General features: G+C 47.4%; 24 protein-coding genes and 3 long non-coding RNA genes across 28 annotated transcripts in view; 15 read left to right on the top strand and 12 right to left on the bottom strand.

Annotated features, from left to right (window-relative positions):
• The first annotated feature begins 338 nt into the window (after positions 1 to 338).
• On the top strand, positions 339 to 1,790 carry LOC115947509 (uncharacterized). The gene is made up of 2 exons (XR_004081428.1): positions 339 to 434; positions 1,751 to 1,790. It is a non-coding gene; the product is annotated as an uncharacterized lncRNA (long non-coding RNA).
• Positions 1,791 to 4,269: 2,479 nt separating this feature from the next.
• LOC101872433 (claw keratin-like) lies at positions 4,270 to 5,462 on the bottom strand. The gene is made up of 2 exons (XM_034073451.1): positions 5,441 to 5,462; positions 4,270 to 5,004 (listed from the first exon to the last, which is right to left on the bottom strand). The coding sequence occupies exon 2, from the start codon at positions 4,981 to 4,983 to the stop codon at positions 4,630 to 4,632; it is 354 nt and encodes a 117-aa protein (XP_033929342.1). The 5' UTR covers positions 4,984 to 5,004; positions 5,441 to 5,462; the 3' UTR covers positions 4,270 to 4,629.
• A 1,999-nt stretch (positions 5,463 to 7,461) lies between these two features.
• LOC117438068 (claw keratin-like) lies at positions 7,462 to 8,204 on the top strand. The gene has a single exon (XM_034073470.1). It carries the CDS (start codon positions 7,478 to 7,480, stop codon positions 7,853 to 7,855), a length of 378 nt encoding a protein of 125 aa, XP_033929361.1. The 5' UTR covers positions 7,462 to 7,477; the 3' UTR covers positions 7,856 to 8,204.
• A 1,617-nt stretch (positions 8,205 to 9,821) lies between these two features.
• Positions 9,822 to 11,014, bottom strand: LOC117438069 (claw keratin-like). The gene is made up of 2 exons (XM_034073471.1): positions 10,993 to 11,014; positions 9,822 to 10,556 (listed from the first exon to the last, which is right to left on the bottom strand). Exon 2 carries the CDS (start codon positions 10,533 to 10,535, stop codon positions 10,182 to 10,184), a length of 354 nt encoding a protein of 117 aa, XP_033929362.1. The 5' UTR covers positions 10,536 to 10,556; positions 10,993 to 11,014; the 3' UTR covers positions 9,822 to 10,181.
• Positions 11,015 to 12,552: 1,538 nt separating this feature from the next.
• On the top strand, positions 12,553 to 13,755 carry LOC101872597 (claw keratin-like). The gene is made up of 2 exons (XM_005140894.3): positions 12,553 to 12,573; positions 13,008 to 13,755. Exon 2 carries the CDS (start codon positions 13,029 to 13,031, stop codon positions 13,404 to 13,406), a length of 378 nt encoding a protein of 125 aa, XP_005140951.1. The 5' UTR covers positions 12,553 to 12,573; positions 13,008 to 13,028; the 3' UTR covers positions 13,407 to 13,755.
• Positions 13,756 to 15,355: 1,600 nt separating this feature from the next.
• Positions 15,356 to 16,109, bottom strand: LOC117438066 (claw keratin-like). The gene has a single exon (XM_034073465.1). It carries the CDS (start codon positions 16,067 to 16,069, stop codon positions 15,716 to 15,718), a length of 354 nt encoding a protein of 117 aa, XP_033929356.1. The 5' UTR covers positions 16,070 to 16,109; the 3' UTR covers positions 15,356 to 15,715.
• A 1,972-nt stretch (positions 16,110 to 18,081) lies between these two features.
• LOC117438065 (claw keratin-like) lies at positions 18,082 to 19,274 on the top strand. Its single transcript, XM_034073464.1, has 2 exons — positions 18,082 to 18,092; positions 18,527 to 19,274. Exon 2 carries the CDS (start codon positions 18,548 to 18,550, stop codon positions 18,923 to 18,925), a length of 378 nt encoding a protein of 125 aa, XP_033929355.1. The 5' UTR covers positions 18,082 to 18,092; positions 18,527 to 18,547; the 3' UTR covers positions 18,926 to 19,274.
• Positions 19,275 to 20,980: 1,706 nt separating this feature from the next.
• LOC101879390 (claw keratin-like) lies at positions 20,981 to 25,449 on the bottom strand. Its single transcript, XM_005141017.2, has 2 exons — positions 25,435 to 25,449; positions 20,981 to 21,367 (listed from the first exon to the last, which is right to left on the bottom strand). The coding sequence occupies exon 2, from the start codon at positions 21,344 to 21,346 to the stop codon at positions 20,981 to 20,983; it is 366 nt and encodes a 121-aa protein (XP_005141074.1). The 5' UTR covers positions 21,347 to 21,367; positions 25,435 to 25,449.
• LOC101879217 (claw keratin-like) lies at positions 24,467 to 25,484 on the bottom strand. Its single transcript, XM_005141016.2, has 2 exons — positions 25,435 to 25,484; positions 24,467 to 25,335 (listed from the first exon to the last, which is right to left on the bottom strand). Exon 2 carries the CDS (start codon positions 25,312 to 25,314, stop codon positions 24,883 to 24,885), a length of 432 nt encoding a protein of 143 aa, XP_005141073.1. The 5' UTR covers positions 25,315 to 25,335; positions 25,435 to 25,484; the 3' UTR covers positions 24,467 to 24,882.
• Positions 25,485 to 26,913: 1,429 nt separating this feature from the next.
• Positions 26,914 to 27,979, top strand: LOC101879046 (claw keratin-like). Its single transcript, XM_005141015.3, has 2 exons — positions 26,914 to 27,051; positions 27,151 to 27,979. The coding sequence occupies exon 2, from the start codon at positions 27,172 to 27,174 to the stop codon at positions 27,613 to 27,615; it is 444 nt and encodes a 147-aa protein (XP_005141072.2). The 5' UTR covers positions 26,914 to 27,051; positions 27,151 to 27,171; the 3' UTR covers positions 27,616 to 27,979.
• Positions 26,968 to 37,571, top strand: LOC117438058 (claw keratin-like). Its single transcript, XM_034073445.1, has 2 exons — positions 26,968 to 27,051; positions 36,761 to 37,571. The coding sequence occupies exon 2, from the start codon at positions 36,782 to 36,784 to the stop codon at positions 37,205 to 37,207; it is 426 nt and encodes a 141-aa protein (XP_033929336.1). The 5' UTR covers positions 26,968 to 27,051; positions 36,761 to 36,781; the 3' UTR covers positions 37,208 to 37,571.
• LOC101877701 (claw keratin-like) lies at positions 27,025 to 32,537 on the top strand. The gene is made up of 2 exons (XM_034073444.1): positions 27,025 to 27,051; positions 31,727 to 32,537. Exon 2 carries the CDS (start codon positions 31,748 to 31,750, stop codon positions 32,171 to 32,173), a length of 426 nt encoding a protein of 141 aa, XP_033929335.1. The 5' UTR covers positions 27,025 to 27,051; positions 31,727 to 31,747; the 3' UTR covers positions 32,174 to 32,537.
• Positions 27,028 to 42,195, top strand: LOC101872934 (claw keratin-like). Its single transcript, XM_034073446.1, has 2 exons — positions 27,028 to 27,051; positions 41,794 to 42,195. Exon 2 carries the CDS (start codon positions 41,815 to 41,817, stop codon positions 42,193 to 42,195), a length of 381 nt encoding a protein of 126 aa, XP_033929337.1. The 5' UTR covers positions 27,028 to 27,051; positions 41,794 to 41,814.
• Positions 29,099 to 30,420, bottom strand: LOC101872271 (claw keratin-like). Its single transcript, XM_034073442.1, has 2 exons — positions 30,349 to 30,420; positions 29,099 to 29,911 (listed from the first exon to the last, which is right to left on the bottom strand). The coding sequence occupies exon 2, from the start codon at positions 29,888 to 29,890 to the stop codon at positions 29,456 to 29,458; it is 435 nt and encodes a 144-aa protein (XP_033929333.1). The 5' UTR covers positions 29,891 to 29,911; positions 30,349 to 30,420; the 3' UTR covers positions 29,099 to 29,455.
• LOC101877533 (claw keratin-like) lies at positions 34,222 to 35,523 on the bottom strand. The gene is made up of 2 exons (XM_034073443.1): positions 35,383 to 35,523; positions 34,222 to 34,945 (listed from the first exon to the last, which is right to left on the bottom strand). The coding sequence occupies exon 2, from the start codon at positions 34,922 to 34,924 to the stop codon at positions 34,490 to 34,492; it is 435 nt and encodes a 144-aa protein (XP_033929334.1). The 5' UTR covers positions 34,925 to 34,945; positions 35,383 to 35,523; the 3' UTR covers positions 34,222 to 34,489.
• On the bottom strand, positions 39,537 to 39,908 carry LOC101872762 (claw keratin-like). The gene has a single exon (XM_005140895.2). It carries the CDS (start codon positions 39,906 to 39,908, stop codon positions 39,537 to 39,539), a length of 372 nt encoding a protein of 123 aa, XP_005140952.2.
• Positions 42,196 to 44,971: 2,776 nt separating the features above from the next.
• LOC106023598 (keratin-associated protein 6-3-like) lies at positions 44,972 to 46,552 on the bottom strand. Its single transcript, XM_031054700.2, has 2 exons — positions 46,450 to 46,552; positions 44,972 to 45,891 (listed from the first exon to the last, which is right to left on the bottom strand). The coding sequence occupies exon 2, from the start codon at positions 45,864 to 45,866 to the stop codon at positions 45,570 to 45,572; it is 297 nt and encodes a 98-aa protein (XP_030910560.1). The 5' UTR covers positions 45,867 to 45,891; positions 46,450 to 46,552; the 3' UTR covers positions 44,972 to 45,569.
• A 1,942-nt stretch (positions 46,553 to 48,494) lies between these two features.
• On the top strand, positions 48,495 to 49,771 carry LOC106023599 (scale keratin-like). Its single transcript, XM_031054703.2, has 2 exons — positions 48,495 to 48,614; positions 49,053 to 49,771. The coding sequence occupies exon 2, from the start codon at positions 49,080 to 49,082 to the stop codon at positions 49,341 to 49,343; it is 264 nt and encodes an 87-aa protein (XP_030910563.1). The 5' UTR covers positions 48,495 to 48,614; positions 49,053 to 49,079; the 3' UTR covers positions 49,344 to 49,771.
• Positions 49,772 to 54,497: 4,726 nt separating this feature from the next.
• LOC115947524 (uncharacterized) lies at positions 54,498 to 56,339 on the top strand. The gene is made up of 2 exons (XR_004081442.2): positions 54,498 to 54,629; positions 55,449 to 56,339. It is a non-coding gene; the product is annotated as an uncharacterized lncRNA (long non-coding RNA).
• A 1,885-nt stretch (positions 56,340 to 58,224) lies between these two features.
• LOC106023605 (keratin-associated protein 21-1-like) lies at positions 58,225 to 60,007 on the bottom strand. Its single transcript, XM_013130583.3, has 2 exons — positions 59,921 to 60,007; positions 58,225 to 59,024 (listed from the first exon to the last, which is right to left on the bottom strand). The coding sequence occupies exon 2, from the start codon at positions 59,001 to 59,003 to the stop codon at positions 58,644 to 58,646; it is 360 nt and encodes a 119-aa protein (XP_012986037.1). The 5' UTR covers positions 59,004 to 59,024; positions 59,921 to 60,007; the 3' UTR covers positions 58,225 to 58,643.
• A 1,654-nt stretch (positions 60,008 to 61,661) lies between these two features.
• Positions 61,662 to 63,455, top strand: LOC106023600 (keratin-associated protein 19-2-like). The gene is made up of 2 exons (XM_031054693.2): positions 61,662 to 61,683; positions 62,521 to 63,455. Exon 2 carries the CDS (start codon positions 62,542 to 62,544, stop codon positions 62,815 to 62,817), a length of 276 nt encoding a protein of 91 aa, XP_030910553.1. The 5' UTR covers positions 61,662 to 61,683; positions 62,521 to 62,541; the 3' UTR covers positions 62,818 to 63,455.
• Positions 63,456 to 67,239: 3,784 nt separating this feature from the next.
• Positions 67,240 to 68,661, bottom strand: LOC115947519 (feather beta keratin-like). Its single transcript, XM_031054692.2, has 2 exons — positions 68,520 to 68,661; positions 67,240 to 68,152 (listed from the first exon to the last, which is right to left on the bottom strand). Exon 2 carries the CDS (start codon positions 68,132 to 68,134, stop codon positions 67,811 to 67,813), a length of 324 nt encoding a protein of 107 aa, XP_030910552.1. The 5' UTR covers positions 68,135 to 68,152; positions 68,520 to 68,661; the 3' UTR covers positions 67,240 to 67,810.
• A 16,833-nt stretch (positions 68,662 to 85,494) lies between these two features.
• Positions 85,495 to 88,624, top strand: LOC115947521 (neurofilament medium polypeptide-like). The gene is made up of 4 exons (XM_034073415.1): positions 85,495 to 85,593; positions 86,758 to 87,241; positions 87,293 to 88,138; positions 88,208 to 88,624. Exons 2-3 carry the CDS (start codon positions 86,804 to 86,806, stop codon positions 88,061 to 88,063), a joined length of 1,209 nt encoding a protein of 402 aa, XP_033929306.1. The 5' UTR covers positions 85,495 to 85,593; positions 86,758 to 86,803; the 3' UTR covers positions 88,064 to 88,138; positions 88,208 to 88,624.
• Positions 88,625 to 90,850: 2,226 nt separating this feature from the next.
• LOC106023601 (loricrin-like) lies at positions 90,851 to 93,107 on the top strand. 2 transcript variants are annotated; one of them, XM_034073467.1, is made up of 3 exons: positions 90,851 to 90,896; positions 91,289 to 91,973; positions 92,361 to 93,107. In XM_034073467.1, exons 2-3 carry the CDS (start codon positions 91,304 to 91,306, stop codon positions 92,918 to 92,920), a joined length of 1,230 nt encoding a protein of 409 aa, XP_033929358.1. In that variant the 5' UTR covers positions 90,851 to 90,896; positions 91,289 to 91,303; the 3' UTR covers positions 92,921 to 93,107. The 2 variants fall into 2 exon arrangements, with proteins under 2 accessions (XP_033929358.1, XP_033929357.1); XM_034073466.1 differs by having other exon boundaries at positions 91,289 to 93,107.
• A 2,495-nt stretch (positions 93,108 to 95,602) lies between these two features.
• Positions 95,603 to 97,807, top strand: LOC106023602 (loricrin-like). Its single transcript, XM_034073469.1, has 3 exons — positions 95,603 to 95,635; positions 96,199 to 96,493; positions 96,575 to 97,807. The coding sequence occupies exons 2-3, from the start codon at positions 96,214 to 96,216 to the stop codon at positions 97,573 to 97,575; spliced, it is 1,281 nt and encodes a 426-aa protein (XP_033929360.1). The 5' UTR covers positions 95,603 to 95,635; positions 96,199 to 96,213; the 3' UTR covers positions 97,576 to 97,807.
• Positions 97,808 to 99,376: 1,569 nt separating this feature from the next.
• LOC115947525 (loricrin-like) lies at positions 99,377 to 101,151 on the top strand. Its single transcript, XM_031054706.2, has 2 exons — positions 99,377 to 99,483; positions 100,270 to 101,151. The coding sequence occupies exons 1-2, from the start codon at positions 99,460 to 99,462 to the stop codon at positions 100,912 to 100,914; spliced, it is 669 nt and encodes a 222-aa protein (XP_030910566.1). The 5' UTR covers positions 99,377 to 99,459; the 3' UTR covers positions 100,915 to 101,151.
• A 6,152-nt stretch (positions 101,152 to 107,303) lies between these two features.
• Positions 107,304 to 108,228, bottom strand: part of LOC117438064 (uncharacterized) — a 2,045-nt gene continuing 1,120 nt past the window's right edge. The window contains exon 2 of the long non-coding RNA XR_004550632.1: positions 107,304 to 108,228. This exon is cut by the window's right edge and continues 204 nt beyond it. This is a non-coding gene — a long non-coding RNA (uncharacterized lncRNA).

The following is a 108,228-nucleotide window of genomic DNA, read 5'->3' on the forward strand; positions in this document are numbered from 1 at the left end:
TAGCTTATATTTCCAATAAGGAAATCTTGTGTGTGTTGCCACACTGTGCGTTGCCATCTCCAAGGCTCCCCGTGCAGTTGCATTTTTAGGAACGATAAGTCACCAGAAGCCTATTAATCCTTACTGCATTTTTAATTCTTAATGAAATCAGCAGAGTAAAACCAGGAAATTTCAAGATTAAAAGAACTTGCAAGTTGCCATCTGCATTTTGTGTTATTACCCAACTCAGCTTCAGATAATCATAAACAGTGAACAAAACAATTACTGCAACTACAGCAGTAATACATGCAACAGGGTTTGGTTCATAAGCAATTAAGGTCTTTATACAAAGGGTGTCTCAGCTCCTCCAGGCAATCTAAGAAAGGGTATAAATACTCTCTCCATACAAGTTTTTTCTAGCTACTTCTCTTGGCTTGTTCACTCCGGTGCACTGAGTAAGTCTGATTTGACAACTATAAAAACCTTGAGTTTCATTTTGCTTTATCATGAATTTTTTGTTAAAACTGGGAGTAAATCCTGCATAAATATTCTGGCTCTCAGGGACATTAGTGAGCATCTTTCAGCAGAGGCTTTCTGTACTAGAGGAAGGATGCAAAAATAAAAGTAAGGGCTTCTCAAGACTGCTTTCGGCTGTTAATTTCATGGGGGAATTAGGAATTTCAGTCTTAGTTCTGAGCTCTGAGAACAAGTTTTGCCTTTGTTTTGGTTTATCTGGTTTACAAGGAGGGTTGAGCAGCTGTTAGGTGGGTGATTTCAGATAACTATTGAAGTAAAAATCCTGGTTCAAAGTTAGCTCTGTGTAGTTCTAGACATGCAGCATTGCTGCTGTTCATAACTTAGCCATCCTTAGCTAAATGGAGTCACAACAAGCTACACCAAGTGATGATTAGATACTATCATTTAATGTAGCAGTGGGAATAAGCTTTCATTTCTATTAAAACTCCACTACTATTTCAATGGGTTTTAACCGAGATTAAATTAAGCATTTTTGAAGTTAAGTTTGTGTTCTAACCTAGAAGTATTTGGGGTAAAATGCTATGCATGTTTTCTGCCTTCTATTTTGTTTTTTCTCTCCCCAGAATGATACATTTCAGGATAGATTGGCTTTGCTCTGAGCTGAGACAAGTAAACAGATCAAGGAGCTCAGTGGCAATTCCCCTGTGCCAGCATTTTGCTAGAACCTGGTGCAAAATAGCACTGAGCTTCTGAAGTAAAGTTGTTTTCAGGATATTTTTACTTTATGTTTGGCAATAAAATAGCTTATTTATCAGAAAGTATTGCTGGCTACGTATGTTAGATCCTGCATTTTACCTCTCCGTAGATAACACTGGCTGATTTCAGAGATAAGCTCCAAATTGCTCACCATCAGCTTTAGAAACTTCCTGCATTTTCTGTTAACTATTTGTAAGGAGTGCTGCAAAGCTGCCTGAAGCTTTTGTCTTCCAAATGCTCTCAAAGACAGCAGCACAAAGGACTTAACTGGGAGTAAAATAATCCTTTTTCCTTATTCATCATAATAAGCATCTTTGATTTACAAGCTTAAAACACAATGCAATACTATCAAATGGACAACTAGTTTCTATGTGAAGAGTTAACCTGGAAAAATAAATAAACAGTATGAAATGTGTTTAACCTTAACTGAAGCTGAAGTTTTCTTATTTGGGCTGACAATATTTTAAGTTATGTGGCTAACTAAACCAGTATTTTTAACCCCCCATTTACTCTTACCTTACATTTTTCTGTGTTTTAGGGGAGCACTTTAGCACCTGAAAAGAACAGGAATCTGCAAGGAAAAATAGGTAGGAAATTAAACAGGCTGCTAAAGAGATGATTCAACACTCAAAGCTGTTAGGAAAAAACAACAAAAAACCAATAGATCTTTTTCCCTTTGTTCCCTTATGCTCCATCTACAAAACACAGCCCGAGAAGCTGTGTGGAAGAAAAGAAACGCTGTGGGAACAAGCTCAAACTTGTCTCCGGGAAACATTACAAAGGGCTGGGAGGTTTTAAAGCAGCCGTCAGTTTTGAAGACGGCACACAAAGAAAGGGGAGGGGTTTTGCTTTCCTAGAGCAAAAGGAAGAGGGAAGCTTAAAGTAGCAAATTAAAAAGGCCAAACAGATGCAAGCTAAATGAAAGGTGGTAGATAGCATGAAAGGAGTTTAACTACTGTCTTTATCCAGATTATCTCTGTCTAAAGATCTCTCAGAACTACACTTTGAAGTGTCAATAACCAAATGCAGAGATTTTTTAATTGTTTTTACTAACTGTGCAAATAAATTGCAGGCATTCCCTTACCACGGCCAGGCAATGGCTTCTGAGCAGCTGGCATGCACCAACCCCTGCGATGCTAAGTGTCCTCAGCCCCTGGCCACCAGCAGCAACGAGCCCTGCGTCGTGGCCTGCGGTGACTCCCGGGTGATCATATACCCACCCCCCGTCGTTGTCACCTTCCCAGGGCCCATCCTCACCACTTACCCGCAGCAAACCGTTGTGGGAGCCTCAGAGCCTTCAGAGGTGGCCCTAGCAGAAGCTCCCACCGCAGCACCTCTGCCAGCGGAGACGGTGGGGAGGCTGGAAGCAGCAACTGAGAAAGTTGCACCCCAGGTCATCGCCCGACCTGAGCCACGGTGCGCCCCAAAATACTCCTACACCTATTCTTCCCAATGGACACATCCATGCAATTCATACCGCTCTGGGAAGCGGTGGACATACTGAACTGTGGTTTAAAAGAAGCAGCAAAGGAAACTCAAGATGCAAATTGGGGGTGGAGCTGATGGGTATCAGCCCGTGTTGAGTGGTGTCTGGCTGCAAATGAGAGCCGCGAATGCTCAGCACCTGTGAAAGGCAGATTCCTGTGTGCATTTTCTCATTTTGCCTTTAGTTTAGATCTGATATTCTCTGGCTTTCCACTTTAGTCAACTGCTTACATTGTGCTTTGACTTATTTCAGTTATATTATTGACACTGAACTTAGAGTGGTGACTTAGGATGCTAGAAATTGCACACAGCAACTGTGCCAAGGAAGAAAACCCGTTTTTTACAGACTGCATCCCTTTAACCCTGGTGATTAGCCAGAACCTCACTGATCCCCTGGAAAGATGGTGTTTCTTTTCTGTACAATTTTGTTCCAGAATTGTAGAAAAGCTGTCTCTTTCCAAATAAATTTTCTGTACCAAAGTCTGCCTCCTGGTTTTCATTATCACATAATTATTTCCTTCTTTTATTTATTGATTGAATATATAGTAAATTTATCCTTGATCATAGGTTTTCCATGTTTCTTCTTCAAGTGCAAAGGTCACAAAATCCCAGGAATACTTTTCTACACAATGTCATTAAATATGTGCTGACCATTTGACACTTCCATCTCAGGACAGAGCAACTTTTCCAGCCTAGAGCAAGATGTGGATACTGCAGTGCAACCAGAAGGGTGAAGAAATGCAGAGCCCACACATGGCCTCATGACAGAGCTTCTGCAGAGCTTCCCTGAGGTTACAGGGGGAAGGATGCCCCCAAGCTGCCCATAGATGCCAGCACTCGCGAATGCACTAGCCCCATTGCATGGCGAATGCTCAATGCATCACCCAAAGCATCACGACTGCGTGGGAACAGGGTGTAGAGTAGGAATAGGAAAGAAATATTCCACTATTTAACTTTCATTCCTCTATAGACCAAAAAAAACGCAGAAAGTGGTATTTCACTTTCAAAAACTGTCTTTTGTAATGAATCTCATGATTTGCTAGAACAGCTTTATGTTTCATACAACTTGGACACCCGGGGACAAACCATGGCTTGGAGGGACACCTGGGAAATTTTGCCTCTGTCTATGGCATCCCTTCCTACTGGTCCCAGTCACTATACGGGCAAGGGGATATGTCAAACATGGGCCAGGAGCACTGCACATTCAGAGATTTTCTCTTCATTTCCATGGACAGCCCAGTATGACCAATAACAAGGCAACAAAAGGAGGCAATGGAAGCATGCCAGTTTTGCAGAGGATTTGAAAGATCTTCCTCCATAAGCCTGTGGCTCCTCTCTATCTTCCAAAAGGGCACAGGCAATTTATTGTGCTCATTGCTGTTGGGAGACCAGAGAGAGCACACTGTGTAGTGCTCGAGAAGACCCATTTGTGACGGTCATCATCAGTCAGAACAAACTGAGCAAAGGGACCAAATGGCACAACCTGAGAAATTCAAACCGTGCAGGTCAAGATGCACAGAGGCTTAGGGCACGTGGAAAGAAGCAGGGATCAGGAAAACACAGGGGTCGACATTGCAGTGCAGCACAGAATTTATTGCAGTTTCAGAGGGGTAAAGAGTTGGGCAAGAGCAGGGCCAAACCAAGGTCAGCCCACATCTCCAGGTAGTGACAGAGACAAAAGGAGCATAAACCGTGCTGTAGGAGCAGGTGCTCAGCGCAGGTCTCTGTCGTCAGGGGGTAACCAGTCTCCCGACAGGATGCTCAAACAGAGCAGGAAGAAGGCAAATTTGGACAACAAGCAGGCACGAGGCATCCAAGCTCTGGATTCCAGCAGTGCTGAAGGCATGTTCTTCCAATGGGCAACATCATGTTGGGATATGCCCAGTTCTTTCCTGGAGCTCTGTGTCGACTGTGGCTGGCATCAGGTGAGGCTTAGCAGCTCCCACAGCCTCGGCTCCAGCCGCCATAACCTCCGCAGCCACCGAAGCCACCATAGCCACCAAGGCCTCCGAAGCCGCCAAAGCCACCATAACCTCCGGAACCACCACGGCCTCCGTAGCTGCCACCGGAGCCCCCGGCAATGGCAGGGACTCCAGCTGAGCCCACAAAGCTGTGCTGAGGGAAGGAGCTGAGGATGGGTCCGGGGAAGGTGACCACCGTGGCTGGGGGCTGGATCACCGCCGTGGAGCTCTGGCACTGACGCACACAGGGCTCGTTGGTGGTGTCAGCCAGAGGGGACGGGGCGGACACCCCACAGGAAGGGGCACACAGGCTGGAGCAGGACATTCTTCTCTTCGAGTGGTCAATCTTCAAGACAAGACAAAGTTATGGTGCACTACACAGCATATACCCAAATCCCTCCTGTGTTTCCTGCACTTGCAACCTCCGCTAAAAGACATTCCCTGGACTATCTCAGGCAGTCAGAAGTAAGTCCCATTTCACAGTGGACCTGCTACTGTGAACCCCTTGATCTCACACACACCCCATGAATCTGACTTCCCCGTAGGAAAGAAGAAAAATCCCCTCATCGTAAGAAGATTGGAAATCAAGGAGATCAGAAGTTGCATTATTATTCCCTGTGGATCTCAGATGAAACTTTAAATTCACAGCCTTTCTCTGGTTATGAGAGAGCAGTGTCGCATGCTAACTCTTCATGATGAAACGGGGGTAGAATAGACAGCAAATGAGACACTGAGAAAGACAGAGCTGAGGAAGGAAAGAGGGACATAAGTCTTGGACTTACCACAGTGATCAGGAGAGTCGAATGGAAGAAGCTGGATAGGGCACTGTGAAGCCCTCGGCTCTTTTATACACGGCCTACACTGCCTGGGGCAGTGGCCAGCATCAGACACAGATGTCTCAGCTGATGATGAAATCAGGCGGTGAAGCCTCATGAAACAAAGCAAATCCATCCTCACCGGAGACAGTAGCGAGCAAACGTGCCCTGGGGAGCAGAGAGGGAATGGGAGGACAGCTCATGACATGCCATGACACGAATGACAAGGCAATGCTTTAGGTGACCTCATGGCACCAATAAACCCCGATCGATCCCTGATCCTCCCACTCCTGTGGTGGAGTCTTGGGCACCTTTCCGTCCTGGGCACAGCCATCACACCTGCATTACCTCTCTTTTACAAGGAGGTAAACAGAGGCATGAGGAGTTTGGCCAAATAGAGAAGCCATTCTACGTGCTTGCAATGGCTCCCAAAGGGCCACCATCTTCCAGTGCACCTTTGGGAAAACAGGTCAGGAGCATCCCTAAGCCATCTCCATGACCTTGCTTGTCAGGCTGTGATTGAGGATCCTGATTGACAGCAACAGAAAGAGTACTAGCTGTACTTACTGTGTGGGACAAGAACCACAGGCAGGGAGATCAGCACTGGTGTGTCACGGGAGCAGTGAGATCTGGCAGCAGGATCATGTGTTAGAGGGTGATGTGCACAGAGTGGTGGGAGGGCAGGAAGAGTACTAGGATTGCCTCAACTTCCTTGGCCACGGGGCTGTGCGTGTGGTTGTCCTTGATCTCTTTGGGGGGGGGCTCAATCTCTCAGCTGGACATTGAGGGCTGCACAACGAGAGGCTGGTGAGCACCCACACAGAACCTGAGTGCACGTGGCCATGAAGGCACAGGCATGCTGGGCACTGCTGGCTCACTCAGCAGTGGGGCTGCTGCTGAGGGCAGCATGGCTGCTCACAGCAATCCTCTGAAAGGTGCCTGTGACACTTCTGTGTAGGCAAAATGGGGGATTAATGACAGATCCCTGTTTATTGAAGCTGCAGTGTCAGCTAATTCACAAAGTTGTATATCACGGAATGTGCAGTGCATATGCCATCACCCATAGGTAGCCCAGGGCACCTTCGTGTGTGGAATGGCTTCTCCCTTCACCCAGCTTCCCAATACCTCTATTGATCACCTTGTAAAAGAGAGGTAATGACAGGGGTGATGGCTGTGCCCAGGATTGCAAAGAACTTCTGCAAGGTGCTCAAGACTCCAACACATGAGCAAAATGGAAGGATTAGGGATCGATCGAGGTTTATTGGTGCCATGAGGTCAGCTGCAGCATCACATCTCCTTTCATGTCATGGTGTGTCATTGTCCCTCCCATTTTATGTTTGCTCTCCAGGGCACGTTTGCTTGCTACTCTAACCAATGAGGATGGATTCCCTTTGTTTCATGAGGCATCACTGCTTGATTTCATCATTAGCTGGGGCTTCTCTTGCTGACCATTGCCAACACCCCAGGCAGTCTAGGACATGTATAAAAGAGCTGAGGGCTTCACAGCTCTCTATCCTGCTTCATTCGTTTGACTCTCCTGATCACTGTGGTAAGTCCAAGACTTACGTCCCTCTTTCCTTCTTCAGCTCTGTCTTCCTCAACTGCTCTTCCTCTGTCTCCTGTACCTCCGTTTCATCACGAATAGTTAAGATTCGATAGCGCTCTCTCACAGCCAGGGAAAAGCTGAGGACTTAAACTTCCACCAAAGATCCATAAGGAATAATAATGCACCTTTGGATCTCATCGATTGCCAATCTTCATTTGTTGAGGGGGCTTTTCTTCTCTCCTATGCATGAGACAGGCTGAAGAAATATGTGGGAGTGCAAGGGCTTTCCAGCATCAAATCCACTGTGGAATGGGACTTAGCTTAGACTGCCTGAAACGATCCAGGCAATGTCCTGGAGCAGGGGTCACAACTGCAGGAATGAGGAGGGATTTGGGGTTCTGCCTTGTACTGCACAGTAACTCTCCCATCTCTTACAGCTTGACCTCCCAAAGACAAGAATGTCCTGCTCCAGTCTGTGTGCCCCTTCCTGTGGGGTGTCCGCCCCATGCCCGCTGGCTGACACCACCAACGAGCCCTGTGTGCGTCAGTGCCAGAGCTCCACAGTGGTGATCCAGCCCCCAGCCACGGTGGTCACCTTCCCCGGACCCATCCTCAGCTCCTTCCCACAGCACAGCGTTGTGGGCTCAGCTGGAGTCCCTGCCATTGCCGGGGGCTCCGGCGGCAGTTATGGAGGCCATGGTGGTTCTGGTGGCTACGGAGGACGCCTTGGAGGCTATGGAGGCTTTGGCGGCTACGGAGGCTTCGGTGGCTGCGGAGGTTATGGTGGCTTGGGCCGAGGCCTCCTTTCCTTCGGTGCCAGCTGTGGGAGCTGCTAAGCCGCACCTGCGTCCTGCCCCAGACGACAGAGTTCTCCAAGAGAGCCACTTGCACCTCCCAGCTGATGATGCCCAAAGAGAAGCATCCCTTCAGCACTGCTGGGATTCAGAGCTTGGACCCCTGGTACCTCTTGATGGCCAACTCTTTTAGGCCCCAGTTCAGTATCGCTTGAGGGCATGCTTCATATGACAATGCAGCCTCATGATGGGTGCCTGCTCCTGCAGCATGCTTAAAGATCTATGCGGCTCTGCCCACTGCCTGCAGACTCAGGCTTCTCTTGGTCAGGGCTCTGCACTTCTCCCAGCTCCTTCCCTCCTCCAGTTCCAATAAAAGCTGTGTTGCATTGCATTCTTGTCCCTTGATTTTATATTATTTCCTCCACATGCAATACCCCAGAAGTCAGCGTGGGTTCTCTCAGGTGTGTTCTAGAGAGCTCCCAGACACTGCCTTCTCAGAGGGACCTTTGGAAGTTGCCTGGCTTCCTCCTGCCTTCCCTCAGTTACCAATGCATTGCTACGAGACCATAATGGAGAGCAGGGACCACGTTCATCTCCATTGACAACAGTTCCTCCCTCTGCCATCAGTCTCATCTCAGCATTTGGCTCTTGCTCTCAGCAGCTCAAAAAGGCATCAGGGGCTCCACACACACACATTTTCTTGCCCACTCTGTTCATTTCTCATTGGCTTCCTGCAGCCCCAGGACCCGTGGATTGGCATGGCAGGAGCCACTGCCCAAGGGCAAAGACCCATTTCAAGGCCTATTGTAAGGCCACTGCTCAAAGGGGGAAAGAGGAAACAGTTCCCAACACCTCCCCAAATGCCTTGCCAAGACATTCCTACATCCCTGCACCATTTCCACCTCCAGTTTTCCCTCTGTCTCCCAGTGCTCCTTGGAGAACATTTGCCTTGTCTGCCACAACTGCTGTAGGTGAAGAGCTTGCCAGCCAGTTCTTTGTTACCCACCTTCATCTTGCAGACATGCCTGTGACAAGGAATGACAGGAGACTTTTTTAAAGCCTCATGCCCTTCAACTGCCTTTGAGGACCATTTCTGCCCTTCCTCACGTAGAAGACCATCAAGTAGACCATGCTGGCACACACCTCCCAAAGCATCCAGCCACAGCAGTTGTGATGGGCTCGAGAACATCCCCCAGTACACTGTCCTCGAGAAGGACACACATGCCTCCATGTGAGTCAGCACATAGCACATGCCTGAGAAACAGTTCATAGCAAACTGAAGAGACATGGGGATGGATGATGCCTCTTTTGCTGAGGTCCCCAGAAGTGACCAACCTGCTGCTACATTGCCCCATCAGGAGATGGCTTTGGCAGGAACAGTCTTTGTGCAAGACCTACGTGCAGTGCTGGGATCAGACAATGAGAAGTTACGTGGGGAAAGGAGAAATCTCAGGAGGGTTGGCATTGCACCTTCCCTCCCAAACAGCTTTATGTTTCATGCAACTTGGACACCCGGGGACAAACCATGGCTTGGAGGGACGCCTGGGAAATTTTGCCTCTGTCTATGGCATCCCTTCCTACTGGTCCCAATCACAATATGGGCAAGGGGATATGTCAAATATGTGCCAGGAGCACTGCACATTCAGAGATTTTCTCTTCATTTCCATGGACAGCCCAGTATGACCAATAACAAGGCAACAAAAGGAGGCAATGGAAGCATGCCAGTTTTGCAGAGGATTTGAAAGATCTTCCTGAATAAGCCTGTGGCTCCTCTCTATCTTCCAAAAGGGCACAGGCAATTTATTGTGCTCATTGCTGTTGGGAGACCAGAGAGAGCACTGTGTAGTGCTCAAGAAGACCCATTTGTGACGGTCATCGTCAGTCAGAACAAACTGAGCAAAGGGACCAAATGGCACAACCTGAGAAATTCAAACCGTGCAGGTCAAGATGCACAGAGGCTTAGGGCACGTGGAAAGAAGCAGGGATCAGGAAAACACAGGGGTCGACATTGCAGTGCAGCACAGAATTTATTGCAGTTTCAGAGGGGTAAAGAGTTGGGCAAGAGCAGGGCCAAACCAAGGTCAGCCCACATCTCCAGGTAGTGACAGAGACAAAAGGAGCGTAAACCGTGCTGTAGGAGCAGGTGCTCAGCACAGGTCTCTGTCGTCAGGGGGTAACCAGTCTCTCGACAGGATGCTCAAACAGAGCAGGGAGAAGGCAAATTTGGACAACAAGCAGGCACGAGGCATCCAAGCTCTGGATTCCAGCAGTGCTGAAGGCATGTTCTTCCAATGGGCAACATCATATTGGGACATACCCAGTTCTTTCCTGGAGCTCTGTGTCGACTGTGGCTGGCATCAGGTGAGGCTTAGCAGCTCCCACAGCCTCGGCCCCAGCCGCCATAACCTCCGCAGCCACCGAAGCCACCATAGCCACCAATGCCTCCGAAACCGCCAAAGCCTCCATAGCCTCCAGAACCACCACGGCCTCCGTAGCTGCCACCAGAGCCCCCAGCAATGGCAGGGACTCCAGCTGAGCCCACAAAGCTGTGCTGAGGGAAGGAGCTGAGGATGGGTCCGGGGAAGGTGACCACCGTGGCTGGGGGCTGGATCACCGCCGTGGAGCTCTGGCACTGACGCACGCAGGGCTCGTTGGTGGTGTCAGCCAGAGGGGACGGGGCGGACACCCCACAGGAAGGGGCACACAGGCTGGAGCAGGACATTCTTCTCTTCGAGTGGTCAATCTTCAAGACAAGACAAAGTTATGGTGCACTACACAGCATATACCCAAATCCCTCCTGTGTTTCCTGCACTTGCAACCTCCGCTGAAAGACATTCCCTGGACTATCTCAGGCAGTCAGAAGTAAGTCCCATTTCACAGTGGACCTGCTACTGTGAACCCCTTGATCTCACACACACCCCATGAACCTGACTTCCCCGTAGGAAAGAAGACAAATCCCCTCATCGTAAGAAGATTGGAAATCAAGGAGATCAGAAGTTGCATTATTATTCCCTGTGGATCTCAGATGAAACTTTAAATTCACAGCCTTTCTCTGGTTATGAGAGAGCAGTGTCGCATGCTAACTCTTCATGATGAAACGGGGGTAGAATAGACAGCAAATGAGACACTGAGAAAGACAGAGCTGAGGAAGGAAAGAGGGACATAAGTCTTGGACTTACCACAGTGATCAGGAGAGTCGAATGGAAGAAGCTGGATAGGGCACTGTGAAGCCCTCGGCTCTTTTATACACGGCCTACACTGCCTGGGGCAGTGGCCAGCATCAGACACAGATGTCTCAGTTGATGATGAAATCAGGCGGTGAAGCCTCATGAAGCAAAGCAAATCCATCCTCACCGGGGACAGTAGCGAGCAAACGTGCCCTGGGGAGCAGAGAGGGAATGGGAGGACAGCTCATGACACGCCATGACACGAGTGACAAGGCAATGCTTTAGGTGACCTCATGGCACCAATAAACCCCGATCGATCCCTGATCCTCCCACTCCTGTGGTGGAGTCTTGGGCACCTTTCCGTCCTGGGCACAGCCATCACACCTGCATTACCTCTCTTTTACAAGGAGGTAAACAGAGGCATGAGAAGTTTGGCCAAATAGAGAAGCCATTCTACGTGCTTGCAATGTCTCCCAAAGGGCCAGCACCTTCCAGTGCACCTTTGGGAAAACAGGTCAGGAGCATCCCTAAGCCATCTCCATGACCTTGCTTGTCAGGGTGTGATTGAGGATCCTGATTGACAGCAACAGAAAGAGTACTAGCTGTACTTACTGTGTGGGACAAGAACCACAGGCAGGGAGATCAGCACTGGTGTGTCACGGGAGCAGTGAGATCTGGCAGCAGGATCATGTGTTAGAGGGTGATGTGCACAGAGTGGTGGGAGGGCAGGAAGAGTACTAGGATTGCCTCAACTTCCTTGGCCACGGGGCTGTGCGTGTGGTTGTCCTTGATCCCTTTTTGGAGGGGCTCAATCTCTCAGCTGGACATTGAGGGCTGCACAACGAGAGGCTGGTGAGCACCCACACAGAACCAGGGTGCACGTGGCCATGAAGGCACAGGCATGCTGGGCACTGCTGGCTCACTCAGCAGTGGAGCTGCTGCTGAGGGCAGCATGGCTGCTCACAGCAATCCTCTGAAAGGTGCCTGTGACACTTCTGTGTAGGCAAAATGGGGGATTAATGACAGATCCCTGTTTATTGAAGCTGCAGTGTCAGCTAATTCACAAAGTTGTATATCACGGAATGTGCAGTGCATATGCCATCACCCATAGGTAGCCCAGGGCACCTTTGTGTGTGGAATGGCTTCTCCCTTCACCCAGCTTCCCAATACCTCTATTGATCACCTTGTAAAAGAGAGGTAATGACGGGGTGATGGCTGTGCCCAGGATTGCAAAGAACTTCTGCAAGGTGCTCAAGACTCCAACACATGAGCAAAATGGAAGGATTAGGGATCGATCGAGGTTTATTGGTGCCATGAGGTCAGCTGCAGCATCACATCTCCTTTCATGTCATGGTGTGTCATTGTCCCTCCCATTTTATGTTTGCTCTCCAGGGCACGTTTGCTTGCTACTCTAACCAATGAGGATGGATTCCCTTTGTTTCATGAGGCATCACTGCTTGATTTCATCATTAGCTGGGGCTTCTCTTGCTGACCATTGCCAACACCCCAGGCAGTCTAGGACATGTATAAAAGAGCTGAGGGCTTCACAGCTCTCTATCCTGCTTCATTCGTTCGACTCTCCTGATCGCTGTGGTAAGTCCAAGACTTACGTCCCTCTTTCCTTCTTCAGCTCTGTCTTCCTCAACTGCTCTTCCTCTGTCTCCTGTACCTCCGTTTCATCACGAATAGTTAAGATTCGATAGCGCTCTCTCACAGCCAGGGAAAAGCTGAGGACTTAAACTTCCACCAAAGATCCATAAGGAATAATAATGCACCTTTGGATCTCATCGATTGCCAATCTTCATTTGTTGAGGGGGCTTTTCTTCTCTCCTATGCATGAGACAGGCTGAAGAAATATGTGGGAGTGCAAGGGCTTTCCAGCATCAAATCCACTGTGGAATGGGACTTAGCTTAGACTGCCTGAAACGATCCAGGCAATGTCCTGGAGCAGGGGTCACAACTGCAGGAATGAGGAGGGATTTGGGGTTCTGCCTTGTACTGCACAGTAACTCTCCCATCTCTTACAGCTTGACCTCCCAAAGACAAGAATGTCCTGCTCCAGCCTGTGTGCCCCTTCCTGTGGGGTGTCCGCCCCATGCCCGCTGGCTGACACCACCAACGAGCCCTGTGTGCGTCAGTGCCAGAGCTCCACGGTGGTGATCCAGCCCCCAGCCACGGTGGTCACCTTCCCCGGACCCATCCTCAGCTCCTTCCCACAGCACAGCGTTGTGGGCTCAGCTGGAATCCCTGCCATTCCCGGGGGCTCCGGCGGCAGTTATGGAGGCCATGGTGGTTCTGGTGGCTACGGAGGACGCCTTGGAGGCTATGGAGGCTTTGGCGGCTACGGAGGCTTCGGTGGCTGCGGAGGTTATGGTGGCTTGGGCCGAGGCCTCCTTTCCTTCGGTGCCAGCTGTGGGAGCTGCTAAGCCGCACCTGCGTCCTGCCCCAGACGACAGAGTTCTCCAAGAGAGCCACTTGCACCTCCCAGCTGATGATGCCCAAAGAGAAGCATCCCTTCAGCACTGCTGGGATTCAGAGCTTGGACCCCTGGTACCTCTTGATGGCCAACTCTTTTAGGCCCCAGTTCAGTATCGCTTGAGGGCATGCTTCATATGACAATGCAGCCTCATGATGGGTGCCTGCTCCTGCAGCATGCTTAAACATCTATGCGACTCTGCCCACTGCCTGCAGACTCAGGCTTCTCTTGGTCAGGGCTCTGCACTTCTCCCAGCTCCTTCCCTCCTCCAGTTCCAATAAAAGCTGTGTTGCATTGCATTCTTGTCCCTTGATTTTATATTATTTCCTCCACATGCAATAGCCCGGGTGTCAGCGTGGCTTCTCTCAGGTGTGTTCTAGAGAGCTCCCAGACACTGCCTTCTCAGAGGGACCTTTGCAAGTTGCCTGGCTTCCTCCTGCCTTCCCTCAGTTACCAATGCATTGCTACGAGACCATAATGGAGAGCAGGGACCACGTTCATCTCCATTGACAACAGTTCCTCCCTCTGCCATCAGTCTCATCTCAGCATTTGGCTCTTGCTCTCAGCAGCTCAAAAAGGCATCAGGGGCTCCACACACACACATTTTCTTGCCCACTCTGTTCATTTCTCATTGGCTTCCTGCAGCCCCAGGACCCGTGGATTGGCATGGCAGGAGCCACTGCCCAAGGGCAAAGACTCATTTCAAGGCCTATTGTAAGGCCACTGCTCAAAGGGGGAAAGAGGAAACAGTTCCCAGCACCTGCCCAAATGCCTTGCCAAGACATTCCTACATCCCTGCACCATTTCCACCTCCAGTTTTCCCTCTGTCTCCCAGTGCTCCTTGGAGAACATTTGCCTTGTCTGCCATAACTGCTGTAGGTGAAGAACTCGCCAGCCAGTTCTGTGTTACCCACCTTCATCTTGCAGACATGCCTATGACAAGGAATGACAGGAGACTTTTTTAAAGCCTCATGCCCTTCAACTGCCTTTGAGGACCATTTCTGCCCTTCCTCACGTAGAAGACCATCAAGTAGACCATGCTGGCACACACCTCCCAAAGCATCCAGCCACAGCAGTTGTGTCGGGCTCGAGAACATCCCCCAGTACACTGTCCTCAAGAAGGACACACATGCCTCCATGTGAGTCAGCACATAGCACATGCCTGAGAAACAGTTCATAGCAAACTAAAGAGACATGGGGATGGATGCTGCTTCTTTTGCTGAGGTCCCCAGAAGTGACCAACCTGCTGCTACATTGCCCCATCAGGAGATGGCTTTGTCAGGAACAGTCTTTGTGCAAGACCTACGTGCAGTGCTGGGATCAGACAATGAGAAGTTACAAGCAGTGTTGGCATTGCACCTTCCCTCTCAAACAGCTTTATGTTTCATGCAACTTGGACACCCGGGGACAAACCATGGCTTGGAGTGACGCCTGGGAAGTTTTGCCTCTGTCTATGGCATCCCTTCCTACTGGTCCCAATCACTATACGGGCAAGGGGATATGTCAAACATGGGCCAGGAGCACTGCACATTCAGAGATTTTCTCTTCATTTCCATGGACAGCCCAGTATGACCAATAACAAGGCAACAAAAGGAGGCAATGGAAGCATGCCAGTTTTGCAGAGGATTTGAAAGATCTTCCTCCATAAGCCTGTGGCTCCTCTCTATCTTCCAAAAGGGCACAGGCAATTTATTGTGCTCATTGCTGTTGGGAGACCAGAGAGAGCACACTGTGTAGTGCTCGAGAAGACCCATTTGTGACGGTCATCATCAGTCAGAACAAACTGAGCAAAGGGACCAAATGGCACAACCTGAGAAATTCAAACCGTGCAGGTCAAGATGCACAGAGGCTTAGGGCACGTGGAAAGAAGCAGGGATCAGGAAAACACAGGGGTCGACATTGCAGTGCAGCACAGAATTTATTGCAGTTTCAGAGGGGTAAAGAGTTGGGCAAGAGCAGGGCCAAACCAAGGTCAGCCCACATCTCCAGGTAGTGACAGAGACAAAAGGAGCATAAACCGTGCTGTAGGAGCAGGTGCTCAGCGCAGGTCTCTGTCGTCAGGGGGTAACCAGTCTCTCGACAGGATGCTCAAACAGAGCAGGGAGAAGGCAAATTTGGACAACAAGCAGGCACGAGGCATCCAAGCTCTGGATTCCAGCAGTGCTGAAGGCATGTTCTTCCCATGGGCAGCATCATGTTGGGACATACCCAGTTCTTTCCTGGAGCTCTGTGTCGACTGTGGCTGGCATCAGGTGAGGCTTAGCAGCTCCCACAGCCTCGGCCCCAGCCGCCATAACCTCCGCAGCCACCGAAGCCACCATAGCCACCAAGGCCTCCGAAGCCGCCAAAGCCACCATAACCTCCGGAACCACCACGGCCTCCGTAGCTGCCACCAGAGCCCCCAGCAACGGCAGGGACTCCAGCTGAGCCCACAAAGCTGTGCTGAGGGAAGGAGCTGAGGATGGGTCCGGGGAAGGTGACCACCGTGGCTGGGGGCTGGATCACCGCCGTGGAGCTCTGGCACTGACGCACGCAGGGCTCGTTGGTGGTGTCAGCCAGAGGGGACGGGGCGGACACCCCACAGGAAGGGGCACACAGGCTGGAGCAGGACATTCTTCTCTTCGAGTGGTCAATCTTCAAGACAAGACAAAGTTATGGTGCACTACACAGCATATACCCAAATCCCTCCTGTGTTTCCTGCACTTGCAACCTCCCTGGACTATCTCAGGCAGTCAGAAGTAAGTCCCATTTCACAGTGGACCTGCTACTGTGAACCCCTTGATCTTACACACACCCCATGAATCTGACTTCCCCGTAGGAAAGAAGAAAAATCCCCTCATCATCAGAAGATTGGAAATGAAGGAGATCAGAAGTTGCATTATTATTCCCTATGGATCTCAGATGAAACTTTAAATTCACAGCCTTTCTCTGGTTATGAGAGAGCAGTGTCGCATGCTAACTCTTCATGATGAAACGGGGGTAGAATAGACAGCAAATGAGACACTGAGAAAGACAGATGTGAGGAAGGAAAGAGGGACATAAGTCTTGGACTTACCGCAGTGATCAGGAGAGTCGAATGGAAGAAGCTGGATAGGGCACTGTGAAGCCCTCGGCTCTTTTATACACAGCCTACACTGCCTGGGGCAGTGGCCAGCATCAGACACAGATGTCTCAGCTGATGATGAACTCAGGCGGTGAAGCCTCATGAAACAAAGCAAATCCATCCTCACCGGGGACAGTAGAGAGCAAACGTGCCCTGGGGAGCAGAGAGGGAATGGGAGGACAGCTCATGACACGCCATGACACGAATTGCAAGGCAATGCTTTAGCTGACCTCATGGCACCAATAAACCCCGATCGATCCCTGATCCTGCCACTCCTGTGGTGGAGTCCTGGGCACCTTTCCGTCCTGGGCACAGCCATCACACCTGCATTACCTCTCTTTTACAAGGAGGTAAACAGAGGCATGAGGAGTTTGGCCAAATATAGAAGCCATTCTACGTGCTTACAATGCCTTCCAAAGGGCCACCATCTTCCAGTGCACCTTTGGGAAAACAGGTCAGGAGCATCCCTTAGCCATCTCCATGACCTTGCTTGTCAGGGTGTGATTGAGGATCCTGATTGACAGCAACAGAAAGAGTACTAGCTGTACTTACTGTGTGGGACAAGAACCACAGGCAGGGAGATCAGCACTGGTGTGTCACGGGAGCAGTGAGATCTGGCAGCAGGATCATGTGTTAGAGGGTGATGTGCACAGAGTGGTGGGAGGGCAGGAAGAGTACTAGGATTGCCTCAACTTCCTTGGCCACGGGTCTGTGAGTGTGGTTGTCCTTGATCCCTTTTTGGAGGGGCTCAATCTCTCAGCTGGACATTGAGGGCTGCACAACGAGAGGCTGGTGAGCACCCACACAGAACCAGGGTGCACGTGGCCATGAAGGCACAGGCATGCTGGGCACTGCTGGCTCACTCAGCAGTGGAGCTGCTGCTGAGGGCAGCATGGCTGCTCACAGCAATCCTCTGAAAGGTGCCTGTGACACTTCTGTGTAGGCAAAATGGGGGATTAATGACAGATCCCTGTTTATTGAAGCTGCAGTGTCAGCTAATTCACAAAGTTGTATATCACGGAATGTGCAGTGCATATGCCATCACCCATAGGTAGCCCAGGGCACCTTTGTGTGTGGAATGGCTTCTCCCTTCACCCAGCTTCCCAATACCTCTATTGATCACCTTGTAAAAGAGAGGTAATGACGGGGTGATGGCTGTGCCCAGGATTGCAAAGAACTTCTGCAAGGTGCTCAAGACTCCAACACATGAGCAAAATGGAAGGATTAGGGATCGATCGAGGTTTATTGGTGCCATGAGGTCAGCTGCAGCATCACATCTCCTTTCATGTCATGGTGTGTCATTGTCCCTCCCACTTTATGTTTGCTCTCCAGGGCACGTTTGCTTGCTACTCTAACCAATGAGGATGGATTCCCTTTGTTTCATGAGGCATCACTGCTTGATTTCATCATTAGCTGGGGCTTCTGTCGCTGACCATTGCCAACACCCCAGGCAGTCTAGGACATGTATAAAAGAGCTGAGGGCTTCACAGCTCTCTATCCTGCTTCATTCATTCGACTCTCCTGATCGCTGTGGTAAGTCCAAGACTTATGTCCCTCTTTCCTTCTTCAGCTCTGTCTTCTTCAACAGCTCTTCCTCTGTCTCCTCTACCTCCGTTTCATCACGAATAGTTAAGATTCGATAGCGCTCTCTCACAGCCAGGGAAAAGCTGAGGACTTAAACTTCCACCAAAGATCCATAAGGAATATTAATGCACCTTTGGATCTCATCGATTGCCAATCTTCATTTGTTGAGGGGGCTTTTCTTCTCTCCTATGGATGAGACAGGCTGAAGAAATGTGTGGGAGTGCAAGGGCTTTCCAGCATCAAATCCACTGTGGAATGGGACTTAGCTTAGACTGCATGAAACGATCCAGGCAATGTCCTGGAGCAGGGGTCACAACTGCAGGAATGAGGAGGGATTTGGGGTTCTGCCTTGTACTGCACAGTAACTCTCCCATCTCTTACAGCTTGACTTCCCAAAGAGAAGAATGTCCTGCTCCAGCCTGTGTGCCCCTTCCTGTGGGGTGTCCGCCCCATGCCCGCTGGCTGACACCACCAACGAGCCCTGTGTGCGTCAGTGCCAGAGCTCCACAGTGGTGATCCAGCCCCCAGCCACGGTGGTCACCTTCCCCGGACCCATCCTCAGCTCCTTCCCACAGCACAGCGTTGTGGGCTCAGCTGGAGTCCCTGCCATTGCCGGGGGCTCCGGCGGCAGTTATGGAGGCCATGGTGGTTCTGGTGGCTATGGAGGACGCCTTGGAGGCTATGGAGGCTTTGGCGGCTACGGAGGCTTCGGTGGCTGCGGAGGTTATGGTGGCTTGGGCCGAGGCCTCCTTTCCTTCGGTGCCAGCTGTGGGAGCTGCTAAGCCGCACCTGCGTCCTGCCCCAGACGACAGAGTTCTCCAAGAGAGCCACTTGCACCTCCCAGCTGATGATGCCCAAAGAGAAGCATCCCTTCAGCACTGCTGGGATTCAGAGCTTGGACCCCTGGTACCTCTTGATGGCCAACTCTTGTAGGCCCCAGTTCAGTATCGCTTGAGGGCATGCTTCATATGACAATGCAGCCTCATGATGGGTGCCTGCTCCTGCAGCATGCTTAAAGATCTATGCGGCTCTGCCCACTGCCTGCAGACTCAGGCTTCTCTCGGTCAGGGCTCTGCACTTCTCTCAGCTCCTTCCCTCCTCCACTTCCAATAAAAGCTGTGTTGCATTGCATTCTTGTCCCTTGATTTTATATTATTTCCTCCACATGCAATACCCCAGGAGTCAGCGTGGGTTCTCTCAGGTGTGTTCTAGAGAGCTCCCAGACACTGCCTTCTCAGAGGGACCTTTGGAAGTTGCCTGGCTTCCTCCTGCCTTCCCTCAGTTAACAATGCATTGCTACAAGACCATAATGGAGAGCAGGGACCACGTTCATCTCCATTGACAACAGTTCCTCCCTCTGCCATCAGTCTCATCTCAGCATCCAGCCACAGCAGTTGTGTCGGGCTCGAGAACATCCCCCAGTACACTGTCCTCAAGAAGGACACACATGCCTCCATGTGAGTCAGCACATAGCACGTGCCTGAGAAACAGTTCATAGCAAACTAAAGAGACATGGGGATGGATGCTGCTTCTTTTGCTGAGGTCCCCAGAAGTGACCAACCTGCTGCTACATTGCCCCATCAGGAGATGTCTTTGGCAGGAACTGTCTGTGTGCAAGACCAATGTGCAGTGCTGGGATCAGACAATGAGAAGTTACGTGGGGAAGGGGGGAACTCGTGAGCATCGTCAGTTTAACCACGTGCTCGAAGAGCTCTGTATTTAGTATCATAGATTTATAGAATAGTTACAGTTTAAAAGGACCTTAAGATTAAATAGTTCCAATCCCCCTGTCATGGGCATTGATGCCTCACGCTACACCAGAACTGCACACAATACTCCAAGTGAGGTCTCACGAGAGCAGAGTAGAGGGGCAGGATCAATTCCTTCAACCTGCTGGTCATGCTCCTTTTGATGCAGGTCAGGATACGGTTGGCTTTCTGGGCTATGATTTCCTATGACTTGGCAAAGCAGGAACAAATCATGGCTTGGAGAAACACTTGGGAGGAATTGGCTGTGTCTATCACTTCCCTTCCTTCTTGTCCCCACCTCTATCTGCCCATGAGGACATGCCCAGCATGTGGCAAGAGAACTGTACATGCACAGATTTTCTCTCCATTTCCTTGCACCTCTAGATCTGACCAACACCAAGCCAACAAAAGGAGGCAATGGCAGTATGCAGGTTTTACAGAGGATTAGGAATAACTGCCACCAGATCCATGATGTTCCCTTATTCCAACAAGGGCATTGAGATTGTTGTGTTTATTGCTGGAGAGACATGGGAGAGAGCACACTGGGGAATGCTCTACAAGACCCATCTTGTCATGGTCATCATCAGTCAGAACACACTGAGCAAACTCAGCCTGATTTTCTCCAAAGGCACAACATGGGAGATTCAAACCGAGCAGGACAACATGTCTAGAGGTTTAGGACATGTAGAAAGAAGGAGAAAGGATCAGGAAAAAACACAGGTCAACATTGCGATACAGCACAGCTTTTATTGCAGTTTAAGGGGAATAAGGAGTTGGGACAAGAGCAGGGCCCCAACCAATGGCAGCCCATGGCTCCAGGCAGTGGATAGACCAACACTGAGCACTAACCATGCTGCAGGGGCAGGCACCAAGTGCAGGTTTCTGTCATCAGGGGGCAATTTGTCTTGAAGGGATACTCAAGGAGGGCAGGAGGAAGAAAGAGCTGGGAAAAAAAACAGGCATGAGGCATCCAAGCTATGGATTCCTGTATTACTGAAGGGATGTTCTTCCAGTGGGCATCATCATGCTGGGTTGTGGCAGTGGCTTTCCTGGAGCTCTCTGTCATGTGCTGCTGTCACCAGGTGGGTCTTAGCAGCTCCCACAGCTGGCACCAAAGGACACGAGGCCTTGGCCCCAGCCGCCATAACCTCCACATCCACCGAAGCCACCATAGCCACCAAGGCCTCCGTAGCCACCAAGGCCTCCGTAGCCACCATGGCCTCCATAACTGCCGCCGGATCCCCCAGGAATGGCAGGGACTCCCGCTGAGCCCACAGCACTGTGCTGAGGGAAGGAGCTGAGGATGGGTCCAGGGAAGGTGACCACCGTGGCTGGGGGCTGGATCACCACCGAGGAGCTCTGGCACTGACGCACACAGGGCTCGTTGGTGGTGTCAGCCAGCGGGCATGGGGCGGCCACCCCACAGGAAGGGGCACACAGGCTGGAGCAGGACATCTTTCAGGCAGGCACAGAGTCCTGGAAAATGGACCAGGAATTAAGCAAGGGTGAGAGCAAGAAACTCTATCAAGGGAGGCAGGGAGAGATCTGCAAGAGGCTTCTAAGAGCTGCACTTACGCGTTTGATCAGGAGAGTCAGGAGCAGGAATCTGAATAGAGGCTATGAGGCTTTCAGCTCTTTTATACATTTCCCAGTCCGCCTAGGGCATTGGGCATGGGGTGCGGGCAGAATCCGCAAATACTCATGGAAGCCAGTGAATAAACTTCATGACACACAGAATTAGACATGTAACTCTTGGCCCTCTTTGTTGCGGTCAGTGGTATGCTAAGGTGCCCTGGAGTGCATATGGGTGATGGGATATAGCATGTCACAGCTCATGATAGACAAGGTGCTGCTGAAGCTGAATTTGCAGCTCCAATAAACACACATCTGTCATTAACATCCCCCCAGTTTTGCCTGCATAGAAGAGTCACAGGTATTTCTCAGAAGATTGCTGTGCCCAGCCATGCCACCCACAGCAGAAGCCCTACTGCTGAGTGAGCTAGCAGTGCCCTACTTGTCTTTGCTGTGGGAGAGTGGCTACGTGCACCCTGGCTCTCTGTGGTTTCTCACCAGCCTCTCCTGTAGCAGCCCTCAATGTCGAGGTGAGGAATTGAGTCCCTGCAGGGAGGGCTCGAGGAGGACCATGCTCACAGACACGTGACCAAGGAAGACGGGGTGTTCTGCTTCCCTTCCTGCCTTCATGGTCATCCGTGCACATCTCCCTCTCACACATGACTCTGCCTCCGTACCTCACTGCTCCCCAAACACGTCAGTGTTGAGCTCCCAGCATGTGGGTCTTGCCCCAGAGAGCAAATGCAGCTCTTACTCTTTGTATGTCTGTCAGTCGGTGAGCTTCAATCACTCCCTGATAAGCAAGGTCATAGAGATGTCTAAGATATATTCCTGATCTGCTTTCCCAAAAGAGCATTGAGAGATAGTGGTCCTTTGGGACTCATTCCAAACGTAAGGAATGCATTCTCTGTTTGCCTAACCTTCCAATGCCTCTATTGATCACCTTGTAAAAGAGAGGTAATGCAGGCGTCATGGCTGTGCCCAGGATGGCAAAGCACTCCTGCAAGGTGCCCAAGGCTCCAGCACATGAGCAAAGTGGGAGGATTAGGGATCGATCAGGGTTTATTGGTTTTGTGAGGTCAGCTACAACATTGCCTTTCATGTCATGGCGACCCATGATCTGCCCCTCCCATTCCCTGTTTTCTCTCCAGGGCATGTTTGTTTGCTGCTCTCCCTAATGACTATGGATTCCCTTTGTTTCATGGGGCTTCACTGCTTGATTTCATCATTAGCTAGGGCTTCTGTCCCTGACCATTGCCACTGCCCCAGGCAGTATAGGACAAGTATAAAAGAGCTGAGGGCTTCACAGTGCCCTCTCCAGCTTCTTCCACTCAACTGTCCTGATCACTGTGGTAAGTCCAAGACTTATGTTCCTTTTTCTTTTCTCAGCTCTGTCTTCTTCAATGTCTCTTTTGCTGTCTTTTTCACTCCCCTTATATATGAATATTTAGGATGTAATGGTGCTCTTTCTTAACCAGGAAATACTGGGAACTTAAATTTGCATGAAGATCTTGTTTTAAGATTAGTGAACACCGATGCACTCTGGTTCCTTTGGATCTCATCGACGTCCCATCATCTCCTTTTGTTCTCATCTCTTTCCCATATTCATTTGATGAGGGGGAATTTCTTCTTTCCTATGGGACCGTCAGGCTCAGGGAGCATGTGAGAGAGCAAAAGGTTTACAGCAGTAGGTCCACTATGGAATGGGACTTAGCTCTGACTGCCTGTGATAATCCAGGCAATGTTCTGGAGAAGAGGTTCATAGTGCATGAGAGTCATAAGGGATTTGGAGTAACACCTTTTACTGTACTGTAACTCTGCCTGTCCTCCAGCTTGACCTCCTGAAGAGAAGAATGTTCTTCTAAGGCCTGTGTACTTCTTCCTGTGGGGTGGTCGCCCCATGCCCTCTGGCTGACACCACCAATGAGCCCTGTGTGCGTCAGTGCCAGAGCTCCTCAGTGGTAATCCAGCCTCCAGCCACAGTGGTCACCTTCCCTGGACCCATCCTCAGCTCCTTCCCTCAGCACAGTGCTGTGGGCTCAGCAGGAGTCCCTGCCATTGCCTACCCTCACTGGGGAAGCATAAGCTTTTCTCGTCCATTCCCAGTGTCACCCACCTTCAGCCTGCAAACAGGGCTCTGCCCTGGAATGACAGCAGAACTTCCCACAGCCCCATGCCCTGGAACAGACTTTGCTGGACCTTTTCTTGCCCTTTCTCATATGCAAGCCCACAGTGTATCCCACACTGCCACACAACTCCCAAAACATCCAACCACTACAGGATTACCGAAGCCCTCTTCTACCATAGTACACTCAGTAGGTACACATGGGATACCATGTGAGCCAGCACAGAGCTGATGACTGAGAGAAAGTTCAGGGAACTTGGTTAGATAAGAGGATGGATGACCCCTCTTTTCCTGTATACCCAGCAGTGACAAACATGCTGCCACATTCCCCTTCCTGATGGCTTTATCTGGAACAGTGCAATACCACTGTGCAGTGCCTAGATACAACAATAAGAAGACACTTGGAGAAGGAAGGGACCTTCAGAGGATCAGCAGTGCAATATCTTGCTAAAAGAGCTTTGTGCTTCATGTGAGTTGGTTACCTGGGGACAAATCATGGCTCTGAGAGGTAACCTGGGAGCATTTGGCAGTGTCTATCACACACGTTCTCTCTGGGTATAGGGACATGGATGATACATGCACTCATTGTCTCTGCCCTTCCGTGGACCTCCCAGTGTTACCAATACCAAGCCAACAAAAAGAGGTAAAGGCAACATGCTGGTTTGCTGAAGATTTGGAAAAATTTCCGAAGGACCCATAAAGCATTTTCACATCTTCCAAGTGGCCTTTGAGAATACATTGTGTTTATTGCTGTAAGGACATCTAAGGAAGCTCAGCACGTTGTGAACTCACTGAACAACATAGTGGAACTCACTGAACAACAGTCCTAAAAGTAGTGCTACCAGGGGACTACTGTGGGAGCTTTGAGCAGTGGGGACTAATGACTGGAGATTAAGGGCAAGTAGGAAAGAAAAAAGGATCAGGAAAAAACAAGGGTCACATTGCAGTGCAACACAGCTTTATTGCAGTTTGAGGTGGGGAAGAAGTTTGGACAAGAGCAGAGCCCAGACCAAGGCCAGCCAAAATCTCATGGCTGTGGGCAGAGCTACAAAGAACATCAGCCCTATCACAGGAGAAGGCACCAAGACTGGGTCTCTGTTATCAGCAAATATGGAAGGGATGCTCAAGCAGGGCAGAAGAAATGAAGTGTTGGTCCAGAAGCAGGAATGAGGTGTCCAAGCTCTGGATCGCAGAAGTGCAGAAGAGATGTTCTTCCTTCTGGAATCACCATGTTTGGATGTGCCAGGGGCTTTCCTAGAGCTTTCTGTTGTCTAAGGCTGGCCCTGGGTAGGGCTTAGCAGATCCCACAGCTGGCACCGAAGGAAAGGAGGCCTCTGCCCCAGCCTCCATAACCACAGCCCCCAAAGCCTCCATAGCTGCCAAAGCCTCCATAGCCTCCAAGGTGTCCATAGCCACAGCCGCCATAGCCTCCATAGCCCCAATAGCCACCATGACCTCCGTAGCCACCATAGCCTCCAAATCCACCATAGCCTCCATAACTGCCGCCGTAGCCCCCAGCAACAGCAGGGACTCCAGCTGAGCCCACAGCACTGTGCTGTGGGAAGGAGCTGAGGATGGGTCCAGGGAAGGTGACCACTGAGGCTGGGGGCTGGATCACCACCGTGGAGTCCTGGCACTGACGCACACAGGGCTCGTTGACGGTGTCAGCCACTGGGCATGGGGTGGCCACCCCACAAGAAGGGACACACAGGCTGGAGCAGGACATCTTTCAGGCAGGCACAGAGTCCTGGAAAATGCACCAGGCATTAGGCAAAGGTGAGGGCAAGAATCTCTATCAAGGGAGGCAGAGAGACATCTGCAAGAGGCTCCCAAGAGTTGCACTTACCTGTTTGATGAGGAGATTCGAGAACAGGAATCTGAATAAAGGTTGCGAAGCCTTCACCTCTTTTATACATGTACCAGACATCCCAGGGCATCAGCCAGGGGGTGGGGGCAGAATCCACAAAGACTCATGGAAGCCAGTGGATAAACTTCATGACACATAGATAAGTAACTCTAGTCCCTCTTTATTGGGATCAGTGGTATCCTTGGAGTGCATATAGGTGATGGGATATGACACGGCATAGCTCACGATATACAAGGTGCTGCTGTAGCTGACATAGCAGCATCAGTAAACACAGGTCTGTCATTATTCCACCACTTTGCCTACATGGAAGAGTCACAGGCATCTCTCAGAAGATTGCTGTGCCCAACCACGCTGCCCTCAGCTGCATCTCTGCTACTGAGTGAGCCAGCACTGCCCAGCGTGCCCGTGCTTGCAGGGAGCATGATCACATGCACCCTGGCTCTCTGTGGGTGCTCATCAGCCTCTGTCACAGCCCTCAATGTCCAGCTGAGGAATCAAGCCCCTCCAGAGAGGCGTGGAGAAGGACAACCCTCACAGACATATGGCCAAGGAAGCTGGGGTAGTCCTTTTTCACATCCTGCTCTTCTGCCATTCATGCACTTCTCCCTTTCACACACCACCGTGCTGCTGGATCTCCCTACTCCCCAAGCATGTCAGTGCTGAGCTCAAAGCATGTTGGTCTTGACCCAGACAGCAAATGCAGCTCCTACTCTTTGCATTTCTGTCCATTTCTGTCACTATCTTCAACCATACCCTGACTATCAAGGACATGGAGATGGCCAAGGCTTAAGCATGCTCCTGACCTGTTTCCCTAGAAGTGCATTGGAAAATGGTGGTCCTTTGGGACCCATTCAAAGCATATGGAATGGCTTCTCTGTTTGCCCAACCACCCACTGCCTCTGTTTACCACCTTGTAAAAGAGAGGTAATGACAGACATGATGTCTGTGCCCAGGATTGCAGAGCACTTTTGCAAGTTGCCCAAGAATCCAGCACATGAGCAAAGTGGGAGGATTAGGGAGAGATGCGGATTTACAGCTGCCATTCCACGACTAATAATAGAGCCATAGTCCATGGCATGATGTGTCACAGTTTATGCTTCCTATCAGCTCTTTAACACAAATTTTTCCATAATTAAACAGCATATAATTGTTTCACATTAATACTTGTGTCATGAAGTTTGCGTGATTCTCTTCTTGATTACCTGTGGACAAGATACATGACAGTAATCTTCTAGGAGATGCCTCGGTCTCTTTCATGTAGGCAGACTTGGGGATTAATGAAACATCTGTGTTTATTGATGCTGCAGCGTCAGCTACAACAGCATCTTGTCTATCACAGAATGTGTTGTGCCAAATTCCTTCACCCATATGCACTCCAGAGCATCTTCGTGTACCACAGAACCCTATAAAGAGGGACTAGAGTTACTTGTCTAATTATACATGTCATGAGGATTGTCCTTTGGCTTCCATGAGTCCTTGCTGATTCTGCTCACACCCCATGGCTGATGCCCCAGGCAGTCTGGGACATATATAAAAGTGCAGAAGACTTCACAGCCTCTATCCAGATTCCTGCTCTTGATTCCTCTGTTCAAGTCGGTAAGTGCAGCTCTTAGAAGCCTCTTGCAGGTATCTCCCTACCTCCCTTGATAGAGGTTCTTGCCCTCACCCTTGCCTAATTCCTGGTGCATTTTCCAGGACTCTGTGCCTGCCTGAAAGATGTCCTGCTCCAGCCTGTGCGTCCCTTCTTGTGGGGTGGCCGCCCCATGCCCACTGGCTGACACCACCAACGAGCCCTGTGTGCGTCAGTGCCAGGACTCCACGGTGGTGATCCAGCCCCCGGCCTCAGTGGTCACCTTCCCTGGACCCATCCTCAGCTCCTTCCCACAGCACAGTGCTGTGGGCTCAGCTGGAGTCCCTGCTGTTGCTGGGGGCTACGGCGGCAGTTATGGAGGCTATGGTGGGTTTGGAGGCTACGGTGGCTACGGTGGCTACAGAGGCCTTGGTGGCTACAGAGGCCTTGGTGGCTACTGGGGCTACGGAGGCTATGGTAGCTGTGGAGGCTACGGAGGCTTTGGTGGCTATGGAGGCTTTGGGGGCTGTGGATATGGAGGCTGGGGCCGAGGTCTCAGGTCCTTCGGTGGTTGGTGTGGCGGCTGGTAAGCCCCACCTGTAAACCACCTCAGATGACAGAGAGCTCCAGGAAAACCCCTGGCACATCCCAACATGATGATGCCTAAAAGAAGAACAACTCTTCTGCACTTCTGGCATTCAGAGCTTTGACACCTCTTGCCTGTTGGAGCCCAACTCTGCCTTCCTCCTCCTCTGCTTGAGCATCATTTCCAGAGGCATTGACCTCTCAGATCAGAAAGCCCCACCAGGTGCCTGCTCCAGTGGCAGGGCTGATGCTCTTTGTAGTTCCGGCCACTGCCTGGAGTGGTGTGATTGCCTTGGCTGGGGGACTACACTTCTCCCAGTTTTTTCCCTGCTTCAGACTTCAATAAAAACTGTGTTGTATTGCAATGTCGACCATTTGGTTTTCCTGATCCGTACTTCTTCTTTCTCTCTTGCCCTTAACCTCTGGGCTTCTTAAATAATCCACAGTAATGGTTTTGGAGCATTTGAGTGACTTGCTCAGGGTGATGAGAATGATGAGGACTGTCCCTTCTGGGTTCTGTGGAAGATGGTACAACGAGCTTCCTCTTGTCTTCCTTCAGCAATAAACACGATACATTCCCAGAGCTCTCTTGGAAGATGTGAAAGCACCTTAGGTGCCTGGCATAAAGCTTTTCCAAAGGCTCTGCAAAATGAGTATTGTGCAATTGCCTCCCATTGTTGGCTTTGTCTAGGTCACACTGGAAAGTCCAGAGAAATGGAGAGGAAAAAAAACCCACGGCAGTAAAGCGCTGCTGCCACATTCTGGCCATGCCCCCATGCCTAGTCAGGTATGGGTACTACTCAGGAAGGCACACTCAAGTTTACTCAAGTGTCCTCTCTGAGGCAGGTTGTCTCCCAGTATCCACGTTGCATGAAGCATAAAGCTTTATGAGAAGGAAGTTGCAATGCCAACACTGCCGAGATCCCTCCCTTCCCCAGGTAACTTCCTATCGTGTGATCCAGCTCCGAGGAGCATTAGATGATAAAGAAACATGTAGGTGAACATGGTGCAGGTTGCAGGAATGTGGAGCCAACGGAGGAAAGGCATCAATTGTTGACACTCTTCTTCTGACCTGCATTCTCACAAGTCACTCTGAGCTGGACCTTTACCTTTGAGATGGCTTCACTGTCATGCCAGTCCCATGAGAGCTGGAGCTGCAGGCAGCCCATGGGAATGGGCAGAGTGGGCAGAAAATTCACTGCTGGTGCCAACAGCTCTTTTGGAGCTGCGCAGTGCAGGAGCTTAAGGAGGGGAGAAGACAGGAAGGGAAAAAAAGGGTAAATGAACATGGCCATGGTCCCTGCTCTGGGCAACCCTCCCACAGCAACATGGGATTTCTCAGGGAAAGCAGGAGGAAGCCAGACACCACTCAAAGAAACGCGTGAGAAACCCACGTGTGGGAACTGTGTAGGACCCTCATGGGAAATCGCAATGCCACATGGCATATTGTGTGTGGAGGAAGAATCAAAGGAAACCAAAGGTCAACACTGTGATGCAACACAACTTTTATTGCAGTTTAAGGGGAAAGGAGGTGGGACGAGAGCAGAGCCCTGCGCATGGTCAGCCCACCAGTGCTGGCAGTGGGCAGAGCCAAAAAGGGCATCAACCATGGTGCAGGAGCAGGAACCTAGTGCGGGTCTCTGTCATCAGGCGGCAACGAGTCTTGAAGGAATGTTCAAGCAGAGCAGGAGGAAGGCAGAGCTGGGCTCCAAGAAGCAAGAGGTGTCCAAGCTCTGGGTTCCAGCATTGCTGAAAGGAGGTTCTTCTATAGGGTATCGTCAAGTTGGAATGTGCCATGGGCTTTCCTGGAGCTCTTTGTTGTCTGAGGCTGGTGCCAGGTGGGGCTTACCAGCCGCCACACCAACCACCGAAGGACCTGAGACCTCGGCCCCAGCCTCCATATCCACAGCCCCCAAAGCTTCCGTAGCCACCAAAGCCTCCGTAGCCTCCACAGCTACCATAGCCTCCATAGCCCCAATAGCCACCCAGGCCTCCATAGCCACCAAGGCCTCTGTAGCCACCGTAGCCTCCAAACCCACCATAGCCTCCATAACTGCCGCCATAGCCCCCAGCAACAGCAGGGACTCCAGCTGAGCCCACAACGCTGTGCTGTGGGAAGGAGCTGAGGATGGGTCCGGGGAAGGTGACCACAGAAGCCGGGGGCTGGATCACCACCGTGGAGTCCTGGCACTGACGCACACAGGGCTCGTTGGTGGTGTCAGCCACTGGGCATGGGGCGGCCACCCCACAGGAAGGGACGCACAGGCTGGAGCAGGACATTCTTCTCTTTGGAAGGTCAAGCTGCAGGAGAAGACAGAGTTACCGTGCAGTATGTGGCCTAATGCCGAATGCCTCCTCACTCTCTTGCACTTTCAGTCCCTGCTCTGGGACATTCCCGGTATCATGTCAGGCAGTCAGAGACAGAGCAGAAACCTGAGCTACAGCTGACATGCTGCTGTAAACCGCTTGCACTCCTCCATGCTCTATGAGCCTGAATGCCCCTGACTAACATCGGAAAAAGAGAGCTGACATCAAACCCAGATAAGAAACCAATGACCTCACAAAGGACTTGAGTGCTTTGATAGACTTATAGATCTGACCTAAATACTAAAGTTCAAACCTTTCCTGTCTCTGAAAGAGCACCAACCCTTCCTATGTATTCTTATGAAAGGTGATGGAGAAAACAGCAAAGAAATGTTGACAAAGATACACAGCTGAAGAAGCAAAGAAGGACTTACCTGAATGATCAGGAGAGTCGAGAGGAAGAAGTTGGATAGGGAGCTGTGAAGCCCTCGGCTCTTTTATACATGTCCCACACTGGCTGGGGCAGTGGCCAGCGTCAGCGACAGAAGCCCAAGCTAAAGAGGAAATCAAGCAGTGAAGCCTCATGAAACAAAGTACGCATCCTCTTTGGGGAGAGTAGCAACCAAACGTGCCCTGGAGAGCAATCAGGGAATGGGAGGGGCAGATCACGACACGCCATGACATGAAAGACAAGGTGACCTCATGGCACCAATAAACCCAGATCGGTCCCTAACCCTCCCACTTTGCTCATGTGCTGGAGTCTTGGGTATCTTGCAGAAGTGCTTTGCAATCCTGGGCACAGCCATCACACCTGTCATTACCTCTCTTTTACAAGGTGGTAAACGGAGACACGAGGAGCTTGGGCAAAGAGAGAAGCCATTCCACATGCTTGGAATGACTTCTGAAGGGCCAAGACATTCCACTACCCTTCTGGGGCAACAGTTCAGAACATTTCTAACCCTCGGCCGTCTCTATGACCTTGCTTTTCAAGGTGTTACTGTGCCTTACAGACCAAGAGACATGTCATGAGTAGGAGCTGCATTTGATTTGTGGGGGGAGACTCATATGCTGGGAGCTCAACAGTTATGTGCTAGTTGAGCAATGAGATCCAGCAGCAGGGTCATGGGTGGGAAGGGTACATGCACAGAGGCACAGGAGGGCAAGAAGGGAACCGTGACTCCCCCAGCTTCCTTGGCCACGCGTCTGTGAGTGCGGACCTCCTCGAGCCCTGTCTTCAAGGACTCAATCCCCGCAACTGAACAGTAAGTGCTAATGAGGAGAGTCTTGAGAGCAGCCAGAGGGAGCCAGGGTGCACGTGGCCACGCTCCCCAAGGTCACAGGCATGCTGGATACTACAGGCTCCATCAGAAGTGGGCAAGCAAAGTGGGGGCCTAATGACAGACTTGTGTTTATTGGTGCTGCAACGTCAGCTACAACAGCATCTTGTCTATCATGGAATGTGTCACGCCATATTCCTTCACCCATATGCACCCCAGGGCACCATCACGTACCACTGACCCCTGTGACGAGGGACTAGAGTTACTTGCCTAATTATGTGTATCATGAAGTTTACCTACTGGCTTCTATGAGTGTTTGCAGATTGTGCCCACACCCCGTGTCTGATGCCCCAGGCAGTCTGGGACATATATAAAAGTGCAGAAGACTTCACAGCCTCTATCCAGATTCCTGCTCTTGACTCTTCTGTTCAAGACGGTAAGTGCAGCTCTTGAAAGCCTCTTGCAGGTCTCTCCCTGCCTCCCTTGATAGAGGTTCTTGCCCTCACCCTTGCCTAATGCCTGGTGCATTTTCCAGGACTCTGCGCCTGCCTGAAAGATGTCCTGCTCCAGCCTGTGCATCCCTTCTTGTGGGGTGGCTGCCCCATGCCCACTGGCTGACACCACCAACGAGCCCTGTGTGCGTCAGTGCCAGGACTCCACGGTGGTGATCCAGCCCCCGGCCTCAGTGGTCACCTTCCCCGGACCCATCCTCAGCTCCTTCCCACAGCACAGTGCTGTGGGCTCAGCTGGAGTCCCTGCTGTTGCTGGGGGATACGGCGGCAGTTATGGAGGCTATGGTGGGTTTGGAGGCTATGGTGGCTACGGTGGCTACAGAGGACTTGGTGGCTACTGGGGCTATGGAGGCTATGGTAGCTGTGGAGGCTATGGAGGCTTTGGAGGCTACGGAAGCTTTGGGGGCTGTGGATATGGAGGCTGGGGCCGAGGTCTCAGGTCCTTTGGTGGTTGGTGTGGCGGCTGGTAAGCCCCACCTGGCACCAGCCTCAGACAACAAAGAGCTCCAGGAAAACCCCTGGCACATCCCAACATGATGATGCCTAAAAGAAGAACAACTCTTCTGCACTTCTGGCATTCAGAGCTTTGACACCTCTTGCCTGTTGGAGCCCAACTCTGCCTTCCTCCTCCTCTGCTTGAGCATCATTTCCAGAGGCATTGGCCTCTCAGATCAGAAACCCCCACCAGGTGCCTGCTCCAGTGGCAGGGCTGATGCTCTTTGTAGTTCCGGCCACAGCCTGGAGTGGTGTGATTGCCTTGGCTGGGGGACTACACTTCTCCCAGTTTTTTCCCTGCTTCAGACTTCAATAAAAACTGTGTTGTATTGCAATGTCGACCATTTGGTTTTCCTGATCCGTACTTCTTCTTTCTTTCTTGCCCTTAACCTCTGGGCTTCTTAAATAATCCACAGTAATGGTTTTGGAGCATTTGAGTGACTGGCTCAGGGTGATGCGAATGATGAGGACTGTCCCTTCTGTGTTCTGTGGAAGACGGTACAACAAGTTTCCTCTTGTCTTCCTTCAGCAATAAATACGATACATTCCCAGAGCTCTCTTGGAAGATATGAAAGCACCTTAGGTGCCTGGCATAAAGCTTTTCCAAAGGCTCTGCAAAATGAGTATTGTGCAATTGCCTCCCATTGTTGGCTTTGTCTAGGTCACACTGGAAAGTCCAGAGAAATGGAGAGGAAAAAAAACCCACAGCAGTAAAGTGCTGCTGCCACATTCTGGCCATGCCCCCATGCCTAGTCAGGTATGGGTACTACTCAGGAAGGCACACTCAAGTTTACTCAAGTGTCATCTCTGAGGCAGGTTGTCTCCCAGTATCCCCGTTGCATGAAGCATAAAGCTTTATGAGAAGGAAGTTGCAATGCCAACACTGCCGAGATCCCTCCCTTCCCCAGGTAACTTCCTATCGTGTGATCCAGCCCTGCACTTTGGTCCTGTACACAGGCAGCTCTAGACAAAGCCATCAGCAAGGCCAAACTGGCAGCACATTGGTCATTGCTGGGGAGCCCAGGTAAAGACATGTCCTCTGTCCCATATCTGCCTTGGTTTACCTGCCCTTTGTCTCAGACACCTTCTGTGTGGTGGCTCACGTGGTGTCCGCTGTGTGTGTGCTGAGGGCACCGAGGTGGAAGGGGGTTTCGGTGATCCCATCTCTGCTGCCATACCTGAGTGCTTCTACAGCCATTTGGCAGCTCGGACTATGCTGTGAGCTGGTGTATGAGGAACGGCAGGAAAAAGCCAGCAAATCTGTTTCATAGTACTGGGTGTAGGAAGAAGTCCTGTTGTTCTTGGTTAGAGCTGGGACTGCAGACTGACTGGTTGACACAGGAAATGGACAGGAAGAGAATCTGGAGCAGTGGTGAGGGGCAGATGTGGCCTAAGATGCTCCGAGGAGCATTAGATGATAAAGAAACATGTAGGTGAACATGGTGCAGGTTGCAGGAATGTGGAGGCAATGGAGGAAAGGCATCAATTGTTGACACTCTTCTTCTGACCTGCATTCTCACAAGTCACTCTGAGCTGGACCTTTACCTTTGAGATGGCTTCACTGTCATGCCAGTCCCATGAGAGCTGGAGCTGCAGGCAGCCCATGGGAATGGGCAGAGTGGGCAGAAAATTCACTGCTGGTGCCAACAGCTCTTTTGGAGCTGCACAGTGCAGGAGCTTAAGGAGGGGAGAAGACAGGAAGGGAAAAAAAGGATAAGCTGGGGTAAATGAACATGGCCATGGTCCCTGCTCTGGGCAACCCTCCCACAGCAACATGGGATTTCTCAGGGAAAGCAGGAGGAAGCCAGACACCACTCAAAGAAACGCGTGAGAAACCCACGTGTGGGAACTGTGTAGGACCCTCATGGGAAATCGCAATGCCACATGGCATATTGTGTGTGGAGGAAGAATCAAAGGAAACCAAAGGTCAACACTGTGATGCAACACAACTTTTATTGCAGTTTAAGGGGAAAGGAGGTGGGACGAGAGCAGAGCCCTGTGCATGGTCAGCCCACCAGTGCTGGCAGTGGGCAGAGCCAAAAAGGGCATCAACCATGGTGCAGGAGCAGGAACCTAGTGCGGGTCTCTGTCATCAGGCGGCAACGAGTCTTGAAGGAATGTTCAAGCAGAGCAGGAGGAAGGCAGAGCTGGGCTCCAAGAAGGAAGAGGTGTCCAAGCTCTGGGTCCCAGCATTGCTGAAAGGAGGTTCTTCTATAGGGTATCGTCAAGTTGGAACATGCCATGGGCTTTCCTGGAGCTCTTTGTTGTCTGAGGCTGGTGCCAGGTGGGGCTTACCAGCCGCCACACCAACCACCGAAGGACCTGAGACCTCGGCCCCAGCCTCCATATCCACAGCCCCCAAAGCTTCCGTAGCCACCAAAGCCTCCGTAGCCTCCACAGCTACCATAGCCTCCATAGCCCCAATAGCCACCCAGGCCTCCATAGCCACCAAGGCCTCTGTAGCCACCATAGCCTCCAAATCCACCATAGCCTCCATAACTGCCGCCATAGCCCCCAGCAACAGCAGGGACTCCAGCTGAGCCCACAACGCTGTGCTGTGGGAAGGAGCTGAGGATGGGTCCGGGGAAGGTGACCACAGAGGCCGGGGGCTGGATCACCACCGTGGAGTCCTGGCACTGACGCACACAGGGCTCGTTGGTGGTGTCAGCCACTGGGCATGGGGCGGCCACCCCACAGGAAGGGGCACACAGGCTGGAGCAGGACATTCTTCTCTTTGGAAGGTCAAGCTGCTGGAGAAGACAGAGTTACTGTGCAGTATGTGGCCTAATGCCGAATGCCTCCTCACTCTCTTGCACTTTCAGTCCCTGCTCCGGGACATTCCCTGTATCATGTCAGGCAGTCAGAGACAGAGCAGAAACCTGAGCTACAGTTGACATGCTGCTGCAAACCGCTTGCACTCCTCCATGCTCTATGAGCCTGAATGCCCCTGACTAACATCGGAAAAAGAGAGCTGACATCAAACCCAGATAAGAAACCAATGACCTCACAAAGGACTTGAGTGCTTTGATAGACTTATAGATCTGACCTAAATACTAAAGTTCAAACCTTTCCTGTCTCTGAAAGAGCACCAACCCTTCCTATGTATTCTTATGAAAGGTGATGGAGAAAACAGCAAAGAAATGTTGACAAAGATACACAGCTGAAGAAGCAAAGAAGGACTTACCTGAATGATCAGGAGAGTCGAGAGGAAGAAGCTGGATAGGGAGCTGTGAAGCCCTCAGCTCTTTTATACATGTCCCACACTGGCTGGGACAGTGGCCAGCGTCAGCGACAGAAGCCCAAGCTAAAGAGGAAATCAAGCAGTGAAGCCTCATGAAACAAAGTACGCATCCTCTTTGGGGAGAGTAGCAACCAAACGTGCCCTGGAGAGCAATCAGGGAATGGGAGGGGCAGATCACGACACGCCATGACATGAAAGACAAGGTGACCTCATGGCACCAATAAACCCAGATCGGTCCCTAATCCTCCCACTTTGCTCATGTGCTGGAGTCTTGGGTATCTTGCAGAAGTGCTTTGCAATCCTGGGCACAGCCATCACACCTGTCATTACCTCTCTTTTACAAGGTGGTAAACGGAGGCACGGGGAGCTTGGGCAAAGAGAGAAGCCATTCCACATGCTTGGAATGACTTCTGAAGGGCCAAGACATTCCACTACCCTTCTGGGGCAACAGTTCAGAACATTTCTAGCCCTCAGCTGTCCCTATGACCTTGCTTTACAAGGTGTTACTGTGCCTTACAGACCAAGAGACATGTCATGAGTAGGAGCTGCATTTGATTTGTGGGGGAAGACTCATATGCTGGGAGCTCAACAGTTATGTGCTAGTTGAGCAATGAGATCCAGCAGCAGGGTCATGGGTGGGAAGGGTACATGCACAGAGGCACAGGAGGGCAAGAAGGGAACCGTGACTCCCCCAGCTTCCTTGGCCACGCGTCTGTGAGTGCGGACCTCCTCGAGCCCTGTCTTCAAGGACTCAATCCCCGCAACTGAACAGTAAGTGCTAATGAGGAGAGTCTTGAGAGCAGCCAGAGGGAGCCAGGGTGCACGTGGCCACGCTCCCCACAGGCACAGGCATGCTGGATACTACAGGCTCCATCAGAAGTGGGCAAGCAAAGTGGGGGCCTAATGACAGACTTGTGTTTATTGGTGCTGCAACGTCAGCTACAACAGCATCTTGTCTATCATGGAATGTGTCACGCCATATTCCTTCACCCATATGCACGCCAGGACACCATCACGTACCACTGACCCCTGTAACAAGGGACTAGAGTTACTTGCCTAATTATGTGTATCATGAAGTTTACCTACTGGCTTCCATGCGTGTGTGCAGATTGTGCCCACACCCCATGGCTGATGCCCCAGGCAGTCTGGGACATATATAAAAGTGCAGAAGACTTCACAGCCTCTATCCAGATTCCTGCTCTTGACTCTTCTGTTCAGATCGGTAAGTGCAGCTCTTAGAAGCCTCTTGCAGGTCTCTCCCTGCCTCCCTTGATAGAGATTCTTGCCCTCACCCTTGCCTAATGCGTGGTGCATTTTCCAGGACTCTGTGCCTGCCTGAAAGATGTCCTGCTCCAGCCTGTGCGTCCCTTCCTGTGGGGTGGCCGCCCCATGCCCACTGGCTGACACCGTCAACGAGCCCTGTGTGCGTCAGTGCCAGAGCTCCACGGTGGTGATCCAGCCCCCGGCCTCTGTGGTCACCTTCCCCGGACCCATCCTCAGCTCCTTCCCACAGCACAGTGCTGTGGGCTCAGCGGGAGTCCCTGCTGTTGCTGGGGGATACGGCGGCAGTTATGGAGGCTATGGTGGGTTTGGAGGCTATGGTGGCTACGGTGGCTACAGAGGCCTTGGTGGCTACTGGGGCTATGGAGGCTATGGTAGCTGTGGAGGCTATGGAGGCTTTGGTGGCTACGGAGGCTTTGGGGGCTGTGGATATGGAGGCTGGGGCCGAGGTCTCAGGTCCTTCGGTGGTTGGTGTGGCGGCTGGTAAGCCCCACCTGGGAATCACCTCAGATGACAGAGAGCTCCAGGAAAACCCCTGGCACATCCCAACATGATGATGCCTAAAAGAAGAACAACTCTTCTGCACTTCTGGCATTCAGAGCTTTGACACCTCTTGCCTGTTGGAGCCCAACTCTGCCTTCCTCCTCCTCTGCTTGAGCATCATTTCCAGAGGCATTGAACTCTCAGATCAGAAAGCCCCACCAGGTGCCTGCTCCAGTGGCAGGGCTGATGCTACTTGTAGTTCCAGCCACAGCCTGGAGTGGTGTGATTGCCTTGGCTGGGGGACTACACTTCTCCCAGTTTTTTCCCTGCTTCAGACTTCAATAAAAACTGTGTTGTATTGCAATGTCGACCATTTGGTTTTCCTGATCCGTACTTCTTCTTTCTCTCTTGCCCTTAACCTCTGGGCTTCTTAAATAATCCACAGTAATGGTTTTGGAGCATTTGAGTGACTTGCTCAGGGTGATGAGAATGATGAGGACTGTCCCTTCTGGGTTCTGTGGAAGATGGTACAACGAGCTTCCTCTTGTCTTCCTTCAGCAATAAACACGACACATTCCCAGAGCTCTCTTGGAAGATATGAAAGCACCTTAGGTGCCTGGCATAAAGCTTTTCCAAAGGCTCTGCAAAATGAGTATTGTGCAATTGCCTCCCATTGTTGGCTTTGTCTAGGTCACACTGGAAAGTCCAGAGAAATGGAGAGGAAAAAAAACCCACAGCAGTAAAGTGCTGCTGCCACATTCTGGCCATGCCCCCATGCCTAGTCAGGTATGGGTACTACTCAGGAAGGCACACTCAAGTTTACTCAAGTGTCATCTCTGAGGCAGGTTGTCTCCCAGTATCCACGTTGCATGAAGCATAAAGCTTTATGAGAAGGAAGTTGCAATGCCAACACTGCCGAGATCCCTCCCTGCCCCAGGTAACTTCCTATCGTGTGATCCAGCCCTGCACTTTGGTCTTGTACACAGGCAGCTCTAGACAAAGCCATCAGGAAGGCCAAACTGGCAGCACGTTGGTCATTGCTGGGGAGCCCAGGTAAAGACATGTCCTCTGTCCCATATCTGCCTTGGTTTACCTGCGCTTTGTCTCAGACACCTTCTGTGCGGTGGCTCACGTGGTGTCCGCTGTGTGTGTGCTGAGGGCACCGAGGTGGAAGGGGGTTTCGGTGATCCCATCTCTGCTGCCATACCTGAGTACTTTTGGAGCCATTTGGCAGCAGCGTCTACAGTCTAACGTGTTGTGTGAGGAAGGGCAGGAAAAGGCCAGCAAGGTCCTTTTTGGAGTTCTGGCTTTAGGAAACCACCCTGTTGTTCCTGGGAACCTCTGGGTCTTCAATATGAGGTGGGTGATATGGCTGGGAAAAGTGTCTGCAGCAGCAGTAATGGGCAGATGGGGCCAAAATTGCTCCGAGGAGCATAAGAAGATGATGAAACGCTGAAGGTGAACATGGTGCCAGGTTGCAGGAATGTGGGTGCAATGGAGACAAGGCATTTGAGAGGATCTGGCAATTGACTACACTCTTCTTCTGACCTGCATTCTCACAAGTCACTCTGAGCTCGACCTTTACCTTTGAGATGGCTCCGTTGGTATACCAATCCTATGAGAGGCTGATGTGCAGGCAGCCCATGGGAATGGGCAGAGTGGGCAGAAAATTCACTGCTGGTGCCAACAGCTCTTTTGGAGCTGCACAGTGCAGGAGCTTAAGGAGGGGAGAAGACAGGAAGGGAAAAAAAGGATAAGCTGGGGTAAATGAACATGGCCATGGTCCCTGCTCTGGGCAACCCTCCCACAGCAACATGGGATTTCTCAGGGAAAGCAGGAGGAAGCCAGACACTCCTCAAAGGTCTCCATGTGAAGGAAGTGGAGGGGAGCTGTCTAGGACACTCACAGAAACCCATATTGCCACTTAGGATTTTGTGTATGGAGGAAGGATCAGATAAAACCAAAGGTCAGCACTGCAATGCAACACATCTTTTATTATGGTTTCAGGGATTAAGAAGTAGGGACAAGAGCAGAGACCGAAGAAAGGTCAGTCCACCACTGCTGTCAGCTGGCAGAGCTCCAAAGGGCATCAACCATGATGCAGGAGCACACACCTAGTGTGGGTCTCTGTCATCAGAGGGTAGCAAGTCTTGCAGAGGTGCTCAAGCAGAGCCGGAGGAAAGCAGAGCTTGGCTCCAAGAAGCAAGAGGCATCCAACCTCTAGATCCCAGCAGTGACAAAAGGAATGTTTTTCCTTTGAGCGTCACCATGTTGGGATGTGACAGAGGCTTTTCCAGATCTCTCTATTTTCTGAGGTCGGACCCAGGTGGGGTTTAGCAGCTCCCACAGCCGGAACCAAAGGACAGGAGGCCTCGGCCCCAGCCTCCATATCCACAGCCTCCAAAGCCTCCGTAGCCACCATAGCCACCAAGGCCTCCATAGCCACCATAGCCTCCGAACCCACCATAGCCACCATAACTGCCACCGTAGCCCCCAGCAACAGCAGGGACTCCAGCTGAGCCCACAGCACTGTGCTGTGGGAAGGAGCTGAGGATGGGTCCAGGGAAGGTGACCACCGTGGCTGGGGGCTGGATCACCACTGTGGAACTCTGGCACTGGCGCACGCAGGGCTCGTTGGTGGTGTCAGCCACTGGGCATGGGGCGGCCACCCCACAGGAAGGGGCACACAGGCTGGAGCAGGACATTCTTCTCTTTGGAAGGTGAAGCTGCAGGAGAAGACAGAGTTACTGTGCAGTACAAGGCCTGACACCAAATCACCCCTCACTCTCTTCTGCTTGGAACCTCTGCTCCAGGACATTCCCTGGATCATCCCATGCAGTCAGAGCAGAAACCTGAGCCACAGCTGACATGCTGCTGTAAAACCCTTTCTTTCTTCCATGCTCCCAGGGCCTGACTTGCCCATAGGAGAGAAGAAAACATCCCATGGCCAAAGCATAGAGAAAATTGCCAAGCTTGCAAGACACTAGATTGCATTGGTATACACAGAGTATCATACCTACAAGTTCAAATATTCATCCTTTCCCTGTCTCTAAAAAGCACCATCACATCCTAACTTTTCACTATGAAAGTGTGGTGGAAAAGACATCAAAAGAGACATTGGGAAAGAGAGCTGAGGAAGGAAAGAATGGTATAGGATTTTAACTTACCTTTTTGATGAGGAAAGTCAAGCGGAGGAATCTGGATAGAGAGCTCTGAAGCCCTCAGCTCTTTTATACATGTCGCACACTGCCTGGGGCATCAGCCAAAGTGTGGTGACAGAAATCCCAGATGACCATGTAGTACAGTGGACAAGCTTCATGACACAGATAGTGATGTGATACAATTGTATGCCCCCCAACTGTGGAAACAGGCATGTAAATTTGCTCAGGAGAAGAAAGAGATGATGGCAGGGTTGAATATGACACATCGCAACATCAAAGACACGGCGCTTCTGTAATTTAACTCCCTGTTCCAATAAACTCTCATCTGTCCTTAATCCCCCACTTCACATGCCAGGAACTATCTTTGGCAGCTTGCAGAACATTCCTGTGCCCAGCAACGCCAAGCTCAGCAGCCATCCAGCCACACTCCCAGAACCAGCAGTGACCAGCATGCCTGTGACTCCAGGCAATGTGGCCATATCAAACCTTGGAAAAGACCATGCTCACAGACATGAGGCTGAACCAAAAGACAGTGACCTGGCTCCAGTGCTGCACTTCTGCTCCTCCATATATGTGTGTGTGCTTCCCCATCAGACGTCTCCCATGTGCTATCCCACTGCCTGCCCACCACATGTCTTCCAACCCCCTTTGTGTTTCCAGTTCTGCCATGCAAGGACACATTTCCTCCACTCTTTGCATGGCCACCAAGTGAAATCATGACCTAAATATCCCAGTGTCCTACAGACTCTTAAGAGCTGGGCAATTCATAGATGTGTCTATGGACCCACAGACCGCGACATGCAAACGTCTTCATGATTTGGGAGATGTGAATGGATGCCAAAGTCACCTCAAATGTGTTGAAAAGCTTCTCCATTTACCCAAGCTCCTGATGCCTCTGTTTACCAGCCTGTAAAAGAGAGGTAATGAGAGGCGTCATGGCTGTGCCCAGCATTGCAAAGCACTTCTGCAAGATGCTCAGGACTCTCCTACAGAGGCAAAGGGAGGGATTAAGGACAGAGCAAGGTTTATTGGGGCTTCTAATTCAGCTACAGCAGCACCTTGTGTTTCATGTCAAGGTGTGTCAAGGTCTCTCCCTCCCATCAGCCTTGTACACTCAGGGGACTTTTGCACACCAATGTCCCCAATGAAGAGGGATATAATTGTCATCATTTTCTGTGTCATGAAGCATTTCCACTGAGTTTTATGAGACTGAGGGGTTCCTGCCCCCACGCCTGACCGATGCCCCAGGCAGTCTGGTACATGTATAAAAGAGGTGAAGGCTTCACAGCCTCTATCCAGATTCCTGCTCTTGACTCTTCTGTTCAAATCGGTAAGTGCAGCTCTTAGAAGCCTCTTGCAGGTCTCTCCCTGCCTCCCTTGATAGAGGTTCTTGCCCTCACCCTTGCCTAACCCCTGGTGCATTTTCCAGGACTCTGCGCCTGCCTGAAAGATGTCCTGCTCCAGCCTGTGCGTCCCTTCCTGTGGGGTGGCCGCCCCATGCCCAGTGGCTGACACCACCAACGAGCCCTGTGTGCGTCAGTGCCAGAGCTCCTCGGTGGTGATCCAGCCCCCAGCCACGGTGGTCACCTTCCCTGGACCCATCCTCAGCTCCTTCCCACAGCACAGTGCTGTGGGCTCAGCTGGAGTCCCTGCCATTGCTGGGGGCTACGGAGGCAGTTATGGAGGCCATGGTGGTTATGGAGGCCTTGGTGGCTATGGAGGCCTTGGTGGCTATGGAGGCTTTGGCGGCTATGGAGGCTTTGGAGGCTGCGGATATGGAGGCTGGCGCCGAGGCCGCTCGTACCTCAGTGGCAGCTGTGGGACCTGCTAACCACACACTAGGTACAGCCACAGACATGGGAGAGCTCCAGAAGATACCCTGGCACATCCCCATATGATGCCCTGTGGAGGAGCTTTCCTTTGGCACTGCTGGGATCCAAAGCATGGAGGTCTCTGGCCTGCTTGAAGCCCAGCTCTGCCTTCCTCCTGCCCTGCTTGAGCTTCATTTCAGGACTTGCTGTCCCCTGACAACGCAGCCCCATGCTGCACGCCTGCTCCTGACGTACAGCTGATGTTCATTCTCGATGTGCCCACAGCCTGGAGACAGAGGAAGCCCTTTGCCAGGGCCCTGCTCTGCTCCCCACTCCTTCCCCCTTTCAACTGCAATAAAAGCTGTGTTGCATCACAGTGTCTGCCCTTGGTTTCATTTCTTCTTTTCCCCACAGACATTACCCTAAGTAGTTTCCTTTTCTCTTTGGGCCACCTTGCAAAGTCCCACCTGGGGCCTTGTCAGGGTCATCTGCAGCACCTGTCTTACCAATCCCAATCACCTCCTCATATGCCTTCCCTCCATTGCCTCCACGTTCCTGCATCCCTGCATCACGTTCACCCCCAGTTTTTCCTCTATCTCTTAATGCTCCTTGGAGCACTTCCCGTCCCATCTTCCCCCTCTGCTGCAGCAGGAGCTCTTCCTTGTAATTCACTATGTCACCCCCCTTCAGTCTGCAGACAGGTCTCTGCCCAGTAATGACAGTGGAGCTTCCCACAGCCCCCTGATCTGGAACAGTCATTGCTGGCCTTTTCCTGCCCTTCCCCATGTACCATCTCACCATGTACCCCATGCTGCCACATGCCTCCCAGAACACCAAGATATGGCAGCAGAGATGGGGTCACCCAAACGATCTTCCACCACAGTGCCCCCAGCAGACACAAAGGGAACACCACATAAGCCACCACATAGAAGGTGGCTGAGAGAAAAAGTGCAGGGAAACCTGGGTACATATGGGACAGATGACCCCTTTTATCCTGATCTCTCCAGCAATGACCAGCGTGCTCCCACATCACCCTTACTGATGGTTTGACTGGAGCTGTGTGCCAGACCAATGTGCAGTGCTGGGATCACACGATGAGAAGTTACTTGGGGAAGGGAGGGACCTCTGTTAGACTCCCTTGTTGTAGCACACAACAAACAGGACCATTGTAAAGGGTAGCTTTTGAAGGAAAAAATATATGAGTGAATTTATTTATTGCTTTGTGGTTCTTCTTTCAAAGAGAAACATGAAATGTCAGCACTTTTTACCACGTTAGATAGTCTGGGATTTTCAAAGAACTCAGACGTTCATAGCTACATTTATAGTTTGTTACTAATCTATTTAAACTTTTGTCAGGCGTTTCTTTATGGAATAATAATCACTCCAAACGTACAAGTTGAGACATTTCAATATATGTCTTAGTCAGAGATTTTATAGCCTTCAGATGTTTCATTCAAATGTAGCCCTGTACAAACAACTCTAGTAGATCCTTCAATTAGTCACTTTGCCTTCTAATCCCAGAAATTTGGATTTCTTTCTGGTCTTATCTGAAGATTATATCCTCGAATGAAAGAACTTGTATCTGTGAGGCATTCCATGGATTTCTAACTCTTTCTTTTAACTAGGCCCCGTGTTAAAGCAGCCAAGTCCATAAGCAGTCTGTAGGACTACTGAGATATTAGGAATTATTTTAAGCTGATATTGTCTCTTACTTGTGCATTCTGAGCGATTTAATGTTTTCCAATTTTTACTTAGTAACTTATTTATAGCTTTCCATAGTTCTTATTTTAGACTTCGCTCATAAAAAATTAAAATTATGACCACTTCCAGCTTAATTCCACCTTAATGCCAAGATACAGGCTGACCAGCAACTTGCACTGTGCTTCTGCAGGGAAGGTGGCAGGCAGCAAAGTGGGTGAGCACTTCCCTATGAACACAGCTACTCAGAAGGAATGAGAAAGCACCATCCCAAAAAGTGCTGGTGGTTTAATTTGCAAAGGTTTTCAATGAATTTTATAGCACAATTGAGCTCTGCTCCCCATGTGAGACTGACCTCAAAGGGCAGCTGTGTGTTCAAAGGACCGTAATTACATTCACAATAAGGGTTCTAGGGTTTAATAGAGATTCCAAAGCACTTCACCGGCTGTTTCATGCCTAGACTGCATTACAGCATCGTACTAATAACAGGTTACTCCTACTGCCAGTTAGGTCCTTCAGTCACGAATAATAGAGTCACTGCAGACTTGGGCAATGGATCTCACCCTAATAACAACTGTGTGATTGTGCAGCCTGGGAACTTCATGCCATTTCATTGTCATTCAAATGGAGCCTTGCAGTAACACTTACAAACAATCAGGTGAATAGAAAGAGTGCAGTTTTCTGCTCCATAACAGAACCAGGTCTCTAAACCCTGAAGCCATCCCAAACACTGCCAGCAAAAAAGCCCTTGAGAAATAGTGATTCTCTCCCAACTTCTTGGCTTATTCCTCAGTTAAATTGGGTTTTCCTGCAGCCATTCAAAAGCACATTTGCAAATCACTAAGATGTGGTCCTGTTATGTCCAATGTATGTACACATACTGTGATGCTGAAGTTAATATTTCCAAATCCTTCCTAGGAATTCCCAGAATGGGTGGCTTCATTTTCTGAGATTTTACTGAGTTTTTAGTTTGCAAAATGTGTGCTCAGCTGACATCCATAAGAGCTACAGTGTGCAGTATGTCATCGTAAAATATTTCAAGCAGGGGACAAAAACCTGTGTACATCCAAATGAGAATAACAAAAACAGGGACATGTAATGATGCTATAATATTTTTAATGAGAATAAAGCTAACAGTCACAATCTAAAATAGTGCAAGGAGCAGAAGCAGAAAGAATGAATACAGAGATTTTATCTACAGAAAAACTGGTTTCATCGGTACTATTTTTGCTGCTACAGCTGTAGCACTGGACTATCAGTTTCCATTTTCAACCTTTTGACTTGCTTTCAGTCCAGTGAAACAAATCAAATCAGATGATTTACTATTTTTTCATACAGCTTCAAAAACAGTTAAATCAAAAACATATCTATAGGAAGGCTAGTGCAGGTACATTCTAGATTTCATTAATGTTAGCTGGGAAAGAGATAGAAGTCAGTTAAGAAGTTGTTCATCCATGTTAAGACTGGCTTCCTTTACACCACTGAACTCATGGAAGGTTAAGAAGTCTGTAGGAAAGAAGGAAGACATTTTAGAAGCACACTGCAGAAGTTTTACAGCAACACTGATCACTCCAAAATACTACAGCTTTCAGCTATAGTCCTGTACTCAGAGCTTCTGTAAACCTTCCGCTTTAAGAGCAGCTATGAATTCAGTGTTTAATTCTCACTCCTCATTTTCCATTATATCCATCTTGATTTAGCAGGGGTAGCAGCTCCCATAGTTGTATCTACGGATGTAGCGAGAAGAGTAGGGGTAGCAGTAGCGGGAGCTATAGGAAGGGTAGCAGTCACGGTAACCGCACAGACTCCCATAGCTCCGGTAGCCACAGGGACTCCCACAGTCGTAGGTCCGGTAGCTGCAGGGGCTTCCACAGTCATAGGTCCGGTAGCTGCAGGGGCTTCCGCAGTCATAGCTCCTGTAAGTGTACACGGTCCCGTAGTTGCAGGGTGAGTAACAGGAATCCTCACACTGGGTCTGGTAGCAGAAAGTCATCTTGATGTGATGGAGGGAGGCAAGCCTAAAACACCACAGGGAAGGAAAAGCCTGTAAGACAGCGCTCCCAACAGCAAGTAATACACAACAAACGTCGCAAGCACGCAGGGAAGAAAGGGCCAGGAAACCCAGGCATATTGCCTGACACTATTGTTCTATCCTCATTTTTAGTGCTGGGTCTTCCCCTTAATCCTCTGTCCTGACCAGCCTTTCTGAGCTTTGCTGCACATCCCCACTGGCTGCACCCTTGGATCATGATGAGAGATGTGATTGTGAACCACAATGCCTGGGTCAAAAGGAAGCTGTCAGGAAACAAGCTGGAAAATTCTTCATAGCTGTAGTGAGATGAAGACTTAAAGGGAAAAGAGGAATATGTGCAGAATTGTCACAGTTTCAAACTCTGAAATACCAAAGAAAATCCAGGCAGGAAAGAATATCTTAAATATAAATAATTCTCATCAAATCACAACCCTGATTCCCAGTGAATTAATCTACAATACTCATAGATTAGTAACTGGAAGGGGGGAACAGAGGGAAAATTGTATCATTATTCACTAGGTTCCCTAAATCTGCTCCAACTTACCCACTCTGCAATGAGAATAAGGCAGGAGAAGCGAATGTATTATCCTTGGTGGTTTGGGGTTTTTATAGAGCTCCTAGTCCCGCCCCATGCATGAAAGGGTCCAATTACCAAACACATTTTGCTTCCCTCATGACTCCTTCTCATTGATATACCGGTTCTGCCCAGGGTTTCTGATTATTGGTCCAGCACCGTGACATACAGGTTACACCCTCCAGGTTTCTTTCATCTCAAAACTACCAGGCCAATTAAGCCTTGGTATCATCATGCTGAATTCACTTCTTCAGTCCAGCAACATATGCAAAGATGTATAAATTGCCAAACATCATTTTTGGAGGACTGGCCTCACTGTGCATGTTGGTCCATGTGCTTTTTGGTATAGTTTTATTTCCTGAAATGCTTGTGGAAGGGGAAGCCTCTCATTTTCATGTATTTCATAACTTTAATGATGCGTGAAACAACACATTCCTACCAATCCCTTCCAACATTTCCTGTGACTAGCAAAGCGGGTAAGACCTTTGCACTGATGCTGTCATGGAATATGATATTGCTGTGCTTATTGATTCAGCTAGAAAATTGGTGTAGAAGCATTAAAAAGGCATGTATATGACGTATTTTCTGAGAAAACACCTTTCCAAGACTCAGTTCTCCAGCTATAAATTACATCCTTAATACAGCCTAGAAACAGAATAACGTGATACACGTTTTTAGGAACTGTGTTACATAATGCTGGGGCGTTTTCCACTAACGTAGTATTAATATTTAAATAATAAATCTCTTTGTACATGTGAATCTTTAATAAGTATTAATGAAGGCTTTGATATTCAACATTTTGAGAAAGGCCCTGAATGTCTGACATGTCTGTTATTATCCTTCCCTTAGATGCAAGTAAACAGCAGTGTTTTGAGGTGAAGGTCACCAGGGAAGACCGGGATGTTGCTGCTTTACCAGGTCACATCCACAGGGTTCAGCATTATTCACCATCATTAACAGCATTATGTTAAACACCTCAACAACATTAAGAAAATGTCATGTTAAACTATATTTAGCAGTTGGGGGACTCCTTAGGAAAACTTCAGTTATTACACATATATGTTCCTGTTTGGCTTATCTTGCTCTTTTGTAATAAACCCCTGAGTGAATAATTTCTGATCTAAGCATAAACGATCTCTAAGGAGATATTTTTGGATCCATAAAATTTGCCTAGGTTACATTGACTATCCGGGAGCCTGAATTTGTCAGTTTATTTAATAAATTATGCAACTTAATATTTCAAATATCCTTTAGATTGATTATTTATTGTTACCTGCTTCAGGGTTCTCATAAAGTCTTGTCAGTGACTCTAATTTATCCAGATCTATTTCCACTGTTCTTACACAGAAAAGGACCCTGGTTTCCTTCTACGCAGACGAAGGAGTTGGCTGTTGAAGTTTGGTAATAGTAACTGATAGAACATTTCTAGCAGGCAAATCTACATGACTTTCCTGTGAAGGTCACAATAAACAGTTAACATATCCATGCATATTTGATTGCAGCAAGGTACAGTCCTCTAATCCAACCACCTTTCCTGTACTTCTGTCATTGAGTTGGATATAACACAAATGATATTATAAATATGAATACTGCTAATATTCTGACCTAAAAATGCAATTTTGAAATAAAAAAAGAACAAAAACCAAAAGAACAACCAAACAAGAAATGCTTTCTAGGGATTATTATTTCTGGGAAAAAAAAAAACCAACTCTGAAATTCCTCCTTCCTCAAACCAATCCAGAGTTATTGCAGGTTTCATACACTGAAATTCATCCATTCCTCTAAAATTGGGACTGTGAACATCAATCAGTTCTGCTCTCAATATCCTTCCTTACCTTTCCTGTTATAATTCAGATTTCACCACACTAATTCTACAAATATAATTCACCCAGGAAGTCTGAACATGAAAGAAAACTGTAATGCAATGTCATACTTTTGGAAGCCAAGAACTGACTAATGATCACAAACCAAGGAAAACAATTACATCAACTGAATGAATGACGTGCATAAGTAAATTTGTTTTGTGATGAATAGGAGTTTAAAGCACAGAAGGCTTGGTCAGATAAATATATAAAAGGGAGAGAAATTCAACGCTCTCTACTCGCATCTCTGGACTTACGTTCTCACAGAACTTGGTAAGTCAGGCTTACTACAATGTTTTTATTTCTGTGTAGATGCTGTGTTTTTACTATATTGCTATACAGACAGCAGTTATACTTTAAAAGCAAAGGCTTTTTCCAGAAAAGGCTGTGATTTCATAGCAAGCACAATCTATTTTGTTTAAAATGGGATATATGCCTACATAAGCTTAGAAGATTGTGTCATCTAGCGATGCACTGTGAGAAATTGTCTTTATTTATGATATATTGAAGCCTTTGAGGCTTTATTATGAAATCAGAAAGGAGTGAGCTGGGCAAGGAGGCAGGGTATAGCTTTGAATGCAGGTGCTGGACTGGTTCCCATGTTTGCACTTCTCCCTCTTTCTTATACTTACGTAGGTTTTCCTAGAAGCAGCAAGCATCCACTTGATCTCTGGGTCAGACCTTATCTTCTTCTCTTCTGTTGTGTTTCAGACTTGCCTCCCCATCCATCACACCAAGATGACTTTCTGCTACCAGACCCAGTGTGAGGACTCCTGCTACTCACCCTGCAACTATGGGAATGTGTACACCTACAGGACCTACGGCTGTGGAAGCCCCTGCAGCTACCGGACCTACGACTGTGGGAGCCCCTGTGGCTACCAGAGCTATGGGAGTCTGTGCGGTTACCGTGACTGCTACCCCTCCTACAGCTCTCGCTACTGCTACCCCTACTCTTCTCGCTACATCCGTAGATACAACTATGGGAGCTGCTACCCATGCTAAACCCAGCCATAGAACAACCAGATAGGAAATGAAAGGCAAAATAGTAACATTTGAATTTTACCTTTTCTAAGCTTCTGTGATAGCGACTGCAGTCAGGAATGGTCCTGAGTGCTTAGCACCTCTCTTCAATGTCTGCAGCTACTTTGAGTAACTTGCTATTAAGGTGAACTCTTCCTTCATAAGCTTTGGATGTACTGTATAGTTTGAGGTGTAGCTTTACAACAGAAGATGCAGAGAGGAGAAGACACCTCATCTTGCTACATAATGTGCTGACAGCTCTGCTCCTCACCAAACACCACCATAGTTCCAAAAGCATCTACTGTGCAATCTTGTGACTCTTTAAAGGATGTGTGAATCCCTGAATGTTTCTCTACTACTACAAGCTGTAACTGCTTCTTACTCTCATTAAAAGATCTTGCATCACAATACTGCTGTTTGTTATATATTTTTCTTTTGTACTTGACTTTACTAATTATTTACCTGAAACATGGCAAAAAATGAGGCACAAGCTTCTCACATCTGCAGTTTTAAGCATCCTGTAGAATCTGAGGTGACAAAGGATGTACTGAGCTCTTTAATTTCTGTCTCCTCCAGGGCAGTCCTAAAATCTCACATCTGCCATGTCCTAATTCTGCCTCTCTTCCACCAAACACACCAAAACACTGTTCATTTCCAATATACTAGCTTAGAAATAAAAAGATTTAAGAAAACTACATCAGTACTTATCAACTACATTCCAGCCCAAGTTATGTTACTTTTGAGGATCCAAAATGCACTGAGACCCCAAATGCTGGACTCCCTCAGCTTTCTGCAGCTCTAAGTAGGTGTCTAATATGAGAACACTCAGGAGCTCACATTCATCTCTTCCCAACATGTTTGAAGGTTTCAATATTGCTATTTCTCCATCAGAGATTACTTTGCACAGATGGGCTACATCCCCAGCAGCATGAGCAGCAGGTTGAGGAAGTGGATTCCCCTCCTCTACTCCACTCTGGTGAGACACACACACACACACACCTGCAGTTCTACGTCAGGTTCTGAGGCATCAGCATAAGAAGGACATGGAGTTTTAAGTTCACCTCTAATGCAAACCATTCTAGGATTATATGACTGTATGATGTCCTGTGAATAGGCTGTGAGCTTAGTCCTTCCTATCACTGCCCTGGCTGGGCTGGCTTTCTGGCATACATCCTGTAATCATCTGCCAGCCTTCACCATCAGCAAAAACTGTTCTACAAAGGCAGAGCAGAAGCATGCAGATTCCAGATAAGGAGAAGCTTGGGAAGGAAGCCTCTTCTTTCCCTTAATTACCAAGAGGACATGTGATAGGGAGGAGGAAGAGTTGCTTAAAGCAAAAGTGGCTACCAGCCTGATGACAAAGGGGTGAACCTACCAGGACTGTTCCCAGGCAGGAGCCATCTGGAGCCACAAGAATACTGAGTTTTGCAAGTGATTTCCAACAGGAAATGCTCCTTCTGGTCTGAAGGAGCTTCAGTTCTCCAGCTAACACTGATCTGTATGTAGGAGTCACAATTATGGACTATGATGCTGACTTTCTCTAGTGGGTAGACTGCAAGGAAAGGGATTGCTGTAGGCTTTGCTTCCTCATCCCATAAGTGCTGGTTGCCACCAATTTCCAGCAGAAGTGAGGTTCACGTGAATTTGCATCCATGTAAAAGCAGAAATGAAGCAGAACCTAAACACTTATTCAACAGGTTATTCAAAAGGTTGCTGTGTAAGAGAAACCTGAAGGAAACAAACCCACAAGTCCTGGGTGAGCTGCCAGAAACATGCATCAAACCATGCTTTGAAAATTCACCATTCTATTAGTAACTGTAACAGTAACAGTACTGGTACCAGTAACTGGTACTTCTGGAAACTTATTTTGGACAAATTACCTACTAAAACAAAGGAATTTTATATTCACTGTGCTCAATGGTTACACTAATTTCCTTTTACTGAAAATATTTTCATCTAACAATCTAAAAATGCAAATCAAGGTTTCCCTCAACTGGTCATGATGTGCAAATTCAGCATTTGAAAGTTGTTGTTTTTTTATTATTATTTAAAAGTAACAGTGGCTTATGCATAAATTTGTTTTTAAAGTTAAAAAAAGTTATCAGTTGATGCATTATATAAGAGACTTTTCTATTTCAGTGTAACAAAGCAGTTGGTAATTGTTTTTCAACTCCTTTTTAACTTATTCAAAATATTCAGGTTTAAGTTTTGTTCATAATGCAAAAAAAAATTAAATTTCTGTGAAATGCCATTCATTATATTAAAAAAAATTACTAGATTTTTTTAAATAAATATTGTAAGAACAGATGGGGAAAAGTGGATCACAACTCAGGAAATTATGGAGGTTTTCAATACACACACAAATACAGCCTATTTGCATGTATTTAGAATTACACGCCTTATTGCTGTATAATTACATATATTATTTCTAGGTAAGCTTATTACTGACATGATAGGAGATGAAATAAATATGCATTTGATAAAAGAAGAGTTAAATTAAACATAGAAACATAGACCTTGAAAGAAAATGCCAATGTCTGTGAAATTGACTCAATTTTTCTATAATTACTAAGATTTTTTATGAGTTGTATTTTCTGTTACTGATTGAACACTGCTGCATGTCTTGAAGTCTGTTTAGGGCACTTCTCTATATTACTTTGATTTGTAGGTACAGAAGTTCAGGCACTATTGAACTGACACTTCCCAAGCTCAATTTCTGATTTTCAATATTAGGGACATCAAAATATTCCATGAATTTTGAGCACTTGGATGACTTTGGAAAACCTCATATATGTATTTAAATATTCCAGGACAATTAATGGCCATTCCAGTGCTCCTCGGGTGTTTGTGAGGGATCTGACCTCAGCCACAACGCAACAGGTTTCTTGGTCACTCCAAAATGAAGATCTTCTGACCTGTACACATAGTGTACAGGTCACTAAATTTTTCTGTACACGTCACAACTTGAGTTAATGTAATTGGTTTCTTCAACGTCAGGGATGATTATTTCTCACCTTGACAATGCAAAAGTTATGGGCTTGTTTCATCTTAAAAACTTTTTGGGTAATCCTCACTTCTAATTATCAAATCAAGATACCAAAATGGGCAAGAGAATGACAGATCCTCAGGCTAGAGATGGCTGAGAATCAAAATTCATCTTTTTGGGGTCTTTTGGACATATTAAACATGTATGTAACCTGAATTATGTCAGCATTTCCTAGAAGGAAAATTCCACACATTTACATCTAATATACATTTAAAAATAAACCCTAGTGTACACCCTCTCCCTCACAGAATGAAAAATCCTAAACCTAGAGCAATAGAGGATGCAAAGGCATTTTATGCCACTTTGCCTCTTCCTTGTACTTCTCAAACTGAGGTTTGTATCTGAGAAAAAAATAGGTATTTTATCTTCTTCCTCTAAAACCCTTTTTGTTTTATACTTTTGCTATTTCCTTTCAGCTTGGTTCACTGTCAAAACACAGGGAATTTATAGAAGTTCAGCATTCATTTGGGTGACAGTTTCAAACATACATTAATAGGAAGGAGGAAGAATTAATCACAGAGTCTATACCTTGTCATTACAACTGCTCATACCATAATAAAAGTCAGGATATCACCAAAACAAATGTAAATTAAATTCTCTGACACTGATGTTATCAGAATATTGAGAAGTTAAAATTACACATATTCTCTTACAACAAATCTTATTGATGCTGGTTTTCAAGCTCATCAAACACCAGCTTCCCAAAAGAAGCAGAGCACAAAATGTAAAGTCAAGAGCCTTTTATTTTAACTCAACAAATACCTCCTTGCATGACCTTCACTGCAGTGAGCCATTCCCCATTTGCATATTAAATGAGGATAATAACAGACATTCAAGAAGTGCTGAGCCTCATCAGAATTTATGGTATCAGTGCTTTTCCAAAACAGTCATTAAAACTTACTTTAGAAATGTTTGTATTATTTAAATTGTAATGGATTGTTGCTGAAAAGTGCCTTGATGTTGGACAATAAACAACAAGGGAACCCCTAAGCTAAGCACTGCTTCTTTCTATTAAAACTAAGGCATTACAGTCATCATCCTCACTCAGTGTAGGCAGAGATACAGCCGTATCTCATCACATCACAGACTGCTTTGCATCGAGGGGGCCTTAGAGCTCATCCAGTTCCAATCCCTTGCCATGGACAGGGACACCTCACACTAGACAAGGTTGCTTCAAGCCCTGCCCAACCTGGCCTTGAGCACTGCCAGGGATGGGGCAGCCACAGCTTCTCCAGGCACCCTGTGCCAGTGCCTCAGCCCCTCACAAGGAAGGACTTTTTCCTTATATCTAACCTGAATTCCTCCTAATTAAGCTTTAATCCATTAACCCTTGTCCTGTTGCTACAATCCCTGATGAAGAGTCCACCTCCAGCACTCTTGTATGTCCCCTTCAGATACTGGAAGTCTGCTGTGAGGTCTAAAACACATATATATATTTTTATATAATAAATACATAATATATAATAAATATCATCTGTGTGTGATATTACAAGATACTGATTCAAAAATATTTTCCAATGATTTCATCCAGAAAAGAGAAAGACAAAAGACAAAATAACCCAGACAGCAAGTTTCAGGCACATTGCTCAGATGTTCACGTAATTGATCCTGTGCCTTGGCCTAGACTTCTCATAGTGTGTATGACAAATTATAGACAATAGCAGAACCTAAAGGAATCAATGGAACGCCTGTTATTAATTGTGACGGAAATGAATCAAAATGGTTAGGAAAAGCCCTAAGCATATAGTGTAATGCCTCTTTCCCGGCCAGGTATTTTACACAACCCCACAATGTGCGGTATGCACATCTTTTGTAGGGGCATAACAAAGAAACACTCTACTGATTCCCCAGCCAGCCAGTCAGTGTGGCTGGAAATGTTCCATGTATTCCAGTTCCATGTATTCCAGTTTCATTCTCACTTGTCCTTTGGGTGAATTCCTAGAAATCCATTTCTCCTGGAAAGTTTTAAGATGAAAGAACCTTCCAAGGCATAATCACAATGTGCTACCAGAGGAATTTGAAAATTGACCTAAATGTGGGGGAAAACAATTATAGCAATTGCAGTGGTGATGTACTTCCGAAATGTGTTTTGTGACTAACAGGTAGTGGAAGCACACAAGGAATTGCACTGACTTCCACAGGTCCCAGAAACTGTATAAAAGTGCTCACAACCCCAAGCTCTTCCCAGTGCTCCTCTTGGTTTACTCTCCTCAGTGAACTCGGTAAGTTCAGATCCTGTTCTCACAGAGATTCCTTTAACTTGAGAATGACTCCTTTACTAACATTCTCTCGTATGTAACAGTGGTGGAACTATTTTATCTTGTATGTTTTCAATCTGTACAGTAAAAAAAAGCTGGGGACATTGATGAATGAATTTTTAGATATCATTGATAAGATGCGAAGCCTGGTAAGAAGTTTTGTCTTCATGTAAGAGGAAGCAGCAGCTCTATTGCTTTCGCTTTTTAAACTGAAATTTGGTTCATGGGCAGAGTAGTGTATTATGCAAAGCGGAAATGGCTTTTGGATGGAAAGATGTTGCAATAATGAATATGAACAAGTCACATGAATTGCTTTAGTCTCTCTAAAGTCACTGGAGCAGCTGTGACCTGTGGCAATAGAGGACTTAAACATTGAATCTTTACTGCCCAGCAGAGTATTTTCAGTATCCTTGCTAGAGCTGGCACTAACAAAGCGAAGGTTGCACAGGAAAAGGAATATTTTACATAACAAGATTAAAACCAGACAAGGAGGCTGTCTTTAATGAACTTGTCATGATTGATCTCAGCAGCCTGTGCTGGGAGCCTGGACACCAAAACACATAGATTCGGGTGTGCATCTGCAAGCTGAATCTCCTGTGTCCAAAGTCCAAAAAGAGAGTATTATATTCACTTTTAAGAGGAGAAACTAAAGAAACTGTGTCTCACAATCAGATCTAACAAGGAGGGAGCATAGAAAGGGGGTTGGGTACTCTTGCCACCAAGCCATTACTTCTGCTGCTCGCTGCAAGCTGATCCTACCCCTTACCTCCCTCTCTCTTTCAGGTTGCATCCTCCCCTCCACCACACCAAGATGTCTTGCTGCTGTGTGTACCCGTGCTACAGCATCTGCTACTCCCCCTGCTACAGGACCGTGCGCTGCTCCCGGACCTACAGCTGCTGCAGCCCCTGCAGCTACGGGACCCTGTGCCGCTACGTGCGCAGATACAGGTGTGGAGACTGCTGCAACTACGGCACATGTACCACCAGATACTGTTACCCTTCCTGCTGTAACTACAGCTACAGGTGCTGCTACCCCTGTTGTTAAACCCAGTGGCAATACCCAGGAAACAAGAATCAACCACGACCCAGCAAGCAATGAAGAATGGCTAATGTCAGAGGCAATGCTTACAGAAGCGCTGAGCCCCTGTGGCAGCAACTGAAGTCACTGAGAATGAGGAGCTTGGCTGCTCTCTAACATTTCTTGGCATTTGTATTTTTGTTCTTTTTTTCTGCTTCTTCCTGTCTTTCACAACTAGGACTTAACTCTGGATATTCTGCATTTAAACCCTTTTGGACAGATACCCTATTTAAACTCTTCAGCAATGAGAACAACAATCTGCAGCTCATTTGAAGCTTCTTGCAGTTGCTGCAGTGGTGCTAAAGGACTTCTGCAAAATTAGCTTTTGTGTCATCTGCATTTTCAATAACTACTTCCAGTAAGGTGCTGCGGGACTGTGTAATGGAGACATATTATGGCTGTCTCTTCTTTGATCTGGATTTACAAGTACCTAAGGGATGAACAACACAGCTTCCGCAAAAGGAATGTTCTGGGTAGCATAGTGCAATGACTCATCATCCATAGCTCTTTCCAGTATCCCAAAACTATAATCTTTCTGTATCTGTGCCAACTCCTTTCTTATTGCATTAAACTCTTTCTGCATGAAAAAAATGGAATTCCAGTTGTCTTCTTTCCTCTGTCTCTAGTTTATAGACCAGCAGGTCGAAGGAGGTGATCCTGCCCCTCTGCTCTCGTGAGACCTCACCTGGAGCATTGTGTGCAGTTCTGGTGTTCTCAACATAAAAAGGACATGGAACTGTTGGAACAAGTCCAGAGGAGGCCACGAGGATGATCAGGGGGCTGGAGCACCTCCCATATGAAGACAGACTGAGAACGTTGGGGCTGCTCAGCCTGGAGAAGAGAAGGCTGCATGGAGACCTCATAGCAGCCTTCCAGTATCTGAAGGGGGCCTATAGGAATGCTGGGGAGGGACTGTTCATTAGGGACTGTAGTGACAGGACAAGTGAACATGGGTTAAAACTTAGACAGCAGAGGTTTAGATTGTATATGAGGAAGAAATTCTTTACTGTTAGGGTAGTGAGGTACTGGAATGGGTTGCCCAGGGAGGTTGTGAATGCTCCATCCCTGGCAGTGTTCAAGGCCTTGTGTGGCATGCTTTAGTGTGAGGTGTCCCTGCCCATGGCAGGGGGATTGGAACTGGATGATCTTAAGGTCCTTTCCAACCCTAAGTATCCTATGATTCTATGATTCTACACAGATATACTGAGTGTGGTAGCATCCTGAAAGGACTTTGTATTCCTAATGCTGACAAAGAATTTCATACTACTTCACCTCCAGAGCAGTTGGTAAATACATCCTTTTCTTCCCTTTTACCCCTCAGAAATTTAAGAAATGCCACAATTTCTCCCTTTACTTAATTGAAGCTGTTACCAGATTTAAGGTTAACATATTTCAGCATAATAGGACTGCAATAGTGTTTATAATAATGTTTTAAAATGGAGAATTAGTCACAAACCTTTATACAGAGTATATAAAGATGTTCAAGTGAGCAGAATATTGTCCTATTCCTGGCAATTTAAATGTTCTTGCTCCAGAGTCACAATTTCCTATCACATTTGGCACAGACACTGGGTAGAACAAAATAGAGTTCTACAGGTGCAGTTGTAAGAATTCACTAAATCTGGGGACTAAAAGCTTAAAGACAGAAATAAAAGTAGGGGGAAAAAAGAGTCAACTAGTTCTTAAAAAATTAGAATCAAGTGACAGTATTAAATGTCTGCAGGGTGTTTTGGTAACAGCCTCCAGCCATGGAAGCAGTGAGAAAGTGCTGTCACGTCATCTTCCTCCTAATGCAGCCACAGCCTCTCAGTTGTGAACCCAGAGGTTCTATAGCATCTGCCTACAATATTCAGTGGGGAAAAAGTCAGTAAAAATCAGTTGTAACTTTGCCTCCTTTCAAACTCTGGGCTCTGAGTGCACTTCCCTGAATGGACAGACAAAAATATGCCTCAGAGGTGCTGGCAAAAGGTTTTTCATTAATCCTACCAAGCTCTATACACTGCAAAGGGAAAATTCCCCCCCCCCCTTTTCCATCATGGAGTCCCTAATCTTTCAACCCTGATCTTTCCAAGTCCCTTCCATCCTGGGCTCTTTAATGATTCTATGGTAATATATAAAATACAAAATTATTTCAAAATGTGAAACCTGATGAGTCCACACATTTGCAGATCACAGCCAGTTATGGATCATGTTCGAACCACATGATATTATCCCAGCAGCAACAACGAAGTACTTTAAATGAACCACTTATTTGGACTACACCAAGCCAAAGCCTGGAGTTGGAGAAACATGTATAACCAGAGGTACAGCTGAAGGTTCTTGCAGCTTCAGAAGTCCATGTTTCCCAGCTTGAGGAGGGCAAGTCTCTACAAGCAAACCCCTGAGTATATAAAGTTAATAACCTTGTCACACAATCTGTTTGATCTTATTGATTTCAAGACATTTGAGGCATGCAGGTGAAAAATAAACCCAGAGATGCAGTATTGATGCAGCATAATTTTTAATGTGAGTGAAAAGCAGACAGATTTTCAAAGGCATACAGAACTGAAAGACCGCATTCCCGAAGACACATTACACCCTGCTGATTCCATTCAATCAGCATTAAGGTTTTGCGTACATCATGGCAACAAACATGAAAAGCAGTTCACAAAGAACTGCAGAAGGAAGCATTTGATCAAGAGGAGGGTTTGGGTGGCAAGAGAGCAAGCACACACAGAGCAGAAGATAAATTATCACAAGCACTTCAACAGCAGAACAGAACACTCAAAGCCTCCATGAAGGGTGGGTGGCTGCTGTCACCAGGGCTCTGCACACCAGTGATCACTGCTGTCAAGATTCACCATCAGTTCGTGCTTGCTGGGCCTGAGTTGATCTTCACTTCAGGGATGTTCTGGCTGGGTTTAGCAGCTCCCATAGCCGTATCTCAGGCCATATCGTGAACCAAAGGAGGGGTAGCCATAGCGGCCAGAATAGAAGCCTGGGTAGCTGTAGCAGTCTCCAATGCCATAGTAGCCCCTATAGCCGCCATACAGACCTCCAGAGCCATAGCAGTCCCCAGTGCCATAAATGCCCCGGTAACCGTAGAGACCACCACAGCCGTACCGGTCCCCAGAGCCATAGAGGCCCCTGTAGCCGTAGAGGCCACCATAGCCCCGGTAGCCACAGGGACTCCCACAGTCGTAGCTGCGGTAGCTGTATAGGCTCCCATAATTGCAGGGAGAATAGCAGTCATCCTCACATTGGTATTGGAAGAAAGTCATCTTTCTGCGATGGAGGCAAACCTGAAATGCAGTAACATGAAGGAAAGCAAAAATAATGATTACTACAGTTGCAGGAGTAGCAAAATCATAACCAAATTCCTCAGATCCTTATTCTCATTACATTGCATTTCTATCATTTTGTCATTTTCCTGCTGTTTTGGAACAATGGGGTTTATGTCTTTTGTCACTGAGGTTTGTGAAACAATGGCTACAGCATATACCTGTTACAGACCAAAAGTTCATTGCTGCTGTTTCAGGATTTTACTTAGAGAATACTGGTAGGAGTTAATAATCCTAAATTTCTTTCAGGATATCAGCCTTGGATAGAGCTCTATATTCTCAAATCCTTCAAGAAACTCTTCAAGAAAGCTTGGAGTGTCTGATGCTTGCCATGATAACACACTTCAGCTTCTGGTTTAATCCTGGGGTAAAGGTTGGTCTTGATGTTCTTTTCCAACCTAGCTGATTCTATGATTCTTGCAGCAGAGTTGAAAGTAGAAGGTCCCATTTCAGTAATTTACACCAGTTTTGACTGGAATCTGGAAATGCTGACAGCACATGCAAGAAACCATGGAGCGTTAGCACACATGTAAGCATGTACTGTCCTGCCAAACAGACCTAAAGACCTCCCTTAAAATGAAATAGATTTATGGAAGACCTCTCTGAGGGCTATAGTGAAGAAATCCTTCTCTGCTTCTGCAGACCTAGTAACCAGCAATCCTTGTCATGGAGCCAGATACCCAGTCACCAACAGGACCAGGAAAGATTCAGCCCCATCTTTAAAACTTGAACCCACCAATGCATAAGCACAGACACAAGGTAATGAGAAAACTTCCAGAGAAGCCACAATTCTAACATAAATTATTGATCCAAAATTTCTAATCCTTATGAAGAATATGAATGGAGAGGATGCTTACCGAGTTCACCAGGAGGAGGAAGGCAAGAGAGCTGATGAGGAGCCTAGAGCTCTGAGCCCTTTTTATACTGTCTCTTTGCCCGCCTGGCTTATCTTAGACGCCCTGTGTATTCAAAAGGTTTGTAGTCTTATTGGCTGGAAAACAAATTTGTCTGTACACGTCATATCTTCAATTAATATAATTTTCTCCATTGTTTGGGATTATTAGTGTGTTCCCAGCCTCCCGTATGTCACATGTATTACAGGTTTCTTTCATCTTAACATTTTCTGGGCCAACCACATTCCTGATACCATTTTATAGTCTTCACTGTCAAAACTGAAGTTTATTTGTATATCATTTCAAAGCATTTCTAAGCTCCCAAAGAGAAAGAAATTTTTGGTGAAGAAATAAAACTTTCCCACATGTTTGAAAATCTCTGCTGCTCACTGGAAACTCTAATGCACCACAGCCCAGGGTGCATGTTTAAAGGAAATGAAAACATAAATGTAGGTATTTTATATTAAACTACATAGGCAACTTTAGGAAACTGGACCAGCATGATCTGCAAATAAATCTTAATGGCATTCCTCCAGAGTTCCTGGTGAAGAACAGTCATGCTGCTGCATGAGCAGAAAACATGATTTTGACAGAAAGACAACTACAGCATTGTTTGCAGTAGTTCACTGGAGGGCTTGACTGCAAGTTCAGCACAACAAAGTAGAAAATACAAGTAGGAACTTGGGCTGGGGAATAATAAATGATAAAGATTTAGTGAGATGCACTAAATTCTGTTTTCCAAGGATCCATAAGTATATTTTCTTCGCAAAGAATCAACCACGTGTATCAAATCCACTACAACAGTGAGGAACACGGGAGTTAACTGCATAAATCCTTGTATGACCTTCACCTAATTTCTGGCATTAATTTAAATATAAAATAAGGGCAATAATGAGCAAGCAGGATGTTGAGGCTTCCTCAGAATTTTGAATACCAAAGCACTTCATAAACACTCATTGATGTTCTCAATTTGCAAAGTGTTGCAGTATTTAAATATTAATAGTTTGTCACCGAAAGACACCCCAGATTTAATAATATGGTCACTCACAAGACACATTAAGGTCTCTTATGTCGAAGTCCTAATAAGGCAACGTATTCATGTTTCATGAAACTCAGAAACTATTAGAAAAATCTAAAATAGGAATAAAAAATTTGGGAATATTCACAGGCAAATTGAAAGATTTCTTCCCAATCACTGCGGTACAAACTGGAACAAAACCCAGACAATGATGTTGGCAAAACTTCCCCACCACTATCACTGAGTAGTACCAGAGGTCACAAGGCTGTTGAATAGAAGCTCTACTACAAGGTTTCGGCACACCAAAGCCTAATGCTTCTCTCCCCCACACGTTGCACCATAGATGTAAAAGTCAAGTGACTGGAGAACCTACAAGCAGATTGCGCAAATGGATATGGTCTAAACATCTCCCCAAATTATTTCTACCCCTCTAACTACAAAGAATTTAATGTAATTTTACTAGAAATATGCTGAGCCCAATTTCTTCTTGTTTTAAGATGAAAGAAATTCTATAGGTATTACACATGTGTCATAGCACCAAACTCTGAAAACATGAAAATCACTGACTCCAATTACATCAATTGAAAGAATAATGCATGCAAGAAGATATGCTGCAGAACTAACAACTAAGTTGAAGAGGGTATATATAGGGACCTACAGCTCCAAAATGCTATTCATTTCTCTTGAGCTACTCCCCTTGGTGAACCAGGTAAGTCAATATTCTTTCTGATGCATGTATAGTTGTATGTATATATGCATATATGTATGCCTATATGTTAGTAGAAATAATTGTGTGTGCACATGTGAATATATATATAAATAAGATATGTGTACATATATATGTGACATATATAAAACATACATATACATATGTACGACACCCCAAGCAATTTCTTGTCATTTTGGAGCTAATCCCAAACACAGAATTCTCTGTGACATCAAAGAATTCCTTCACTGAAACTTTTTTGCTCTTCCTGTGCTTATTTAACAGTAGGCTTTAGAACACTGAAAACCTGAAGTTTACTGCCACAGTTTTGAAGTCAGAAGTAATTTCTAGTTCCAGCTTCTTTTTGTTAGGTGTTGGGAATTAAAATCCCTAGATAAAAACTTTATGAAGCATTTACTACTTTAAGTAGACACCCAGAAAGGAAATTCCTCCATTGCACTGTTCAAGTTTATCCCATGTCAAGCGGCACGCAGCTTTACAGGTGATAAGGGGAGCATGTGATAGGCTGTTGGTCTCATCTGAATAAGCATTAGGATCTGAACTGTTATATTTTTCTTAAATTTATTCAAATTTCCCCAACTTCTGGGGTAGAAAATTTCAATTCTCATTTGGTAAAAAGTCTATTTTCTATGGATAGTCAGCCATGCAAGTGTTGTTTGGAATTCAGATGAGAAGATAAAAAAGACAGGTGGTTAAGAGGGTGAAAAAGACCTACAAGAGAGAGCGAGTTGTATTTCATCAGCTCTCCCCAAGCTTTGAGCCCTTTCTCCTGCTGTCAGCAGCCCACAAGGTCACCTTGCTTCTGGGTGTGTGTTTCAGGTTTACCTGCATCAACGAACAATGACTTTCTTCAGGGACCTCTACGATGATGGGTGCTACTCACGATTTGGCTATGAAGACCTCTATGGTTTTGGGGGCCTGAATGGTTACCATTACGGGAGCCCATATGGCTACTACCGCCATGGCAGCCCATACAGCTACAGAAGCTTTGGGAGCCTGTATGGGAGCAGAGGCTTGATCGGTTATGACAGTTTTGATGGGGGCTTTGGGGACCTGTACGGATTTGGGTACGGCTACCCCTTCTCTTCTCGTTTTGGAAGCAGATACTTCTATTGAAACTGCTGTCTGTGCTGAACCAACAGAAACAGCAATCAAGAAATGAAATGCAGGGCACAGATTCATGGCTAAGGTTATGATGCTGAGAAACGCTGAGCACCCACACCTCTGGCTGAGCTCAATGGGACATGTGGATGCCAAGCTGCGTAAGACTACCCCATATATAACCCTTCCTAATATTTTCCATTTATTCAACTGTTACTCTAAAGGGCAACTTAAATTACAGCAAGCACTGAGCCATCTTTACAACATGTTGATGGAGTAAAGCAAGACTTTCAGGTGTGAGTAAAGTGCTTTTTAAGTTAATACACAGCCACTTGTATTGCGATAGTAATAGGAGTTTCTGCAACCACCACGAATAAGTCCACTTTTTTCAGCTATAAACTTCACCAAAGATGACACCTAGGAGAGAAGCTATGTTACTTATCCATGCTGTTCCTCATCTGGCATGATTAATAAGCAACCCTGAAAGCAAGAAACATGTCTTGACTGTAAACTCCACTGTTTCCACAAGGAGAAAGCATCATTCAACATCAGACACACTCTGCTTGCTGAAGACACTTCTGTAAAACTGCAAACTTATTCTTTCAGTTCCTCCATGCTTTTCATTTGCATTAAAATTACTCTGCTTAATAGTATCAGATGTCTAGTCTCTTTTTGTCTGTGCTTACATGCCACACTACAGGGACCAGCAGCACTGCCACTCTCACCAACCAAAAACAAAGGTAAGTTAAGACTCCAGACTTTAGAGTATCACCACATCTCCTGAAATGCTCCAGCTCCAGCTTGTTTCCCAGAGTAGGATGAAGTTCTACCTCATTTTAGTTAACCTGTCACCCTGGGTTTATACAAATACTTCTCCAGAAAAGGGCAACACATGACTCTGTATTATCAAACACATACACTCCTGGAGCAAGCTGGGCTTTGTGCTTGAAAACTATCTCTCTAAAGCAAGCGATGGAGTGGAAGCCTCATTGTCTGCTAAGGAAAGATAGCAAGGACACTCAAGGTTAAAGGCATCTAAGAGAATAGACCAAAGGCAACCAAGCCATGACCATCTGCTGGAGGGATCATCTCCTTTGCAAACTGAACAGCCAGGTTATTCAGGGAGTTCCTGTCAACCTCTACCATGTCACCTTAGAGTAGTCTTGATTTAGATTTATAATATGAAAGATTACAATCTGGGACAGAACAAGGTGGTTCGACAAGCATAGCCTAGACAAAACTGCATGGATCCCACGCAAGCCCAATTACACATCAAAGATATCACCAGGAGTCAAACCTTTTGTTGCAGAATTGGTGGTGAGGGGCTATGTTTAGGCTGATTTTCAAGAGAGACACTATGTGACTACCCCTTTGCCACCTACACAAGCATTTCTGCATTCCTCAGATGACAGAGCAAAGTGGAGGTCAAGAAGGTAGGAAAGCAAATCAGAGAATCCCTTTCAAAGGCAGAAAACTGGAGGCAGGATAGTCTGCAAGCTGTAAATGCTATTCCTCCAGACCAAAGTCCATTTCTTTATATCCATGCCACTGTTTTCACTTAAACCTTTTGACCTTGAACTGGACTATAAGAGATGAACCCCATAGATCCATTTCCTTGTCTGGTAAAGAAGCAGCTGCAGCCAAGAGATGGGCTTGGTCTGCTGCCTTGTTGCTTGGAGCTCACCTCTTTGAGCCCTAGTTTGAGCAACACAGAGCCAAATCAGGATGCCCTAGCAAGAAGGTGAGGGCAGCAACCTCCACCCTAGCCTCCTAAGCAGGGCACATTGGCAGTAAATCAGTACAACCCTTTGAAACTGGCAAAGCTATTAAGACATCTTCTGTAATCCTTCTCCTAGATGCTGTCAGCAGCAAAAAGGGTTGGGTTCCCCAGGGAAAACATTAAGAAATGGTAGAGTCTCCCAGCACAATAAATGCAGCTTATCTCCCTTGGATGCCCTCCAGTACACAAGGCTTTTCCCATCGGCACATACTGTGCAGAAGGGCTGACACAGACATGCACAGAAGATAATAAAACATGGATTTGAGTGAAATCCTCAGTCTGCCCAGGATCCTTTGGCCACAGCTTAACATCCCCATCCATGTTTGCCAACACAACTGTATTTATGATGTCTGTTCTTTTCCCACTTGTTTCATTACCAGAGGCACTACCACTTCCGACAGCAGGTGCAATCACCACCCAGTGCCTGAGGAACATTGCCCACGGGCTGTAATTGACTGATGATCCCAGCCTGACAAGCCCAGCCTACCCAGACCTGTCACCATTCTCCACCACACTGGCTCAGAGCCTCCTGCCACCTCCTCACTTCCCTTTCTCTTTTGAAGGTACCACTGCTGTAGCTGTGACTCCATCTCCCTGCACAGCACTGGGAGTGCCCCAATGCATCTTGCTGCTGCCTCCCACCTAAGCAACCTCAGCCCTCCCCTCACTCCAAGGATCCAGGACACAGCCAGGATCTCCTGCCATGCTGCTCATCAGTCTTATGCAAAGACTGGAGCCCAGGCACCAACCAGGGAGGGAAACCAACTTCTCACCCCATGTGCCCCTGCCACAGGGGCCTTTAGCTACCAAACAGGATCATTTTATTACCTATTTATTCAAACAACAGGATGAGTCAAAGAGTCCCAGACTGTTGCAGAATTGGGATCCACACCATTCCCTGCCCCTCCCATCCATCAATCAACAGCACTGAGACCCATTTTCTATAGATCCAACCTAACATCTTCAGAAGCTCTTTTTCTTGTATTCCTATTCAGTGGTGCGTGAAGAACATCTTCCCTGTTTCATAGGGTTTTACGCCCTAAGGCTTAGGAAAAGGTGAATGATTAGAGGAACTCTGTACCTGATATTATCATACTAGATGATGGATGGCTAATTTAGCTAACAGAAAACTAACTCCTGTAATTTCATTTCAACTTCTGAATGCTGGCCTGGAACAGGATGTACTTACTGCGTGCATGTGGGAAATTACCGAGTTAAATGCACCTTGCGAACAACCCACACATGAGGCATGCTGCAGAACAGGCCTCCAGCACAAAGATTCACTGAAAGAGGGAGAATCCTGTTTAAAAAGTAAACTTAGCCCAAAATGAGACATTTGGCTCCTGATTATTGCACTAACTGGACTGGAAGCCTTTAAGAGTGCAATATTACACCAAACCTTTTAAGAGAAAGGAAAGTGTATCTTGGTATAGGAAAATTTGCCTTACGATGACAGAAATGAAAAGCATTTCAAAATTCACCATATTTAGATTAATATCCTTCTCCCATAATGCTATAATGAACCTAAAAGACATTAACAAATGCTTTTATCTTAAAAAGACATTGGTAGCTTCTTAATAAGATAATTGATATCTTCAGTTCTCTGAAAGCCTCAAAGCATTTCACATGAGCAGCTATTATATCAAGCTGAATAAAAGGTGTATTATAAATAGTCCCATAGAAATCTACTGGCAAAATTTCCTGAGTTTACTGGCACTTGCTGTTTCATGGTAACTGCAAGTCTCAACTTACTACATGGAAAGTGCAACTGGAGAGGCCTCAATAATAACCTTGAATTCATTTCCAAATGTGCCATTAACATAACAATGATGATTCCTTTGTCTGGCTTTTGAGGTTTGGGGGATTTCGCTTTTGCAGGGAAGGATATATGTGGTTGGTGAGAATCTGGTTTAATCACCTCTTCTAAAGCTCACCAACACTCAATTACACATTATTACAATGTCTGGTCAACATTGTTTTCCTTACACATAAGGATAATAATTCTCCAAAGAGTGACTACTATGGAATAATGCCACATTCTCGTGGCACCTTGCGATGCTGAATTATAGTGTTTCTGTAACAAAGTGTTAACACGCTACATAACATTTCAAACACATACAGCCACATGGGAAGCTTGTGGAATGTTTATTATTGATGTATTCCTGAAGAAACTGGAAATTCCATGAACGAACATCACATTCCATTTTCACATCCATAGCTTACATTGTTATAGAACATTCAGCAGAGCAATAAAGCCAGAAATTCAACTTATACACTCAAAACCATCTACTTTTACCTAACATGTGGTTTTACATTATTCTCGTTAATACCACACACCTCTGCTCTCATGCATTGTGTCACCACCTAGACAGGGAGGTTGAGCCTGAGGACACCAGGAAACATACACTGTTCCAGAAAAGCCAACATTGAGGAAGACCTGGAGCAATGAAAGCAAAGATGTGGGCAGCAGTTTCATGAAGGGACAGCTACAGCGTGGAGCTTGATGTGGGAAGGAGCTGTTCACACAACCCACAGCCAAATCTCTCAACAGTATCACTGTCCTGAAGCAGACTGATAGCATCAGTTTGGTGCAGCAGGACAAAGACACCTGAATTAGGAGGAGCAGAGGGTAACACACATAGACACGCACACACACGTCAAGGCCAGTAACATGTTGCAATGTCATGTTTAATGAAAGAAGCAGATCATACAGAGGTAGGATTATATAGTAGAGATTACAAATTGCCTGCAACCTGTGGTTTGATGCAAGATGATTCATGTAATAACTAGTGGCGCTTCTCTATTGCAGCTCTGGGTTGATACTCAGACCTGATCAGAGCAAGACATATATAGCACAGAAACAGAGGCTAGTTGACACCATGACTCTCTTTCATGCACCAGTTGCCACAGAAAAAAGGGACCTAAAATGAATGTCATACCAGATCCCTTTATGTTGCCACAATGAATTAGCCCCCAAAGAATAAGCAGTATAGTCCCATAGCATCAAGAACAGAGCACTTAGAAAAATAGGAAGGCATTAGAAAAACAGCACAAGTAATCCAAGAAGGATGTAAATGGACATTTCAGAAGATCTGAGCATCTACAGATGGATTTAGTGGCAGCTCCAAATGGCTCAGCCCTTCCTAAATGCTGTGCCCTGGTGCTCAGCCACATTATCTACATCCTGTTTGACATGTCCTGGATATTCTTGTTTCAGCAGCAGCAGCTTTAGCATGGTCTGCAGTTTCCAATTGGGTATCCCCGTCCCCATCTGGCACCACCATAAACAAGGGAGGTCCCAGGAGTACGGGCAGCACTAAATCCACTTCCAACTTCAGGGGTTCCTGCAGATCCCACGACGCTCTGCTGAGGGAAAGTGCTGAGGATGGGTCCAGGGAAGGTCACAACCACAGGTGGAGGGTAGATCACCACCCGGGAGTCAGGACACTGACGAACACAGGGTTCATTGCAGCTATCAGCAACGGGTTGTGGCACAGCCACCCCACATGGAGAAGCACTGCCATCAGTGCATGGGCTTAGAGAGTGCACCATTGCTCAGGGGTGGCTAATCTGAAGAGCAAGGAAGTAGTATAAAAAGAAGGCACAAGTTCTATTAAGTTTCACAATCAAACATTACAATAAAAGACTGAAAACAGGCTAGAGGCAAAGGCAGAATTTTCATAGCTCAGTTCCTAAAAGATTCTTTTAAATCTTGTACTTGAACACAATAAGACCTGGAAATGAGTTCTCATGAAAAACTAATCAGAGCTCATCATCCAGATATGCATTTACCAAAGCCAATAGCTGAACAGTCAGAAATGTATTGATTCACATCAAGAAAATTTAGGCTGATATCAAAACATTTGCACAGGATTCATCTTAATTTATAACTACAAAGAAAGGCTTTGTTAGAAAGAGGAATTCAGATGCAACTTACCTACTTCACAAGAGAAATAAGAGAAATGATTATACAAGATCTGCTGCTGAGCACTTTTATACTTGCCCTTAAACTGCCCAAAGCATGAATCACCTACACGCATAACATTCTAATCGATTACTAAACACATTTCTTTCAGACTCAACTTTGTTAATGAATGTTAAATAAATCGCTCTTTGTAATTATTAGCCTGTCATACCCCATATGACCTGTACTTTACTGCCATCCGGTCTCTGCTCTTTCAAAACTTTATATAGAGGGGATACTGTGCCCTGCACCTTGCAGAAAGATAACATGTTTATATGGTTTATGCTTGATGAATGATCTTGTTCCTGGGCAGGTGACAAATAACCATTTTCTTGGAAGAAAACATATTTGGTCCAGCCCAGAAAGAGTTGCAAAAGTGAGGGATAACCCATGTGCTCGGCCTAGGGGTAGACAGGTTCATGTGATGAAATGAGGCTAATGCAAAGTCCAATGAAAGCTTTGGCACCCTGCAGAAATCCTGAATTTTATAGAGTTCTATATCCAAGTAAGTCAGCCAACCTCTTCCAATTAGACACCAAGCATGAGTTTCCTTCAACGTGCAAGCTTTAGCCACCAAAAAAAGGGGAAAAAAAAGCTAAGACCATATTTATACGAAGTTACATGTCTCATAATATGAACCTATAAATCATGCCCTGATTAGAGGAATGGCAAAATGGCAATAAATAGGGTGTGACTTAAGCAAGACCTTGTCAGGCAATTTTTCCAGTGAGTTGCTTCTTCAGTAAAGAAGCACCTAAAGCCATTCTAATAACGCACATTGCACATATAGAACAATAAGTGGAAGATGCAGTTTGGCATCCCAATGGCTGATGAACTGTAACTGCCAGCGTGGGGTTATCATCCATGTTAAACACCAGAATGAGGAGGAAGACTTCTAACACTCAACTGTAGTCAACAGATGCCAAGAATGGCAATGTCGTGTGGCATACAGACACTCCCTCCTGACCATAAGGGGCAGCAACTTGTTCATTCTGATTTACACTTCATTTTACTTCAAAACAAAGACATTTTTTCTGCTTCTGTAGTAACAGAGAGGACTTGGGCTCTTCTGTTAGACTAAATCTCACAAAGCCTTCTCCCTTCCTCCCAGCAGCATGTTCTTGAAAGAAAAGCTTTCCTTTTGTAGAGTGAGAAGTGTATGTGGTCACACTGCAGAACCTAAGTTGCTTGCTACCAAGGAATCTCAAGGGAAACATCTTCAATATTATCAGATCTGCAGCAAAAGTTTGAGTTGAAGGACAGCATTACATGCTGCTGTTGAGTAGAAACCTCAAGGTCTCAACAGTGGGAAATGACTGGGATGCTTTCGTGCTTTAATTGCATACTGAGATTTATCTTCATAGTGTTGAGGATGACACAAGATATCTGTAATTCCTTTGGAAAATTGGCTCTGCCTTTTCTATAATTGAAGATAACCATGTGAATTGCAACAGATGTCTTTATCTCAGCTTAGACTGGGTAGCAACTTCCCCCTACAGTAATTGCTCAAAAACATTGGAATTCACTACCTAATTAGTACATTGAAGTTAGCCAGCCAAAGATAAAATTAAGTATTAAGTCTTATTTTGGAAACACATTAATAATCCTGTCTTGAAAAGTCAAGATTTTCAACCCAATGTGAAAATAATCCACACTGCTGGGGTTTGTTGCCTTCTCTGTTGCAGACTACTTGGCGTTCATGTGATTGCAGGATCCATTTATCTGAACATAAAGGTTAACAACACTGACATCAGGCATGTCAAAGCTTTGTTCTATGTGATAGCTCATACATCAACATTAAGCCATGAGCCACAAATTCACCAGAAAGGTTGAGAACCAGAGAAGAAATACCCATTTTTCCATTGCAAAGAATTATTACCCAGCAGTGAGGGTCTCATGTTTTATTGTGAGCTATATACTGCAAAGGTGAAGAGCAATGACCTGCCACACTCAGGTAAATACACCAAGGTAAATGCAGGGATGAAAAAGCTTCTGCCTCTGTCATTACCTCAGAATTAAACTTAACTAATTGGACAGTGTATTCCCACTTGAATCAGATGGCAGTGACTAGTCCTTAAAATCTGATATCAAGATGAAGCATTGTACTTTCTGCCTGTATCCATCATTTGGTCCTAAAAAAAGGGGTTGCAACATGAGTCAGTATTCATGGTTATAACTATCTTCCCATTTATAATAGACACACTTGTATTATATTTACTAGTTTTGTAAAATCCAGGAGCTAAACCACTATTTTCAGGGAACCTTTCTTTAAAGAGATACTCTGAGCTTGAAAAAGGACAAGAACATTAAACTTGGGGGTTGGAACTAGATGATCTTAAGGTCCTTTGCAACCCTAACCATTCTATGATTCTGTGATTCTAATTTTGTTAACCCACAGTCATCCCTCATTACATGACCTGATTCATAGCCTATTTTCACCCCACACCTCAGCTTTGTTCTACTGATAAATTAAGATGGTCCTCACAGGTGCCATGTTTGTGCAGACCTATGTTTACCCATATATAGCACAATAGCACTGACAGAGACATTAAATAGCATCTTCATAACAGGACCTTTTAAAACTCCTTACAAATGCTCATTAATGTTTTACATGAGCCACGCTCTTCAAATTGAACTCCATTATGATGAACACTTGCACACACCCAATTTTAAGGATGCGTCTCAAGATGTCAACGGCTACTAATTACATCACATGTAGGTAGCAGTTTGCCTTCTGATTGACAAGCACAAGGCACACGTACAGGCAACATCTGCACAGGCACAGCTGAGGTCTGGGTGCAAACCAGCAGTTGTTGGGATGGTCACAGGATAAGATAATGGGGTCATTATAAACAAAAACTCCCCTTTTGCCATCACTGGGATGCCACAGGGTTATAGAATGGTTTGGGTTGAAAAAGGCCTTAAGATCATCTAGTTCTAATACCTTGCTACAGTCAGGAACACCATCCACTAGACCAGGTTGCTCCAAGCCTTGTCATCTCGGCCTTGAACACTGCCAGGGATGGGGCAGCCACAGCTTCTCTGGACACCATTTTCAGTGCCCCACCACCCTCACAGGGAAGAGCTTATTCCTTACAGCCAACCTGAACTTCCCCTGGTTAAGTTTGAACCCATTAGTCCTTGTCTTGTTGCTGGAGTCCCTAGTGAAGAGTCCCTCTCCAGTGTTTTGTAGGCTTCCTTCAGGTATTCTAGTCCAACACTGGAATTCTTTGTTTCTCCCCAAAGAAACCCAAGCATGTCACCAACACAATTGCTGATCAAATCAGAGTGTCTGTAGGATCACAACTGCCAGTAGAAAGCACAAAGCCATCCTCTAAACCCTTCGGAAACCATGATCCCTTGCAAGTGAGCTATGCCAGCTTCCAAGGAGATTTTAAATTGCCACAGGACGAGTCTTGGACACAGCCCTGAGAGTCTTTCACCCCACCAAGACGCAATATGGGCTTGCCTGAATACCTTCCACTGTCCTCATTTCCAGCCATAAAACCCTTCCAAATGCAAAGCCTAATAAAATCAGGGAATGACTCTTGTTAAGTTTGAAGAGCATTTGATCAGCCATACAATAAGCACCAAGCTTTGGGTACATCTCTTCCTTGACAAAGCCACATTCCTCAATGCCCCCACGCTGCCTACCTGCATTTAAGTGAACAAAAGGGAAAACTGAGTAAGGATGACCATTGCCCACTCCAACCTGCTGCTTCCAGCTTGCCAGTCTGCTCAAAGAAGCTTTAAGAGAAGAGGGATAGATTTCTTCACATAATTATTGACGTCAATGGAATAAAATGCAGGTTTTATTCTCCCTATGGGAGATTTAAAATGGGGATAACAACATATTAATTCTCTCCTGTATTTAATTAGGATTTGATACACAGTGGCTCAGGTTTTCCTTGCACTGTAAAAGACCATATAAAAACACACACTGCCAAGCTTTCAATCCAGTCCCTACTCTCTGCTGGGAGCTTGGTAAGTTTTTACCTTATTTCTCTTTCTAACTAACAAAATATCCTTTTGTTGCTACTTTGAACTTGAATCTAGATCTTACAGAAATGCTTTGACACTGAGAATTAAGAGGGTTGGTTCTTTTAAAGGTTGTTTGTTGGGGTTTTGATTCCTTTTTTTTTACAGGCAGAGACAGATACAGGATTTTAAAGTTGAGCCTGAGATTTACAGAACCTCACCCAATCTGGGATGTGATGTTTCCACTTTGATCTGGCTATTTAGGTACCCATAGCTTTCATTTTCTTTGGAGAAAACCTCAAATTCTAGATTTCTCCTATATTAGAGACCACGACTTTTAGCAGTTCAAGGAACTGTTTCTGTTGGCAGTAAATATTCTGATCTTTACCGTCCTAATCAGAGACTGATGTAGATTAGTTCTATAATACCACAGAGGCTTTTTTATCTTGAATAACTGAAGGAAGTTTTGGCTTCTGCATATTTGAGACCCCTTTTAGACACACTTTTGGGGGGGGGGATTCTTCTTTACAAGAGCTGATATTAACTCCCCCCCTTTCTAAACAAAGCAAGGTCTAAACCTAAACCTGCCATGTCTGCAGTTAATGATCAGCTTTCTAAACAAATCATGTTGATCTACAGTAGCTAGGACCTGATCCTTGTGAGCTTGTTGTTATAGTCCTGTATATCTGCAGAAGCAGCTGCCACCAAATTGCAAAGTGCAGACACCAAAGTGCCATTTGCTACTGCTGAGGAAAGCTGATTTACAGGTGGATTTTAATTAGGAAATCCAAAGTCTCAGCACTTCTCCATGCTCAATCACATCTTTGGAATGGACACCTCATCCATTCCAGGTATGGCAGAGGCAGCTCTGATGTCCTATAGCCAGGCAATGCCTCACCCTAAGAGATGGAACAGACCCTGTACCCTCCTGCCTTCAAGGAAAATCATCTCCATGCCAGGAGCACTTCAGCCCTGGCAGTACAGGATGTTACACAGGTTAATTCAGGTGCAGACCTGAGCAGACTCCACCTGTGATTCTTGCAGCCCTTTGGTCCCCAGCTTCTAGTGGAGCAAACTAAGAGAGAAAGAGCAAGAGGCAGCAGACTACAGAGTAGTGTCAGCTACATCCTGAGATGCAAAGAGCTACTTTTCTCCTCATATGGGATACTGGCAGCTTGAGCCAGACTTTCAACAGTCATTCCATCCTTAAAGAACATTAGGCTTTTAAGAACAGAGCTCTGCCAGCCAATTACAGAGATAGCAATCCTCTGTTCTGCAATTTAAATTAACATAAAGAAGGGCAATATTTTCTTTTGCTTTACCTTGTGCCAGCAGAAAGCAATTCCGGTTTAAACTGAAGCGTCTGCAAAGAGAATAAATGATAGCCCTTGCCATAGAAGGATGAGAACCTCAGCACTAATCCCTGATATTCCATTGCATCACTAGCAGAAGCACACACGTCACTCTGCAGCTATGGCTGAAACTCCCCTTCTTCTAGGGATAATAGCTCCACATAACATCTGAAGCTATGAGAGATCGTTAGTTAAATGCGATGCTATGCAGTTTCTGCTAGAGATGAGGGCTGGGAGTCAGCAGCAAGCTCCACAGCAGAAGGGCAGCTTGTCAGATACCAGGGAATTCATTTACCTTTTTTCCCTACTTCATTTTGTAGGTTCATCTCCCCCCTAGAACGATGTCTTACTACGGGTATCAATACAAGCAGCAATACTATATTCCAGGTGCAACAAAGTGTACCACACCGGTGTTCACGCGGTGCCACAACCCATGCCCGGTGAAGTGTGTGCCATGTACACCATGTGCTTCCAAGGTCCCCAAGGGGTGCAGGCTGAGGAAGACAGTGCAGAGCATCCCCAGGTGCTCCGTACCATGCTCATCACGGTGTGTTGAGACGCATGTTGTGGAAGGCCACTCTTCCTCCTGTAGCACCAGGTCTCCTGATCTGTGCACCATGGCATTTCCTCAGTCCGTGGTGCAGGGTGGGGAGAACCTCTGCGTGTCACAGTGTGGCCACTCAGGCATTACAAGATGCCCTCAGGTATGCGCTCCGACCCGCTTGTACCAGCACAGCTCATGTCCTTATTCATACCAGTGGTCCAACAGTTACCAGTACAACTGTGGGCAGCACTAAGCTCCATGGAGGTGCTCACAGAACGACCAGGCGATGAAGAGCAAGATGGACACCGTAGCTGAGCTCAGAGACACAGATTTCTGAAGCACGACTCTTCTCCTGCTGCAACCACTGGGGCTTGCAGACAGCACCCTCACAAACCAGCCCTTATTTAATCCTCTCCACGTTATACTCTGCATTAAACTTAAAGGACTCATAGCTTCATATCTACAGTCTCCTATCATCCACAGTGGGCTCAGATCCAGACCACATGAAGATAGTTTTTCCATGGCTGCCAGTGTAAAGGATATGTGAGTTTATCATGGGCATAATCACTCACATGGATGGCATTGCATCGTCAAAGTGGCCTCAGCTAGCCCAGCACCAACAAAAATAGGTCTTTCCATTATAATATTGCTAAGAATACAGTTTTCTTTCTGCTTTTAACTTTGTTCCAGAGGAGACTCTGTAAAGAAACGGGTTTTTATTTCTGTACTTTGTTCTATATGCAACCAACAGAAATTAGAGAAGTAAATGTAGGACCTGACTTTAAGTCAAGGCAGTCTACTGTGTGAAGCACTTTCTACTTAACCATCCACTTCTGATGTACCAGCTGCAAGTCAGAAAGTACTTGCTCTGCAGTCTGCATTACTTTATTCTCTATGGTATATAACCAATATATCACATAATAAAGCCTCTACTGTCTCTAACTACCTGCTTTTGCTTTGGGTTTCCTTTTTCCTTCGTGCCTTTTCACACTTGGCTTGGAGGTGAAAGTCCCCACTTGTACAGCAGCCATGGAAAGACAAGCTCTGCTTCAAGCTGCACTGGTTAACACACACTCAGCTCCCCACAGTGGATCTCAAAACAACTGAGACAGCTACAAGATGACTAACAGTGAATCAATAAAGTACCAGCAAACACTGGGATTGTCAGGGCACCCCTAGACCATACTGCTGCATGCAGCAGGACATTCAACTACTCACAAACTTGAGGTGTTTATGTCCTCATCCACCAATAAATTCCAATTAAATTTACCCTAAATCATTCCTTGTGCATTTGTAAACTGTAGCTCAGCAATTCCTGGTGCTCCATCATGTGGCCAATGGGTTCAGGGAGCAGGAGGGAGCTGCAGCAAGGTGAGCCCTAGGAAGGCACATGCTCCTTCACAGCACAAAAACCCACAGGCTACCAGGGACCCACTGTGCCACTGCCATGAGCAGTCAGCCATTCAGGGTGATGCATCACTATCAGAACACAGCAGGAATTGTTAGATTTGCAGTGATTTTCTGGTTTTAAAATCAGCTATGACATGCATTGGAATGGATGCCCCCAAGTCTGTCACTTGTGACAAGCTTAGGCCACAAGACGTCAAATTCAGTTTGTTTTGCACAGCAAGGAAGTGTCTTTTAAGAAACACAAACGGTTTGAAGGCAGAAATGAAGCAAGTAGAATGTCTTGGAGCCAGCTTGGGAGAAAAGTAATAATAGAATTGGAGACAGCAGCACTGAAGTGGCACAACTTCCCTGGCGTCAGCAGACATGAGGATGACTTATGCCTGCTCCAGATCTGCCTACTAGGAGACAAGTAATAAAGTTGTGCTCTCCACCAAGTAGCCAAAGGGCACCCCTCTAATGTGGTCACATTCAAAGGAGGGTGAAGCTGTTTGGTGATACCCAGTAAAGGGCTGAGCACTCTCCCATTCCCTCCCCTGGCTCAGACAACAGCCTGGGAAGGCAGCACATCAGATTACAACAGCAGCAGGGAACAAAGGAGCCTTTCTGCCTCGCTGTTCATGGGTTTTCACCCATGCCTTTGCACTACAGCCAGGTTTTAAGCAGTCCTAGGTAATGAGAGGTGTCCGTTTGAGACCTCATTGCCTCAGTTCATCCTGCTGTCTACACCACTTGACTGCAGACACTTCCCATTTGCCAAATGCTGCTGAGCTCCACCACTTCTGGGCAATTATTACAACAGAAACACACGTGATATGGATTTAAATGCATCCATGCAACACAGGTTTCTGCTGTTTCTACAAGCAACTACCACGTTTTTATTATCCCTAATTAAAACCAAAAAGGGTGAGAAATTAAGAAGACATTTAAATGTCACCTGTTGAGGTGAAACTTGTTGTGGTTTAGTTTATGGCCACTGCTCCTCATCCTGTCACTGGGCACCACTGAAAAGAGTCTGGCACCGTTCTCCAGGCACCCACCATTGGGATATTTATATGCACTAACTAGATTCCCTCTCAGGCTTTTCTCTTCTCTAGACTAAATATTTAGAGACATGCTCACAGCTGATGGATGTGTGTCTGTGCCTCAGCCACTTGCACTAGTGATAGGACAAGGGGTGATGGGCTCAGACTTAAACAGGGGAGTTTCAGGTTGGATATAAGGAAAAAAGGTTTTCCCTGTGAGGGTGCTGAGGCGCTGGCACAGGGTGCCCAGAGAAGCTGTGGCTGCCCCATCCCTAGCAGTGCTCAAGGCCAGGTTGGATGGGGCTTGGAGCAGTTGCTCTAGTGGAAGGTGTCCCTGCCCATGGCAGGGGGTTGGAACTGAATGAGCTTTAGGTCCTTTCCAACCCAAACCATTCTACGGCTTCCAACAGCCCGAACCACCCCCTCCTATCCCAACCAACCTGCAATCATGGTGTAGCTGTGCCCTCCTCTGGCCATTACCGGCTTACACAGCTCCTGGTGTTTACAGGCTCCAACAGCAATTGAAGCCATCAGCAATTAGCCAAGCTGTATTGTATTCAAAACAAAGAGGATGAGGTAAATGGTCCTAGAGCTCCATCCTGTGGCAGTGCAGGTGCTGAGCTGAAGGAATGTGTTTCCTGACTCACCACCCCTCATTCCTGGTAGAGCTGCAGGTCCTTGTCATTAGCTGATGCATAACCAAAGCTCAGCTGATCCCCAGCCCAGATACTGTGGTGAGGAGTAAGGCAGATGAGCTCCTTACACAGCCCTTGTGGAAGGTCTGATGTTCTCCAGGGTCCTTTGTAGGGCTCAGCCTCTGCCTTGTGTCAGTAAGAGCCAACGTTTCACCTACAGCTTTGTCAGTTTTAGTTCTTCACTTTGAAATGAGAATCTGAGGTGTTGCATAAGGTGGTTTTGACAGCTGAAGAATGAATGTGGGTGTGGGAGGCCAGGAACGATGTGCTTGCTGTTGAAATTGCAAGTTGCTGCCCTCATGACAAACTTCTGGCTGTAAAGGAGTCGGTGATGAAGTGATGCAACACAGGCCAGCAGTGGAGATGTGGAAAAGCAGGTGTATGATTCTAGGGACTCCTGTGTCGTTGTGTTGGCTTGCCCATGACTAAGTGAAGTCATGGACAGCTTTAAAAGGAAAGAAGTGGTAAACCTGGTGAATGTTAATACAGGATTACTGTGAGGAACAGAGAGTTTCAGCTGAAAACTGAAATTCTCCAATTCTTTGGTAGCCACAGACCTTACAAGACCCAAATGCCAACTCCTATCCCCTCCTGAGAGACTTGCTATTTGACTTTTCTAGGAGTTCATACATGGCTGTCCATACTACCAGTTTATGCACGTACCCATCTTATCATTGGCCTGTTCATATCCTCAGGGATGTTCCTATCAGCTGGAGTCTTTGAAAGGAGAAAATCCTGTTTCATTGGTGTACTTGGTTGTGTATATCTAGTCTTTGCGTTGCAGGAAGAAAGAAGGTTTACAGGTTTACTTCAGTCCAAAGAGACTTCAGTTCTCCCTTTTTCTCTGGATGGTGCTGATAGGATGAGGCTGAGAAGAGTGGGCTGTGCTGCATGTGGTAATCCTAGGAGGAATATCTAGGGGGACTCTCCCACTGAAATGTGAATCATAATGAGACCTCCTTCAAGTGTCCCTACCCCACGCAGAACATTGTGTTTCTGATGTATCCTACAAAACAGGCCATAGTTTTGCTGTCTCCTGTTGACATCCTCATTTAAGTAGCTAAGAAGCAACTGTTAGTGAAGGTGAAGTTCTCCCTAATCCTTAAAACTCACAATGCCCTGGAGCCATGAGGCTTCCCCCTGCTCCAAAACCAGCATAGATTCTGGTGGACCCTGTGTAGCTGTCAACTTAAAACCAGCATTGATTCTGGTGGACCCTATGTCCTGATTCAGGGTAGCTTCATGGTCAGTAAATGCCCAAATGTTGCCATGAGCTGGGGTCATTGGAAGGGGTCTGCTGTGTTGATGTCATTCCTTACTCCAATCATCCTCACCTGAGTCTCAAACCAGCTGATCTTGATAAAGTCTAAAAGCCTGTGGGGAGTTCCCAAGCAAATAAATTGTCAGATATGACCACTGATGATAATGAATGGAGCAATTAAGACTTTCCATTTGATGACTGTAATTTTCATGGGCTGGTGCAAACCAGCTGAATAATACGGGAAGGAAGCTGCAGCAGTGTCATAGGTAGAAACTGGGCAGATGACCCACTAAACAGCTGGGTGGATCATAAAAATAGGAAGCTATGCAGCTGAACTTGCCAGGTGATGAGCAGCTCATCTTCCCAAGGAGTTTGTCCTGCACACAGCCATTGTCACCATGGGTCCATGCAGGAGACTCAAATGAGGTTGGCCATGACACATTTTGAGAGCTGCTGATGCCTAGGTGGCAAATGATGTGTTCTTCAAGCAAGCTGTCCTGGCATCTCAGAAATGCTCCTATTCCCTGATGGAGAGGGGAGAATGAGAAAATGCCTGATGCCAGAGGGGTTCTGATAGGGAGCAAGCTGATAAGGCAGTGGCCATCACATTGTCACCACCCTGGTCTCCTCTGTAACCCATGGGGTGCTGTGCACAGGCTGTGCAAAGGTCCTGCAAGTGAAAATAAAAAGGATTGGTGCAAAGAAGGAGAAAATAAAGACTTGCTCCAATAATTAGTTCTGCATATAATGAGACAACACAAAACCACATGGATTTATTGCTCCCCTTTGCAGTGGATGCTGTTTCCTTTTGGAATATCTTTAAATGTTGACTTTATTAGGGCATGATCTGCCTGCTTGGGCTTATTGGGAGACAGCAGAATTGCCTTCTATGAGGAGAGCCTCCTGTGTGAATAAGCTGTGACTGAATGAAAGGCCTGGCTCTTCTCACATTCCACAACCCAAGAATAGATTCATTAATGCCAAAGGACTTTAAAATACTGCTTGCACCCAATGCCAGTGGGTTGGACAGCAGGGAGATGCCGGATGCTTCCCATGAACATCCTGTCACATGTCCCAGTTCACAAAACATGCGTATGTTTGAGCCACAGCCCTGAGCTGAATGAATTGGTCATCTCCAGCCTGAATGTCCCATAATTGCTGGGCAAGACACATATTCCCTTATCATGACAGGAAGCCTGGCTTGGGAAGTGATGTCTCTGGGTTCAGTCACCCTGCAGGACTCTGGGATGGGTTTGGGTTGATGGTCTCTTCTTATCTCATTCCCCAAAGGAAGGAAATTATCTTCTTCCACCTAATGAGGTGCCAATGGTCTTCAGGCTCTCTCTCTGGTCACCATCTAACATGTGGGAAGTCCAACACCAGAGGAAATGGGCTCATTTCTAGCTGTAATTATATAGAAAATACGGGCCAAAGATTGACGTTTGAAGGTAGTGGCTTTTCACTGTGGTTGCTTTATGCCCAGACTCTGCTGGGTGCAAGAAAACCAAGACTGAGCTTTCAGAACCCAGGTGCTTCCCATGACGCAGGATGGGCCATTGCTTTCCCCCTCACTCCCCACGACAAAACTCGTGCCTGGGTCTATCTCACCCTATGGCTGTCGGCACCAGAGCCATGGAGGGGAAAGGGCAACCGTGGTGTTGGAGGTCCCACAGCAGCAGGATGCCTTTCGTCACGTCCCCCTTCCTGCTCCAATCTTTGCTGTCATTACAAAACCTCTCGGTGATGAGGCTGTGGGTGTGATAAGAGATCTGTGTATTAATTTAGCAGGGCTGTTGCTCAATTTTGACTTAACCTCCTTTTTGCTTTGTCTGCCTGTTGCTATCATACTTGGGAAGACTTTTCTCTAGGTTGAGGTATGGTAGAGAAAGCAGCAAAGAACCAGGAATAAACTTCTTTCAGAATGTTCTTCCACTTTTTCAGAGATGTTAGATGTTTCAGTTATATGAAAGGAATCATTTCTCTTTGCCCATTCTGCTCTTATCATATTGAGCAAACACTGGCTGACAATGTGAAATAACAAAAAATATCTTCCCTTTTTTACTTGGTAAAGCATTTTTCCTGTAATTGAAGTTTGATAGAGATATGAAGCAAAGTTTACTACTTTCCTACATACATGCACATAACCTCGAGAGCTTTTTGGTACCCAGCAGCCTCCAGGTGGTCAGGTCAGGTATATCTAATTTAGTCAAGTATAAAACAGAGCAGTTCAAGCATTTTGATCTCAAAAGCATTTCTTTGGTGTAGCCTCTGTGAAACACTGTGATTTAAAGCCAGACTTGTGTTAACATGAGCTTTGCTTTTTGCCACCACAAAGCAGTGTCGCAGCTCCTAGGAGACCAGGCCTAAGTCATCCCATTTTGCATCTCCCAAATTCCCATTGTAGCACTAATAATTTCCCGATGAGGTTTGCAAGAATGAAGTACCAAGATGGGGGAAAGAAGATCACTGAAATCAGGGTGTGCCCATGGCTTTCATGTATGCGGCGACCAGATTAAAGTGAAACCAGGAAAGGAAGCCACAGCTGGACAACTGGCTGGTCAACTGCCAAAGCCATTGTATGTTAATTGTTGGGGAAAGTTGTTCTTCTTAGGGCACACAAACATCATCGCTGTGCCTACATTCCCTGGCAGAGAGATGCAAGTCATAGCAGGTGTTGAAATTTGGAGGAATACTCATAGAAAGTCCTAGCCAAGCTCATAGGTGGTTACGTGTGGTAATAAGGGCAAAAAGGCAATTTCTCAGCGGGCAGACTCTGGGAAGAGCTGGCACTGGTAGGAGGAAATATTAAAAGCTTTGATCCCCAGAATAGAAGCAGAACCCAAGGGGTGGAGGCAGAAACTCATCCAGATTAAAAATGATCTTTCCACTTCCTGCACCCATCTGACACCAGGGATTAAGTGGGTAGAGAGCCAGGCTGTACCTTGTCTGAAGGGATGGAGAGTGAGGAAACAGGTCTGAAAAGGAAGTGATACTGTGGAAGGAGAAGAGCAACTTCTGTTCATTGAGGATGGATCCACGTCCTTGGGACAAGGCTGCTGGCTGCACCACCCGAGAGCAGAGGTCACCACCATGAGCAGAGCATAGCATCAGCCATGGCCACCACCAAAGGCTGTGAGCCACCAATGGTACTTGCTGTATCTGCTATCTGAGTGTCTCGTACTCAGCAGGAAGTCTTGCATCACCAAGTCAACTGTCTGTCTGCTGCGGGAGAGTGGATAGAACTACTTAGCCCTATTTAGCCTACTGAGGGAGAAACTTAAGTTATAGGAAGAGGCAAAATACAGCAAGGAACAGAAGATAACCCTCCATCCCATCAGCTGCGTACATTTCCCTCCTTATCCTTACCCACAAGCCTGTGATGTGCAAAAAGCACAGGGAATTAAACAGAAAGTAATCTGAAGGCTTCAGAAACTGGATAAGTCTCCAGCGTGCCTTGCTCACAGCACCATCCAACCAGCCTGCTACCTGCCATCCAGCAAAAGCATGGCCTTCTTGCATTCAGGACGGATGTGAGGATCACACCTCTCATAACCCACACAGAGGATATAATCAGGAGGTGTCAAGCAAATGCATCACGAGAACACATATGCCTCTGTGGCAATTATACTCCACCCTACTGATAGAGCTTTGGTAGCTATAACCTGTGTTCAGAGTGAATCAAAATACTCACTGCACACAGTGTTCTTTGGGGACACCTGCACTAAGTTGCTTAAAAAGAGCTCTGCCCCCAAATGCTGGGGAGCTTTGCCTCTGCAATGTGATTTCCCTTCATTAAGGAGGGATTTATCTGGGGATGGGGCATTAGGCTGAGATTTGAAAGCTCTGGTTTAAGTCCTGGGGTTTGAGCCTTTCCCAAATCTCTCTCCCCTGTGCATAAGTGTGCTTGCTCTGATTTCCACTCTTTGGTACATAAACTCCTATTTAAATTCCTAGGGAAAGGGACCTTCAGGAGCAGTTGGCTGGAAGTAAAAACTCCTTGTACTTAACAGATGAAAGACCTCAGTTTGCAATGAGGCCTTTACAAAGGAGCGTCATGTGCTAGCACCTCTGTGTAAATCTGACTTACACAGCTAAGCTAACAAACCTCATCTAGAACAACCAGATCAGGTTTTGCTATGCCCTACTCCTGAGCACATGTACCTAAAATCCCAGGACTCATCTTTTATGTGCCAGAACATGTTAAACCTCTTACTACTGCATTCTGAGTGTCCTGGTTCTTAACAGCAGAGATAAACAAGCTGTTCTAGATATGCTAAGTATATGCTGCAATCACAGCCCTTCATTTGGTTTTCAAACAGTGAATCCCTTGACATCTGCCTTCCCTGCCCTACTTACATTCCTGGTCCAGGCATATCACAGATGGCCTTTGACATTAGCTGTGATTGTGTCTCCATCACATTAAGTTTCATGGTCCCATCTGAGTGTTTCTAGATGTAAAATAGCAGCCCTATTGTAGGAAATACTGTACCAAACCTTCTTCTGCTTAGTATATTTAACTTTATTTGGCTCTACCCACTTGGCTACTCATCCACATATTCTCAAGCAGCCAGATGTGTATGAGTACCTTGTGCAGGATGACTTGGGAGTGACACAGGGACACCAAATACTAAGGCATGGCATCTCCTGGGCTTCTCTTGAAGCCTTTTATAAAAATCAGTAATTATAGGGGATAATTTGTGTCAGTCACTTGATTCCTGGGCAAGGTTGCAGCCTGCTGACCAATGTCATTACTTTATACATCACAGAGCTACTGTCTGCTTGCTGGGATAAAGCTTAGAAGAAAACACGCTAGTGATATGGGTATTCTACCCAGAATATGGCTTTGGGAATCACATGTTCTTATAAGTTTGTGGAACCTCAGGATGGATGATAGACTTCCAAAGGTTTTTCTAACAGAAATATTTTGGGGCCCTGAAGCTGTCCCATGACAGTTGAGAACCTTCAACTGAGCACTGGGGGGTCCCTTGTCCTACACCACCAATGGTGATGCCTCCTTCCTCCCATGGTGACACTTCCAACAGAGCTTCATCTGAGAGGCAGAAGCTCAAAGGTGACATAAGGCAGAGCATGAAGTGCTCCAGGGCAGGAAATGCACATTGGCAAAGCAGGGAAGGTGGCACTTAGCAGACTACCAGTGGCACAGCAATAATAACACCAGCTACTGTTGCCACAATCAGCTGTATCTAAGTGGAATATCCTTCCAGCACTGTCACTCCAGTGGCTGCCCCATCTCTGACAATGTTCAAGGCCAGATTGGATGAGGCTTGGAGCAAGCTGCTCTAGTGGAAGGTGTCCCTGCCCATGGCAGGGTATTGGAACTGGATGATCTCGAGGTCCTTTCCAACCCAAACCATGCTATGATTCTATCAATTCCCCTCCAACCCTTACAGTTAAGGGATGAGGTGCTCCAAGAGAAGAATAGCAAAGATGACCCCTTTTATCTTTAAACCTATTGAGTAAATCTAGCAAAACACTGTGTGCAGCCTGCATATCTGTTATACTCTTTCACCAAGAGGGGCTTATTCTTACATGCTCCTGAGAGGTTTCAAGAGTCTGTTGTATATGTATCTGCCCACTGGATATAAAACTCCCAGTATTGTCCTGATTTTTGCTCAAACTTCTCCTTTTCCATCATGTTCACTCTGCTTATGGCAACGCAGTCAATGCCCAGAGCATCTGAGCATCTCTCACAGCTGTTATGTGTGTAACTACCAGTGAACATAGCAAGAAAATAGCTTTTGGCCTTTCTTTGGAGCCAAAAGTATGTAAGCTGGCCATATACACTGGCCATGGCAGGCACAATCTAAACAAAACCACTGGGAAAGGTCACTGAAGTTAGGCCAGTCCACCACCCTGAGGGCCAAGACAGCTCTTCCAGCCTGCACAGTGATGTGGGAATGTGGTGGTCATGCCCTTGCTCCCTGCCCTAACCATCAGGGAGGACAAATGGTCCCTCTGCTATTGTGCTGAGGTCTCTGCAGGCCATTGTGGTCAAAAATGGAAAGGTCAAAGTCCCATCCCGGCTGCTCTGACACCACTGCCCATCTGCACTCTGGCCTTCAAGGTTTCTTCCCTTCATTTCTCTGTAGGTCAAGTCCTACAAGGCTCTAAATCACCTGGAGCCTCCCAGATTTGCATCACTTCAGCTTCTGTCTGTATAGGTATGTGTTGTCTTTCAGGGAGCTTAAACTCATTGGAGCAGAGTCCAATGTGTGCCCCTACAGCCCCTGGCAATAATGTGGGTGTCATTAGAACCATATAATACACTCCTATTAATCTGCCAGTTACAACACAAGATAATAACATGCCAGAGCCACGTCTGGGTGTTCAGAAACATTTTCTAGAATGAGAGATAAATTATCTAATTATAAAGACAAAAGTTCCTTCCCCCCCCCCCATGTTTCCCTTCTGGGATGTTGGACCCCTCTGTAAGGGGGATGTGAAAGAAAATCACTTGTTTCTCCTGAAACTCCTTGAGCATGTTGCTTTTCCCCATCTCTTCTCTTTACTTGGAGTAGGTGGGGCCATTCAGTGACTTTAATACACCTGAAAACAAAAGAGGTGGTGGAAGGGAGATATCAATCAGAAATGACGAGCCCAGGATTGTGCCAAGGAAGTGGGTAGTTGTCGTTGGGTTTGGCTAGTAAATAAATCAATCATTGTTTCTTTCCAAGAGGAGGACTAGATACTATATAAAAGTTCCTGCACACCAGGTTTCCTCACTCCATTTGACTTCTTTCCACCCGTTCGTGCCGTGGGACACGGTAAGTTATTTCATGCTGCTGATGAAAACTATCTTGGCTGATTGGCTTTGGAATGCTAACCTGGAAAAGGTGGGAGTAAATAGGCTTGGGGGTCTCCTAATCCAAAAATTCTTCCTTATTTATGGTCTTTTTATTCCCTAATGATTCAGTCTGTGGGATTATGTAATCACACAGAAAAGGGAAGCTGAGACATAGAAAACATGGTCTTTGAAGCCCCTTTATTTCTCTGGGCCCAGCACCATGTGGTACCAGTGTACACAGGCAGCTCCTAAATACTCTTGGAATATAAATCCCAAGAAAAAAGTCAGGAAAAGGAATTTTTACAAGTGCTCCACAAAGAGTGGCAAACAAAGGAACTGAAATACCAAATGGGAGTCTATCCTCATTTTCCAGCCCTTTATCTCAATTGGAAAAGGCTCTCTTTTGACCACCTTTATTCTTGGAGGAACCATTTTCTCCTCTGGCATGTTTGGGCACTTGACCTACTGAATAGAGCAGACAAGGACATGTCTTGATTAACTGCCAAAGAAGTGCTCAGACTTCACAGCATCCTTGCAGGTTTCAACCTTGGGTACAGGCACCCATGAAGCCCTTGCAAGTGGTGATCTAGAGCATTCTGCAGCTTTCTGCAGCTACTTCTGGGGTTTACATCACTGGTGTCTTTTCCACTGGATGTTCCTCTTCTCATTTTTAAGAAGAAATTAAATCAAGTGCTTATTTGAAACCAAGATTGAAGAATTTCAAAGTGCTATTAAGCTACTGTTATGCAAAAGCTGAGCCGTGTTCTTTGTTTCTTGTATGGCATAGAATATCAATTCCATGAGCATTATAGCCCTTTCAAACTTCCCAAACCACATTTGGATGAGGGTAATTCTGGTGTACACAGCCTTGTGTACCTCTTGCAGTGGCATTGCCACAACTTGCTGCAAGAAGGGATTATTAATGAATGATTATGGTTGCATCTGCTCTAGAAAGAAAAGGCCATTTAGATATGGATAGAGGAGGTCTGGTAGAAGACCTGATGAAGGGATATGGAATCAAAAGGTGGGGAGCAAAAAGGGAGCAGAAGACATTGGCCTGCCATTGGAAGAGGATGGGGAGTTCAGTAAGACAAGCTTTTCTCTCCCTGGGTTTGCTAAGCCCTGTCTTTTCTTTCTTTTGCAGGTCTCCCAGGCACAGGTGACAATGGGTTCCCATCAACAGAAAGGTGATGGACAAGGGATGTCTGAGTCTGGTGGATGCCATGGCGGCGGTGGTGGAGGAGGTTCATGCCATGGCGGCGGTGGTGGAGGAGGTTCATGCCATGGTGGTGGTGGAGGTGGATCTCAAGGATACCAGAGCCAAGGATCATCTTGCCATGGAGGAGGCAGCAGTGGCTACGGTGGAGGTGGTGGTGCCATTTACCAGACCCACATATCATCGTCCCCCTTCGGAGGAGGAGGAAGTTCAGGCTACCAGAGCCAAGGATCCATCGGTGGTGGCAGCGGAGGTGGAGGAGGTGGTGGTAGTTCAGGCCACCAGGAACAAGGACACATCTGCATTATTGGAGGAGGAGGAGGAGGCGGTGGTGGTGGAGGTGGTGGTGGTTCAGGCCACCAGAGTCAGGGTCCTATCTGTATTAGTGGAGGTGGAGGAGGAGGAGGAGGAGGTTCCAGCCATCAGAGTCATGTGCCCATCTGCATTGGAGGTGGCAGCATAGGAGGGGGAGGAGGCGGAGGAGGAGGTGGTAGTTCTGGTCATCAAAGCCAAGGTCCCATCTGTATTGGTGGAGGAAGCAGTGGTGGTGGCGGAGGTGGCTCCAGCCACCAGGGCCAAGGTCCCATCTGCATCACTGGAGGGGGTGGTGGTGGAGGAGGAGGTGGTTCTGGCCATCAGGGCCAAGGTCCCGTCTGCATCATTGGTGGAGGTAGTGGAGGAGGAGGTGGTTCCAGCCACCAAAGTGAAGGCCCCATCTGTATTGGTGGAGGTGGTGGTGGCGGTGGTTCAGGTCACCAAAGTCAGGGTCCCATCTGTATTGGTGGAGGAAGTAGCGGTGGTGGTGGTGGTGGAGGAGGTGGTTCTGGCCATCAAGGCCAAGGTCCCGTCTGCATCATTGGTGGAGGCAGTGGAGGAGGAGGTGGTTCTAGCCACCAAAGTGAAGGTCCCATCTGCATTGGAGGTGGAGGAGGAGGAGGTGGTGGCTCCAGCCACCAAAGCCAAGGTCCCATCTGTATTGGAGGTGGAGGAGGAGGAGGTGGTGGCTCCAGCCACCAAAGCCAAGGTCCCATCTGCATTGGAGGTGGAGGAGGAGGAGGTGGTGGCTCCAGCCACCAAAGCCAAGGTCCCATCTGCATTGGAGGTGGAGGAGGAGGTGGTGGTGGTTCCAGCCACCAAAGCCAAGGTCCCATCTGCATTGGAGGTGGAGGAGGAGGTGGTGGTGGTTCCAGCCACCAAAGCCAAGGTCCCATCTGCATTGGAGGTGGCAGTATAGGAGGAGGAGGTGGCGGTGGTGGTTCAGGTCACCAAAGTCAGGGTCCTATCTGTATTGGAGGTGGAGGAGGAGGAGGTGGTGGTTCCAGCCACCAGGGCCAAGGTCCAATATGCATTGGAGGTGGCAGCATCGGAGGAGGAGGAGGTGGTGGTTCAGGCCACCAGGGTCAAGGGTCCGTCTGTATCATTGGGGGAGGTAGCTCAGGAGGAGGTGGCAGTGGAGGTGGTTCATCCAGTTCTGGAGGTATGTCCATCCAACAACAGACCCAGCCGATCTCCTGGCCACCACAGTCTAAACACAAGTAGTGTGTGCAGAAGGGACTCTTGGACCCAGAAAACCCAAGATACAAACGTGCCTGACATTTCTTTCTCTGTTAAATTAAAGAAGATTTGCGTTATTCCTTTCTCCTCTTTCTTGGGGTATTCCTGTGCAGCTTCCATCTGACCAGGCCCTTTGGTGTCATGTATCACTAACCTCCAGCCAGGGTGGTTTTAGATATCTGTTCTCTCCCTCAATCTTCTAGTGAATGCACAAAACAATAAAACTTGCAGTTCTAGAGAGCTTCAGTGTCTGAGTGGTTGGATTTTGCTTTATGCTTTCATTATTGCCATTATTATGCTTTTATTCTGAGTTGATGCTGTTGTAATAAAACTCCAGAGTCTGCATTAAAACCCACCTGTAGAAGAGATGCTGGATTCACTAAATATTCTCAGGCCATCCTGACTTGTGCCCATGAGATAAGGTACCACAAAGTTAAACACTGCAGTCTCCCTACCTCATCAAAATGTCATAGAATCATAGAATGGCTTGGGTTGGAAAAGGTCATCCAGTTCCAGCCCCCCTGCCATGGGCAGGGACACCTCACACTAAACCATGTCATCCAAAGCTCTGTCCAGCCTGGCCTTGAACACTGCAAGGGGTGGAGCATTTACTACTTCTTTGGGCCAGCTGTACCAGAGCCACACCATCCTCACAGTAAAGAACTTCCTTACCTCTATCCTGAACTTCCCTGTTCCAGTTTAAACCCATCACCCCTTGTCCTATTGCTACAGTCCCTGTTAGGAGTGCCTCTCCTTGTAGCCCCCTTCAGACACTGAAGCTGCTCTGAGGTCTTCACGCAGCTTCTCTTCTCCAGGCTGAACAGCCACAATGTTCTCAGCCTGGATCCATACAGGAGACAGCCCCTGATTACCCCCATGGCTTCTTCTGGACTTGCTTCAACAGCTCCATGTCCTTATGTTGAGAAGTCCAGAACTGCACAGTGTTCCTCTCACCATGCAATGCCAAAGGAGTTTTAAATGAGTTAGGAGAGAAAAAATGCAATAGCTCCAGTACAAAGGATTACAAGGTACTATCATGTGTGTGAAGCTGAAGCCCTTGCATGTGCATGGTGCATGAGCTCTTGGTGCTCACAGCTGCACCAAGTAGTGGTGAAGAAATGAGGGGTCTCTCCAACCCTTATTCCAGCTCTGAACCCCTAGCTGACCCAGCAGCAGGGACATCCCCTTCCAAGGGCTGAGATGCTAAGCCTGGAGTAACTAGGGATGTCCTCATTCCCACAGGAATAAAACACAGCTCCAGGTATGAGTCTTCCAAGGGTGTTTCCCTATGGGAAGTGATTTCTTTGATGTGGTATATTCTGGCAATTAACAGGGAAAGGAAAATAAACCTTCTCTGCCTGAGCTGTTCTACATGAGGCAGATGACAGATGCCTGGAAATGTCCCAGATGAAACAGAAGTGACCCACACCTATAGTGGGTAAAAGAGCTTAACATTTAATATGTCTCTTAACCCTCTGTCTTCTCATCCTTGGGTACTCCCGGAATGCAGGTGTCCTCAAAACAGGTCCAGACAAGCTCCTTCAGCCAGGGCTGTCGCTAGAACGGGGGAATTCCTGGGATTTTTCTTATGGAAAGTCATAGGATGCTAAAATACCAGTGACTGGGAACTGTACAAACACCACTGCTGCCTGCACAGTGCTAACAGAAAGCTTGGGGTCCCACTTCAAGGAGGTGGGAGCGTTGCTGTTGAACATCCCTGCACCCAGAGCTCGCCCAGGACCAATGAAGCCATCAGGCACTTTTCAGAGGCTCTCAGGATGACAGCAGGAGCACAGAGCATCCTCAGATCTTGTTGCTTCCTCAGAAACACCAGAGTCATCTCCCAGACCGGGATGAATTCATCCTTTTGGTTAATATCCATCAAGGTACCAATATAGAGGGTGAACACTGGATCTTTACCCTCTATCTGCACCATTTCAACTCCTTTCTAAAACAGGCATCACCTGAGGTCCCAGAGGCACTATAAAGACTGCTTGACCTCTGTATTTCCATATTGTCCAAACTCATGGTCAACACTTCACTGGTGTAGTGGGGAAGTCCATGCATGTGAGATTTGTTTGCTGCCCCAGCATCAGCCCTCCTACCCAGTGCAGCCTTCTTCATTCCCCATGGCATCTCCATAGTCTCTACACACAAAAACCACCAGTCTCCACAGCCCCTTCTGCTGTCCATCACTACCCCAGCAGCATCTCTTAGCTGGAGTCCCACTATCCTACCATGAACATCAACCACGGGAGCAGAGCTCACATGATACCTGCAGCAAAACTGCAGGTAGCCTAGGAAGTGATGCACTAGAGAAGCATTGATCTGATCGCATGAGTCAGGACAAGTGGGCTGAAGGAGGACACTTTGTTTAGTAAATAAAGCTATCACCATTCCTTTACATGCCTCACTTCCCGCTTGGGAAAACTAGAAAGGGTATAAAAGTTGATGGATCTCCCAGTGCTTCATTCGCTCAGCTTTGCCCTGTGTACATTGCCAGACCAAGAAGGGTAAGTCTATTTCTGCCAAAGAGAACAATTCTTCGCTCGCTTTCATGCTTGCAAAACATAAACTCTTCGGTAAAGTGCATCTGATGGGTGGTGGCTTGAAGGACAAGAAGGTTTGGGATCATCCATGCTACTCAATGATGTGTTTTGTTAGTATAGAGATGGAGATGGAACAGCCATTGGATAAATAATGGGTTCAGTAACTAGCAACATGGTAATCTGTTGGCAAAATGCTTTATGTGAGTCTGGGATCTATGGAGCACCACTTGCTTACACGAATGGAAGTTCATTGGTTCTGGAGGCTGTTGTTGGGATGTGAACGGGTCCTTCTGGCTGGGGAATATTCTCCTGATGACAGTGGCTGCTCTTGAGTAAAAACCTGTTGTTCCTTGCAGGGTCCTTGCTCAAAGATGTGCTCCAGACAGAGCTCCGGAGGCTGCCATGGGATGTCCTCCCAGTCCAGCGGCTGCCACAGTGGGGGCTCCTCCTGCTGTGGGGGCTCCAGCTCAGGAAGCAGTGGGGGCTCCGGCAAGATCATCATCAGCTCTGGAGGTGGAGGAGGCGGAGGAGGTGGATCCTGCTGCAGTGGGGGCTCCTCAGGCTACAGCATGGGAGGAGGCTACAGCAGTGGATCCAGTGGGGGATCTGGCCAGAAGATCATTATTAGCTCAGGTGGTGGTGGAGGAGGCTCCTCTGGAGGCTGCTGCAGTGGGGGATCCAGTGGTGGGTCTTCAGGAGGCAAGATCATCATTGGAGGTGGAAGTGGTGGCAGTTCCTCTGGATGCTGCAGTGGGGGATCCAGCATGGGAGGAGGATCCAGTGGTGGGTATTCAGGATCGAAGAGCATCATTGGAGGAGGAGGAGGTGGTGGGGGATCCTCTGGATGCTGCAGTGGGGGATCCAGTGGTGGCTCTTCAGGAGGCGGTATCATCATTGTAGGTGGAGGTAGTGGGGGATCCTCTGGAGGCTACAGTGGATCGAAGAGCATCATTGGAGGTGGAGGAGGCAGTGGAGGATCATCTGGAGGCTATAGTGGAGGATCCAGTGGTGGGTATTCAGGGTCAAAGAGCATCATTGGAGGAGGAGGAAGTAGTGGGGGATCCTCTGGATGCTGCAGTGGGGGATCCAGTGGTGGCTCTTCAGGAGGTGGTATCATCATTGTTGGTGGAGGTAGTGGGGGATCCTCTGGAGGGTCCAGTGGTGGGTATTCAGGATCAAAGAGCATCATTGGAGGAGGAGGTAGTGGAGGTTCCTCTGGATGCTGCAGTGGAGGATCCAGTGGTGGGTATTCAGGATCAAAGAGCATCATTGGAGGTGGAGGAGGTAGTGGAGGTTCCTCTGGATGCTGCAGTGGGGGATCCAGTGGTGGCTCCTCTGGAGGCAGTATCATCATTGTAGGTGGAGGTAGTGGGGGATCCTCTGGAGGATCCAGTGGTGGCTATTCAGGATCAAAGAGCATCATTGGAGGAGGAGGAAGTAGTGGGGGATCCTCTGGATGCTGCAGTGGGGGATCGAGTGGTGGCTCTTCAGGAGGCGGTATCATCATTGTAGGTGGTGGTAGTGGGGGATCCTCTGGAGGGTCCAGTGGTGGGTATTCAGGATCAAAGAGCATCATTGGAGGAGGAGGTAGTGGAGGTTCCTCTGGATGCTGCAGTGGGGGCTCCTCAGGCTATGGCATGGGAGGAGGCTACAGCAGTGGATCCAGTGGGGGATCTGGCCAGAAGATCATTATTAGCTCAGGTGGTGGTGGAGGAGGCTCATCTGGAGGCTGCTGCAGTGGAGAATCCAGTGGTGGGTCTTCAGGAGGCACAATCATCATTGGAGGTGGAAGTGGTGGCGGTTCCTCTGGATGCTGCAGCGGAGGATCCAGTGGTGGTTCCTCAGGCCAGACAATCGTCATCAGCTCTGGAGGGGGCAGCGGAGGGTCCTACCAGTCCTCCCAGCAGAAATGCCCTATTGTCATCCCCCACATCCAACCCCATCAAGCCAAGCAGTCCTGCCACTGGCCCTCCAGCCAGCAGAAGTAACAGCCACAGAAGCCCTGTTGTCATCAAGAACATCCCTGCTTTTGTCTTCTATATCTGCCTGTTTCCTCCCTGCATGTCCTCTCCCCTTGTCTTCCCTCAATGCTACACCCCTGTGCTGTGACCTCCCACATGGATCTTCTGTCTCATCCATATGAAGACAAATAAAGGTTACTGTGTACTAAGAGAACTGGTTTTTCACGGTTGCTTTCATCCTTTGTCAGTCCCATGTTTACTTTCAGAAAGTGAATAACGCATCAAATACTTTCCTCTGTGAAATGTTCTTCAACCTCAGTGCTGGAACAGAGGGTTCTGAACAGGTTTTTCTTGGGAAAACCCCTGTTTCTTAAGCAGATGACTACTGTCCCTCTGGCAAATAAAGGCTCCAACTTTAACCTGGTAAATGCCTTCACCTTGGTTCCCTTGCCCAGAGAAGGAAGTGGACCACAAGCTCTGGGTTTCACTGTAGGAGGTGCCAGGGCAGACAGCAGCACCCTTTGGAAATACAGTTGGGTTTCATAGGCCCCATTGCTCTAGATTTGTCACAAGACAACCATTAATTATGGTAGGCGACATTCAGTAGCATTTGTGCTGAGGTCAGCAGGAGTTCCTCTCCAGGACATGTATGATGACAGTCTTCCATTCAGTACATTTTAACCTAAGTGGATGTTTTTGTCCATCTCACACATCCAGCTGGTAGGTAGGAAACAAAACTAAGGGATCCAAACACTTGAGGGATCTCAAGTCACTTGAGTTGACTGACCAACTCCTGCTTTTTGGAGCTGGAGAGCTCTTCTTACACAAGTACTTTACCACATCACATGCTATCAGTGTTAGCATTGTTCTGCATGAAGGAAGCTGCTGGGAAGCTGTAGGAGCTGGGCAAGGTTTTATTTCTCTCATAGCAATGCCCACCGAGGCACTACCCATTGTGGTGTTTGCAATGGTGAGACTGAAAGGCAATGTGACTTGTCTGCCCATCCTGAGAGTGGTCTATAGGGCTGAAAAGGGCCCAGACAGTATCAGAAAACAGGCAGTGTGGCTGTATCTGGGGCAGCCTCCACCACAAAGCCTCTTGCATTCATCCTCTACCCAAAATTCTTCCTCTTTATCCTAAGGGAAGTGGTGGCAATGTTGAATTCTCCAGCAGCTGTGGTTCCAGCCACCTTCCTCCATGTGTGGCAAGTGCTACACGTGTCCCCTACATGTCCCATGCTTCCAGTCTCTGCAGGGTCCAGCCCTGGGGACTCCACACACCAGTGTTTGCAGAACCACTTCTCACCACCCTTGCCAAAGGCTTCCACAACCATCCCTCACACCCTGGATCTCAATGAGCTGTAAATCCTTGGTGCCCCTTTGCGCAAGTCCCTACAGGTTGGAGTCACGGAAGGCATCAAGATGTGATGCTGTAGCACAACGCCCAGATTTCACAGGTTACAGCCAGAGTTACACTGAGACCTTCAATTTCCCATTGGTGACAAGAGCGGAGCTAAGGCCACTGGAGGGAGTCCAAAGCAAAATGAAGGAAGCCCCTTGAACCCGTGTTCCTGGTGTTGATGGTCCCATCCCCATATCAATGGAGTTGCATCCATGCTCACCATCATTTCCATTGTGACAGGGCTGGGCTGTCTGCTGCAGCTGTCACGCATCCTCTTGACTAAAACCCCCCAATTATTCTTTCCTCTGCTCAGTCTCCATTGAGGGTGGATGCTGTTGTCAACTTTTAAGCACGCATGACGCAGTGACAGGATGAAGCTGCTACAAACAGCAGCCAGCATTGCAATAACTGCTCACAAACTGTCATTCTCCAGCAAGTAAAAGATCTTGATACCTCCCCAGCCCCAGGCATGAAGCAGGACCCTCAGAAAGTAGGTCTTGCTGAGACAAAGATGCTGAATGTTCTAGAGTTCAGGGGTAGGGTGTTGATGGTCTTCAAATGCACCTTTGCAAAGAAAGAGGTGATCTGGACCCCGGGGCTGAACATGGGCAATCTCTGCTCAATTCAACAGCAGAATCCACCCTGCGGACCCAAAAGGATGAAGGGAAGTGGCAACAACATCTTTGCAACCCTGATGGGGCCCTGTGAACAGGGTTCGGGCTGAAGTGCTTCAAAGCAGTGCACTGCCCATTACAGGTTGTTGCTCTGGCCTGTTGACCACATAGTTGCCTTTCCAACAGGCTGGACATAGGCCTGTTCCCCACCCAGATCCCCATCTTTCCAGTTTTTGAAGAAACCCTCTTTCCATCAGAATTCCCTGGGACCCTACTCTGGAACACCCTTTACCTTTGTCCTTCCATCACACTCTAGCCCTAACTCACTTCAGCCTCCATCCCTCAGCATCTGCTTTGTCTCCATGCTCTACTGAGTACCCAAAAAGCTACAGCCTAGCAGCAATGCATTAGGGAGCCCCCAGGGGGTCCCCCAGAAGCTGTTTGACCCTAAGTTTCAGAGCTAGACTTCTGGAATGAATCATTGAGTAGAACTATCTACGACAATGAAGAATGTGATTGATATATCTCCTTCGTCAGCACCTATATACTGCAAGTGAGTCAAAGAAGGAGGTAGCTAAAGCCAGGATCATAAATAAATCTATCAGCATTCCATAGGGTGTCTCACTTCCCTTAAGAGCTTAATGTATCGATATAAAAGCTCACCTATCCCAAGGCTCTTCATTCACCTGCAACAAAGCCTTGCACACGTTTCCAGTTGCACTTAAGGTAAGCCCATTGACATTGAAACCTTTTGATCCCAACGCAAAGAGGTTGCTCCACCAGTTGGTCTTTGAGCATGCTTTGAGTGAGGGGACCATCCTGGCTCAACTCTGGATGGGGTTCATGGAAGACCAATTTGGTGTGCCGACTGGACTGAACTCCCTGCAAAAGGGAGTTGTAGATAATGTTCTAAGGGCTGAATTTTCAGCTGCTGTGAGTTTTAGCAGTCTGCACATCCAGAAGGATCTAGACTGGGACTAAAGCTGTTAGACTGCTGGCTCTCAACATGTCAGAGCACAGGTGCAGATCTCTAGAAGTGCTCTCAGTCTTCCTGAATACAGTTTTTCCATAACTGCTGTGATCTACAGACCAGGCCTTGGCTGCTTTTCATTTGCGGTCTTCCTTCTTGCCTAACAAGGGTGATGGAGTTTATGGAGCTGCCAGTCTCATAGGACTGCAGAAGAAGGGGCAGATGGGGTATTTTCTGGTTATTGCTCAATCTCTGGTTTGCTATGAAGGCTCAGCAGCATCTCCAAGGTTCTCCTTTCTGACACCACTGTTTCCTGCAGGGTCCCTACTCAAAGATGTGCTCCAAACAGAGCTCCGGAGGCTGCCATGGAATGTCCTATCAGTCCAGTGGATGCCACAGTGGGGGCTCCTCCTACTGTGGGGGCTCAGGCAGCTATGGCAGTGGCAAGATCATCATCAGCTCTGGAGGTGGAGGAGGTGGATCCTGCTGCAGTGGGGGCTCCTCAAGCTGTGGCATAGGAGGAGGCTACAGTGGTGGATCCAGTGGGGGATTTGGCCAGAAGATCACTGTTAGCTCAGGTGGTGGAGGAGGCTGCTGCAGTGGGGGATACAGTGGTGGGTATTCAGGATCAAAGAGCATCATTGGAGGTGGAAGCAGTGGAGGATACTCTGGAGGTTGCAGTGGAGGATCCAGTGGTGGGTATTCAGGATCAAAGAGCATCATTGGAGGTGGAAGCAGTGGAGGATACTCTGGAGGCTGCAGTGGAGGATCCAGTGGTGGGTATTCAGGATCAAAGAGCATCATTGGAGGTGGAAGCAGTGGAGGATACTCTGGAGGTTGCAGTGGAGGATCCAGTGGTGGGTATTCAGGATCAAAGGGCATCATTGGAGGTGGAAGCAGTGGAGGATACTCTGGAGGTTGCAGTGGAGGATCCAGTGGTGGGTATTCAGGATCAAAGAGCATCATTGGAGGTGGAAGCAGTGGAGGATACTCTGGAGGTTGCAGTGGAGGATCCAGTGGTGGGTATTCAGGATCAAAGAGCATCATTGGAGGTGGGAGCAGTGGAGGATACTCTGGAGGCTGCAGTGGAGGATATAGTGGTGGGTATTCAGGATCAAAGAGCATCATTGGAGGTGGAAGCAGTGGAGGATACTCTGGAGGCTGCAGTGGAGGATATAGTGGTGGGTATTCAGGATCAAAGAGCATCATTGGAGGTGGAAGCAGTGGAGGATACTCTGGAGGTTGCAGTGGAGGATCCAGTGGTGGGTATTCAGGATCAAAGAGCATCATTGGAGGTGGGAGCAGTGGAGGATACTCTGGAGGCTGCAGTGGAGGATCCAGTGGTGGGTATTCAGGATCAAAGAGCATCATTGGAGGTGGAAGCAGTGGAGGATCCTCTGGATGCTGCAGTGGGGGCTCCTCAAGCTACGGTATGGGAGGAGGCTACAGCTGTGGATCCAGTGGGGGATCTGGCCAGATCATCATCAGCTCAGGTGGTGAAGGAGGAAGCTCATCTGGATGCTGCAGCAGAGGATCCAGTGGTGGTTCCTCAGGCCAGACAATCATTGTCAGTTCTGGAGGGGGCAGCGGAGGGTCCTACCAGTCCTCCCAGCAGAAATGCCCCATTGTCATCCCCAGCATCCAACCCCATCAAGCCAAGCAGTCCTGCCACTGGCTCCCCAGCTACCACAAGTAACAGCCACCAGTAGCCTTGACACTCAACAAGAGCAGCCCTGCCTCTAGCATGTCACCTTTGTGCCTCCAGACCTGGCTCTTCTTGCCAGCTCCTTTCCATGTTGTCTCCTCTTCCCTGGATGGTGCATGTTTGTGCTGTGAAGTCCATGGTTAACAGCCTGGTGCCTTTGATATGGATCTGCTGCTTTTCCAAGGAGTGTATTTTATATCTAATAAATGTAATAATATATTAAGTGTCTTTGGCAAAAAGTTTCTTTTTTCCTATGTTCTTGGAAGCTAGAGAAGACATTTCACTCCTCTCTGTAAAGAGCATGCTGGCTTCAATAGTGTATTGCTGTTGGTGCAGCTCTGAAGCCACCCACTTCATAGCCCTCCATTGTATCCCTGGGCTCCATGACAGTGCAACAGCACAGCCTAGAACATTGAACAACCACAGCATCCAACACCTTTTTATCGCTTGGGCATCGTGAAGCTTCGTCCCAGCTCATGGCTCTATGTCCTCTGAGGTACCAGTACACAATGACCATGTCTGTGGAGCAATGAAGTCCTGCTGGGAGATATGATCAAGCCCAGGAGACTCAGTCCTGAAAAGCAGGGATCAGGGCTGACCCTCAACAGCAGCTCTTGGTTAATAACACCAAGCCAATATCCATGTCTCTGGCATATTCCCCTTGCCTTGAGCTTTGCAAACCTCAGAACATCTCTACCCAGAGGGCAAGTCTCAACACACTGAGTCAGGTAAATCAGCCCTAGGCCAGGCAGAAGGAAACAGAACCTTCAGCAAGTCTCTCAGGCAGCTCAACACACTCCAAATGGTGCCTCCAGGCCATTGATCCCTCCTTGCCCGAGCCATTGAAATCTGCCTTGAAATGCCAAGGGCAGCACCACCATCTCCATGCACAGCTTTCTGCCTGGTAGATGTGGCATAGACACGGCCTTTTGCCAATGCTGGGACTCACTGCCCCCACAGCAGAGCTGAAAAAACTTAATCCAGCCCAAAAGCCATGCTATGGGCCCAAGCTGGAGCTCAACAGGCTGCAGTGAGGACATCATACAAGGCAGCACTGCCAGCATGGACACCTCACAAACCCCCTGCAGCCCTCCAGAACAGTTTCCCTGGTGTTTGATGCTGTTTCCAAGCCAGAGGAAGGACACAGAATACAAAAATGAGGAAGGAAAGCATTTGGAGGCATAATCACTCCTTAGGGTAACCCAGTCACAGTAGATTTAAGTGTTAGGAAGTTCACACCTCCGCAATTCTCCCCAAGGCCTCTCAGATTTCTCAGGGTATCTCTAACACCCTTGCAAAATTCTGATGAACTTCTGCTTCAGATGTAAATGTCTTCCTTGGAAAATCTGCCACTGGAGCCACCAGTGAGATGCTGGAGGCATCCACGTGCTGTGTTGTACCACCAGATGCCTTCTGAGCATTCATCTTCCCCTCTCGTGGGTACCCACCATCACTACCTTAAGCAATGCCCCGAGCACTGCTATCAGTGCTGGACCAGCCTCCCTGCCCTTCACTGAGTAGGACCTGGTCGCCACCACCTTCTGGTCCACACTCTTGCTCAGCATTTCCCTACACTCACCCTCTCACCCACCTCCCCTGGTCTCCCCCAGCATCATCACCTCAAAGAACAGAGGGCAGGAGCACAGGAATAGGATCATTAAGCAGAAGTAGCAATTACTGCCTCATGCAACTCAACGAGCAGTATGAAGGAAAGATATTGATCAGATGTCATGAGTCAAAGCAAACACTGAAATCAGTGTTTGGTAAATAAATCCTTGCCATTCCTTAGTGTGTCTCACTTCCCATATATGCTAAATGCCATATAAGAGCTCCTGTCTGTTAAAGCTCCTCATTCAGTCGACTTTTAGCTTCTAAATGTGTCTCCAATGGATGAGAAGGGTAAGTCTGCTCTTTTCTGAGTCTTTCTTATTTCATACTCAAAGGAGATAGCTTCACCTGAGATCTTGACATGTGCTTGCAGCAGTACCCATGCTGCCTGACAATCCACAGAGAGGCTCTTAGGATCTGTACAGTTTCTGGCTTTGGTGTGGATCAGGTCAGTGGGAAGCAAAGTGAAGCCAGGTCACAGGGCTGAAAGAGGCTGAAAACTAAGCTGAGTCTGCAGTTGGACCAGCATGTGGTGACTGCATTGTCTTTATAGTTCCGAAGAGGTTTGCAACATGCAGGGCACATTCTTGATATAAAACAAGCCGCCTGTGTTGTATTTCACAATGGTTACATGCTTCTATGTGCCGATTACCTTATGTAAAAGACTTCTGGGGATGATTTGCAGTGATGGCAACAATACAGCCAGCAATGTCATCTTGCATGGATATTTGGATCCACCAGTCTTGACATGTTTTAAAACCAGAAACAAGACTAATCCTCACTGGTGTTACAGCTCATGAAGATGAGAGGGGAAAACCATGGCAGTTACCAGATATTAAAGGAATATATTTCAGATTTTGATTTCTCTAGAAATACACCCTGGAGAAAATAAAAGCTCTGCTAGTGAGAGTCAAACACTCTTGCATTTGAAGAACAGCTAGGCAGAACCAATCTTGAAGCCTGGCATTGTCCCATGCCCTACACACACACACATTTTTCTGACCACACCATCTGAAAATGGTACAAAAATTGAAGTAAAATGGTCCAGATTTGCGGTCTGACTTTTTCCTGTTTCAGATTTACCACTATCTCCGAGGGAGAATGAGATGCCGCCGGAGGAACAGGGGCTACAGCAGTGAGATCTCCTCGCACCACGGCTTCCCACACATCCAGGGACATGGCACCTTCTTCTGTGGTGGGGAAGGCTCAGTCACGTACAACCGGGGAACTTCATCCTTCGAGCCCATGCCATCATCCACCTACAGTGTATCAGGGGGGTACAGATGTAGCGGTGACGGATCTGTTGTAATATCCAGTGGTGACAGTGGGGGGACTGTCTGGGGAGCTTCAGGGGGGACAGTCCCTGTCTATGGTCCTGGGCGAGGTATAGGGTATGGCAGTGAGGACTCATGCAGGAGCATCACTGGCAGCTCAGGTGGAGGATCTGGCTGCCACAGTGAGAGAATGGGCATCACTGTGGGAGAAGGTGGTGGATACGGATACGATGCATCACCGAGATGCATCCCAGGGGCAGGTGGTGGGTCAGGGCACTATAGCGGGGAATCAGGCTATAGCATGGGGGGATACTCAGGCCCAGAGCTCAGCTCTGGAGGTGCTGGCTCCTCCCAGGCTGTGCAGCAGAAATGCCCTGTAGTGGTTCCCAACATCAAGGCCCAGCAGAGCAAGCAGAGCAACCACTGGCCCCTGAGCCAGAAGAAGTGACCGACCCAGCAGCCACCACTGCTCAAGCAAAAGTGCCCTGGATGTGCCACAATGCACAAACCCAACCATGTCATTACAGTCAGGGAGCTCTTCGTTCCTCACTTTGGGCTGTGCTAGAAACATTGCTGCAAGCACTGCTGGGAAAAGTGATTTGTGCTTCGGTGACAGGGAAAGATTCTTCTTTCCATCTCCTTTTGCTTGTGGGTTGGAAAATAAAACTTCATAGTCTGTGGGAAATTCCAGTATCTGAATGATTCCTTTCATTTCTGGCTCTACTCAAAATCCAGGTACTCAGTAAGTCCACTTCACAAGCTTATCCTCAAACATTTCCTATATGTATTTTACAACCAGACTCAAATAATATTCATTTTAATAGAATTAAACCATGTTCAACAGCAAGAGAAGGTTCTTAGCTTTGCTCTTGCTGAACTCAGAGCTTCCCCCCATCAAATGGAAATGCTGTGCCCTTCCGAGACCCTCTCCATGGCCAGACTCTACAGGCTACAGTAAGGAGATATGCAAAATACCCAGGTGATTTCCAAGTGATTGTTATTTACACCGTGACCTTGGGAGTGCAGAGTTGTTTACTTGGAAGAAATTACACACCAGGCTCCTGGAGATTGCAGGTGATGTCGTAAGCCAAGAGCACGTAAACCTTCTGCTTGCGCCAGATGAGGCAACTGGAACCAGCTTGTTCGCTTCTTTGCATTAACCTGCTTCATTTGATAGGATCAGGCCCTAAATTAGGTATAGGGAGAAGATGGCTCCTCTGTGCTGATGGGACACACGGGGGAGGCTTGAACATCCAGTGCTGGTTGTTATGTGGTATTTGACAAACATTTTGTGTTCCAGGACTGTTCCCTAGGGTGTTTTAACTCCTCCAAATATTGGTAATGAAGGGGAAGACCCACGCATAGATCTGTGCCCATTTCAAAGGAACACTAAGGAGCACAAAATTACGTTGTACAATAATTCACCCACCTGAGAAAGAGATTTTGACCCTTTCAGCTCAATAAAACCCCAGAAAACTTTGCTCTGATGTTTGTAAAACACCACAGCTTATAAAAACCAAACTCCTCTGAGCTCCAGCCACGTGTTTGGTGCCACAGTGGGTATCATTCATGCTGTAAAATGTTGTAAGCCTGTGGCACAGGGAACATTACACAAGGTTTTGTCACCGGCCATATTAAATTCCATTCTAAAATTAGTCTGTGATATCATTTATTTGCATCCACTTGTATGTCTAAAATCTACCCCTTCATTATTGATTCCTGTTATTTTCCCTACTATATCTGGTAGCACCAAAGGTAGTGAAGGAATTCAAACAACTTCCAAGAGACTTCCAGAACATTCATTAGTCTGAAGTATCCAAAAATTTGTCTATTCAACTAACTTACAAAAAAACATCCCAAAAATAGAAAACACTAAAGGTACATTCCTTATTCCCTGTCCCACCTGGCTGGCTTTTTGAGGCTTGTATCTAAAAGCATTCCCCAAGCTTAGATGTTGACTGGGCTCGATGATGTAAGGGTGCTGAGGGGCTGGCATAGAGTGCCCAGAGAAGCTGTGGCTGCCAGTGCTCAAGGCCAGGCTGGACAGGGCTCAAAGTCACTGGATGAGCTTTAACGTTCCTTTCCACCCAAACCAGTTTGGGGTTCTGCGATAGTATAATAGACCCAGGGAGAAGGAAGATGCTCTTGCACCCAGAGCTTGAACGCAAGGAGCTGGGGCTGCATTCCACTGCCTTCTTCTGCACGTTAAGGCAGACACAGCTCATCTCCAACATGAGGGTGAGAGCAGGATTTTATACACAGGATACACATGCGCATTCGTACATGAAGATTTCCTCCTCACTTGTGCAACATCATTCTTCCTGGCTGATGAAGTGTGATAACGCAGGAGTCTTGTCCACAAGCATGTTGGTGCTTGCAAAAGCCATGGCCCCCTCTGCTTTGGCTGTTAGTAAACAGGCAGGTTGAATAGTAAACATGAATCTGGCCTCTTGATGAAAGTCAGAACTGGTGCCTCTGGATAGAAGCTACAGGAATTGTTTGATGATAGCAAGTGGGAGTCACCCCTCTGCTTCAGATGTTCGGTCCATCTCTGCCCAAGAAAACCTTGACTCCCATGCTTGCTGAGGCAGTTAGGTGAAATGGAGTGAAAACACAGGGCAAAAATTGCACAGTCAAGTTACTAATGGGAGGAAAAAGGTGAAACTGGGGCTGTTGCAAAGTCATGGTTGCACAGCTGATTTCACCAGGGCCAGACCACTGCTCTGCACCCAGGATGCACCCATCCTGCCCTAGGGAAGAGCTGGGTGAGCTTGAGATGCGTGGTCAGCTAGGTACGTGGTCTCTGAGCTAGTGCTTTACTCACAGCTTACTCATGGGTGCAAGGTTTGCTCAAGAGGGTTCTTCAGGCAGATATTTCCCATCACAGACAATTGCTGTTTCAGAAGCAGACAAATGAAAAACCAACTGAAATAGCAGAAAACCAGACAGTATAAAAGAGCAATTATGGTCAAGGCTTTTTAGTGTTGGCCAGGGAAAAATGCCAGCAATGAAAATCAGGGGTAACTGTCAGTATCAGTGAAACAGCCGTAAAATCAGACATGAAGTAGATGATGCAGGTAGAGAAACTATCACATTTTGGGGGTATTCACAGGGGTATAAGTCAAGACATCCAAGAGTGGCCTGTACCGCTACCTGGCCTTGCCAGGTCACTTTCCAGCTGCAGCTCTTGGAGCCAGCCACAGTCACCACAGGCTTCATTAGTCTGCTTTTATTGCTCTGGGCAATGACACACTCAGAGAGCAGGATCAAGGGGGACCCTTGGCTAAGCTTCTGGCACCTGCAGATGTCTTTGAGGGTGAAGACAACTTTAAAGATGCTTTCAGATGACATCATAGAATCAGAACCATGGAATGGTTTGAGTTGGAAGGGACTTTAAAGCTCATCCAGTTCCAAGCCCCTGTCATGGGCAGGGATGTCACACTAGAGCACGGTGCTCCAAGCACCGTCTAACCTTGCCTTGAACACTGACAGGGATGGCAGCTTCTCTGGACAGCCTGTGCCAGCACCTCACCACCCTGACAGGGAAGAGCTTCTTCTTTATACCTAATCTGAACTTCCCTTAAGTTTGAACCCACCATTCCTTGTCCTATCACTCACTCCCTGATGAAGATTCCCACTCCAGCATCCACATGTGATGAAGACTTCCTAAAAACTCACCAGTTTCTATGGCAAGGACCTGAAAGTTCTGCCTCTTGTCCACTGTGCAAGACCCAATCCTGCCAAGAGCAGTTAAAGGTGACCGGTCGTCGTGACCTCTCCTCCCTTCCAGACTTTGGGCAAGAGGTTTCAGGAAGATAGAAACCCAAAAAAGCGCCACCTTTGCCACCCATTTTGCAACCTCAAACTCATCTTGGCATGACAGTGAGACAGTCAAACCACCCACACGGTTTTCACTCTTCGAGCATTACAACCTGCACGGGGCAGGGTGGCAATTAAAGCTGTGTAACACAAGGAAGACAATCTACTGTATGACAAGTCAATCAAAGAAACCAGGTTGAATAAGCTTTTGAAGATGGGGAATAATTAGAGGTGGGGCTGTTTTGTAAATACGTTGGTCATTTTTCCTCAGGGGTTTATTGCATTTTCAGGAAGGGAGTAAGGAACTGTATAAAAGTTCTCAGATGGGAGAGCAACTCATTCACTCCACTCCTCTCCTTCTGCAGAGCCTTCAGAGCCAAGGTGAGTTGCTATTCCACTGCTAACATGTCCTTCCTATGATAACTTGCTGAGCGGAGTTATGCTCTTAAACAGACGGATCTGTCTGCAGGTGCTGGGATTATTGGAGACAAATTCTTGTTGGGGCAATTTTGTGCCCTCAAAATTTGTCTCAAGACTGCCTATTTATTATGTGAAATGTGTTATTTTTATCACACATAGATATGTTTGCACTACTTCCGGGCTCAGGACTTCCAGTTTCCAAAAGACAAACTGGAAATAAGAAAGGAAAGGTTTTAAGGTCCTTTCCAAGCCTAACCATTTTATGATTCTATGGATGGGATTCGGGAATGAATGGGAAAGAGCAGGCTGATCTTTCATAAGAAACCTTGGGTTTAAACTGTGAATTTTAATTGCACTTCCGAGCCTGACTGCTTTACTGAGATCCTTTGGAAAACAGAAATCTTCAGGAGCTGAAAACATTAAGCTGCCAGTGAAGAACTTTAAGAAAGAACTTAAGAAGGCAGATTTAAGCAACGAGAGGAAGGAGCAGCATGAACAGCCTTCAGCTCACCTACCTGCATCTGAATGTCTTCTGACCCCTTTAAACCTCAGCTCTCAGAAGACAGTTTAGATGCTCATAACTCAGGAAATTGGGTCCACATGGCACAGAGAGAGCAGAGAACACAAGAAGGGAAGAAGGCAGAGGAGTATTTTCATTTTGAGTACATAGCTTTGCAAGTGCATTTTGCCAAGGCTCTGATACTACCGGTCCTGGCTATAAATTCACCGCCTGTGCCAGGGCCCCTTTAGGCTGTGAGGTTTTCAGACCCTTGCCAATATGACTCTTGTCAGTGCAGCATAAACTGGCAGCCCACGGTTCATTTGCTCTCTGTTACACAGCCTGATATAATCCCAGGGTGTCTTACATGGGTGCTCATGGGATGCAGCAAAGGAGAGCAGGGAAATGGCTCATGGATCCTTGGAGAGACAGAGATCAGGGCTGCTGAGGGGGTCGTGGGGGCTTTGAGATGGTGTGGGCTGGTCCAGCACGGTGAGAACAAAGCTCTAAGCTGGGGCAATGGGATGGGCAGATCCTGACGAGCTCCAGCAGGAAAAGCCAAAGCAGAGGGAGGCAAACGTGCTGCCCTTCCCACACTGACAATGGTCTCTCCTCCCTAGGGTTGACCACCCCAACTGAACCATGTGCTCCCGTGGAGACAGAGGCTGCCACAACACCGAGAGCTCCTGCCACAGCAGAGGCTCCTCCTGCCACGGCTCCGAGGAGGTTGTGTGCCACGAAGTGAGCGCCGTGCAGGATGTGACACCCGTCGTGGTCCTCCCTCCCCAGGACCCTGTGGTCACCGTGCCCGGGCAGGTCCCAGTGGCTCCTGCTCCCTGCCAGCAGCAACAACAGATCAAGCAGCCAGTGCAGTGGCCCCCACAGCAGAAGTGAAGGACAAGGAGTTTTCAATGGGGGCTGCACTTCTCCCTTCTCCTCATGCAAGATGCAGTCCTGAGCTTGGGCAGGTCCTGCCCCTTCCCTCCAGCACGTGTTACCTCTCCCCACTCCTGATAAGGCAAAGTGGCATTAGCATGGCAGAAACGTGAACTGCCCTCGCACACGCGGGAGTTTGAATCATTGATTTCCTGCTTCTGTCTCCAGTAGCAAGATGTGATATTAAAACTTAACGCTCACAAAATGTGCTGGTGTCTTGGTGTTTTTCCACTGTTACTCTTCTCCTTATCTTTAGCATCACTCCAAGCCCACCTTCATTGACAAGAGCTGCTTTCCACATTCCCCATCCTTCCCTTTGCACTTCAATGGCAGCACTGTACCTAAGCTCAGCTCTCCAGTCCCCACACCGTGTGCATCTGTCAGACAAACCCAGATGCTGGGTTTGGAAAAGCTGTCTGGGTTGAAGGTACAGATCAGCATCTCTCACCAGTCCAAGCGCTTGGCTCTGCAACAACTAGCCCTGAGCCTCAGAACATCACAGGCATGTTCTGAAGGAGCCAAAAGCAAAGATTCAGCTTCATTCATGGCTGATGAGCAAGAAGCAGACTCAGTCTCTAAGGGTCTGATCACCATAAACAAGAGGGTATAAGTAGAGGAAGGACTACATCATATTTAATCTTCCTTCTGAGCTGTTCTAAACAGAGACTATGGGGTGAGACAGGCAACTCTACCTTCCCTAAAAATCCAAGAAGTCCATATTGCCTAGATGAAATACTGGCTGATCAGAAATAAAACTGGGTTTAAGTCAAACCATGCACTGCACCATTGACTCCCACTATGAACTCTAGCCCTATAAACAACACACCTGGAAAACAAGAGAAAGACTGAGAAACAAAAAGATGTTCCCAGTTCCTGCCAAGGTTCAAGCTAAATTTTCTCAGCAAAAACCGTAAAATTTCCAAGTTTCCCTTGAAGATGTAAAAATAAAAGAATATCAAATAGGCAGATGGCCATAAAAACCAGCAGTTGTATTTTACATTGCACTGGGTTCATCCCCAGCTTCTCCTCCAGTGCCCACCAGCAAGGAGGCAGATTGCAGCAGGAATTCATGCCTCTGTGGTTTGAGAGCAGTATTGTGTGTAATGTGCTAGATATTTAATTAGCAAAGGCTTTGCACTGCATCTTTGAAAGGAATGAGAAACTTATTATTAACACTTGTTTTATTACTACTGTTAATTAAAATAACGAGGAGCAGCATTCCCATATGCAAGGTACGTGATTGCAGGTGCAAGGAATGAACATCAGGGTCAGAGTGACTGTGCATGAAGTCGTTGTGTGATGCCATCGATGGTCCCTGTCCCTCCAGACACCCAGGTGCCCCTCTGCCAGTGCCAAACCCATCCTGTGCCAAATGGGAGGCTGAAACCAAGCCAGACACAAGGCTCCGGGCTGGGTTTGAGCCTGACTGAGAACGTTTAGGAGAAGGAGAGATAAAATCTCCTATCTTAATTCTTTCTAAGCAGTCCAAGTTTTCACCTACGCTCTTGGCCATGCTGAAGCACTTCAGGTTGTGTTATTCATTTAAGGAGAGACTTAGAAAGAGCCTGAGGAAGAGAGACAGCAAACCTGTGAGCTGGAGTTTTGTTATCTCAGTACACGCATCTGGGAAGTGAAGCAGGAAAGCAGATTGCATAAATTCAGCAGGAAATTGTCCCTTCCATTCCCCCTGCCATGAAGACAGAGGAGATTTTCTCTATCAAGTCAGCAGGGGAAGAGCAGGAGAGAAGGAGACCACAAAAAGCCTGATAAACCCAAGGTAAACATGAGAAAATAGAGAAGCAAAAGGATTTTATGTGCCAAGAACCTTTCTCAGCCCTAAACAAGTGATTGTTCCTACACAGCATTGTGGCTGAATACAGAGACTTGTGAGAGTCCAAGACCATGCCAAGGTCCCTCACATCCTGGTCTCCTATTAATTGCAGCATCCCCCACAACACTCCTCTGAGCATACCCCATAGCTTGGGCATGCCCCACACTCCTCACAGCTGCTCCCCAGCTCCCCAGCACAGTGAGAACACCCATTTCCATGGCACGGTGCTGGCTCGGAGCAGACTGAGTGGTAGTAGC

The sequence above is a fragment of the Melopsittacus undulatus genome (assembly GCF_012275295.1).
Source record: "Melopsittacus undulatus isolate bMelUnd1 chromosome 20 unlocalized genomic scaffold, bMelUnd1.mat.Z SUPER_20_unloc_1, whole genome shotgun sequence".
NCBI lineage: Eukaryota > Metazoa > Chordata > Aves > Psittaciformes > Psittaculidae > Melopsittacus > Melopsittacus undulatus.

What these genes read in the sequence shown, in the direction of transcription:
- LOC106023601 (XM_034073466.1), top strand. Translation starts at nt 91,304, where the DNA reads ATGTGCTCCAGACAGAGCTCCGGAGGCTGCCATGGGATGTCCTCCCAG.
- LOC106023602 (XM_034073469.1), top strand. Translation starts at nt 96,214, where the DNA reads ATGTGCTCCAAACAGAGCTCCGGAGGCTGCCATGGAATGTCCTATCAG. An exon ending in CTGCAGTGGGGGATACAGTG is followed by an intron (nt 96,494 to 96,574) that starts GTGGGTATTCAG and finishes GAGGATCCAGTG; the next exon opens with GTGGGTATTCAGGATCAAAG.
- LOC101877533 (XM_034073443.1), bottom strand. Translation starts at nt 34,924, where the DNA reads ATGTCCTGCTCCAGCCTGTGTGCCCCTTCCTGTGGGGTGGCCGCCCCA.
- LOC117438069 (XM_034073471.1), bottom strand. Translation starts at nt 10,535, where the DNA reads ATGTCCTGCTCCAGCCTGTGTGCCCCTTCCTGTGGGGTGTCCGCCCCG.
- LOC115947521 (XM_034073415.1), top strand. Translation starts at nt 86,804, where the DNA reads ATGGACAAGGGATGTCTGAGTCTGGTGGATGCCATGGCGGCGGTGGTG. An exon ending in TGGAGGAGGAGGAGGAGGAG is followed by an intron (nt 87,242 to 87,292) that starts GTTCCAGCCATC and finishes GTGGCAGCATAG; the next exon opens with GAGGGGGAGGAGGCGGAGGA.
- LOC106023600 (XM_031054693.2), top strand. Translation starts at nt 62,542, where the DNA reads ATGACTTTCTTCAGGGACCTCTACGATGATGGGTGCTACTCACGATTT.
- LOC101879046 (XM_005141015.3), top strand. Translation starts at nt 27,172, where the DNA reads ATGTCCTGCTCCAGCCTGTGCGTCCCTTCTTGTGGGGTGGCCGCCCCA.
- LOC115947519 (XM_031054692.2), bottom strand. Translation starts at nt 68,134, where the DNA reads ATGGTGCACTCTCTAAGCCCATGCACTGATGGCAGTGCTTCTCCATGT.
- LOC101872433 (XM_034073451.1), bottom strand. Translation starts at nt 4,983, where the DNA reads ATGTCCTGCTCCAGCCTGTGTGCCCCTTCCTGTGGGGTGTCCGCCCCG.
- LOC101879390 (XM_005141017.2), bottom strand. Translation starts at nt 21,346, where the DNA reads ATGTCCTGCTCCAGCCTGTGTGCCCCTTCCTGTGGGGTGGCCGCCCCA.
- LOC101872934 (XM_034073446.1), top strand. Translation starts at nt 41,815, where the DNA reads ATGTCCTGCTCCAGCCTGTGCGTCCCTTCCTGTGGGGTGGCCGCCCCA.
- LOC117438065 (XM_034073464.1), top strand. Translation starts at nt 18,548, where the DNA reads ATGTCCTGCTCCAGCCTGTGTGCCCCTTCCTGTGGGGTGTCCGCCCCA.
- LOC101872762 (XM_005140895.2), bottom strand. Translation starts at nt 39,908, where the DNA reads ATGTCCTGCTCCAGCCTGTGTGCCCCTTCCTGTGGGGTGGCCGCCCCA.
- LOC115947525 (XM_031054706.2), top strand. Translation starts at nt 99,460, where the DNA reads ATGTGTCTCCAATGGATGAGAAGG. An exon ending in GTCTCCAATGGATGAGAAGG is followed by an intron (nt 99,484 to 100,269) that starts GTAAGTCTGCTC and finishes TTCCTGTTTCAG; the next exon opens with ATTTACCACTATCTCCGAGG.
- LOC117438066 (XM_034073465.1), bottom strand. Translation starts at nt 16,069, where the DNA reads ATGTCCTGCTCCAGCCTGTGTGCCCCTTCCTGTGGGGTGTCCGCCCCG.
- LOC106023605 (XM_013130583.3), bottom strand. Translation starts at nt 59,003, where the DNA reads ATGACTTTCTTCCAATACCAATGTGAGGATGACTGCTATTCTCCCTGC.
- LOC101872597 (XM_005140894.3), top strand. Translation starts at nt 13,029, where the DNA reads ATGTCCTGCTCCAGCCTGTGTGCCCCTTCCTGTGGGGTGTCCGCCCCA.
- LOC117438068 (XM_034073470.1), top strand. Translation starts at nt 7,478, where the DNA reads ATGTCCTGCTCCAGTCTGTGTGCCCCTTCCTGTGGGGTGTCCGCCCCA.
- LOC106023599 (XM_031054703.2), top strand. Translation starts at nt 49,080, where the DNA reads ATGACTTTCTGCTACCAGACCCAGTGTGAGGACTCCTGCTACTCACCC.
- LOC101879217 (XM_005141016.2), bottom strand. Translation starts at nt 25,314, where the DNA reads ATGTCCTGCTCCAGCCTGTGTGTCCCTTCTTGTGGGGTGGCCACCCCA.
- LOC106023598 (XM_031054700.2), bottom strand. Translation starts at nt 45,866, where the DNA reads ATGACTTTCTGCTACCAGACCCAGTGTGAGGATTCCTGTTACTCACCC.
- LOC101872271 (XM_034073442.1), bottom strand. Translation starts at nt 29,890, where the DNA reads ATGTCCTGCTCCAGCCTGTGCGTCCCTTCCTGTGGGGTGGCCGCCCCA.
- LOC117438058 (XM_034073445.1), top strand. Translation starts at nt 36,782, where the DNA reads ATGTCCTGCTCCAGCCTGTGCGTCCCTTCCTGTGGGGTGGCCGCCCCA.
- LOC101877701 (XM_034073444.1), top strand. Translation starts at nt 31,748, where the DNA reads ATGTCCTGCTCCAGCCTGTGCATCCCTTCTTGTGGGGTGGCTGCCCCA.